This window comes from Eucalyptus grandis, chromosome 10 (assembly GCF_016545825.1).
Source record: "Eucalyptus grandis isolate ANBG69807.140 chromosome 10, ASM1654582v1, whole genome shotgun sequence".
In the NCBI taxonomy this organism is placed as follows: domain Eukaryota; kingdom Viridiplantae; phylum Streptophyta; class Magnoliopsida; order Myrtales; family Myrtaceae; genus Eucalyptus; species Eucalyptus grandis.
The window spans coordinates 8897990-9041092 of record NC_052621.1 but is presented as its reverse complement, the minus strand read 5'-3'; the positions used below and the strand labels follow the sequence as shown (position 1 = coordinate 9041092).

The following is a 143103-nucleotide window of genomic DNA, read 5'->3' as shown; positions in this document are numbered from 1 at the left end:
AAAGGGCCTTTGCTTTTCCCATAATTTTCTCTCTCCCAACATGGATATTTGGATTTCGCGAGGGACTTTTTGTTCCAGAGGAAACTTTGATAAACAAAAAAATGCAATCCATGAAATTTTTCCTTTCATATAACGAATTCATTTTTCTTAATTTTAAGTATGCATATCATCTTTGACTGTAACTGATTTTTTCTTATTGGCTAATTATTTTCGGCAAATCACATAAGTGAAAATCCGATAATTAATTCGCAGAATGCTTTTTCTTTTCAAATAAACATATACTCAAATTCCAAACCGTGAAACACGTTATTCATATTTTACACACGAGAAAAAAGAAAGTTGAAAACAGCAAGGATACCGAAAAGTAAAGAAAGTGTCGTGCGCGTCCTCTCCCTTTCCCCAGGCCCACTCCCCACTTTAAGAACATGAAAAAGTTAAATTTTTCTTGAAAATAGTGATGTTCATTTCTGGGGCATCGAAAAGCAGATTCGAGGAGGAATTTTCTACCTTGAACTTTTTCCTCTAAAATCCCATTAATTATTCGTGTCTTTTGTTTATATGTTGATATAGCAAAACTGTCAACAAGGTAATCTAAATAGTGAAGATTATTGTGAAGTAATCTTATTTCGTTTGTTCAAGCTTCTGCAACCTGAACAATAAGCAAATGAAAATATTCGTGATTAAATGATTCCATTTACATAATTACTATTGATCGCAATTTTGCATGTCGTTCTCACTTATGCTTTGTATAATATTGAGGGGCCATTACAAGGAAAATGAAGGGAGCGGAGACAGCACTGAGACACTCAAAACTCGAAAAGAAGTTACTCGATGAATTTAGCACATTTACTAAATTGAATCAAACGATCATACATGAAATACCCATGTGAGAACCAGGACTTGTCATTGCTAAAGGTTCAAATTTAGGCTTATTGCATATAGAATCTAATGTAATAGATTTCTCAAAACTCGAGAGAAAGCTAAGAAGATGCGAAATTTAATGAAACTTTAGATTCTTCAAATACTGGTATTTCTTTATCATACAGTTGCCTGGCCTACAATCTCAAGTGTTACAACCTTCTCATCTCATGAAGGAAACACAATAAATCTTCCTAAGAATGTGCAAACAGCGACTCCGCCAATAATGCAGATTATGATCTTTCTTAGCTACTAATTCGCTAGTAATTGAGTTTCGGAAAAAAGACCGTCACCTTGTCATATGAACAAAGAACACAGGTGAATCTTTAAGTCACACAAAGTCGGAGACAAAATTTTCCGCCCGCCATCAGAATATTCCTCTGCTAACAGCCATGAATTTATATAATGTGAGAGTAGAAGATGCCATGAGAAAGAATGTACGTAGCCAACTCCATCACTGGGACGTAAAAACAAGTGGACCGTCGACCATCCTATCAAAAAAAAAAAAAATTAGTTTCTAAGCCTCTTGTTTAACAAGAATAGGAACCATTTTATTCAACAAACATGAAATGCATGTCCTTTGGATGATCAACTGTGGATACAATGCTAGTAAGGGTATGCATGTCCATGAAAACATCTAGTCCGAAACCCATATTACACGGGTTTTGAATCTAAACAACAGACCTAACTGTCCTATAAAAGAATGGCGAGTAAGAACATTAAAGCTACCACAGAATCATCCTTCTTGTTTAAGGAACATACATCTCACCTACCATGATATTGCAGTAAAGGATATAGCACGGCAAAGTGGTTGGTAGGTTACTTAAAGTAAAATTACCAAATCAAAATGAACTAGAAAGTATTACCTTATTGGTGTAGCTGCACAATCAAAGATTAAAGAAACCAGAACCACCCACGTTTAGAGCAATTAACACTGATATACTCGTTACAACTGCAAGCCACAATAAAACTGATCCTGCAGTAGAAGATTTGGGGAAAATCATTGATTAGCCAATGCAAGTAAAAGGCTCCACTTGAGTACAATATCAAAAAGCAAATACCTCCAGATCCTCCAGAAGCACTGCCAGCATCAGAAGGTGAGGAGGATTCAGCATTAACAACTCCTGATGGTACCCTCGATCCTGTCTTTGAGGCTTGGTCTGAAAATCTACTGTTTGCAGTTTCAGATGCCACAATTCCTTGAAATTCTTCACTCACGATTAGTGCTGCTAACACATCCATGAATGATTCCTTATCTGTTCCACTTGAAGTTGTTACCCCTGTCCATAAGTACTATTTGACTCATCAAAATCAGACTCATCATCTGAGACATCTATCTCCATAGATTCTAACAAGGCTCTGTCGTCTTCTTCATCTTCAACATAACCTTTATATGTAAGTCGAAGCAGTAGCTCCCCTGAGGATCCCCTTCTAAACACTCCCCAACCTCCTTGCAAGACCACAACTCTATCTGTGGGTACAGTATCTTGGAGAGAGCCCAAGTCAACCTACAAATGTAGTCTAAATTCAGAAAGATCTTCTGGATGAAAATGTAATACAGTCGAGGAAAGACTAAGTATGTGAAACAGACTACTTGATCTTATTAGCAAGTCGCTAATTTGCCATCATATGATTCAACTTAAGCTACAGAATTCTATTGACAAGAAAATAACTATCTGGTAGATGAGAAAAGGTCTAACTTGGTTGTTCCATCAGAAGATTTTACACAATTGAAGCTTGGTGGTAGCATTTTCACATCACATACAAAATTTTAATCTCAAAAAACACCGAATGGAATTTGAATTCTTAATGACATTAGGCAAAGCCAAATATGAGGTTGCATTGTGGACGACAGAGCAATAATCAAGCATGATTACCTGTATTATATGCTTAACTTTAAGATCTCGAGTGTCTAGCATTCTGATAAATGCTGAGGTTCAGAAGAAGAAAGGGTAGATATATACCCAGCCCAATTTTCAGTCATTTAGAATCTATATAGAGTTAAGTTCAGGAACCATTTTTAAAGCAACTTGAACTTCATATCAGAAAAGACATTTTTCGCTTCCTGTCTCTTGACTCTATGGAGAGCTCAAAAATGTGACCTAAGAGCATTCTTGAGAAAAAAAAGAAAAAGAAAAAAAGAGATAAACTAAATTTCTGGATTATCCTTAGAGACTAACATATCATTATCCTTGATAAGATTCACAGAGCATTCCACATCCAAATCTATTCTGAAGTTTGAGCTAAAATAGACAAAGGCCAGGATCTGAATCACTGACTAATCTTGACTTTTGTGGCCATCACTTGAGCAAATTTGGGACTTTCCAGCTTACTAGGATCGCAGTTTCTACATTTCTATCCAGATTTGGTCAAAATATAGCTATATGGGAATGAAGTCCATATGCTGTTAATTAGCAAGTCAACACAAGTCAGCTGTTTCTGTTCCAATTTTTTCTCATTGTTTATAGCCAAGAACTTAATACTACAAATAGATGTCAAGCCAGAATGATGATCCATAGTCATATTCTGAGTCGAGAGGACATGTTCAGGAAATCCACACAATGTGTTTGGATGGAGGGGAAGGGTTGGGATGGTTAGGAAAGACTAGGAGGATTAGTCTGGTAATTTAAATCCCTGCGAATCTGTCCAGATAATGGAGGGTTTCAGAGGGATTTGGAGAGACTTGTGTATTAACAAATAAGTTTATTCTCCTTTCTCACTTATACCCTTCTTTTACATCTATTTATAAGTAGATAAAATGATATTTGTCATAATGTATTCTTTATCTCGCTAGCATCCAAATAATATCATAACTTGATTACTCAAAATCCTCTTTTTTAACCACTCCATTCAAACTGAGTGTGAGTTAATAAGTGGAGGAGACTACGTGAACATAAAATCTATTGAAATCCCATAGATAGCGAAGCAAGATACTTAGACACATGCACGCATGCACATGTATACAAAGCCTATAAACCCCACACACGTGCACCAAGGTTCTAGTTTACACTAGAAAGTCCAACCTAAGAACTTAAGCTGATGGGGGAAGGGGGAGACTACATGAATATAAGACTCATCGAAACCTTATTGATAAGCGATATGACACTTCAACAATTTAAAAGCAAATCAATTCTGCATGACTTAGGAAGAAAGCGCAATAATAATGCAGCAATTTGTTAACCAGTTATTACGAAAAGCAAAGGCACTATGGGATATATGTCTAAGCCATAGATGTAGCCAACAGCTAATGTGAAGCTTGTGATCGTTACAAGGAGGGAATGAACCCAAGAAAAACTAAGCTAAAGAGTATGTATTTGAAAGAAGGCAGACCAAGTTAAGTAGGACCCCTGGGAATTTTTTTATTTTTCTCTCAGATGCAAACAACATGAGGACAGAAGAGACCAAACTGCATCATAATAATCACTTTTTATTGCACAGTACCATCAATAATTTCCACAAAATCTGCAAAATTATCATAGTGATACTGCTTTTATGGTTATTATACTCGGCCGTGCCAATAGTAAGATTTGCAAATCCAAGAGCGTCCCTCACTTGAATATGCAGCTTTTGCTTTCTAGGATTTGTAACGAGCATGTGAAAATCCTGCCAAATGAAGTGATTATAATGAGACATACCATACACGTATGAGTATCATGCAAAACTAGCAAACCAGCACATACAGCTTTACCTGATTCCAGATTGGCTTTCCAGGAGGCCCAATGACAGTGGTCTGGCTGTTCTTTTTGCTTCTAATTATTTGATCCCCCAAGCTTAGGATAACATATGGATCAGTTTTGCCTGCCACCAGAAGGAGAACAGTGACATTTCTAGCGCAGTAAAGAATGGCTCAGATGACAATGAAGAGGTTTAATCTTGTATAACATACTAACAGAGTGAGTTTAATGCACAATTGCAATTAGAAAATTCTTTACTGCCCATGACGAGCAGTTATAGCCATTACTAATTACAAGTACCAGGAAGTAATTACCATAGAGATAACTAAGTTTCCGAGCATCAACCAGAGTCACGGATAACTCTCCAACATAATCCCTGTTTCCTTCATTCATCTCTCCAGGTCTGAAATCATTCGTGACCGGACCAACTGCTTTTACTTTCTGAAAATCTAAAACAATCTTCTTTGGTCTTACAAATAGCTTAGGCAAATCCTCAGTGAGAAGCTTCGTTAAAAACCTAGAACAAGTGCACGCAGATGTTATTAGTCCAAAGCTCAACATATCTTCAAGTACACACAATGGGAACCAAAACAAAGAAGTAGATCGAATCAAAGCCAGCATAAACATAATACTATGGGTTACTCCTGCTCCTAATCAAGATGGAGGAGTATCATGAGTCAGGAACTTTACATAAGTCTTGACTTAGCTTTATGACCATTACTCGTCTCTCTAAACACCACAATACTTCGGTGGAATATCAACCTTATGACAAATCTTCATGCTAGCAAGTCCTAAACTGGCAGATTGACATGCATTTCATGCAGTCATTGGTTGCTATGAAATTCAATAACATGAAAAAGGTGAAGATGCCAATTTTCAGTGTCCAACATTACACATGCTCGACGAACCTTCATCAGGTAATACGAAGGAAAACTCCCAAGTTCTTAAGAATCCTATTTCAACTCGTTTGATACCATATAATCATGCTACGGACATGTGACATCACCTTGACTCTCAACCCAGTTGATAAACGTTCGCCCAAAAGGAAAAATGCCCAGTTGAATAATAAATAAAAAGAAAATCAACCTTGACTTAAATGGAAAGAAAATCAATTGTTCAATATCATATAATTATGCTACAGACATGTGACATCCACCTTGACTCTCAACCCAGTTGACAAAGGTTCAGCCAAAAGGAAAATGCTCAGTTGAATAATAAATAAAAAGAAAATCAATCCCTTCACAGATTATACAATAGAATGTGGCGGTTAAAGTCAAGATTCAACTTACATGGAAAGAACAGGAATTGCTGGTTTTTGCACCACCCATGCAGAAAAGAAAAGGCAAAAAGAACATAAATTAGTGTCTGTAAGCCTGCAAACTTGTCATTATGTAAGAATAAAGCAGAAAATCTTTGTAAAATGCAAATTTAACATCATCACAGCAGACTAAGTTTGACAAACCATGTCTGAGCTACTCAGATTTCATATGCCATTACCATGTCTGAACAATGTCCATGAGATTCAAGTACTCAAATTATGAAGTTTTCATTACGTCTTTGGAATATGATGGTAACAAGAGAATAACAGGAAACAATCTATTACTACAGCTAATTTTGTCTGAATTCCCAGGAGATCAAAGGAAGTCTTTGTAATATAAACCAATATCAAAGGACATGTCAGCTCAGCATGTTATATAACTCCTAGCTGTCATCAAATGCCAGCGGCACAAGAATTGGAAAGAAAAGAACATCAGTAAATCAAGACTTGTCCCTTGATAAATAAATAAATGCTTCAAAAAAGAGCACCATGGAGTTGCAAGCCAGATTAGAAAAAAATAATAGTAGGGAATCCAGAAATTATTAACAAAAGTAGCTTTATGTGGCTTCTTTTGAACTGTTATCCTATTGTGCACCGGATGTCTAGCTCAAAAACAAAACTGATTATTAGCAGCAGCAAATTGTGAAGGAACCACTTTGAAGGAGAGGGAATCTGAATGTGTGTAGGTTATATTTAAAAAGTCTCTCACTGAAGAATAATCAAATACAGGAATTAAATATTTGTTTCATTTTACACAAAACAAAGTAGATTCGACTGATTTCTTTGCCTTGGGAATGTGTCCTATCTTGAGACAGTCTCGAGCTAAAAGGAAGAAGATGTCTTTAAGACCAAAATGTGCTTCCTCGCAGCCTGACGGCTGTGAATTGGAACTACAAAAGGTTTTCCAATCACCATTGTGTAGCATCTCACAGGCCAGTTAAGTGTCCATGTGCAATTCAATGCGCAAACCAATTATTCCAGAATACTCATGGCAACTTTTTCACACTATAAGGTTAATTGAAATTCCTGCTATCATAACTAATTGTTATTATTATTGTGAACTATGATCTGGGTCATTGTTGTAAGTCAGTAACATTTACTCAGTGTAGCTCATGGGCAATACAACAGAAGAATTGGCAGCAGGTTTATACAATGTTAGGTTTTCCACGATGTGCCAAACAACAGAAAAGGCAACGAATATGGAAGAAATTTAACTAATGTGACAAATAACCATAACACATCTAGCTTTTGGAAGCTCATCTCCCCAAGTGTAAGTCTTTTTACTATGAATTCATTGATGATAATTGGAATGTGAGCATGTGTTTGGTGAGTGTCTTAGACAGGGGCTGATGTACCCTTTTATGGGTTAGCATGGTCCCAAGATCAGTCTCAACATATACATGCACAGAATTCCAAATCCAAGCACCAGCTAGTGGGCCAAAAAACAAAAACACCAGCCCCAAGTGGGACAGTGATAGACTACGCATGAAATAGGAAGTCAAATTCTCATCACCAGCAATGAGATAAAAATTCACAAATATGTAAATTCTAATATATCTTGACCTTTTTGTTTTCAATGGAATTCATGAACCGATCAGCCTTGGGTTTTGTTCAACATCAACACATTCAGGAATATGCTCATAAATGCAATATGTAACCCTACATGTGATGAACAGACAACACCGAAAGGCATTAAAAGTTGCAACATACCCATCAGATTGAACAAGCGGAATGGTGAAAGTTCAAACTTGATCTTTGGAAGTGAAACAAAAAGCCCATTGAACAGCTCCCACCCAAGGTTCTGTCGGTATCAATCGCAACAACCCAGTTCCCCATCAATATCAAAGTCCCGAACGCCAACTGGCACAACGATTGGGATGATACCGAATTTCAGCGAGAGCTTTAAAAGCATGCGGGCACCACCAGTATAGCGAAGGCCTATTTGGTACCTGCATGACAAATAATGGTAACACAAAATCACTTCGATTAGATATTAAATAATACTGAGAAGAAAGGAAATCCATGCTCAAATCTAAAAGTCAAAGCAAATATATGCGGATCGATTTGCCAATAACAGGTAATTCCATGGCACCAGACAATACTCACCAGAATTCCTTTATTTTCATTTTAGGAATAAATTCTAAACCAGTTAGTGACTAATCTAATTGGAAACTAGTAGCCAATTAAAGTTAAGATTCTCATCTTTCAAAATCAAATCAGCTGACAGAACTTGTCCTCAATTACATCAGCTATATCAGCAATCATGTTAAGAACTAAACATATCTTTAAGAAGGTTCAAGCTCACAAAATGGGATCTGGTGAAGCTAATATAACGTAGCAAAGAGCTCTCATTGATTAGGTTTCGAAACAACCGGAAATGACAAAGTACCACAAACTTTAGAGGATGTAAGGACAACCAATACGTGGTAGGGGCATGTAAAGCTTATGCTGGAGATTATTTAGCATTCCATCCTTCATAGACAATTGATGCAATAAGCATCACCCTTCTGTCTAATGAAACAGCGATGCATGTGAAGATAAACCAAACTCTAGATCTCCGATGTCTCAAACAGTAACTCAGTGATATCCACAACTTAATGTTGTACAACTGACTTCCACTATATTCTACATGTGGCAGGTAAGTGATGCCCATGAAAAAAAGCCAAGATTGCTTCCACTACTATACTTCAACACCTCAAAATTCCTCTGAAACGATCACGGTTTGCATTTAAGTTAGCAGAAAGAAAAATAAGGATAAGTCATGAAATCATCATTGTCTCAGTCAAGTGGCCTCTCCGTGATACTTGACCTTCCTGTAGACCTAAAGGCTCCTGTAATACATTGACAACTCCTCTATTTCGATACTCTATCTTTATAATATAGAGATATAAATTGTCAACATTTGCTAATTGAATATTGGATGCTGTGCTCTTTTTTAATAAGAAAGAAGAATAAGAAACAACCACTCAGATATTAATGGCACTAACATGTCCTTGAAACAACCTCAGAATTCTAAGGGCAAAACATAAGTTAGATGAACGTAGCATTCAGCTATCACCGTCCCGTATCATGACTGTACGTCTATTAATGATCTTGCAAATCTATCAGTATATTAGTTAACCAACCCTTCGTTGACTAGCTAATTGCTTTTGAGATATTTACAAGCAACAGGCTTCTAAATGTTCTCTTTATCAGCAGTCTGGCACGTACAGTACGACAATTGACTGGAATATTTTTTTCTCCATTTTAAGAGTCCAACAAGGCTGAAAAAACTGAACTCAAGCTTTCGATGTTTCATATCATGGTTCTAATAACGTATAAACCTATTGCACTGTTTCTTTTCATTTAAGATGTCAAAGTTGGCAATGTTCCACAGATAATTAAACTTATGCAGCTAGAGACTTGTATCACAGCACGAAAACACCAGTTGTCAAATTAATTGCCAGCATTCAAAACACATTAAGATGAGAGTCTCCACCAACATCATTTCTGAACCAAGAAAGTTCTGTCCAATAGCAAAAAACTCTTCATGCCTTGGCAAGGCCAGTAGAGAACAGTATTTAAACGAACTTAAATTTGACTATTACCAATGAGAAGACTGAAAATCAAGGAACAAATATTTCAAATAAGATGATTCTAGACAAATGAAGGGCATGAAATTGGATGCAACTTATGGAAAAAGCAGGATGTTCATATATTGGTAACAGCACATATATGGCTGCAATAGTTCAGATACACGATCGAAAAGGTGTTTGTTAGAGAACATACATATAACATAAATATAAAGTGCTCTGACATATCTAGTTTATGTAAGAGATTATAATCATGACTGTCGAAAGGATATGAAAAGAAGACGTAACTTCTCTATCAAGCTAAAGGCACGATTAACTAAAACAATATACACATGACAATAGATGTTCATTACTTCAAAATGGTATTGAGTCTCAGAACACTTACTGCAAGTCATTAACACGGCGTGAAGTCCTACGCTCCACATTCCTGACCGACAATGGCTCATCCCCAAGCGAGAACTGCTTAATCTCAACCCTCTCAACATAATCAGGCTTCTTCAAGTTATCAATGACGGGTTGAAGCAGCCCGATTAACCAATTCTCAATCCCACCTCTATAAACCTTCCAAAGCTTCCCCAACACCATGTTCACCCACTCCACAGATTCTTTCCTCTGCAAATCCTTCTCCAGGAACAAGGAAAAGCTCGTGGGCACCTGCCACACGCCCCCTGCCTGATCTCATCGCCCCCGGCTTTATTCCTTTTCCTCCACGTCCACAGCTTATCGAACGCGACGCCGACGAAGAAAAGAACACAAACAACCCCACTATGTTCCTATTAACCGGGGGCGAGGGTATCGGGTGTATCACCCCGAGCTGCGTCCTGAGCTTATCCACGATGGGGTCCTCCCGGAAGCTGGTGAAATTCGATCCCAACTGGATCGGCGCCGCCTCTCCGGGCAGCTCCTCACCGCCGCGCAGCTCATTGGTCAACCTCTTGACCACGAGGTTCTTTTGCCCCCGCCTGGCGGAGCCGGCGATTTCCGTGAAGCCGCGGCTCGCGCCGGCGCCGTCGGAGGGGATCACGCAGGCCCTGAAGCTCCACCGCCGCCGGCTCAACGAGCCGGGCGGGGAGCGCTTCTTCCTCCGCCGGAGAGAGGAGCGAGGGCGGGGGAGCAGAGGAGGAGGGCGGCGGCCTCACCGCCGCAGGGGCAGAACCGGAAGCTCGCGGAGGACGGCGGCTGCAGAATCATTTAGCAGCGGCGGCGGCGGCGGAGGAGGGCGGGAAGGGCGGCATTGGCCAGGGACATGAATATCACCGGCGGGCTCCGTCGGGGGCGGCCCACCCGAATCCGAACCGCGCGGACGGAGGACGGAGGGACGGAGGAAAGATGGTGCGATCAGGAGCGGATTCTGGAGAGCTTGAGGCGGGTGCTGAGGAAGTCCGAATCCATATGCGGAGAGAGAGAGAGAGAGATGTGGAGAGAAAGAGGAGTGCGTGGATGTGGTGGGGAACGTGAAGCTCGTGCGGGACAGACGGTTTGAATTGAATTCAATTGAGTTGAATTGAATTTGGCCAGAAAAGGTGGAGGTGGAGGCGGTGCGTTGGAGCGCGTTAGCTTTTGCGATGACGGGTCGAACGCGGGCCGCAAAACGAGAGAGAGAAAAGGAGAGGGAGTACTTCCGGGTACATGTCAGAGGCCACTCTCTCCTCCCGTTTAATTCAGAGGAGAGAGAAAAGGAGATGGTGGGGAATGGGGATTTTTATACGAGTGATGATCCGGGTTCCGTTTGCTTTTTGGCTCTTGGGTTTGGACATTTGTACACGTGGGTCGGCGCAGCGGACGCGCTTCTACCCTCGTCCTTCTTCTCTGCTCAATCCCTCTCTATCTCTCTAATCTTCTTCCTCCTCTTTCTTTTCTTTTTTTCTTTCCTTCTTTCTCGCTTTTGCGATGTTATCTCTGAATTTTTAATTTATTTAATATAATTTTTAAAATTTAACCTAATACTTAATGCGATCGTTATTAGCCTAATGTTTAATGTTTAATATAATTCTTTGATTGACTTGAGAATAAAGACTATATATAATTTAAGGACCAAATTAAGTTTGTACTAAAAATTTAAATGTTGCATTAAACAAATTAAAAGTTCAATAAATTATATTGTATAATAAGCTAAAGTTCAAAAATTATGTCAAATAAATGAAAAGTTCAAAAATCATATTGTAGATTGAACCAAAATTCATGACTCATTTATGTCTTTTTTCCTAAAACTTACGAGTAATTATAAGATACATTGCTAATATATCGTCCATTTTATTTATTAAAACCATCGATTTACGAAAATATTAAGAAGAACCCTCCTTGGATAGATCGTGCGTACCAATTCGTCTCACATAAAGCCCGCGCTATGCGCATGCCCAAGTGAACCGGCCGTGGAAGTATTCGAATTGCACTAGAAATAACTATCAGCGAATCAGCTATAAGTCCGACAGAGATACTCGTATGATTTCGTCGACGAAGGGAAACATTGAACATCTTTGAAGATAAATTTGGCTAGTGCGGGTCGAGTCGCTAGAAAGTTTGATTCGCGGCAGCAATGCATCAAATAGAGCGGGTGTTTTACGAGAAAATAATATGGTGATCCAGCATTTACTATCCTTCTAATACCAAAGACCTGTGCAATGTTCTCGTCTCTAGTTTGGCATTACACGAAAATCCCGTCGCCCATAACCGCTTCGTCTGCACTGTCATCACGACCACAGTAATTACAAGGTCAAGAGGCGCGATGCAGCGGCCAAAAGAATCGGCTCTCAACTCAAACTCGACCTCATGCGGTCCACTTTGGTAATCTGACTTACTGAATTTGGCTTCCATGGTTTTATCTCCCCCGAGTAGCTTTCTCAAAGCCACACAAGATATCCTTTCTTTCCAGAAAGCGTAATGTATAATCTGAATAATACTGATCCATAAGATACATTGACTAGAAACTAGACCAAATTTGAAGCTGACACCCAACTAATCAATAGGATGGTAGTACATCGACCCAGCCATGACAATATGCAATAATTAATCGTAAATACAATTATACATGCTCGCGTATCATCAAGCATATCGTTTCTGAATGTTGTCACCAGACAACGAAAGAACCGAAGTCCTGAGACAGGGGATACAAGGGCTTCATGAATAATTAAGCAAGATCCACCTCGAAGTAGTCTTTCCCCTATCATGGCCAGAAGGATTGAGAGGAACCGAAAACAAAGATCATTTTGGACTTCAAATTCGAATCCATTGACTAGAAACTAAACCAGATTTGAAGCAATACCCGACTTATCAATAATAGCGAGCATGATACCAAACGGGAAGAAGATGGAAGGATATAGACATAGCCGTGACAATATGCGACAATCAATCAGAGTTACAATTGGACACTGACAGATCATCAGGCATATCATTTCGGAATTACCGACACCAGAAAGCAAAAGAACAGAAGTCCTGGGACAGGGGATATAACGGCTTCGCAAAGAATTAAGCAAGATCAACCTTGAGGTAGTCTTTTCCCTATAATGGCCAGAAGCATTGAGGGAACCAATTGGACTTCAAGTTGAATCCATCAAAAGAATCACAACTCAAGGATCTCAACCTTGTTGTAGTATTTATGGGATGGATTATTCAGGGTGACCAATATTGCCCTCCTTTCTTTTAGATAAAGGAATGAAAAAATTGGGAGAGAGAATTTACAACAACAGGCATATTATCTTACAGTGGCACAAAGTGGAGTTGTCAAGAATCTAGACCAACTTGCCATTAGAACAAAGCTTCTCCTTCTACGCCAAATAGAGAGCTTCCAAATAATCATCAATGTAAGCTAGGCATGGCCAATGATCAGTTCTTATTCTAACCAAAGTTGAAGCATCGGATACTTCCATTTGCAAAGAAGGTGGTACCTTGGTGGAAGAAATATGAGAATATGGATGCAACCCATGTTTCTGCTGGTATAGTTGGCATAGGTTTCCATGTCATCCTCCGCATCAGTGTACTTGAGTTGAAGTGGACCCTCAAAATTGGCACCTGCAAGGGTAGCATCATCGGAGATATCCGGAACAGAATCCTTCCAGATGATATCTTTCATAACTCCACCGTCCTTCACAATATCTGAAAGGGTTCACCCGTTACTTTCACAACAAAAGGAGCGAGGTACCGTTCGGTGGATTGGATCACAGAGGATGCAGAAACCTCCAGTAGCTTGACTGATCGGGTTCCACTGATTGCAGCAACGCCTTTACCTCCTTTCAGAGGAAAGGTCTCCCTTCCAAAGCTGGAAGTGCCATCACATGCCTCCCAGAGGGATGTGAACAGGTCAGAGTAATAAAGAGGAACTGAGCTGCCGGGGATGTCTGATGGGATAATAGCTTTGAGAAACATGTCTTCTATGCCCACAGAGATGCCATGCAGCTGTCCCCGAATGATATGACCATTTCCTGAATTTGTTTCAAGAAAAACATCCACCATCCCAGGAGTCGGTTCTAGAGGTTCTAATTCTATTGTAACTGAAGCTCTAAAGCTATCATCTTCATGGGCACCATTTTCTATGGCATGAATGTCTGAGTTAACTTTATGGACAGAAGAATCACTTTTCTTTGGAGGCTCTCCAAGAAGGAATGGTATCCGATATAATGGAATAGACCCATATGGCGCTGAAGAAGAAAATCTGAGCACGGTCGCATATATTGCAGGAAGAGCATCTGCTGCATTAGGATTATCTGAAGGAGGACTAAATCCCCAAGTTCGACTGAAGGGATCAGATTCAAATCTCAAAGAGCATAAAATTTTGACCTTAATCCCTGGCATATGTCTAAAATCAGGAATACTTGAGAAATGCCTCCTCAGATTTCCTAACATTTCCGAAATCTTGGCATCCATAACTCGTAGTGGCTCCAGCTGTCGTTCAACGTTTAAGCTTTCTGAAGAAATTGGTTCATCAGAAGCAATACCAATCACTGCGTCATCAGATTTTGGTTCGCTATCTATAATGCCTTTTGCAGAATCAGCATTTGCATTCCCAAATCCCAAATTAGCCAAAGCCAATGACCACGATTGCTTTACAAGTAAAGGTACCACACGCTCAAGGTGTACGTAAGCAGAGATATTTCTAGATTTCCTAGGGTCATGAGAAAGTCTTGGAATCTGCACATTGAAAAATGTGTCAGATTCTCCAGATGGAGCCATGGTAGGTAGCATCTCCCCAAGTTTCAGCAGTTCTCTGAGCTTCTTACCAGGTACACATACCAACATTCTTAGATAGATCCTGCACAAATCCCATAACACCATGAGCCCAAAATATATTGGATGAAGCTAAGAACATGAAAATAACATGTACCCCATCCCACTCACAATTTTATAATGCACAGTACAATAAACAAAACTGACAGAGCTGGAAGCACAGAAAAGGAAAAGAATGCATCTTTCTTTTATCCCCATACCTTGCATTATCGCGAACCTCCAAATCAGGAAAGTAAAGGCAGGTAAATGCAAGGAGACGAGATAGTCTGAGGAACAATCTAGAACTGTGGTGATGCATCATCATTGTCCTACATATTCCAAGAACCTTAATTCCTTGTGACCAAGATCTTAGGCCAGTGTCAGGACCATGATTCTTGACAAGGAAGACGACTAAGTTGGAAAGAACTTCTAGAAGTCCACGAGGGGGGATCGCGACATTTTCAGCAATTTTATCAAATATCGCAAAGTAGGCGACTAGTTTATAATCTACACTGACTTTTGGAAGCAAATGCTTATCTAGAGTCTGGAGCAGTCGCTCTCCCAACCAACAATGCTTATTACAGCCCAAGAATCTGTTGATGAAGGAAACGATAGTGGGAACTAACTGTTGAAATTCCATAGTCATCTCCACGATCATCCCCTATAATATGAGAAAGCATCAAAACAATGTGAAAATACCTTGCTCGAGTGAACACTTAACACCATCGTGCAATGGTATGCTGCCCAAAGGTGATGGAGTAAGAACAAATATCAAAGGAAGATAGACAATACCAAATCAAACATTGTATTGTAAGATTGCTAATACAAATAGTTATTCATAATCCATATATGTTGAACTCATAAATCATCTTCACTTCACAACCACCAAATGATTCCACTGACTACCAGTAACTGACTTAGAAGCGCATGCAAAACACTAGAATTAGTAGCCTCAAAACCAAAACTCTAGAAAGAGTTAACTCGGCATATTATTTGTCCCTTTTTAAAGAAGGAAAAATATTTAGTAGAGCGTATATTCTAAGGTTGTAGTTCCTTACTGAAACTAGAAACAGCAACTTATAAGGTTTCAAAATTCCTTTCGAGTAGAAGCCTTGTCATCTCCAAGAAAAGAAAGTTTCATGAAATATCAACTTTTCAGGCAATTAGTGATATACTCATATGCAAGATATAAATCATCTCATAAAATCGACCTCCCTCAATGAGTAGCAACAGGCATCTGCTTGAGGCTATCTTTTCCCTTTTAGTTTTCCCTAGCAAATGCTTGAATTTTTTATTTATTTTAATATAAACCTGTCATGTGAAATCCAGCTTATATGACTGACAAACGATAAACAGACATAAAAGGCAGAGTATGGCCATAACACAAGGAAAGGAAGTTATGGTATGAAGATGGGGAATCTAAAGCATCATATACCTGCAAAAGACGTAAGATTGTGGAGTCCATAAGCATTTTTGATTTGATGGAATCATCTTCAGAGTGGGCGAGCGAGCCTATTAAGAACTTATAGAAGGTGTGAAATGCCACTGCAGTTTCTGTGCTCCATGGAGGCATCCATTTAAAAGCAGACACAGAGACAAGACCATCCTTAAATAGATTCACCACAGATAATGAATCCGCTTGTGAAACATGCTCAGATTTTTTGGCTTTCAAGACACAATGAGCACAAGGCAAGAAGGTCGAGCTTCAGTGCCTTCACGGCAAGAGGATCAAAACAGTCGGATAGAAGCTCGAGGCCATATCGATAACCATGTTCTTTCTCTCAACTACACGATTCGACATGCCACTGAAAAACCCCAATAACCAATGAAGGGCAAGTATCCGAAACACAGGATGACCTTGTGCTTCCCGTGAAACTGAGACAAGCCGTCGAGCAATTTGACGCTCTTGTCCATCAAAAGCATCTAAGAAACGTGAATACAACATCAAAACCATGTGGCAGAGCACAGGATCGTAGGAATAAATCATGCTGAAGAACTGGACCTTCAACATCGAAGCCTGCAACTCCAAAGCAACCGCCACGGGTATTATCAAATGCAAAAACTCCATCATTCCACAAGGGGTGAAAACCTGCGGCCATTCAAGCAAGAACGCCATGGCCCTCCTCAATTCCTTGTAATTCAAAGCCGAAGCCTCCCTCGTCGGACCCAACACCCATTGAGGCAAGTTGAACGGGACCAAAGGGACCGAAGTGTTCAAGATCGACACATCCACCTTGCAAGTCACGATGTCGCGGATTACCTGAGTGAAGAGCAGGTGGTAGCTCTGCGAAGCGTGCGTGCGCTCGCTCTGGCACAGGCTCCACAGGTGCCCCACGATCTCGGCCAACAAGCAAGGCCAATTCCTCTCCAGCTGCCTCAGGCACTCGCAGGCCATCGCCCGCGTCTGCCGGTCCGGCCCGTGGTTCGGCCGATTGACGATGGCCAGCAGCAATTCGACCAGGCTCGCGACGTCCCGAGCGCAGCGCTCCTCCTCGAAGCCGTCCACCACGGTGACGAAGATCGCGGTGGTGGACACCATCATCTGCTCCTTGAGCGCGTACGTGGCGAAGGCCGGATCGGGGGGCGACTGGACGACGGAGCGGAGGGCCTCCACGAGGCGGCCCAGGAGGTGGGGGCCGAAGAGGGCGTCGGCGGACTCCTCGAGGAAGACGAGGAGGGAGTGCTTGAGGGGGAGCGGGAGGTCGCGGCGGAGGACGGAGGAGATGGCGAGGTCGGCGACGGAGGAGGAGGCGGAGGTGTCGCGGCCGTGCTGGAAGTCCTCGATGAGGGACTCCCACTCCTGCGCGGAGAGGGGGCTTCGACGGCGGCCTGTCGCCGGACATGGTCGCCGCCGATGGAGGAGAAGCTCTTAGGAAGCTGCAGGAGGTGAAGCTGTGCGCATGGAGGTTGGAGAGAGAAAAGGGTTGAAATCAGAATCCGTACCGTTTAGCCATGATTTCTCTTCCTCGCGGGGAACGGAATGGCAAAGGAGAATTTACTTTGGACTTTTTTTTTTTATCGCGGTAAAAAAAATGATGGATTTTTATTATCTTTATTTCGGAATAAACACTGTTTCTACGCATTTACGGTTAGATGATAAGCGTATTTGGTAAATTGTATTTGTGAAAGTATTGTGAAGTATTTTGGGTAAAATAGTGTTTTGGTAAATTAAATTTATAAAAGACTTTTATTATTAAAAAGAAAAAGAAAAAATGAGAGTTGGTCAGCCAATGGCTTTGCCGGTTACTGCCAACCAAGAGCTAACAGTTACCAGTGAAGGATAGGCGGTCCAACGAGGAGGAGGTGGTGCGGCGAAGAGCAGCATTCGACTAGGGTCACCATGTAGAGGATACAACGCGGTGAGGGTTGCGGCGGCCGGATCGAGCGATCGGGGTCACCATGACCCATTGAGCGGCATCGGTGACCTTCACATGGAGGCCGTGACATCGCGCCGTCATGCGACTCACTACGCCACGAAGGTCGCCGGCGCTCGCGATTTGGTCACCGCGACCCAGATCTGCGCGACCAAATCTAAGCGCGACCTGGGTTGCTGGCGTCCTCCGCACGGTGACCCTTCATGGGACCCTAACCGAACCACTTGTCCTTCGCCGTCCTTTGTCGAACCACCTACACTTCCCCGGACCAAGATGAAGATGATGAACAGTCGTCAGGATAAAGCCGGAAAAATGAAAAATTAACAAGGATAATTTTGGAAGAAAATTTTTATTAACCCTCAAGGCAGCATGCCGAGAAAGCTCAAGGCAACCCCCAACCTATTATGGGCTTTTAACCTTGGGAAGGCTTGTCTTTGGCAAAGGCAAGTGAAAAAAAACTTGCCAAATACTGTGCGTTTGGTTCAGCATTTGCAATGGGCTTTGAGTCCAATACAAATGCTGAAAGCCCAAAGTTACTTGGAGAAAATGCGGTTGTGTTTGGTAAAAAAATTTTGCAAATGGACTTTGAGTTGGATGTGTGTTTGGTAAAAAAACTTTCACAATGGGCTTTGATGGGTATTATTTTTTTTTTTTTTTTTTTTGAAAATTCGGCTAAACCCTCGCCAGGACCGGCGGGCTGTCGGCACCGGCGAGCGATTTGGCTCGGCGCGTCGGTTGAGGTCGCCCGAGGTTGGGCGACCAGTAGGGCCGCGGAGCGAGACCCGGCGAGGGCCGCTGCGGCGCAAGACCCGGGCGGCGGTCGCCTGGTCGCGCGGCCCCCAGGTCGGCGACCACAGTCGCCCGAGGTCGGGCGACCTCGGCGGCCCTCGAGTGGGTCGCGCGACCCTCAGGAGGTCGCCGGCCGTGGCGCGCATGATCCGGCTCGCGGCGATCGCCGCCCTTCGCGGAGAGGCGAAGGCTCGCTCTTTATTTAAAAATAAATAAATACAAGGTAATAACGGAAATATAAAAAATGAATGAGGGTAGTTTAGGAAGAAATTTTTTTTTTATAGCATTTAGGGGAGACTTTCACTAAAGCCTCTTTGGGAATGGTTATAAATATTGCCAAACATATTTTAGGGTGAAGAACTTTGGGGCTTGGATGGGCACTAAATGCCCATCCAAACGCACCCTAAATATTTAGCCCAAAGGCCTTTAGTCCCAAAAGATACTTGGGAAAGTAATTCCCAAATGCAGCTGATATCTTTCTTAATTGGAAGTCCAAAGTCTAAGGTGGATTTTGCCTTAAATAAGGATATGGTATAGTTATTTAGAGTTTAATGAGGGTCTAACTTGCCAGCCCGTCAAACTTTCGTCGACCAACAAGCAAATGCATCTCGCACGCGTACTCCGTTAGTCCGATCATGAGTATTTTCGTTTGAAGAAATTTTAATTTTTTCTCTCTCTTCTGCTTGATTCTTCATCTTCGTAAACCAAGCCAACGTTGTCCTGCTCATCATTTTCTTTGTCAATGTCGAAGATAGGCATTTGATAAATGCCCAAATCAATTACCTTCCAAAAACCACAACACCTCTCTCTCTCTCTCTCTCTCTCTCTCTCTCTCTAATACTCCACATTTCGCAAGCTCGCTTTCACTATACATGCTAAGCAGAGGGCAAGTCTCACCCCATGGGCACAGCTTTACTACTTCCAATCTTCTAATCGCCTCTTCCTTCAATGGCGAATTCAATACCAGCTTCAGCACGCCCTTAAAGCACTTAATCTAGTTATATTACTAGTTAAATAAAAGGTTATGAAAGATAATCTCTTGTAGCTAGTCTTTTTAATTCGCTTTCTGCTATCTTTCAAATTGAAGTTGAAGTTCCAGCGAGTGGGAGAACCTAGGGAGCTATTCGGGATTAACCAAGAGGATTGTAATATAACTATCAATTAATTATGGATACTAAGTCTTTGCCAGATCATGACGAGTAGGTAGTTTTCTTCTGTGTGGTTGCCTTTGTTTTATCTTCACCAAGCGAGTTGAAAAAAAAAAAGCGAAAGACTTTTAGCAGGCAAATGTTTTCACTATTTCCTTAAGTAGTTGATAATGGGGGCTACTATGACTACAATGGTATCCTCCTTTCAACCAGTCTATTCTTATACTAGGGATTTTGTTACAAGAGCAGATTGATTATAAGCTAATAAGTAAGCTAGTGAAATCAAGTCCTTTCTTCTGGATAAAGTTTACAGCCTTTGTTCAGGAGTGTCTTTACAGGCGATTTCCTAGGGGTTTATGGGGTATGCTTACCCCTTTAGGCTCTTTTCTTCGTTGAACTATGCAACGTTGGAGTATAAAGCAGTTTTTTTAAAAGGAGGTTTAGTAAGTAGAAGGATCAATATTATATCTATATTTTGCGTGAAAGCTTTCTCTTTATAAAGATTTTGCCTTGAATGAAATTGAAATTCCTTGCTTTTGCTCTTGGGTCGGACAAAAGTGAGGTGCCTGTTTTGCTTATAGCTTTATTCGGCTAAAGGCTTGTAAATTAACTTGCCTGAATAGCTTTCCTGAGCCTGAGAAGAGAAGCAGCTTAACTTGGTAAAGACTCCAACTCGATAATGGTGTCAAGGGACGGAATGAACTCTATCGTAAGAAAGAGAGACAGGGTCACTTTAAAGTAATAATTCGATTACTAGGGACTGAACCTAATGATTTGTGGCCCTAGAGCCTGAGTCTGCTTGCCCACTAGTATAGGCCTACTCTATAATCCGGATAAACCTTTTTACACTCAAGTAATCCAATCGCTATAAAGTGGAAAAAAAAGGATATTCTTGCTTGCTATAACTATAAGGGCTTACCTTTACTTTAAGGGAGGTACTTGTATATAAGGAAGGAATGAACTCCCTAAGGAGACTCAAACTCTTTGATAACTTAATATCTTACCCTTTACGAAGAAACTTGAATTGATTTGGCTTTTAGATTTGATTAGAGTTTTGGGAGAAAGAGGTATTATAATAATTAAATATTAAATCACGCATTCATTTTACATCTTAAACTTTTAAAACTATCAACTGTGGTCCCACAAAATTATTACATGATATCAAGAGTTGGAGACCCTGAGTTCGAATCTTCCAAGTTCCAATTTGCCTCCTCGATCACATTTCCGCGCCTAAGTTAAGGCCAAAGTCCAGACTAAGGTAAGGCCTAAGCTTTTGTAATAGTCAACTCGACCGTGATTCCACAAAATTCTTGTAAGGAAACAAGAAAAGGACGAATGGATTCGATACATTCCTTCACGCACCATGATCGCCGCTTCTTATAAGGAGACGAGAAAATGAAGAATGGATTCGATAAATTCCTTCACCTCACCGTGATCATCACCGGCATTGGTGGGGCTCTCACCTCTGGCACAACGGCTCCTGCTCCGACAACTTCACTGCTCTTCGGCCTCCGGGCTCCCTTAAGACACTGCACGGGGCCCCTTAATGCCTCGACTCTTGCTTTTTCAGCATCTCCGTCGTCGAGACCACCAACACCACCGATCCCAAGCAACTATTCGAGCATTAATTTCATGCCCATCTAAAACTTCGACAAAAAAGACGATGAACAAGAACTACGATGGCTAGGATCAAGAAGGATACGAACAGGGTAAAAGAGAAAAAAAATAAAATAAAAAATCTGTGGACAAAAGTAGTTTGACCTCACCGACGTTTAACTAGCCGGCAATTATTTAAGACTAAATGATCGCTTCAAGCCTTTATTTAAGATAAAACCTTATTGTGATTGTTTTTTAGAAAATAATGGCACTTTATATGCCCGTATGGAATTTTCCTTCGTAACACTTGTACTTGGAAATAATTTATTTTGTAACTAAATTTGTTCACGTGTCGTTTTTTTTTTTTTTTTTTTTTTGTCGAAGGAATTTTCCATTTATTAACAAAATGAAACATGATAGTAAATCTTAAAAGTCACGATAACAAGATGAGCCATAAAGCTTGAAATGGATGAAAAAGGAGAATCGAGACATATCATGAGAGTATCAATGGCTTGTTCTTCAATAACATATTTATGATTGTTTCCAAGCAAAAGGATCGGTGGCTGAATACCGAATCGCATAACATCATTAGTGATAAGTGTTTCCAAGCAAAAGGATCGGCGACAGAACACTGAATCACATAACATTATTAGTGATAAGCACATTCCAGTGGGATCTCCATCTATAGTTATGGCTTTGTCTCTTATTAGGTTTGGCATCTCACCATAATTATCAGAGACCACAAAAATATGTTGAAAAAGATTAGATCTAAGGGTGAGCATGGTTCGGATTGGATCGGTTAACTCTTTAATTCTAGGATGAACCCGCATAGTATGGATCCTCAATTTTTGAAATGAGGGATCGACTTTATGAGCTTGGGATCAGGATCAGAAACCAACCAACCCAATAGGTTCGGTCCAACCAACTCAATGGGTTCGGTCCGGTTCCCAGGTCAACTCGGAACCAATCAATGATTTTATTTTTATTTTTATTATCTGAATAGGCAAACCTACCGTTTCAAATTACTATATATCGACGATGTAATGTTGTGCAACCAAACTATAAATACCAGTACACATTTAACAAATTTAAAACATGACAATAATAGAAATATTACACCTGCTAAAAGCAATAAACCATAAAACGATTAAGATTGCTCATAGAGATATGGGTTAAGATGGGAAGTTGAGTGAACGAGTGTCGAGTGGCTAGCTGGGAAATTGTTTCTTTCAACTTTATTGAATACTAAGAGGACAAAGAAGATTTAAAAGAATGAGTACCAAGAGAGGATGTCGTAAGGAATTGTTTAATGTTAAAGATGCTGTTTGACTTATATTTGTCTCTTTAAAAATATAAAAAGTTATAAATAATATATTATATATATGATATATTAATATATATTATATATAGGATCAAGATTGGTCCGGATTTGATCGACTATAAACTCACAAAACTGAGGATCAACCGGCCAGTGCGGTACTGGAATTTGATTATAAAGCTAGATCAAGAGGGTAAGAGAAAAAAAAAGAAAAACAAAAAGTAAATAGGAGGAGAGGGGTAGAGGGATTTTGGTCGAGCCGCTTTCTCCATAAGTGGAAGAGACAATAAAAATAAAAAAGTAATTTCTAAAATTGCTGCATAAAATTTAATTTTTCATTGAATGCACCATTGACGTAAAAATATATATGTCATTGGTGTGTAGATGAATTTGATTATATGATTATTTGTACATACACGTATTGAGCAAAATGATAAACGTGTAAGAATTTTTCCTGTTGACTATGGATTTTTTTTAACGATTCCATATATTTGACATAGTCTATTTCTAAAATCACTTCATTTTGATTTGAAGTTTCAAAGAAGGTATTTTTATATGCTATATGACTTTCAAATTTAGCTTGTATTTTCTAATAATTTTATATTCAAGTAATATATATTTTCTTGATATATGATGTAGTCATCAACGAAATAAATCGCAATATAAATCTACAATCGTGAGAGAGACTCTAAATCCTAATACAAATCTACGATTGAGAGAAAATAAATCCTAAGCGACCATGATAATGGTGCTTGCTCGAGAGCCAACGGCCATTTATTATGAGAGACGATCTCTTAATTCACGCAATCCTAATAATATTATTCATCGTCTCTGTTTTCTCTTGCATACTTTACAAGTTTTTTTTTTTTTTTTTTGTTTATTCGAGCAAGAGAGCACCTTCACTCCTCTCCCTCCTCTCTCTAAATCCGAAGTGACATTGGTTTGGCGGCGAGGGGACATCGCAATGAGGCTTTTGCTCCCTGTCTCTCGAATGTTCTTCCACCTTCCATTTTGTTCCTTACTTTTTTTAACATTATTTTTGTTTTTTTGTAATATTTTCTAATTTGTTAAAGGTGAATTTCAGGCTAGGCCAAAAAGGCACTTCAATCGCAATCTTAAAATAACCCATCATCTTTTCGTGAATATTATAAGCCATAACTTCTTTTGCAGTCGCCTAAGAACTGAATATATAAGATAGTAGCTAGGTTTCAAAAATTTGAAAACCTACTTCGATGAGTAGATTCTAAATTTTAGGTGAAATTTGGAATTTGGAATCTAGTATAATTTTTCGTGTTTTTCTTATTCGATGTCTTCGAGCGATACTAGAGCATTCCATGGAGTTCAATGATAAATGTGTAATATGAAATTACTAATATGAAATCGAGACTTTTACTTTATTAATATTTTATAATTTTCACGTGTCTAAATATGAATTGTGACCCGTATAAAATTGAGATTTTTACTTTATTAATATTAATGATGAGAGATAATGATTCATTGCAATTATTTAATTAAAAGTAACAATAAATCCTGAAATCAATTATGAGTCCTGTAATTAGATAGAGGAAATGATTCCAATGAAAGCAGGCCCCTCTAGGCTTACATGAATTACCTCAATTATTGACATTTCTATATATGCAGAGTATATTTTAGGTTCCAAAAACTAACCTTTCCATTCGGAAAGGTAAGTTTCAGATTTTATATGGAGCCTAAATTCGGAGCCTGCATAGAATCTGAATCCTCGTTCTCACTCATGTCGAGCAGGAGGATTCGAATGCGTAAATGATGCAAAGAGAACTTTTTACGGCTCGGGGATTGCGCGGCGATGTTTTTCCTTTTTGTCGTATCGGTCGGTGCGCGCGGCGATGTTTGACCGGTGCTTTCCACCGCGTGCTCGCCAGAAGAAGACGACACTGCATTGTGGTCTCCCGATGGCAACGACAACGACAGCAGACACCCCCCCCCAAAAAAAAAAAAAAAAAAACCAAAAGAAAAAAAAAAAAAAAAAAAAAGAAACAAAATCCATCATCTTCCTCCCTCCTCTGACGTCGCTCCGATTCCAATCTCTGCACAGCTCCTCGAACTCAGATCTCAGTCTCCCTCTGCTCCACCAGCACTCGCGGAGAGAGGCAGAGAAGATGGCGGCATTCACGAAGCTCGAGGACTCGCCCATGTTCCACAAGCAGGTCGGTCGTCTCGCTCGCTCGCTCTGTCGTCGTCGTCGTCGTCGTCGTCGTTCCTCTTCCTCTCTCTTTTTCTCTCGATTTCGATTTCGATTTCGACTTCGATTTCGATTCGATTCGATTCGTCGTCCTCCTCGCGCTCGCGGGCGGAGACCATCGCGCGACCTCGACGGAGCAATCTGTGTGCTTACTCGATGCATTTGGGGAGTAGGTGGATTGCTTCCTCCGTCTTTCGTTTTCGTTTGCGCTGTTCCTTTTATGCGATGAAGTCATGCCCGGTCGCGTCTTTTGAGGCTTGCTGTTTTGGTCCGTACTTTTGCCAAGTTTCGCGGCACCGTTTCGGTCCCTGTCGGCTCGGCTGATTTTGATTGGTTTCGCATGTCGAGGTTTTGATGTTGCTCTTTATAAGACTCGTGCGCGACTTGCTTTTTTGTTCTCCTGACATTTGGATTATCCGCTCGGCGATTCGGCAGTTAAATTCTGGTTCCTCTGTAGAAGTCTTGACGTTATGCTAATTCGTGGCACTGTGCTCAAATGGGCAAAAAACAGATCTTTTCTCTGGAACAGATGGCGGAGGAGTTGAAAGAGCGCTGCCAGCATTTATACAGAGGCTCCACGAAATTTGTGTAAGTGGTTTATACCGTGCCATTCCTTTCTTTTTTTCCCAGTTGTGCAAGTGCATGGCGGACTGGCTCGTAAACGAATTGGAATGCTCAGGTCAATTCCCTGTTTGCAATGCTAAGGTCCTTACTGATTAGTCTACATAGTGTTTCTATCGCCTTGTCCATCGGATAGCAAACTTTTTTTGGTGAGAATTTAATAATGTATAGTTCACCAGTGGTACTTCAGTATGAGGATGCTTATGTGCTTTTGAATGAAAAGTACATCCTGTCATATCTGCTACTGTATGCTATGGACTCCCCTGCAGTACTATGCTCTCTCTCCTTGCTTCCCCTGCCTCCAAAATATGCGGGCAATAGTCTGTTCTTGCTATCTCTGTGGAATACAGTACCAGCTCTACGATCTTTCATGTATGACCAGGAAAAACTTACTTACTGTGCCTAGGAGCTTTGTTGGTTCCGCAAAACTTACTTCGTGGCACTTTTCTCTATATATTCTTTAACGCTAGTGGGTTGTTAAGTGGTGATTGCTTGTAATTGGCCTGGGAATCGTATGATTAATTGGCCCCATGGAGTATCTTCAATAGATGTGATTATGTGGCCTCACTGAGGGATTTGGATTTTCAGCTGCTTTGATTTACCTTTTATTGCTGAAACATCAGGGGAGAAACTGTTATTCTATAGTAGTTACTAGAGAGGTTGTGCAGTATCAACTAGAAATTTCAAATATCAGCTTTTAGGAGGATTTGGCTTTTGGTTTATAATCTTCTGACAGACATGATAATTGCATTGTCTTTTGTTCTGTCATTTCAAAAACACTATGCTGGTATTGTAGAGCTCCGCTTGGCAATAAAAGTGGTTGATGAAAACCTTCTAAGTAATTAGTCAATGTTATTTAAACCTCCAACATGTTTTGATGGAAATCAGTGCATATTTTGATAGAACTGGGGTCGTCATGCATTTTCATTAAACGTGACAGCTGTCATGGCAATCTGCCTTATTTTCTGGCTTTCCCTCATGTATGAACTGGATTTAGAAGTCCTAAATATATCACATCCACCATTTTGGTAATCTAACTGTGTAAAGTACCTTACCTGGAACCTCCATGACGTTTCTAATGTTATTCTCAAATCAAACTTGCCCTCCCACATGTTTGCTCAAAGCTAGAGTAATAGGCCGTGCATTAGATTAATGTTTAATGTGCTCTTTCAGGGCATCTCTTGGAGAAGCATGTAATGCAGACACAACATTCGCAGATTCCTTGGAAGCATTTGGTGGTGGTCAGGATGATCCAGTTAGTGTATCAATAGGAGGTTATTAATATAAGTCCGAGCAATTTTCTGCTTTACTTCATCAAGTGAACCATTTAAAACCCAAATCCCCATCATATTTTTGCTTATATTTCTGTTTGTTGAATTTTGAGATGTACAATAACAACTCCAGTCTTGTTGTGGTTAATTAAAAATGGTGCTTGTATTTGCAATATCTGCTTGTTTCCAGAATGGCTCTTTTTAAATGGGTATGTTGTAGTTGATTGCTGTTAAAAAAGAATTAAAAAGTCCTTATGCATTTAGTGTTCACACTATGTACCTTAAAACTAATGAAGTTGAGCATGCTACCTTCTCATACAATTAATCATAGGAATGAGACGTGACGACTGTATGAGGACATACAACATCATGTACTTGATTAGACTAACGGAGTTGTTTTTCCATTTATTCTATGAATCCCGTGGTCACATTGTCATCTCTGATACAACTGGCATGGTGGGATATGACAATAAGCAAATGTGTTAGTATGGAGTGGCGAAGCTAGTGCTTTGTTCAGACTACTTGCTTTATTTATTTTCCCCAACACTAGAGTTTGGTCAGTCCTTTATTCTAGGTTTCTTCTGCTGAATTTTTCATCAAAACAAATGAAGTAGATCAACTGGTAAAATCCCTGTTCCAGATGGTTTTGAAGGAGATATTCAATTTTTGTTCCATCCTCTACTTGTCTCAGGTCCTGTCATATCCAAGTTCATATCAGCATTTCACGAGCTTGCTTCTTACAAAGAGCTTTTGCGTTCTCAGGTAATTGCTTGTGTTGCATCTAGTAAGATAGCTTAATGTGTTGTAATAGATAGCATTTCTCATACTACTAAGAAAGACAGCTTTGAAGGATGATTCTTTCTGTCAGCAAAACTGAAAGTTTCACTAAAGAGGCACGAAGAAGGTGCTGACTCATGTTCAGAAGAAAAAGTCAATAAAAATAGAGATAATATCTTATTTTTGTTGAGGTATTTCAACAACGAAAATTTTTCATTATGCCAAATGTCTGAAGCTTTAAACTGTCTATCCCAGAAAAAAATTGTTAAGACTTCTGAATTTGCAAACTAGCATAATTGCGAGAGTAATAGCAGAGATGAACTCTTTTCTCCTTGGAGGTTTGTGCCTTGCCAGGCCCAAATCTCTTGCTCCATTGAAGTTGTCATAGCATAGTTCATCCCTTCAGAAGCGTGAGATGTAGTCCAAAACTGTCATGTCTCAGAGCAGGGCAGAAAGATTTGAGGCACCGCTTTCTGTTCCCTTCTCTATAAAACTTAATGGCTTGCAAAGCTCGGCACCTGCTTTTACGGACAGTTCTCCAAGGTGAAAATCCATCCCCACATTCTTTCCCACTGAGAGAGAGGGCACCGCTTTCTGTTCCCTTCTCTATAAAACTTAATGGCTTGCAAAGCTCGGCACCTGCTTTTACGGACAGTTCTCCAAGGTGAAAATCCATCCCCACATTCTTTCCCACTGAGAGAGAGAGAGAGAGAGAGAGAGAGAGAGAGAGAGAGAGAGAGAGAGATTTCCATTGGAAACTTTTTTTTTTTCCAAACCTCCAAGGAAAATCTGGTCTATAACACAGAATTGGTATTTGCCAAGTTCTGTAGAAAGATTGCTTTCCTTTCTTACCTTGCCTTGAACCTTTGACCTTGAGGGTGAATATCTTGAGATAGATTTCACTATGGAATCACTGCTTTAGTCCTATGAAATAGGATAATGTCCTTTCCATGTGGAAGAAATTCAGGATATGTCACGCTCTTTCATGCCAAAAGTGAGTTCTCCTCTCATCCCAGCTTAAATATCATATGGCTTTGGAAGTCCCTTCAAACTTCTCGAATTGATCAAATTTCCCTGTACTGTAAGGTATTTGCCTGCCTTTTCAAGCCCATGTAACTCATTCTATGCTGATTGGCCAGCACCATCTTTTGCAGAACATGATTTCTTCATTTTTGATAGTTTTTTGGTGTTCTCAATAGCATCAAATCACTTTTGCTTAATGAAGAGAGGTGGGTAGAGAAAAAAAAAAACAAGAGGTAGGGTTATCAGAGGCTGAGGAAGAGCAGAGAGTAGCTGGGAGAGAGAGAAAACCCTGTGAGGCAATGCGGGTGATGTCTGAGATGTGACTGATGGTGACACTAGGTTACTTAATTCATCATCATCAGTTATTGATGTAGTCTTCATCTTCCCCCCAGTTGTTTCTTATCCAAGCACAGAGCATAAGTGGGTGCATGAAGAAGCCAAGTGCATTAGTGATCAATACAAATGCATGGCCGCTAGTCAGTAACCATTTTATAATGGGGGTCTATACATTAAGCATAGATCTAAATGGCTTTTTATTGGTCTTCTGTCATTATCTGCATGCTATATCTATTCTGGAGCTTTTGTATAGCAATATCCACATCATGGTGATTGGAGGCCAATTTCAGTTGCTTGAAATAGCTTATCAGAATTTGATGTGATATAATTTATGGTTGGAAAAAAATGAAAGGTTGGATATAATATAAAGTTTCTTTATAGGTGGAGCATGTATTGGTTGATCGCTTGACGCACTTTATAAATGTGGATATGCAAGAGGCGAAGGTATAAATTTTTTTCTGGTGCATCCTTTCTTGTTTAAATTTTTCTGTAGAAGGGAATTATGGTTGGAAGGGAGGGGGTGCTGACCCATGCACGATATCAGATGTAAAATAGTCATTAACATCTTATTGAAAATTGGTTGACTCTTACACTTTTTGTTATAGTGAAAACTTGCTTGTGGATGTAAATGCCTTCTTCGACGTTGTAGAGATTAGTCTTGTAACCGAGCTCTTTTTGGGTTCATGAGCTCTTCTTATCTGTGGGTTTGCACTCCCTTGGTGCCCTGTAGTAATTTATCCTTTTTTTTTTTGGTAAATGTAAGATATATTGAGCTTTAAACCAACTATACAAAAGATCCGGCTCCAAAAATTTTCACTCATAGTGACAACATGTCAGAATGAGTGGAAGGGAGCCGAAGTAAAAGAAAGCCAGCCGCAACACTGCAGCAAACCTAACAAAGCAACAGCCAAAAGGACAGGCAGAACAAACAACAAAAGATCCACCCCTATATTAAATAATAAAAAGCCAAATACAGTCAACGAAATGCACAAGAGAGCTACCATTAACTAAAAGCTGCTCAGTGAATCACGAATATGGAGCTTAAAGCCATTTATGTAGATGAAGAGAAGATCTAGCACTGGTCTTTCCAAACATTTCCTGTTGCTTTTGTTTAAAATATGCATCCCCATGGGACTGTACAATGTTGTTTGCTACTCTTATGCTCATCGCCGAAAACCTTTCTATCCCCAAAATGTGTTCGAGTCTTCGGTTCTCATTAACAATATGAAAAGTGGTGCCATTTGAATTTATTTGCACTTAGTAGACAGGTTTACTTTTGATATGTCAAATTAAACATTACAGTTACATCTCATTACCATTGTTCATCCAGAGGTTTACTTTTATTGTATAAGGATGTGAGACACCAGTTGCAATGAAACTTTTATGCTCTTGCTTATGTTGCTTGCATGTGCAATTGTTTCACAGGAATCACGACGGCGCTTTGACAAAGCTGGATACTCTTATGATCAGGTATTGAGATTTGACTATTTATAAATTTCAAAAGTCTCGTTACTATAATGTCAATTTTTGTAATTGCCTCTCTCTTTCTCTCCCTCTTTCACACGCACCTATGGGCGTGCATGCATGCACACATCCATGTGAAACACCCTACCTGACCAGCCTGCTTTACGTGAAAAATAGCAGCATGATTGTGTTCCAACAAATCTGATCATTTCTCAAATAATATGATGCTGCTTATCTGTGAATGATGCACGGCAAATGCTGAGACTTAAATTAGAAAAGCTCTTGATATTGTGGAAAATTTTATATTAGAAAAACTAGGAAACAAAATAGTGATTATGAAATGACTGGATAACTAATATGATCTAATTAGATTTGTAAAAACAGAACCAAAATAAGGGCTAAATTAGGAAGAATTCAATCTAGAATAAAGATAAAAATTCTAGGGTTGGAGAAACAATAACGTCGAATGAAAAGGACACTAAGTAACATAAGGAAAAAACTAAATAAAAGAGAGGAACAATTAAACCAGGAGAATACAAAATTATTCAGATTTAGACTTAAAAAGTAGGGAAAAGAACACTTTAATCCCTAATACCTGACCATTCTGTATAGCTTGGTCCCCAATATTTAAGCCTAAGCTTTTTTCCCCCGAAGTTTCATTTGTGTGGGATGTGATTGTTGGACATGACAAAAGTTCTGAGGGTATTCTTGGGTTATCTTTTGACTCTCTGTATTGATTATGACCTATGTAATTATGATGTCAACTCTCTGTTAAGTTTTGTTGCCCAGATCTGACAAAAACGATAGTCTAAGACTTAAATGAAAGTTTAAAGACTAAAACCTCATTTTCTAAAATCAGAGACCAAACTCTGAAAACATGGTCAAATTTTCAAGATCACGTAAACAGTATTCCTTATCATTAAACCTAGAAATTACAGTTATAACTCAGGATTAAACCTGCAATCTGCATTGAATTGAAGATGGAAGTCTTTTCATGCCATACTTAAAGAAAACATTTGCAGTTTGGCATCATAAATGAAAATGAGGTCTTAGACTATAAATTTAGGAGTTTAAAAACTTGAATTTATTTAATGCAAAATGGTTTACATGAAGTTGCTGGGTATCTGAATACTTTTTAATTTGAAATTTTAGATACTCGACTACTCACAAGCTATTCAATTGTTAGTAGCAACTTATAATTAGTATTGGAGCTCAAGTCAAAGTTGCTAGGTGGGGACGTTGTTGGTTGTAGAATAGATTTTCCTTTAAAGCTATTTGGAAAATGAGGGTTTCGACAAGAGTTTCTTTTCTCGCTTGGGAAGCTACTTGGGAACGAATCATTCCTTACAACAAAGATGCAAGTACCAGTTCGTAGGTGTTTCCTCTGCAAAATGGAGGCAGAGACCATGTTTTTCCGGGAAGCTACTTGGGAACGAATCATTCCTTACAACAAAGATGCAAAGTACCAGTTCGTAGGTGTTTCCTCTGCAAAATGGAGGCAGAGATCATGTTTTTTCTCCTTCTTTATTTTTTTGAATGAGTGGTTTGGAGCCATGCCTGTTGGGTTATCTTGGGTTGTTGGAGGTTCTATCAAGCTAGAACTATGGGCCTGACAGGGCATTCACTTACAGGGCAACAAGAAACGAAGGATTACCTCAATTCCTCTCAGTTTTTTGGTTGATTTGGAAGCAGAATAAGAGAGCTTTTGATGGAGAGTAGTCCTTCGTTTTATTAATGGAAAATTGGCTTAAATTTATACCCCTTTTATGAAGTGGAAACTTGCGTATGGATGTAAATGCTTTGGTTGATATAATAGATGCTTTGTCCTCTTGGTTCTGTGAGCTCTTTTGTATATGGATTTGCACCTAGTTGATCTTTTTACCCTTAAAAAGAGTTATGCTAAGGCTTATTTGTGACTCTCTCTCATTTGTGCATCCAAGGGGGTGACTCACGGATCCCTTGCAGCGCTCAAAGTCCCTGCTAGTGGGACACACGAGCCTGCGTGTTTTATGAGTTGTACTGTGGTGACTTTTTGAGCATCTTGCATAGTTAATGTGGTCTATCACTTCTCAGGGATAGTTATCGATAAAGAATTGTGCATAGATATAACTTTTGGGTGACAAGATGTTGTATACATCAGCATTTGGCCTAAACATTTCAAAGAGGTTCCTCTGAAGGTTATGTTGAATTTGGGTGTTATTATGGCCTAGGTACTTGTGGTGTTATTAGGGACCAAGCCATTGCCATGGACCTAATGTAGGTGGTCTTGAGTCTTGTCGGTTATTTGGTATATTTTGAGGTCCATAATTCATGATAGAATAGTAGCACTACACAAACTATGAAAAACAGTAGGAATCTATGCTATTATACTTCACTGTCCAAAAAAGGTGATTACTGTCAATGGATGTATCATGTATTGGTCAGTCCTTCACTCTTTGCCTCTCTTTTTCTCATTTAGTTTGGAGCTTAGCTTGTTGTTGTGGTTTTATAAGAAGGAACTGATGGTGCATAGAAAGCCATCATATTGAAACAACAATCTAATTTAGATATCTTATATATAGATGCCTTCTATTCTCTTTCTATAAATCTGTTCTCATCGTCATTAAATTTTGGGTTCTGTATATTCTAATTGGCAGGCCCGTGAAAAGTTTGTATCTTTGAAGAGGAGTACAAGAGGAGACATTGTTGCTGAACTAGAAGAGGTAATTCTTGATATAGGATCTTTGATATCCCTGAATTGTTCATCCTGCTTATCATGTATCACATTAAATGTGAGAATGTCTAGCACTTTGTCTTGTTGATACAAAAGAGGAAAAAAGGGAAATATCGAATACTTAATTTTTTCAAATCAATCTGGAAGAATTCTTGGGCGTCCCTCCCTTTCTGAAAGGCTTTCTGTCTCCATTTGTTGTCATTTTTGTTGTCGATACGAGTGATCTTATTTCTTGTGGAGATGGTCTCTTTCAACTTTTGGTCAAATGATCTATTAATTGGATTACTGCGGTAATGGTATTTATTACATTTCTTAGCGATGACAGGATCTACATAACTCTAAATCTGCATTTGAGAGAAGCCGCTTCAATCTAGTAAGTTTATTGTATATAATCTTCATTTGTTTTGTTTCTACTTGGAAATTATCTTGTTCGGTCAATGTTATTGCTTCTGATCGTTATTCTATCATTGTTTCAAGGAATGCAGGTGAGTGCGCTCATGAATATTGAAGCGAAAAAGAAGTATGAATTTTTGGAATCTATAAGTGCAATCATGGATGTGCATCTGAGATATTTCAAGCAGGTTTACTTCTTCAGCTTTTGTGGGCTGCTTCTTGTTTTTCCTGTATGCCATGTTTTGAACATCACTCGTTGGCATTCATTCTTTTGTGCTGTTCATGCTTCAGGGTTATGAGTTATTGAGTCAATTGGAGCCATTTATCCACCAGGTACAGTCACAATTGAAACTCGATCAAAATCTGATTATATTCCCCAATTGTGCCTTCATATGAATAGGAAGTTTTGTGGCTTGTCTATCATCTTCAAATGGCTTTGCATAGGTGACAATGCCTTGTGAAATGGGGTCTTTGTCCATCAAAATTGTTTACCCTACAGATCTGCTGATGAAAATGGCAAATGCCAAACTCATCCTTGAGTGTAGCATATTCAAAATAATAGTACCACTGTAACCATCTCCATCCAAATGATCTTTCCTAGCCATTTATCTTACGTTATTCAAATATTTTATTTTGATTATAGATTGAAGTATAGAGTCATAAGCATGTTGTTATGTACAACTACGTTTAACAGCTGCCAATATGAGATCATGTCATGACCAAAGATGGTTCATTGACTGGCATTGGGCCTTCCCCCTTGTAGCTTTTGGTTTAGAGATGGTAATTCAATCATTATAGGTTGGCTTTGTTATGCAACATAGATCCAGAGATGCGTGTGGAAGAAATAAAGAATGGTTTTAAAAAGGGGGAGGAAATAAGGGGATCTATGTCTACTCTTGGTGCTTTCTTGAATCTATCCTTTTGTAATCTAAACGTTGTTGTGTGGCATTCACCTGTAGATCCATATTTAAAAACTCAAGAGAAAAAGAGAGAAATGTGAGTTAAACTAAGCACAATCCAAAATGGGGAGTACAAAAACCAAGGATTGAGTGTCAATGATTTTTGAGCTAAAGTATTTATTGGGTGGCTAAAAGGTAAAAGCTTTTTTTTTTCCTGGAAGAATAGGGAAAAACAATCTAGACAAGTGATTCTTGTAGTTAATTCCAACTAGTTGTTGTGTCTATTCTTGAGTCTGCCAAATGCTTCATTTGGAGCCTACTAGTTTATTGCCTTAAAGCTATTTTCACTACATTGCTGCCCTGCCATTCTCTTTAAACCTAAGATTACCAATGCTACAATCTTTCCCTTGAGAACCCTTTTCTGCACAACTTAGAAAACTCTCTGGTCTTTTTCTAGAAGGCAGGATGACGTAGAACCTTAGCCCTCAGGTTAGTTCACAAATTTTGTAGTAATATTATTGCGAAGAACGCATTACAGGCAGAAGTTCAAAAAGAGTCTCCTTTGACTTATTTATCTTTGGTGATGTGCTGAACTTCAAAGAAACTGGAGGAACTATGAGGAGTATACTCAAATTCGGAAGTGAGGGCTTACAATTGTAGATGAATGCAATGGCCAAAAGTCAACTTTTCTCGTTTCTATAGATATGTTCCCATGTTATAAACAGAGATGTTAATGGATGAAATGATGGCTCCCTCTAAAATCAGGTATTGACATATGCTCAACAATCAAAAGAGATGGCTAATGTGGAACAAGACAGACTTGCAAAAAGGATTCAGGAATTTCGTACCCAAGCTGAATTGGACTCCTTACGCGCTTCAAGTGGTATTGAACCCCCTGATGTTAGCACGAATGCTACTGGTGCAAATTCTTACAGAGACATTGAAACAATCACGACATCTACCAGAGGTGGAGAGGTAATCCAATTGCCTTGTTCAGTATGTACATTTGTTCATGTGTTCTCATGATTTTGTGTAATGTATGTTGTTGACTAAGTTGATATGTATGTGAGCATGTGATTGTGAGCTACTAATACTGTGTTAATGCTAATGATAGATTTTGACTAATCCTAAGAGATACTGAATAAAGGAATGTTATTTTGATGGGCTTGTCATGTAAGTTTGGAGGTTGAAGATCTACTGTCAAATTATTAATTAATTAAATCGAGTTTCTTCCCCTCACGTTTAAATTTATTGCATGCAGCAATTAAATCTAAAGATAAAGCAAGGCTGTTGATTGATGCTTAACTTCAGCATTTGAAATCTACTTCTCATAGCTGGAGCTTGCAACCACGTTGTTGGCAAATTCATTGTTTTTGTATAAATTTTCACGTTTATTTCCAATTACAAAAGACCGGTATGCTGCATGATGAATTTGTTAATAGCCATTAAAGTATCTCTCATCGCTTGTTTGTGGGTTTTTGGTGGCTTGCAAGCTGAAGCCTTTGTGTTGGATATTCTAACAACAGCCAACATTTCACTCAGCCAAGTGGGATATCATGTTATGGCAGTTTTATTTCTGTATTGATATGCTGAATATGGGAATCAATCAGACTGCTGTGGGTTGTGCATGTTGCATTACATGAAGTGGGGAAATGATAGAAAACAGGTTTCTGTTCTTAAATTTTGTATAGGGGTGGCTTCCCCTCCGACTGTCATTTTGTATAGGGTTAGTACCCGCATAGTACCAATTTTAATAGAATGTTGTTTATCCTTCAGATACAAAAAGGAAAGAGTTTTTCAGAATTTTTTTGTCTGAACCATCTCAGAAGGCATTTCCAATCCAAGCTTTTGCCATCTCTATTTGAAACCATATACCGATGTAACATCTTGAATTTGCTAATAAGCTTGCCCTTAATTGTACTAACAAGATAAGGGCTCAAAGCAAAACCTCTTCTTATCATTATACAAAAAGCTTATTGTCCCTTTGTGTGTACTTGCATTAGTACAGTTCTGATTCTAATTTGCATTTCCTCTATAGTGTGAATTGTGCGACAGATTCCCACTTCAACTTCCTCTAAGAGAACATCTCTGAAACACCATTATACGCTTTTATCATTAGAGTTGGCTGCTGCTTCAAAGCTTTTGGCATCTTTCAGAAAGGTCTGAACAAAGGGACTGTCTGCCCAACTACAGAGAAACTTTATCCTGAGGATTTTGTCCCTTATGATCTTTCTTCACCATTTTAGCTAATAAGGAGCAGATCCAGTGTTAGCAGGGCGAGGAAGAAAACTGTCCACATTCATATCTACTTTTCAAGTAGTCACTCTCCATGGTCCCTGTATGATGTTACTTATTGAACACTGGATAAATAATTATATTTTCTTATCTACTTATCTTATAGGTTTCTTGATCAATAATGCTTCAGATAATTATCAATTAAATGTTAGTTATCAATGACGCTTCAGATAATTATCAATGAAATGTAAGTCGATTGAAGATTGTGATGCTTGGTATAATATAATTGTTACCATTGAAATCTTCTCTGATGTCATCAGGGAACATTCCTGAAGAAATATTGACTGGGGAAGATCCACGTTACTCATTTGAGTTCGTTTTTTCCAGGTCCAGACTATCAAGCAGGGATATTTGTTGAAAAGGTCGTCAAGTTTGAGAGGTGATTGGAAAAGGAGATTTTTTGTCCTTGACAACCTTGGGACTTTGTATTACTACAGAAATAAAAGTTCCAAATCAGTGGTACGTCTGTGGCATTGTGAGTTTGAAACATCAGTCTAGCATTATATTTTTGACTTGCCACCAATCACATTTTTACCAGGTTTTGGTTTGATGCAAATTTTCTTAAGTTAAAAAATAGATTTAATTTTTCAATATAAATCTCCTAGCCTGTTACTGCAGAGTTCATTGATAAGGAGAAAGTTCAGTGTAGCTTTCCATGTTTTACAATCAAAATTGGTAGAACAAGTCAATAGGTGTCAGAATTACACATTTCATCTTGTCAGAATCCTTGGAAGTTGAAAATAATCAGATATTCAATTGGATAATCTACGGCTTTATTGCTGATTGGTTGATTTACTACAATGCGTACAAGCTCATGGGAGATATGTTGAAATCAGATACCTATCATTGCCGACATTTTTCATGTGTTCTGTTCCAGGGCACTCAATCACATCATTCCAGCTTGTCAGCTGAACATAACAGCAGCGTTTTCAGCATATTTCTTTCAAAGCACAATAGAGGTTCATCTTTTGGAGAAGAAACTCTTGGTTACCGTATTCTTGATCTTCATACGTCCACAATAAAGATTGATGCAGAGGACACAGATCTACGACTTTGCTTCAGAATAATTTCTCCATCAAAAAGCTTCACACTGCAGGTGGGGCAATTGATCAGCCTACAGCCTATCAACTAGGCTAATTATTCATAACTTCTATGTGTGATTCAACCTGTAAATTAGCATGTCTTTTTGCATTACTCAACTCATATGTTCTGTTGGCATGAGCGAACTGCATTACAAAATTTGGCCTGTTGATTATTAAAGTGTACCCCTGCACTCTATAGATTACCTTGTCTGATGGTATGAAACTGGATCTAATTCATTAATAGGGGAAAATGCTATCAGTTATTCTTGTATAGGACCATTATGAGGTTGGATTGAATTGTCAGCCATGTAGTATCTGAAAGATTAGGTCAGAGATTGTTTATGTGTAATTGTTGTTTTGGCAGAATTATTTGTTGACCGAGTAACTAATGATGAGTCGAAGAAGAGTAAATCTTACCAAATTAGTGGATGAAATACTTCGAATTGTGAATAGGACTATCAAGACTAGATGAACTCATAAAAGGTCAAAGATTTAACTTTGTTTTTGGGCGGGGGGAGAGAGAGAGAGCCCAAGTTGCTTGTGGAGTGGGACTTGGTGGTACTGGTTGTAGTTATTTAAATTTTAAGGATATTAGTTTCCATAAGACGTCTACCACATATTCATATGTATTTAGGAATAAAGTAGTTATCCAGAATCCGACATCTACACCTTTTCAATAGGAGGCGCTTGGTAGACATTGAGAAAGGCTGGTAATGGTCTGAAATCTAAGTACTGTTTTCTTAGTTTTCATGTATCTTTCATACTAGTTGTATTGCTCTAGTTGTTCCTGTACTTGCTTTTTTACTCTTTAATAATTCATGTAGTTTTTGCCTTACCAAAAGGAAGACATCTAAGAATTTTCTACCATTATCTTACTTTTTTTTTCAGGCTGAAAATGAAGCAGACAGGATGGACTGGGTAAACAAAATCAAGGGAGCAATTGCTTCTCTTTTCAATTCACATTTTCTTCAACAGGTTTGTCCCTTTCAAAAGGTTTTCCACTTTTTAAATATAGAGCTGCTGCTAAAGACAAGTTAAATTTGTTTCCTGCAGCCAAATTTTAGTGCAACTACTAAGAACAGTGCTTCTCATGGTTTGAGATCAGCAGACGCAAATAATAGCTCCAAAGATATGATCAAGCTCGATGGACAAGATTCTGTAGCTAAGATTCTAAGGAGTATACCTGGAAATGACTTTTGTGCAGAATGTGGTTCACCTGAACCAGATTGGGCCTCTCTCAACCTTGGTATTTTATTATGCATCAAATGCTCTGGTGTCCACCGCAATTTTGGTGTTCATATCTCCAAGGTTCACTCCTTTTGAAACTCAAAAGCTTGGGTTAAATATTTATCCACCCTTATGTATAGTGCCCATTGAAATTTTCTGTTCCTAAAGCAAAAACCCATGTGATGGACGATCATGATGTTTTCACTAACCATAGATGCTTGCTGTGGCAGCTTCATTTCTAGTGCAGTCGTTATTAGAGCTTAATTATCATAAGCTTGTCATGTTTTCATTGATTGGTGCTCATCTTACCCCTTCAATTTGCAGATTAGAATAATGGGAGTGCCAACATGGTTGTGCATTCTTATGTTCTTGGTCTATTCATTTTGAAGTACTTCTTTGTTGATTGATTTGCCTTTTTGGAGGAGCAAATGTTTTTGACTTAATAGTTGAACCATGGGTGCAAAAACTCCTGCCACTTGATTGTTTTGTTTTACAAAGCTGTGGTTCCCTCTCTTGCAAAATGAGTATTCTTTATGTTCCTCCATTTGTTAGACTGTCAAGTAATTATTCACTGGAGATGGGGAATAATTTACTTGAGAATTAACGGGTGAGGTGGCAATTGGATATAAGTAAGATACGTTGCATTGTGAAGTACAGATTTAGCATTGAGAACATTTGTGCAGGACCATTTCAGTGTAGACTGCCTTTCAAACATGCCTTATTCTATCTGTACGCTGTCTTAAATAAATCATACTAAGAGCAGAAAAATCTATTCATTTGCATGTGACTGTATATATGTACTTTTGGTTATGCATATTGTAACCCTATACATGACGTTTTGACTTTTAGTTTAGTGTGACTAGTTTCCACCAGTTATGGGTAGCCTGCATCTTAGGTTGCTGGCAAAATGAAATAATTTGAAGGGTCTCATTTTGATATACTGCAGGTTCGATCTCTAACTTTAGATGTCAAAGTGTGGGAAACTACTGTTTTGGATCTATTCCATGCATTGGGCAACAGTTACTGCAACTCTTTATGGGAGGGACTGCTACAAGATGAAACAGTAAAGTAAGATCTTTTTCTGATTAATTTAAAAGCTCACTGTTGGATGATCTCCTGAGTTTTTGAGTGCTAGTCATGTGGCTGTGGGGTGCTGCTGGCGTAGATTAGTTGGATTTTGAAGTCTTTGTTCGGCAATAACTTAACTACCTAATGGCATTTAGGAAAATTCAACTTGTTTCCATGGAAAAGAAGGTACTCTGTTGATAGTCTAATTTGTATGTTCAATTCCTGCTCAAACATTCAAGAATCCCTTGAACAAATGCCCGACAGAAAATTTTCTTAGGAAAGCCATGTATCAGACCACAATCATGTGGTTGAATTATCCTAGAAGATGTAAGATTTTCCTTGTTTAAAGCAAGAAATAATTGTATCCTCACTTTGGAGCAATGTGGACATTGTCTAGGTGTAGATAATTTTAGTCTAAACACTGCAGTTCGCTGATGTAATTCATGGTAATCTGCAGTGTAATATTTATATAGAGAAGTAAATTTGTCTATTGTTTACAAAAATAAATTTCTTATGAAAATAAGATAAATTAGATAAATTGAGTTCTTCCTTTTCTTCCTTAATTTTTTTTTAGTTTGTCTTTTGCTTCTTAATTTTTGTATGTCATTTGTCAAGATGTATAGATGTTCTCCACTTCGTCTCCCTTCTCTTTTTATTTTGTTTCCCTGATGCACAATTGTGCATCCAAGAATTACTCTTTTCTTTTCTTGCAGCTCTCACAATTTGGCTTTTATTTAACATTGAACAGTTGGAATCTTTCAAAACATATTAATGTAACATCTAGATTCATAGATGATTTTCATAATTTTTTCTAACTTAAAACATTTCCCTTTCTTTTTTAAATTTTGGAGAGAAAGCAAGTTTTGCATTTTTAATCAGAACAAAACTTGGATGTTGCCAATAACTATGCAACATGAAGCTTTATTAGCATGGACAAAAGAAGAACGTCTTGTTCTATCTCCAAACACTTGACTTTATTGAAAAAAGCAGACTACTGGGCTGTACAGCATTGAAATAACCCATGCTGTATTCCCATGATTAGCTTGAGCAACCTTCATCAAAGAGTAATGTATTTGAAACTTCATCACTAACTTTCTAATCTTTTTAGCGTTTGGACCCAAAAAAAAAAAATCTTTTTAGGATACTGGCCCTCGAGCATCCTGTACAGAGAAGCTATCATAAAAAGTAGATGATCCAGTGATTGATAAGCTTAAAAAGTGTCCAATATCCTTGCATATGGATAATTTTGTGATGCTTCTTCTATTAGCTGGACTTGCCTACTGCTTCAGTAGACACTTGATGAGTGATCCGCATATCATAAGGGTTTCATTTTTTTGGGGGGGTTTGGTGTTATTTATTGACTATAGTGATAACTTAATTGGTTTGTCTAGCAGTTCTTGATCTTTATTATTTCTATTTGAATGTGAAATCCTCTGCAGAGAAGTGTCGGATGGTGCTGTCCCCTCAATGAGTAAACCTTGCCCAGATGACGCAGTATCTCATAAGGAGAAGTACATCCACGCTAAGGTACTAGTTACTTTATATTTCGATCAACCTATGCAGATAGTATAAGGATGGACTTAGCATCAGTTTAATGTTAAGTTCTTGAAAGTTACAATTAGTTTTTAAATTTAAGGTGATAGCATCTTTAATGCATTCTCTGAATTTATGTTGGATCTTTATCCACATCCAATTCTGCATATGACAATTATTGATATGTTTGTTAGTAGTTCAGACTTAGTTGTGGGGTGTCATTCATGTCTTTTACAGCCTCTTTCACTATTTTATGTGCAGGGCTTAATACAATAGTAAGGATTTGTACTTTTAATTTTAATTCAGATTTTTATCTTATTCATCGTGTGTTTCTGATTAATTTAAAAGCTTTCAGATTCCACTCTTTCAGATTTATTAGCTCTTAAGCTTTTCTTCTTCTTCTTGCTTTTTTTAATTATTTGATTAAATAGACAAGCCACATATTTACATATGATATTGTCCTCAGAGACTGTCTCAACACCTTTAGATAAAAAGAAAAGTCTGGAGGTTAAATATGTTTCATTGATGCGTCTTAATATTCATGTCATTTATGGCTAACTTTTAGCTGGAACAATATATATATGTACGTACGGATGTGCGTACGTATGTACGTATGTATGTGCAATATCCATAGCAATTGCTTGCTTGCATCCTTCATTGTGTTGGCTAAATACTGTACATAATCTGGAAGTTGCAATATGAATTCATTTTTGTTCTTATTTTTAGTATGTAGAAAAGCTGTTCATTGTCAGAGACTCTGAATCATCTGGGAGTTTGCATGCCAAGAGTATCTGGCAATCAGTCAAGAACAACGATTTGCAAGATGTATATCGGCTTGTGGTGACATCAGATATGAATATTGTTAATACCATTTTTGATGAAGTCGATGGGACTGAGTCCTATCACAACTTCGATTCAAATTCAATCGACATAAATCAGAATGATCCAGCTAACTGCCTGCAAATGAAAGATCCCAGAGAACCAGCAAATTGTCTTCAAGGTTGTTCGCTATTGCATTTGGCATGTCATCAAGGCAATCCAGTGATGCTTGAGTTGCTGCTGCAATTTGGTGCTGATATAAATATGCGAGATTACCATGGAAGGACTCCTTTGCACCACTGCATATCCATGGGAAACAACTCATTAGCAAAGTTTCTTCTCAAAAGGTAATTCAATCTCATATCGATTTGTGTGTAGAAAATTTGATGCAGGCTGCACGACCTAGCTATAAAAAGTCTTCCTGATTTTCCTAGAAATTCTGATGCTCCTCCAAATTTACAATGATCATACGAGGATGCCTTTTCTCACAAGACAAAGATAAAAGACAAAATCATTTTGCTCTTCACAACTTATCACAAAGGTTGCCCATAAATTTGGATCAGAATAATGCCAGATTTGGAAAGTCATTTCGTCAGGCAAAGGATTGTTCACCATTCTCAAGCATCTTGAACTGTCTTGTTGAATCTCACTAGATCACCTTGTAGTAGTGGAGCTTCAATTTTAATATCAGCTGGAAATAGTTGATGGCCTTATTATTTGTGGCATCTTTTGAGGGAACTGAAGGCTAAATGAGAGAAACTGGGTTTGATTTGTTGTTCTATTCAACTAGCGTGGATTAACTAGTGTGTTCGTTGTGCAGAGGAGCACGGCCATCTATCAAGGATGGCGGGGGACTCAGTGCCCTGGAAAGAGCAATGGAGATGGGAGCAATTACTGATGAGGACTTATTCATTTTGCTCGCTGAATGCGAGTGACACTACTTTCTTTGTTCGGCGTGTTGTACCTTTAACGTCGATTTATCTGCTGGAAAAGAGGACTGGACAATATTCATGGAATTTTTAGCCAAAACATAGGGGGCATCGTCTGATTCAGAGTGATGTGCAATAGGATGAAATCGAGTGGAGCAACCTACGCCTTAACCTTGTCCCTTGCAGTATTCTCCCCTCGATTTGCACGCTGCCTGGGAATATTCGACTTGGCTTGATATTTATGAAATGGAGGAAATAGAAAAGTGCTTGATTGGTGGTCAATTATGAGGGCTTACTGTGAAGAAGGTTGAAATATTTGAGCGTCTGTAATAACATGGTGTCTTGATGGCATGGTTTTCTGTAGCGGCAATCTGGTTGTTGACGTTTAGATGCTTTATCTGATACCATAGGAGATTAAAGCTGTTGATATAGACAATATAGCAGTTCTGATGCCGGTGGAAAAAACTGTACCAGTACTTGACCTTTTAATTGATTTCTGTATGACCTGTAACGCTGTAGCTGTTTTCGGTCAGAATACACTTCGAAGAGATTTAAACCCTGCATCAAATTATACTTAGGAAGGTGGCCTAATCCACATGGCCAACTTGTTTAGGCGATCACCACTGTCTGTTCTTACTACGGGCGAAAAGGCAGCTGTTTCTTAAGCAAGAAGACGTCTCTCCTCTCGCACTGTTTGATTTCGTTACAATTTGGTATTTTGGAGGGGGAGAAGAAGTGAGTTCCGATTTACAACTCGGAGAAACCAATGCGTACCGAAGGCTTATCTTTGTCTTTGCTTGGGTTACATGTTGAAAACTTATCAAAGAAAAGGAAAATGAACGACGACATTGTGGTGAAAGCTGCCAAGATAGCACATCCCCATCCGTGCAAGCTCGTTGAGGAAGTTTAAATACGAGGTGGTAGCCAATTCTTAGTTTTCACTAAGACCTTTTACCTGGCCAAAAAAAGGAAATAAGAGATAGTGATGTTGAGAGGACCTCAAATTAAAGGGAAAATCGTCCAATTTATTTATTTTTTAAATTTATTATATCATTATCAATTCAATCAATTTTTTTTTTTAAAATTTTATCAATTGAGTTTTAAACTTTTTGATAATTTATTAATTAAGTTCATCCAATCAATATTAACTAAAAATTGCTAACGTGAATGCTAATAGTGTCATGTAGGAGTTCTTGCCATGCCATTATTGTGCAAAACTCTTCTAAATCCTCCACCTTTGAGATTGCATTACAACCTCAGACCTTTGGCTTATGTCAAGGCAAATTTTGACTTTTTACGTGACACGATAATTTTCACTCAAGAAACTTTAGAGGGCAAAAATATCTTGTTCAATACTAGCATTGAAAAATGGCTAATAGAAAAGTTGGGTTGGTTTGAAATATTTTGCAAACTCAAAAATTTGATAACAAAAGGAAGAAAATCAGAAAATGATCTTGTTAACCATAGTCATAAAAATATATTTTCATTTTTATTGAACTGACTAGAATTTCGAACTTCCACACCCCCTCAGCCCTCTCTCTTCTTCCCCAGCAGCTGCAGAGGAGGAGGTAAAACAATTCGCGAGATGAGCGAAAGCAGCAGCAGCAGCAGCAGCAGCGAAGAGCTGGATAAACGGCGACGAGAGCGCGAGGCAGATGCTCGGCCGAGCCCAGGCGTCGCGCCCGTCGCTCTCGCTCCCCGCTCCGCTCCACCGGATCCCTCTCCGCGCCGGCAACGTCGTCGAGATCGCCGGCCCCTCTCCCTCCGCCAAGACCCAGCTCCTCATCCAGGTCATCCACCTCGCTCCTCCTCCTCCTCTTTTTCCCCCGAATTCTCCGGCGTCGGAATCCGTGCTCCCAAGCAAGGACAACATCGCCGGCGCCATCGAATTGCTCGCGCTCGCGGTCGGGGAATAGCGACCGTTTCCGCCTGTTAGTAGAAAGCGCTGCTTGATTATTGTTAGTCCGTTGTAGAGAGTCGAGCGGTGAGAAAGCGCGCTGGAACGTGCGGAGTCACTGTGATTTTTGACTGGTCGTGTGGCGAGACGGCTGAAAGTCTGCTTTGCCTCTCTCTCTCTCTCTAGACTGCGGTGAGCTGCATTCTCCCGAAGGAGCGGAACGGGGTGCACTACGGCGGGCTCGGGCATTCGGTGCTCTTCGTCGACTTGGATTGCCGGTTCGACGTCTCGAGGCTGGTGGAAATGCTCAGGCACCGGATCGTGCAAGTTAATGGTGAGCTGAGGTCTTCTCTTTTGAATCAGCAATTCTAGAAGGGTATGAACTCATGATGTAGAGCGAAGTCATGGGACTCAGTGCATTGCTTTTCTTGGGCAGGGTGCTCATGTACTGCCGACGACGAGGAAATCCTTAAGCTGTCCATGAGGCGATTCTCCTACATCCGCTGCTACGATAGTTGCGAGCTGCTCGCGGCTCTGAAAGTAAGAGGCCTTGTCCTTGATATATAGTTTCAAACCATTCTGCCCACAAGGTTGATGATCAAAGGCAAAAGATTGCTTGGATCTCTTGAGTTTTACACGTATACTATGGGGGGAGAGGGGCAAAATTGAAGTAAGTCGTTATGATTCAAGCAGAGGGCTTAGCTGATTAGTTCTCTTGAGAGAGCAGTCTTCATGTTATGTACTCATTGGTGTTTTGAGAAACTTTAGTAATGTTAGAGTCTGCAGTGAAGTCGGTGAAATTTAAATAAAAAGGGAAAAACATGAATAAGAAGAAGGGTGTGTGGAGCATAGGCTTAAAATTCAATTTTGTCCAGATATCTGCTGCATAGTCATCTATGATATTAGGAGTAAGCAAACATGTCTTGGCTTTGATCAGTCCGACCTTTTAATGCTTATACCTCGCTATAACTGTACTTCCACCTTATTTTTGGCTGAAAAATTAATATAGTTTCTTACAGATAGTTGAATTCTTTAACTAAATCTGCAGAAGTTTTTGGATGTTTCAAAAATACTATCGGATCAACTTTCAAAGCATTTGCTGTGAAATAAACAAGCATCGCTCGGATTTAATTGACAGTAGGTTACTGTCAACTAAGATTTTGACATATTCATACATCATTTTTGTGTCCCTAAAATATATATTCGGTGGGTACATACTGAGGCCTTGGTCAAGCCTTTTAAATAAAGTGGGTGTACTTTATGAAAAGTGGTATCGGTCTCACAGGTGCTTATTGTTTCAGACACTGCATCACCGGCTTGAAAAGGAAAAGGAATCCAATGGTATTGGGGGTCATTTGCTCATGATTGACAGGTTTGTCATGGAATCTGATAAAGTCAAGTCACATCAGTGTACTTGACTTTTTTGGCATAAATCTTTAGAGTTTAGTCCATTTCTAGTTCTCATGTGTGTTTAAATACTATAATTATTTCCTAAGTAGAAGTTGGAACTTTTTCAGGTAAAGTCATTGGATTTTTGCTTTTATTGTACAATGCATACTTGTAGAAGCTTCTAATGAGGAAAAAGAAAGGTGTACTGTAATTAAATTAAGTGACTGAGGTTGCTTATTATCATGGATCTCAGCAAAAATTGCCAATTGAATGGACTTTGGTCTGGGGGCAATTCACCTCCTTAAAAGTCACCTTGCTGTTCTTCCCAAGCATAAGAGAGTGAACGTCCAAGCATGTATTCTTTTGCAATACCAAGTTCCAGCATCACCGATAGAGTTTTACTGAGATCCATGGTAGCAAACAAGGAGAATGCAGGCAATTCTTTGTTTTCTGTCACATTCACCTGAAGACTATATTTTGTTATTAGCTTATTCACAGCCTTTTTGGGAACTTTCACTTCAATATGAATTTTAATAGTGCAGACTGTTCCAAATTCTCACAAAGCTCTGAGCTTTTGTTGTGTTGCTTCTAAATTAATTTCTTAATACATTTACACCAGAAGATGGCTACAATTCTGTTCAGTTTCAGTTCTGCAAAATTGATCCCCCTGTGCTCTTGATCAGCAGATGGAGTGTATATTGCTGTATGAATCAATATAGTTCTTCGGTTTTCTTAAATGAGGACAGGAAGGGAACATGTTGACTCACCACTCATCTGCAACTTTATTCGACAGTATTGGTGCTTTTCATTGGGTAGATCGTGCTTCCACATCATTGCCTCTTGGGGGAAAGAACAGGTAATGACCTTAGCCTTTTTGTTTGGATTTGACATGACATAAGTTTATCTCTCCCTGTATCTTTGCACCCAGAGCGGTCATGAAACCATTTGTTGTTGCAGAATGTCTGTCCATAGTTTCCTCTGGAATCTTCTCTTGACTCTGTTCTTGCTGATTTTAAGTGTTTATGGGCTTTATGTGCAATCTTTTTTAATTAGCTTTGTTTTATTGGTCTTTTTCTTTAACTGTTTTTGTATATTCCTGATGTACTTGAACAGTTTTCCCTATTAATCAATTATTACTTAATCAAAACAATATCGAGACTATGCTGGACTCAGAAACTGAATTAGTTTCCTCATGTTATCATTTTTAAATTTCACCTTTTAATACCTAGGCAGTATACTGAACGGGGGAGTATGGTATCGTAAAAATGCGAAACTCAGTTGTTGGATTCTGTGGAATATTTCTCCAAGTTCAGATATAGTCAAAACCAAACATATGGATGTTTAACAAATCCTAAGTGGGAATCATACAAAGGAAAATGGTACTACGTGGTTATGGGAACAATAGCCTAGCAATCCATCATGAATACGGTGGTCATTATGGTGACCAGATTAGTATACCATCATAAATGATCTATACATTATTCTGCTTGCTTTTCTTTTCAAAATCGACATTGCTGGGCTATCTTCCCTTATTATCAGCTCTAAAATAGTGTGAAGTTTTTCTCCTTGGGTGTAGTTTCCTCTTATAGTTGTCTTCATTGAATCTCTGTGAGATCCGAATTTATTTATTCATCATACATAAAGATGTCATTCAATTTTAAAAAAAAATGCAATATATTTTGTGGCACAGCTATATTAAAATTCGTTCCATCTCTTGTTCAGGTTTACCTGATGTTGTAGAAATTTTTAATTTCTAGGAAATACCTCTCTTTGCAGAATGTATTGGAGGTCGTAGTGGAAGATCTGAGAAAGCTGATGTCAGCACATCCCATGCTTGTTATTGTTACGAAAGCAACCATTGTAGGAACAACTGGGAATGATTTCAGGAGGTAAGAGTTTAGAGACATAACAATATTCTGTATATGTATGTATACAGAGAAAATCATATGCAAGAGCACAGATGGTTTGCATCATCTATTCAATTGTTCATCACAGTTATACAACATGGTTTACACTGGCTGCTTTTGAATTTTGATTAATTGCTGCAGTACTAAGTCAAAGTGTTAACTGGAAGAATTTCAACTACATCGCCTAAAACATGTACTCTAGCTTCCTGCATGTTCAATTTAAGGCCCTCCTTAGCTCCTGTCCTTCATATCCACTGTGTCATTGTCTTCATCATACTCAACTGCTGGGATTTGTAGTTTGTTTTGGAATCTATTCGATGTGATGAATACTTTGCTTCATGTTGTCAACTACTGAAACTTACCTTGTAAAACCCTGGTTGAAAGTTTGACCTTTATTTATCTACTGCCTATTTGATTCAATGATCAGTTGAAACCTGAACTCATTAATATTAATGTGTTTACTGCTTTAAATTCTTACTCTGGTTCATGTCATTGGTTTTCTTCAAAATAATTAAGTATTCTTTGACTTTGGTATTGTGATGCCTTCCTTACAGGAATTACAAAAGATGGCCATCCGCAGGCACTTTTGATGCAAGCAGTGAATTGGAAGGGCTTCGGGAACCTTATTTTCGTGAATATATGCCCCCTATCTGGCAGGTTGTTTCTCAATTGTCCTTCATTCTTTTCTACGGAGGAATCTTCTTGACTTTGAGAATCTGCCTGAGTAAACCATTATTTAGGTTTTCACTGATTGTTGAAATATTTTTACATCATATATCTTGGTGAACGGGTTCTTTATAATACTGATTTGGCATACCTTCTGAGCAAATATGGTGAAAAAATGGAAGGATGAATTTTACTTTAAAGGTCAAATTTTTTATTCATCTTCTCTCAGGATGTATTCTCCAAAAATATTAATTCATCATAGTTATGATGGATGTTTGGCACTTATTTGAGTGCCACACATTCTTTATAAGTCCTGTAACTTAGTTATAACTGTGAATTGTTGCTTCAAAGCACCAATATGGAAAATGTTGACAATGGCACTGTAGCATCTCTCTCTGTGGTCTTTCTTGTGTTCATTCTTTGATCATACCAGTAACCGGTATCACTTTAGCTTTTAAAGGATTTGCTGCAAAAACTGAATTATGGCCTTCTTTGTTTTTCTGTGCCAGTCCTTTGTTACGCATCGGATACTCGTGCGAGGTTCAGGTCTGTGAAATTTCTTCTGCTTAAGTTGTTGGCTGATGTCACTGACTTGGACACACTAGTTTATTTTTTCCTCTCGGTATGAAGGAGTGACAATGAGCTCTTCATGCTGCAGATGATCATATTGCCATGCCAAAATCTCAAGAAAACAACACTGCTTATGTATCAGAATGGTTGCTTCCACGTCTGAATTTCTTGGACAAATTTGTGGTGAGAAATGTAAGAAAGTCCAAAAGCTTCTCATTGAGTTCAAAATGAAATCAATTTTTCAGTTTGTGCCCTGGTACAATTCTGATAAACTCTATGACTTGCAGGCTGGTGTTTTCCTTGTTTCATGAAGTGTACATCTGTACCTGTTTTACTTATTGACATCCACGCACAAGCAAGGTCAAGATTGTTCTACTATATATTCTATTGCTGTGTTGTCCTTTAGTTTCATTCGATTTGGTTCTTGTAAATATCCACCTCTGCACCCTGGATAAGCTTCTTGTCAAGGCCATCAGGGATTTTGCAGATGTTGTTGTGAGTATATCTCGATCTTCTCACATGTCGTGGGTCTTCCTTCTCTTCTCAGGTTCAAGTTGAAGCTCATGGTCGCACATGTCTATAGTTGAGTATGGAGCATCTTCATTCAACACACTAGTGATTATTCAGCACGATGGAATAAGTTCTGGGAGAGATCTGATCTGAAGGCATTTGTTGAAGTTGGATGATGTACGTGGATCGTCTTTCCTAATTTATGAAAGTTTTTGAATGGCACCGCAAGCAGCGTCTAGTCAATATTAGCAGTGACCGAATGACTCCATGCATGATGACTGCTGCTATGCTAATGATCCGTTAGCGACTAGCCCTTTGTTGAGTTGACATACCGAGCTTAGTATTTTCGAGTTGCTTACCTCGTGACTTTCCATTCGTAGATAAGGAACCCAGCGCCTTCATTTGCAAAGCATGTTGCTAAACTTCATTTTTATTCAATTAAGTATCTCAACTTTTCTAATAGGGCTGAGTGCGGGGCTTCCATGAAAGAAGGGCCGTGTCATGTTTAGTTAGGTTGATGTAGCTCGCTTAGCAAAAATTATAACTAGGACTGCCAACTTTTATTTAAATGGATTAAACAATGTGTCTTCTGTTTGTTTTGTCTTAGTCTTGCTTGCCCAGCCATGTTTGAACGGAAAAAAAAAAAAAAGAGGCACTTGATTGAATAACGATAAAAACTCAAGATATTCAGGGTGTTATTATCTAGTTTGTCAATCATTCTTAATGATAGTCAGATACTCAATTATTATTTTCAATAAAAAATATAACCCTGAGCAAAAAAAAAAAAAGGAAAAGGAAAAGGAAAAATTACTAATATTTTCGAGCTAGCGTGTCATCGCCATTATCAATTACCATCGAAGAGTAATCTTTTTCCTCAGTGACCAAATGTTTAACCTATGGTAAAAATTACTAATTGACGTCACATCAACTATCATGGAAAAGGGAAAGCCCATGTGGCCATGATGAGTCGGAGGCTCGGAGCACCAGTAAACGTTGCTTCAATGGATTACCACCCATCATTATCACGTCCAATTTAACCCGGCAATCCATTGCGCATCACTTTAGCAAAACAGGAACGTGGCCCAACCGGTTCGCACGAGACTCAACTTTAGTAATCATCTGATCCTCGAACTCTGGGTACAAAAATTCCGACGTCGCTCCCAGGACCCAACCGCATCCCTCATGCCCTGCTTTTCTAACTCATCCAAGCATGGTGTTGGATCGTGTGGCCGAGCGTGTTCGGGTCGGGTCGGGATGAATCTTAGTGATGGAATAATTAAGTTAGGCAAATTGATTGGATTGGTATAGTGCCGTTCCAATTCCCCCTTTACATTTTGGATTTTGATCGCACTCGTACATGGCATTGCCAAAAGCGCGGGCTTCTCCGTCCTAAAGCGCGCGCGCGCGAACGCGCTCGGGAGTCCATGCGTACTCTCTCTCCTCCGTCTTGTCTTCCTCCTTAAAAGGAGTTCCGCCGGGGAAAACGACGGGGGCCGGATGGAAATGGCGCCGCCGAAGACCCTCCTCGATCTCTTCCAGCGGCCGTCGAAGCGTCTCAGAGCCTCCTCCCCCTCCTCTTCCCCGGCCGTCGCCAAGTCCCTCTCCGCCGCCCCCGACGGCGGCGACGGAACGACCTCCTCCTCCTCCTCCTCCGATCTCACGCCCGCTCAGAAGTCCCGCATCGAGCTCAACAAACTCCTCGCCAAGTCTCGCCGCAACCTCAAAATCTGCTCCGACCGAATCTCCCGCTCCAAAGGTGCGAAACTCTCTCCAGAGTCTGAACATTCCTTTTAATAAACGATTGGTTTCGTCGGGGGTTTTTCTTGGTTTGGGCTCGTCTCGCATTGCATCGCTTGAACTGTTTATATCTACCGTGTAACCTGTTTCGGAGGGTTCGTTCTTAAGGCGATTTCGTTAAGTGCTTCCAAAAAAAGTTTGTCAGCTTTCAGGGAATGTGCTTGAAAACGTTCGACCTTGACCTACTCTTCTCTTTGTTTGGAAGTAACCTGTTTAGTCCGCGTCGCATTTGATGCTTAAACACGTGAGTGTAACGTTAAAGTTGGATTTTTTTTGGAAGATGAAGCTGTTGGTTTTCAAGTAAATGTCTGATCTTTAGAAAATGTGGGGAAAAATTTTGCAGCTGAAGGCGCGGGCTATGTGAAGCTGGAGGAGCTGTTGGTGGAGGAGACATGGCTCAAGGCGCTTCCGGGGAGCTTCAGAAGCCGTATGCGAAGAATCTGTGCAAGTTTCTCCAAGCCGAGGCGTCTTCCGCTGCTGGCGATGTCAAGGGTCATGTTATATATCCGCCTCAGCATCTGATCTTTAATGCTCTGAACTCGACCTCATTCGACAGAGTGAAAGCCGTGATTCTCGGGCAGGACCCTTACCATGGACCCGGTCAGGCCATGGGACTTGCCTTCTCTGTCCCCGAGGGCATTAAGCTCCCCTCGAGTCTTGCCAACATTTTTAAGGAGCTGAAACAAGATCTCGGCTGCTCCATTCCTTCTCATGGGAATCTCGAGAGATGGTCCACCCAGGTACTGATACTAAGTGTAAACAGTTGGGACGTATGCCTATTCTGGTTTTTTAATAATCATCTCAAATATGAATAGTTTCTTATCAAACAACTTCAAACATATATCTAATTCCTCACTTTTTGTTTCTTTTTTATGTACAAATGAGGCTGGATTCCTTTTTCAGTTTTATATAGCTGTTGTCTCCACTTTCTGCCATAATTTTGTCGAGTCCAATTTGTCTCGAGTTTCCTTAAAGTCCTTGACAACAAGAACTTAATGGTGCTTATCTTTGTCCTACTTGTCCTTTCTTCTTAGATCTCAAGAGTTCAAACTTATGAGCCTATAGAACATATCCTGTTCAAGCAATGTTGCAAACTTTCCTAGTCCCTTCTTCAAAGACTTTATCTTAAATCATTTGCTTAGACTAGTTTATGATGGATTCATTGACGTGACTGGCTTGTATCTTTGGGAGACTAACAGTTTTGTAGCTTTGTATCTTTATTAGTTAGGGCTCAGATTCGTTGTGTATCTGAGTGATTCTTTCTGCAGTGAAAATATCCTCTAGATTTTGTTGTTATAACTGCAAATCACTAGTTCTTAAAGAAATAATTGACTTGCGATCATCTTTGGGCTTCTTGCTCTAACGTTCCTAAGCTATAGCTTTGCTTTGAGTTTTCTGTTTCTTGTATGCTGTTTTTGTTATTGCTGATGTACTGGAACGATGTGTCTTTGTAATAAAATTATATTTTACTCATTAAAAAATGGTTTGTAGACAATTACTTGGATGAAGCGGGGTTAAGGTGGATGGAAAAGCTAATTGCATCCAATGAGTCCCTTAATGGAGTGAATTTAAAGGCACTTGCTCTGTCATGGATCTTCTGCATATATTTGCCTAACTGTGATTCTTAAATATTTTTTGTAGGGTGTTTTATTGCTCAATGCTGTTCTCACTGGTAAGTTTATCATTCAAGCTGAACCTCCAATGAATTTGCTTGTCATGAGGATAATTACATTATCAATCAAATAGAAAACTTATGTTCATGAAGTTATTCATTAGCAAAGAGAAAAGTCCATAGAGTTGCTATTTAGATCTGGATATTCCTATCTATTTTCTATACCTCAATGTGGCTATCCAGCTGGAAATTCTTGGAATCTAAACTATTTGAGAGAGAAAATGTTCTAAGAAGGTAAATGACTAGATAAGGCATTTATAGCACTAGATAATAGTTTATTTATTTATATAGCTGTTTATCCCATGGCAAGCCGATCGTTCCTGTCACTCGGTGCTTGAAGTAATCCAGCATACTCCCATCATAGTAAGCACACAAGAGCACATGCTGAGAACTTTTATAGAGCACAATCTTTTCTAATTTCACCCAGTGTATTCCATATAACCTTACTATCCTGAAAAACAAAAGTAAGATGTTTCTCATCAGTTCTTTCCAAAGAGTGGTCACCCATTTCTATCATAAAGATGATTTTTTGACTGGTATGATTATGTCAAATGAGTAATGCGACTAGTTGTGCTCTGAGAATATATATCAATTTCTCATATCCAACCCAATTAGCACTGTCAAGCTAACTAAGAAATCATATCTATTCCTTTGGTTATCTTTAGGTTGGCAAATATTTTATTTGATGACTTTGAGAAAGTTTTTTACTGATGGTTGTGATAGCTGTCAACACTTAAAGAAGCCCATACCCTTTCTTGCAGTCAGAAGTCATCAAGCCAACTCGCATGCAAAGAAAGGATGGGAGCAATTTACTGATGCTGTTATTAAAACAATTTCTAATGAGAAGAAAGGAGTAGTTTTTCTGCTCTGGGGAAATTCTGCTCAAGAGAAAAGAAGGTGCTTTTGCAATTTTTATCTTGATAGCTCTGTTATTATAAAAACTTGCCCAAGAAAAATAATGCTGTTTTCTCTTTCTAGGATCATGTGTACATGTGCTCAAGCCTATTGGTGGGCAACATGCTGACTGCATAGGATCTTATATTTCAGTATTGACTGATATTTTCCTTACTCCTAAAGAAAAGACCTTCACTCTGAATTTTCTAAAATAAGAATAATAAAATTTTCTTCATTATTTTGGAATTCTTAACACACGGTAAGTCAATGAAATCTCACATATGGACAGAAAGCAAAGATTTTTATATCAAAAGGATTGACAAAGGGAGAATCTTTATTGTATGAATGTAGTGTTCCTAGGTCTCAAAAATGGTTTCTTTGTAATATATATATATATATATATTTTTTTTTTTTTTTGTGGTGAAAATTTCTTTGAAATATTGACATTTCCTAGGTCAAAGAAATCTTATATTTCTACAGAGACCAACCTCAACATGTTATAAGTTGTCATGAAGAGGGGCATTGACTAATAGCTTCATTTTCAGCTTCAAAATTAACCAATTGAAATAGGTAGTTCTATGACCCTAAAAAAAGAAAAAAAAGAAGAGAGTTCAATTTATTATCCTCAGTCTAATGATGGGCCCTTTTTTTTTTTTGGGGAAAATTTTGACATTTTGGAGGTCCACAAAATTGAACATTTTGAAGAAAATCAACCTCAATTTGGCATAAGGGGTGATGAAGAGGGGAAATGATCAAGTAGCTTCATTGGGAGAAACAAAGTTAAGATTTTAATTAGTTACGTCCAGTGTAGCTCTAATGCAGCTTCTAAGTGTCAGGATTACCAAATTGGTCATAGCATGTCACCTTTGCGCTTAGAAATGTTCGTCTTGGTTTGGTACATAAGGAATCCATTAATTCTGATGACATTTTAGTTCCTGTTAAATTTGTTTAGATATGCTCATGGCACTCGCATATGCAAGTTTCTATCTGGATCGTGTCATTGTTCCTTTTCATGTTAAGTAATTGTATTTGAAGAGGCTCCTCATGTGATCCAACACAGTCATGAGCTACACCCCTCTTCTTCATGTAGTAGATAGATAATCAGAAATAATGATGTGTTAAACTTTACAATGACCTAAGTGTTAGGCCTTAGCATTATGGTAAAGTGAATTTTCAATAAGAATGCAATTGAAAAAAGGGGCAAATCTATTGAGTATTGGGAGACATTGTTTTCTTTTCTTTTTGCTAATGACAGTTGAAATGCAGATTGATTGATGAGACAAAACATCACATACTGAAAGCAGCACATCCTTCTGGTTTGTCTGCAAACCGAGGCTTTTTTGGCTGCAGGTAATTTTTGCTTTTCCCTATAGTTATTAGATTTAAGTTTTATCTAGAAACGTTTCATGGGACATGGTGAGCTGTGCATCATTATTAGTTATTGGTCCAAACACTTCAAGTTCAACACATGCTACATGCTTAATACCCTGAGATGATACGCTATTGATATTTGAAAAGGAGATCGGCATGTTTTCATATCAAACCTTGTTATGAAATGACTAATGTTCATGTGCATTGCTCAATAATCATGTAGTGTGTGTCGGTGATGGCTTTATAGGGTAATAGAAAACCATCTTGCTTCTAGTCAGGTTTGACATCCAGTGACTTTCACTGGAGTTGTTCACATTTTAGAACTAAATTTGTGCCTCTAAATGTCAAGGGAACCATGCATATTATGAGTAAAGCTTGCTGGGGCTGATTCCATGAATGTAGATCCACGGATTTGTGCAAATCTCATAAATCTTCATGTTATTAGAGTAATATTTAGCACTGAGGTAAAGGATGTCTGCCTGTATGCATACGAAGACCAGACCTGTCCACTAAATGATAACAGTGCAATCTCTTTGAATAACTTGAAAGCTGTTGAAGTGGCTTCAGTGTGATGCAGCATTTCTTCATGTCCTTTTCTTCCTTTAGATACAATTTTCAAGCAGTCAAATGTTACTTCAAGCTAATATAACCGGATTTTACTAATCGCACAGGCATTTTTCTCGCACGAACCAGATTCTGGAGAACATGGGACTCGATCCCATAGACTGGCAATTATGAAAGGGAGATGGGCTTGGAGTGATGTCCTTTTTTGCGAGTGATTGTTATTTTCTGGTGTTAGCTTCACATGCCATATAGAGAGGGCACTTTTTTGACACAGCTGCTGGTTTGCCCTCTTAATTTATATTCCGGGTAGATTTGTATGTATGTAGAAACTAGAAAAGCCTGGGAAGGAACAAGTCTGTTATTGCTGCCAGAACAGCTCATTTTGCTGATGTTCAACATCATGTGAAAATTTATGGCCAAGAAAAAGCGATTTGCCACGGGAAGCCCATCTCTTTTTCTGGAGGTTTCTTCAAATTTGTTGATAACAAAAACTTGAGAAGCAATGTCTATGCCCAGTGTAGAAGTTAGCTGCATGAGAATTTCACGGTGCATGAAAACTGAGTACATTACAGCCACGCCAAATGTAAGGAGATGTCATTTAGGGCAGTGGTAGAACCATTGAGAGGCTGGGATGACTAGATTCAGGAACGAACTTGGCAGGATCAGGTACGTTTCGAATAGGGCAGAGTCCCATCTAACTTGCAGAATCATAGATCAATTGCTGAGTTGGACATCTCATATTATGTGAAGGTTATTGTTAATTTGTAAAATCAACAGAAGATCATAACATCAACGATTTAAGCTGTCAAAAGAGTGGGATCGTTCTCTATAACTTTGTTTTCTGACTACGATTTTCATCCGGATATGGTAAAAGTCTTTCACACAGCTCCTTTCAGGCTCAATGTCAGGCTATTGCCATCTAACCAAACTTTAGATGAGCGAAAAGAATGTTGAAGGGGCCACAATTAAAATGTTATCAGATAGAACAGAAACTCTCCCGAGCAATTGTGGAACATTCTACGAGTTATATGTCATTATCATGAATACATGCAAGTGAACTAAATTCCAACTTCTGCATTCGGCTCTAATATACAAACAAACGAATCTCCCAGTCACAAACTATGTCAACGCATTCCTGACAGTGCCATCGCTTGAGTTGAAAATCTCCATGGGCATACCCACCACATCGAAACTCTCGCTTAGATATAAGCAAATTGACTTGACTTTTGCTGCACAAATTCTTTCAGAACCAGATCTTTCTCGAGGGAACTTTTGAATTCAATCCTCCTACCGTGACCTGCAAGTTGAAGTCAAACTGAAAATCAAAGTGGAACAGAGCCTCCTAATTTTTTAACCACCTGTCATTAATTGTTCCGTTTAGTAATAGGAACAATTTCTTTAAAAAAGTCATTTTTTATTTCTATTCATTGAAATAATTTCTGAATAAAAGAACATGTTTGGTAACTATACAAAATTTATATTCTTGTAATAGAAAAAGAATAATAATGCGTTTAGTATGATCCACAATTTTTTTTGTAACGAAGAATTTCTTTTAATTTTTTAATAATTTTTTGTAATGGTGGGCGGTGGTGACTGGCGACTAGTGATTGGCAAAGGCAAGTGGCGTCGTGCGGTTGGGGGTGGGGGAACAATGAGGAAGAAGAAAAGAAAAAAAAAAAGAAAATGACTTATTTCTAAAAATTGTTCCTAAGAATTTTTGTGCTTCTTGTTTCTGGCCCAAATCTATTTCCTAACTACTTTTCTATAACGGGAAATAAAAAAAAAATTAGTTCATATTACTAAATGGATTTATGTTTTTTTTTGTTCTAAGGAACAAAAGAACAAAAGATAGGTGAGTTACCATGTGGGACCTAAATAGTCAACCTCGTTTCTTTCCTAGTGCTTAGACTAGAAAAGATGTATACTATCAATCCTTGTATTCTAGGTGAGTTTTCATTTTGGTCAGTGTACTTCGAATTTCACATGCGCATTTTATTAAACTTCTCTTTGCTTAAAGCATGTGGATTCTGAACCAATCATTTAGCTGCCAGTAGGAGTCATCAAATGCCAGAGCTTCAGTATAGCAATTTCTAAACATCACAAGGGAAATAGTGAGGAAATATACCAACCTGGTACTATCCACCTGAAGTCCAAGTCAACCAACTTCTCAACGCTATTTAATTGTGCAGTAACTGCAAAAGAAACTTGTGAAATTAGCAAGAAACACACACTGCAAGCACTTGAGGACACAAGCAGAAATTTGCCAATAAGTTGCCTCTCTTTCAAATGAGCCATCTTTTGAGTTAAGCATCTGTTATTTGGCAATTGTTACAAAATTGTTATAGAACGTCACCACTCATGTAGCTGCCATTTCTCTTGGTTGGTGGGGAAGTTGCTGCTACTTCGGGTAACAAGCTAGCACCCCCCACACGTCTGTCCAAGAGTCTCCGAGAAATGGGAATCTCCCCAATTTTATCTAACCCCCTTCCTCTCTCAATGATATACCGAGAACACAAAGTCACTGTAGATAGAGATAGTCATAGAAAGGTGCAAATTCTATTCTCCTATGAAGTACAAAGACACGGTTACTGGACCAAGTCCCACCAAGAAATGGTAAAATGTGGTTGCACAATAAACAGAAGGCAACGACTTCAGGTGGATTGCAAGGTACTTCTAAACCTCATAAGATGTGAGCAAGATACATTGTAATAAAATCCCCCTATATTAGCAATACATGCATCCTGACATACCTACAAGTAAATTATATAGGTATCAATAATCAATGAGCAAAAGAGCCACCAAGAACCAGAAGTACCAAAGAAGGTAATTAAGAATGCAGGCCTGGACATGGACCACACTTCAATTAGTGCTTACCTGAACATTTGTTGTACTGTTCCATTATGCTTATTCCAGTCGGTGTCATTATTAAATGATCTCCTGTGAATATTACTTCCAGTGGTTTGTACAGCAAGCAAACTGATCCCTGTAAAAATGGTGACCTCCATCATAAATCTTAGAACTTCAACGTGGATCAATCTTTCATACACTTTGGGTCCTCAAGTTCTTGATGCAATAAAAATGTGCAAGGTTCCACAGCATAGAACATATATATACGTGCAAACGAAGAATACTAGCATTAGACCAAGCAACCTACTTCCGTGTGTCCTGGTGTGTGAATAAGCTCTATGTCCTGCCCAAGATTCCAGGGCCCCCTCCCTTCTAATTTTATCTCGATCTCAGCAATTGAATCTTCCAGCTGTAAAGATCATGATGATCAAACTTTGTCACCAATCTTAAATAAACAAAACCATATAATCTATATTGCTCTTTTTATTACTAGTTTCACCACACTTGCCATTAATCTCGTCATTCCACATGCTCCAGCTAAGGTGCATAGGTATCATTAAGATGCCATGACATTCATTGGAGCATCCCATTGCCTTAAAGATATTAGTTGAATCCAATTCCAAATCAAAACACTCGCACAATTAAATATAGCAAATAGGTTTTAAAACTAAAAAAAATTCGGCTTTTTTTAAGGAGTGTAGTAATATTTATGACTCATTCCAACAAATATTTTATCCGACTCTTCCATATATCCAGCAAAGGTAAATTCGATATGTCATCTTATTCCCACATTTGTCCATCATAGAGCATGCTTCTTTTCTCAACTACTTAACAATTGAAGTTCAACATCTCATACTTAACCTCATTAAGAAACAAACTATTGAGAACAAAAACATGTTTACATTCCGGAATTACACAGAAGAAAAGTGATGATTACATCCTCAGAGTGCAAAATCCTGTCACAACCTAACTGCTCTCTCCACTTCTTGTGATCTGCGACATCATCCCTAGTCACCAAAACCAGAATAACTCAGGTTTGGGTCCTGAAGAATAAAGATCACATAACATATATTTTCAGGAGTAGTCATCGTACTTGTGAGTTAGAAACATTAAGTGTGCACCACCAAGCATCTCAATCTTATGTGCAAGTCTCTTGGTATACCTGGGGCTACAGTAACAGGACGAAAGAGTAATGGAAGTTCACTAAACAAGAGACGATCAGAATGAAGTGAAAAGAAAGAGGCTGCATAGTGCATTAATAGCTTGACCAAATTTTCTCATTAAACTCTTCTAGAGTAGTGAGACCAAAAGTACCAATTCCGTGATTCATCTCAAGCATACAATACCTATCTACAAGAATGTTTCCTTCAGCGTGGACAATCAAATATGACGAAGCTCCATAAGATTTCTCTGAATGATACCCGCAGTGATACACTCCCTGAAAGTATTTCAATGAATGACACATTAGCAAAATTTGGATGGAGGTTGCAGCTATGACCAAGTCATGTATCTAGAGAACAACCATACATAGCCCAAAAAAGTTCTACAAAGGATTGCATATCCTTCTCAGCTTATGAAGACTAATCGTTCCCCATTATAGAACAGAAATTAAAGGCTATAAGTGCCTTACTATGCTATGTCATTCACTGGACAAGTGAACATGATCATGCACATATTTACATAGCTCAGAATGTATCAGGTTTCTTTTCATTGAGGTTGGACACTACCTTTGTAAGTTGTAACTTTCAAAACAACCTTAATTCATGCTTCAACAGGAAATTGCATAAGCCAGAAAGAAGCAACTAGGAGGACCATGTATGAAACAGTGATTATGCAGAAATATATGGCATCGTCCTTGCTCCCAAAAGAAGATAAATGGGAATTCAAGCCTACACAAACAAGCACTCAGTGGTAGATGAACTTCAATGAATCTTTTACCATTAGTAGGACACATAGCTTTTCACCACAGATAGTATCAATGTTGTTAGAGATTCAAATGTTAAATCACACCTTCATCTATCTGCTCAAGTATTTAGAATAGTTAGCGATAATCCCTCAAAATTTTGTATGGTTTCACAGCATGAGGCCTTGAATTTAAATTTATTCAACCCCTTACCTCTTCTATTGTATACTTGTACGCTTTAGTCTTAAGCCTAAGTTCGGCCACATAAGGCCAGCATAAACCACACCTATCATCAGGTTAAGTTTTTAGAGCAATTGGCAAATTTGACATATGCATTTTACTTACTAGCTTGTTTCAAACAGGAATATTAAGTACAAGAGTCTCTTTTATTGTATTTCCTCATCTTTCTACAAGGAGAATCATGGCTACAAGGACAATATGCAAAAAACAAGGTAGAGTCATCAATCAATCATAAGATTTAGTGAGCATGTGACCAATCATCAAGGTAAATGAGATAAAAATACCGGCAGCTTTTGCTCATCGATAGGGATCGGAAAAGTTTCATGGGCTGCTAAGACATCAGGAGCTGGCTTCTCTGTGTGAATTGAACTTGTTGGACATGAAATTAAGGCCTACACATGGATCACACAAGCCAAAAGTCATATCAGATTACCAAGAATTAGTCTAAAATCAAAAACATTCAGCATGGGCAAAGTCATGTATGGTTTGTGATATACTGAGAAAAGGAACTCAACCATCTATTGGAAAGGGAAACTGTCTCAGAACACACAGAATAGTTTCATTGCCCAAAACGAATGCAGAGCATGCTACAAAAGAGAATGGTTGACACCCATGACCATCTTTCATAAAGCAAAAGCAACGGTTTTGAAGCATTCCCCAAGTTCACTCACTTTCACCAATACAGATTGATATTTCGTTTCTCAGTTCCAAACCTCAATTTATTGCCCACAAAACTAAAATTATCAAGATCATCAAAGAGGTATCTACGTTCAACTCTCCTAGTTCTCAAGTTACGTCTTTCCCCTTTCATCAACAGCAATGTTTACTGATATTCAGAAACACCCCCTTCCAATTGGCACCCATGCACTGATGTACATGGAGTACATGCTCACGCTATTTATCATATTTTACCTCCATTATATGGGTTCTACACAAAGCCAGAAATTTTGATAAAATGAAACTACCAAAAAAGTGGATAAGGAAATATGGCAATGCACCTGTAGAGCCTTTAGCCGTTCCTCCTTATTGACTGGCTGTTTGAAAACAGCCGACATCTCATCAACCCTTGTAAAAATTTGCTGGAAGTACACAAAAAGACAATTTGTAAGTGGAACAGTGCCTATAGAACTCATACAGTACCATAGTAGACTAAAGGCACATATTTCCTCAATCAAATAGATGGCCAGCAGTAGAGAGAAATAAGTGCATGGATGAAGATAAGACATTAACCGTACAACAGAGAAATATGATTGAAATAAGCAGAACAAGCTAAATATCTGAAGTGCAGGGAAGAAAAGATAGGCCGAGTTTGGTTCGAGAAGAAATTTTCTATTTCACTTAATGAAAACAATCTTCAGTTCCATTTTCCTATTTGCGGAATCATGCTCTGCACAAGATAATGTGAATTTTCTAAGATTGGAAACATATATATACTGGTTCATCTGTATTACCACATGTAAACAGGAGTGGAAATCCTGAAAATTCAATGGCCAAACACTCCCCAGTTGCTTCAGCTAATCTGCAGCTATCATAATGATGTACCTCCAGACTCAGCAAATTTTTCAGACCTACTCAAAGTTTGATTAAAAACCAGATTTGGCAAGTCCCGAAGTCTTTCCATAACAGGACTAAGCAGACCACTGTATTTCTAATTCTCTTAGCAGAAGCAAGCACAAGACATCAGATAACAAGTTCAACTGATTACCGGAGCCATCCAGCGGCAAGTATCGCAATCTATGCACGTAGTATCTGCAGACACGATCAGAGAAGAAATCATCAAATAAAGACTCAGAAAGACCGCGCGATGCGAATGCTACTGGCTTGCTCCTCCCATTCCCCATCGCTGATTTCACCATCACTCCACGAATCACGGATCAAGTCGACGAAGAGCAAACATCGTCGTTTGGCGATCACCGGACCATGAGACACCGCAGCGCGCGGGACTCGAGTGAGGGAAGTCTTACCTACGAAGAAGTCGCCGTCCACGTTCTGGGGCCGCCTCCGCCCGCGCCGTCCGTAAGAGAGGGAAGACGACGCCGCCGCCGCCGCCGGCGAGGAGGGGGAAGCCGATGAAGCCGATTGCGGCCGATGTTGAGGAGCATGCCGATCGCGATTCAGCGAAGCTCGCGTGCTGGAGTCGTCTCTTCGCCTCCGCGGCGGCAACGGAGGAGGAGGAGGAGGGGCCGAGGCATTGGGAGCGAGGAGGAACGAACGACGCGATCATCTTTCAATCGAACTGAACTGAACTGAACTGAACTGAAGGAAGAAGAAGAAGAAGAACGGAGAGGAAGTTTGACTCCAAAAATCTGTTAATCTGATCACGCTGTTTCTCTAAAGAGCTGATGAAGGCATTTATAGAGGGAAAAACGACGTCATTTTCTTTTTTGTATTTTTGGATGTGATTATAAGCGAAAATCATATCTAGACCCCTCAACTTTGGGGAAAATACACATTTTCCCCCCGGAGCTCTCAACCGGTGCCCAATAACCCCACCTTTTGTTTTGTTATAACCGTTGAAACCTCAGTTGCGATGCACGTGACTTTTTTTGAGGTATGAAAATCTATGTTTGTCTTTTATATATAATATATATATAAAGGAGGTCTCTCTTTTTTGTCCTTAACTGCCGTAAAAAATGAAAGAAAACACTATATATATGATGAGATAAAACTAAATTAACCAAACTACTACTAGTAAGAAAATGAACTACAAGAAGAAGAATTATAACGACAACAACAATAATAATAGTAATGATAACTGTTAAAATTTGACTAAGACCATTTGAATATAGCTAATTAAGATTTTTTACGAGAAAACAAAAACGCTGGTTAGTTAAAAAGGGAAAGGGTTTCAATAACAAAAAGTTTAGATTACAAAAAATGTTGGTTGTTCATGATGTAAATTTACAAGCTTAATGAATGCAAAAATGATCAGTCGATAAAATTATCTAAGAAAATTGTAAATAATAATGTTATCAACTCATAAAAGGAATTGATTAGCCCGAAGGTAGAGTTTTTAATTTTTTATTATTGATCAATTGCTTGTTTCATTAAGATAATACATATTGAAGATCCAATTTTTATAGTTTAACGTTTGTGCTACTGACGGAGACATTTGCTTAATTGTGTTCCTATTTATCGAAATATCTTTAGTTTGATTACTATATTTATCATATGTTAACAATTAATATTTGTATTATCATTATTAATATCGAGCCATGAAAAGTATACAATAAAAGAGAAAAAGCAAAGCCACTAATATTTCAACAATTCATGTTTTTATTATCATAATTCATTTTTCTCTTTTTATACTAGCATTGATACATGTATTTTTCTCATTCTTTAACTATTTTTCACTTTTTTAATTAAATTCAATAGGAAATCAGAGATTTCTTCTAAAAATGAAATAGAAATTCACTTTCACCCCTTAAAAGTCATTGCATATGCTTATAGGAAAAAAAGAAAAGAAAGGTTTAACAGTTATAATAAATGAAATATCAAGGGAGAATTATGTACCAATTGAAAGTTTGGGGGTAAAGGTGCGACACCGCTAACATTTATGGTGAATTTTGCATAATTCCCTTAATTTTAAACATGAATTGTCCTCTAAAATATTGTAAATCTCAAATCCTTTATTTTTCAAAAAAGAAAAAAAAAATAGCCCTAAGTAATTCACCCAGTAATAATTGCTTTCTACAAAAGCATAGGATCATATAGTCGAGAAAATTAATGCCTTAAGGCATCAAATCACAGTACACCGGATTTTGCTACTAATGATATGTCACATTCGCAGGAAGAATTCACCGTCCACGTGTCCTTCTGCACTATTCGTAAGAGAGAGAAGCTGATGACGACCGCCAGTCCACCACCATGACGATGGAGAAGGTGAAGTCGGTCGCCAACTGTAGCATCTTGTTCGCGATTCACCGAAGCTTGAGGATGTCCCATATTGACTTTAAGCACTTACATATTGATTGTTTCTTTTGTTTGAAGAAAGAGTGCCGCTTAAGGATTTGCAATCTTTAATTTCAAATAATTAAGCAAGTCATAATAGACCGTGAGGAATTTAATCTCTGAAAGAGGTTCTTATTTTCTGTAATTTATTCAGTATACTCTCTGTCAAAGTTGACCAAATACTCCTAGTCAAAATCTGTTCATGACTAAGCAGCTTACAACCCATTATCCATGATGTCTTGATTTGCAAATGAATAAGGCACTTTGCCTCCGCCTATGCCTTTGGATCGTCGTCAGCGACATTGATTTTGAGCTTTTACGAGATTTTTGCTTATCTCTACTTAAAAGTAATTAGTTAGTTAACTCGCATGTCTAAGGTTTTCCGATGGTTGAATCAAAGGTAATCCCGAACTCATACTACATGAAAGATACTTGCTTTCTCAAGAAATGGATGTAATGTTAATTTTTTTTAAAGTATTCATGCTTTTTGTTTTTTACTTGCAGCATGAAATTGCCATTCTAACACATGTAAGTCATGATTTGAAAAAGATTTTGAGTGTACAATAGAAATGGTTTTTGCAAGTAAACTTGAAGCATATCATAAATACATGACTATGCAGTAGACAAATGATTTGGAGTGAGGAATGCTAAGATCTAAAATAAAATAAAAAAGTGAATGGAGAAGAACTCAGCAGACTCGTGTGTGTAAATTTCAAGGGATATTCTATAAACTCATCTAAACAAGAGAGAGTATGAAAGACTTGGAGGATGTGGTTATCCTACTTTTATCATAATTAAGGTTGAGAATGAGTTTTTGAAGTCATAGAGTATGTTCTCGAGTATAATAATAAATTTTTACCAATAAATCAAAAGCATTGGAGATATCGTACTTGCAAAAGTGTCTTAGTTGACATAGCTAAAACTGACATTAGAGAGATTATTGCATATATTTGCCAAAGGAATAGGCTCATGAGCTAAGGCCGAAATTGGTATGCTATTCCTAACTAACAAGTACAATAGGCCATCTCTTTCAAAGGATTGCCTCTTAGTTTTCTGACCTTTTAATCTTGAATTTGGACCTTTGAGTTTCAAATTTTCTAATCCACAAGTCTCATAAGATGGCAAGTGGAGAGCATACTTAAATCATACCATCTTATCGAGCTAAAAACAAAATTCTAATTAGAAGAAACTATTCTAGAGGAAAAAGAAAAGAAATTCAGAAAGCCATGAGAGATATCACAATGTGATTTTATTTAGGAAAGGCTAGTCCACCCCTTCAATACATAACATCATCTTATATAGGCATGAGCTTGTGTTTGAACAAACACCACGTGCTTTAAGTGGAAAACACAAGGCATCTAGAAGACAAGTTTCTCCAAAGATGTCAAGCCATTACAAAAGATGCTAGAGCACTACACACCAAGCACACTATCTTATTGTATTATTGAATCATTCTTTAGTGTTGTCTGCCGAACTGTCTAAACTGTTTCATCCTTTGCTTTGCGAAAAGCACGAATAAGTCCGTCTGTCTCCTATCATGACAATAGCTTATCACCAACAGGGTCGTTAGATTTTTCTTGGATTCCTAATGAAGATGTACCATATGTTCTTCTTTTCTTAGAGGGAGAGGATTGAACTACTTAGGATTGTGGCTAGTGGAACTAGTTTTCAAATATGGTGGAAGCCAGTTGCAAATCTGTCTCCAAATTTAAGGAGATGGACTCAAATGAGTATGGGTCTTGGGCTAGTGGCTCACCCCTTGGACCTTGAGAGGAGGTGTGACATCCCGGTTTTTCTCAGTTTCATTTTCAGCCAATTGAGTCGGGCAATTCATCTATGCATGTGGTTCGTCTCTCGGAGTTGGCCACTCACGAGGGAACTAGTCTATTGAGTGAAGTAATTAATGAATTTTATCGCGTCAAACTTGGGTGCGATCACCCTCGGGTTGGATGCAAGAAAATTTCCCAAAAGCTACTCGTGGATTAGGCGCGCTAAAATTGCACCGCATTGAATTTAATCGTGGAAATTGAGATTTGAATTTAGAAGTTGGAAGCCGGTCATGTCACATATCTTATTAGGAGCATAGGATAATTTTTATGGATTTTAATTTGGACTCAATTAGAAGAGAATTGATGGAAATTGAAGTAATTGAATGTACAAGAACTTGGACCCCGGCGGAAAATGAAGGTGAACCTATTGGAAGATGCTATGGAGGATTTGAATTAGTGGAGAATGACATCAGCAGGTGATGTCATGGTGGAGGCCAAATTCAAGGAGAGCTTGACAAGTGTCACAAACCAATTGGCTCACCAAAAGTGGGGATGTCACTTCCCCCTTGTCTCCATCATCTTCAAGCTTGAGAGGAGAGAGGGTGGGAGGGAACCGAAGGAGAGGGCGGAAGCCGCCCCCCTTCCGTCCGCCTTCGCCGCTCGACCGTCGCCACCGCTCGCCTTTGTCGTCGCCTTCACCGTCGCATGCCGTCGCCGTCGCCGCTCGTCCGCGTGCGAAGCCTCGTGCGCGCTTGTCGTGTCCCCGTCGCACCGTTGTCTCTTCGTCCGCTGCTGGTCACCGTCCGCCGAAGCTCTCGTCGCCGTCGTTCCTCCGCCCGAGCTATCGCCGGTTCTTGCTCGAGTTACCGCCGATCTTTCTCCGTTGTTTCTCCGTCCGTTCAGCCGCCGTTCCGCCACCCCTTTCAAGCTCGGTTAGTTCTTTGGAAAAACCAGCAAGAACCGGCTCCTTTTTAAGCTCGGTTTGGCTCCCTATTAGTCCTCATTTGGTGTTGATCCGTGTAGGTTTGTCGTCGGCGTTGTCGTGCTCTTCGCCGGACCCGTCGGAAAGCGCTTAGGTGAGTTTACCTCACTAATCCGCGATTAGCGAGATAATGATGCCCTAAGTATGTTTAGCTTAAGTTGATTGAGATTAGGTGGATAGATTGGCTTAATTAGTTGTGGATTATATTAAGGTGATTAATTAAGGTAAAGTGTGTTTAGTTTAATGGTTAAGTATGTTTATTTTTAAAATAAACCTTGATGTGACTTAAAGGATTTTATTTATGATTTAAATAAATGCTTGAAATTGTTGGATTATTTAATAATATATCTTATTCGAAACTCATTAAAATATTATTTATATAAAAAAAAAACTCGAAAATTTATTTTGACCCTAGTTGCTCGGAATTTCGTGCCGATCGTTCTTTGTGCTAGTAGAATTTGAAATTGATGATTGGTCGTGATGAATTGAGTGTGATTGCGATTTATGAGGATTCTTTAGAAAACCCTAAGTGTGGAAATTGATGGGAGATTAGCCGTGATGGACCACCTAGGAAAGGTCGTGCCCGAGTGGGCCGTGATGAACCACCTAGGAAAGGTCGTGCCCAGTGAGGCCGTGATGAACCACCTAGGAAGGCCGTGTCATGAGAGGTCGTGCCCGGTGAGGCCGTGATGGACCACCATGGAGGTCGTGCCTAGTGAGGCCGTGATGTACCACCAGGAGAGGTCGTGCCCGGTGAGGCCGTGATTGACCACCTATTAGAGGTCGTGCCCGGTGAGGCCGTGATGGACCACCTAATTAAAGGTCGTGCCGAGTGGGCCGTGATTGCCCTTGTTTGTTAAACCTTCCTATAGGGTAGGGATTGAGAGCAATGATTGATTTGCTAGAATGACATGTAATCGGCCGAATCGATTGATCGTTGAGATTGTGCCATGGTTGGTTGGTTATCATAATTGTACGTGGTTGAATTATATAAATTGTCTAACTGCGATAGATGAGGGCTAAGCCGAGGTAAGTCTTCTTGATGTTGTGGCTAAGCTACTTCGGGCGTATTTACTTTCTAATAGGGGTTTAGGAGGGTGAACTTGCTTTGAGACAAAGTCTCATCCCGGTTTGGGGAAAAACATTACGGGACCGTAGATGGCGGGACCCCAGGAAGAATGGCCTCCCGGTGCGGATCATCGAGCGAGTGCGCGGCGCCCCGATCTGGGAGCCATTGGGTCTATGAGCCGATCGGGGCTACCGTGTGGATCCAGGAGATCGAAGATGTTAGGGTGCCCCATAGGTATAGGGCTTGGTTAGTTTTGGGGCCAATGGTTTTAGGATTGGTCCGCAGCGGTTTTGACATTCCCTGGTTGTGATGGATGCTCTTCTAGGAGAGGGTGTGGTGACCTTCCGATGGTAGGGTGGACAACCCATCATCTCGGACCCTGCGCCGTCGGACGTGGAGGATGTGGGATCGTCGAACGAGTCCAATTTACTTTTTAATGTTAGGCGCGCAATGCGGAACGTACTAAGAAACCCCTTACAAAAGCATACGGGATAGGACAAGCGGGAACATCAACTCAAAATCAAACAACATACTTTCATATATCATCAACAATCCAGGGCTTACATACATCAATCGGATCCAGGGCCTATGCACCAAAAATGGGTCAGAGTCTATGTGCATCAAAAGAGGGTTGGCCTACACAACAAGGATCAGCCCACCAAAAAGAAGAACGGTCCTGTAACTACTAATTGGACTCGTTCGACGATCCCACATCCTCCACGCCCGACGGCGCAGGTCCGAGAGATGATGGGTTGTCCACCCTACCATCGGGAAGGTCACCCACACCCTCTCCTAGAAGAGCATCCATCACAAACCGGGGGAATGTCAAACCGTCAGCGGACCAATCCTAAAACCATTGGCCCCAAAACGGAACCAAGCCCTATACCTATGGGGCACCCTAACATCTTCGGTCTCTGGATCCACACGCAGCCCCGATCGCTCATAGACCCAATGGCTCCCGGGATCGGGGCGCCGCGCACTCCGCTCGATGATCCGCACCGGGAGGCCATTCTTCTCGGGGGTCCCGCCATCTACGGCCCTGTAATGTTTTTCCCAAAGGGATGAGACTTTGTCTCAGCAAGTTCACCCCTCCTAAACCCCTATTAGAAAGTAAATACGCCCAAGTAGCTTAGCCACAACATCAAGAAGACTTACCTCGGCTTAGCCCTCATCTACAGGTTAGCACAATTTATATAATTCAACCACGTACAATTATGATAACCAACCAACCATGGCACAATCTCAGCGATCAATCGACTCGGCCGATTACATGTCATTCTAGCAAATCAATCATTGCTCTCAATCCCGGCCCTATAGGAAGGTTTAACAAACAGTGGCAATCACGGCCCCACTCGGCACGACCTTTAATTAGGTGGTCCATCACGGCCTCACTGGGCACGACCTCTAATAGGTGGTCAATCACGGCCTCACTGGGCACGACCTCTCCTAGGTGGTACATCACGGCCTCACTGGGCACGACCTCTCATAGGTGGTTCATCACAGCCCTATTAGGCACGACCTCTCATAGGTGATCCATCACGGCCTCACTAGGCACAACCTTTCCTAGGTGGTTCATCACGGCCTCACTGGGCACGACCTTTCCTAGGTGGTCCATCACGGCTAATCTCCCATCAATTTCCACACTTAGGGTTTTCTAAAGAATCCTCATAAATCGCAATCACACTCAATTCATCACGACCAATCATCAATTTCAAATTCTACTAGCACAAAGAATGATCGGCACGAAATTCGAGCAACTAGGGTCAAAATAAATTTTCGAGTTTTTTTTTTTATATAAATAATATTTTAATGAGTTTCGGAATAAGATATATTATTAAATAATCCAACAATTTCGAAGCATTTATTTAAATCATAAATAAAATCCTTTAAGTCACATCAAGGTTTATTTTAAAAATAAACATACTTAACCATTAAACTAAACACACTTTACCTTAATTAATCACCTTAATATAATCCACAACTAATTAAGCCAATCTATCCACCTAATCTCAATCAACTTAAGCTAAACATACTTAGGGCATCATTATCTCGCTAATCGCGGATTAGTGAGGTAAACTCACGGAAGCGCTTTCCGACGGGTCTCGGCGAAGAGCACGACGACGCCGACGACAAACCTACACGGATCAACACCAAATGAGGACTAATAGGGAGCCAAACCGAGCTTAAAAAGGAGCTGGTTCTTGCTGGTTTTTCCAGCAACTAACCGAGCTTGAAAGGGGTGGCGGAACGGCGGCTGAACGGACGGAGAAACAACGGAGAAAGACCGGCGGTAGCTTGAGCAAGAACCGGCGGTAGCTCGGGCGGAGGAATGGCGGCGACGAGAGCTTCGGCGGACGGTGACCAGCAGCGGACGAAGAGACGACGGTGTGACGGGGACATGACGAGCGCGCACGAGGCTTCGCACGCGGACGAGCGGCGACGGCGACGGCGTGCGACGGTGAAGGTGACGACGAAGGCGAGCGGTGGCGACGGTCAAGCGGCGAAGGCTGACGGAAGGGGGGCGGTTTCCGCTGGTTCTCTCCTTCGGTTTCCCTCCCAATCTCTCTCCTCTCAAGCTTGAAGATGATGGAGACAAGGGGAAGTGACATGCCCACTTTTGGTGAGCCAATTGGTTTGTGACACTTGTCAAGCTCTCCTTGAATTTGGCCTCCACCATGACATCACTGCCGATGTCATTCTCCACTAATTCAAATCCTCCATAACATCTTCCAATAGGTTCACCTTCATTTTTTTCCACGGGTCCAAGTTCTTGTACATTCAATTACTTCAATTTCCATCAATTCTCTTCTAATTGAGTCCAAATTAAAATCCATAAAAATTATCCTATGCTCCTAATAAGATATGTGACATGACCGGCTTCCAACTTCTAAATTCAAATCTCAATTTCCACGATTAAATTCAATCTGGTGCAATTTTAGCGCGCCTAATCCACATAGTAGCTTTTGGGGAAATTTTCTTGCATTCAACCCGAGGGTGATCAGTCCCCAAGTTTGACCCGATAAAATTCCTTAATTACTTCACTCAATAGACTAGTTTCCTCGTGAGTGGCCAACTCCGAGAGACGAACCACATGCACAGATGAATTGCCCGACTCAATTAGCTGAAAATGAAACTGAGAAAAACCGGGATGTCACAGGAGGGATCGAGTGCTTCATCAAGGTTGGAATTGAGTTCCCATCCATGGTATTCTCTCAAAGCTTGATGAATTTGGTGGCTTACCTTAGGAAATTTTAGATTAGTGGGTTGCTAGATAGTGTTATATTTTCGCCAAATGTCTGAAGGAATCACATTTTTGTGTTGGCACAAAACTTTGGGAAGTTCCTCATATTCTTGAGGAGTTGTCTAAAATTGTCATTCAACCCAGTTGAGGTTTGAAAGTAGAGACATCAACCTTTGCTAGAGTCTTGTGAAGATCTTCACTTTACCTAAGAAACATCCATGGTCTTTGAAAGATGATTAAAGTGTGAAGTTTGGATCTGGTCGGCAAATATTCAATTGTTCCTAAAAAACTAATCTCCAAGCTCGTAAAGGTTTAAACTATACTCATTTGAGTCCATCTCCATAGATTTGCAGCTAACTTCCACTATCTTTGAAAATTGATCCTATTGGTCATAGCCTCAAATAGACTAGTCCTCTCCCTTAAGAAAAGAAGAACACATGATCCATCTTCATCAACAATCCAAGGAATTCTTGATGACCTTATTGCTGATCAGCTTTTGTCACAGTGGAAGATTTTAACAGTCTTATCATGCTTTTTCACAAAGCAAAGGACGGAGATAGCTTAAACAGCTCACCAAATAACACTAGTCTTTCCTAAATAAAATCACATTGTAATACCTCACATGGCTTTCTAAATCTATTTTCTTTTTCCCTAGAATGATTTTTTCCCTATTAGAACTTTATTTTTAGCTTGGAAAGAAGGTATGTTTTTAATCTACTCTCCACTTGCCACATTGTGGAACCTATGGATAAGAAAATCTGAAACACAAAGGTCCAAATATAACTAAAAGTTCCCTCAAAGAGATGGTTTGTGGTGCTTGTTAGTTGGGGATAACATATTTTTCGACCGCTCTTAAGTCTATTCCTTTTGGTATCATAGCCATATTACTATTGATACCGTGCTAAGATCATTCTTCTTTGATTAAGTACCACAACTAGTGGGACGAACTTCTCATCATCATGACTGATGAGCAACAAACTATAATAGATGCTCAATTGTCTGCTGTCGATGCATGATGGTCATGCACACATGCCATCATTAATTGCATGTGCGCAAATGGTTTTAGAAGGGGGTGCCGCCGTTGACATTTTTGGAGTCCACATTTGTCTTGTTCCCTCCTTGTACTTGTATAAAAGGAGGACATTGGAGGCCATAATGTAGCAAGCAAGAAGTAAAAACTCAAGAGTCTAAGATGTGAAAGCTCTGAGAGATTTGTGTGTGAGTTGGGTTCATCGATTTGAGTTGATAAATACTATGGGTATTGGATATACACTAGTACTAGGAAATACTTTGAGTGTGTGAGCATGTTTAGCTCTGTAATTCTTTGATTTATAGTTGATTATTTGTTGGCTCTTCCCATGGACGTAGGTTCCAATATTCGAACTAAACTACGTAAATTTATCGTGTCATTTTATTGTTCCTCGTTTTATTTCTATTGATTTCTATAGCTCCCTATGCCACCGATTGCAACACATACTTCTAAAGAAGTTCAACCTCATTTTGACTAGCATCCTATTCCTACTATTCACCAAGAACACTTTGTTAATCTTCATTTCCCTCCTAAACTTATCTAACAATGGCATTCTCAAGGCTATACACATCTCCATTTTGGATTAGTCCGTCTTGCTCTGAAGTTCCTTGAAGATTTCCACTTGGCCTAAGAAACATCCACGGTTTGTGAAAGATTATTGAGGTGTGAAGTTTTAGATCTGGCTAGCAAATCTTCTATTGTTCTTGGAAAACTAATATTCAGCTGAAACTTGGTTTTATCTTGTGTGATTGTCAAAATCTTTTACAAGTTGAAAGATCAAATCATATAAGTAGGAGAGATTGTTAAAATCTTTTGAATCATTTTCATTGCATATAAAGGCAATATTTTTTCAATGTTGTATGAGTAGATCAAAATAGTATATTGATAAATCTATTTAAGAAAGATCATTTGTCTAAATTTGATTATGACTATATTGATGATGCAATGCTTTTTATACCACATATCATACTAACAAGTAAAGTGTGCACTTTTGTGAGAGTTAATCACAATTGGAATAATACTTTTTTGGTTGTGCGTTTTCTTTGGATGAAATTATAAAAAAAAAAAATTACATGGTTATTTGAGGTGTTTTTTTAAGTCTATAGGAAATAAAGCTCCAAAAACCATTTTTATCAATCAAAACCAAGCCATGGCAAAAGAAAATTTGAATAATGTTTCCAAGTACTCAACGCCATTTATGCATATGGCATATTATGAAAAATGCCAATCAAAACATTATATACATTCACCACAAGTTGGCATTTAAGGATAAATATTTCTTAGAATTTATGCATGGATGCAAATCAGAGTATAAATTCAAATATACTTGAAGAGAAATGAAAGAAGAGTGGGGTACTGAGAATAATAGTTGGCTTCAAAGTTATAAGAGATCAAGTCATAAATGGAGTTCCGCTTTTGATCGTGATATTTTTTCTTGTGGTATAAGATTAAGTCAAAAGAGCAACAGCACTAACAATATCTTCTAACAAATATCAACTAAGATAGTGACCCTTTTACAATTTGTCCAACACTACGAAAAACAACCGAAATATATGAGAGAGATTGAAAGTCAAAATGATTATAATTCTCGTGGGAAGCCCAAATTATAGATTTTAAATGATGAAATATTGATGCATGTTGCTTCGATGTATACTTGTGCCATTTTTAAAATGTTTAATTAACCAACCTTTAGAAAGCAATACTTGAAATCCATTCGAAAATACTTTGAAAAAAGTCTTCATTAAACCTTTTAAAAGTAGCACGAGTATGCACCAAAGTGACATGTGTCAATATTCCAATATTCTAAATTTGCAATTTAGACTTCTCACGAGAAATATAATCATCTTGATTTTTAATTTCTCTCATATATTTTAATTGTTCTTCATAATCTTGAACAACAATGTCTTAGTTGACATTTGTTGAAAGACATTATTAGAGCTCTCCCTCATTTGTCTTAATCTTATCCCACAAGAAAACAATATCTTGATTAAAAGACGAACTCTATTAATGTCTCAAAGTTGTATAACCTCTCTACCCAATTGCTATTTTCAGTCCCTCACTCCTCTTTCATTTTTACTTCAAGTATATTCAAATTCATCATTTTATTTGCATTTTATACATAAATTTTTTTATAAATATTTATTCTTGAATCTTAGTTTGTGGTAAAAATATGTAATGTTTTAATTGGCACTTTCCTTAGTGTGCCAAGTGTATAAATGATGTTGAGTATTTGGAAACACAATTCGAATTGATCCTGATTGGTGAAAATGGTTTTTAAAGCCTTATTTCCTAGACTTTAAAAGAATATCAAATAACCAAGTAAATGAATTTGCAATCTCGTCTTCATCTATTCGTACAACATACAAAGACATTAAATATTGCATTTGCATGCAATGAAAATGATTTAGAGAATGTTGACAATCTTCCCTACTTACATGATTTGATCTTTTAGTCTACAAAATTTTTTAACAATTGCGCAAGATGAAAGCCAAGTTTTGGCTTCCTTCTCTTTCATTTGCCAAGAACTTATATGCCCTGACCCCAATGCTAGCTTTAGCCATATCGTCTAAAACATGCTTGCAAGCATCAAAAATCATTCTTCCACATTTTATCAAGTGCTTTTGACGTTCTGATAAAAATTCATGATCATGCTCGAGACCATACTCTATGACTTCATAAGTGCCATTTTCAACCTTAAATCTAATCAAAGTAGGACATTTACATTTAACTTAAAGTTCTCTTGATCAAATGAGTTGACAAAATACCCCTCACAATTACATACAAAAATCCATTGAATTATTTCTCCTTGATCATTTTTTTATAATAATCTTAGCTTTCTTTAGTTCAAATCATTTGCCTATTACGTGGCAACATATTTATGATATATTCAACTTCACTTGCAAAAACCATATCTAATGTAAACTCAGGATTTTTTCCAAATCAGGGTTACATGTGCTAAATGGACATTTTTACACAGCAAGTAAGGAACAAAAAATATTTCACATAGTGCGTTTACAAGAAAACTAACATCACATCCATTTCTTGAGAAAGCAAATATCGTTCATACAGTATGAGTTTGGAATTACCTGTGATTTAGCTATTGGATAACGTTGTGCATGCGAATTAACTGACTGCTGACTTTAAAACATCGAATTAAGCAATAGTCTTGGCAATAATCAGGTTCAATGCCGCCGGTGGAGCTCATGTGGCTGAGGCAGAGGCGAGCGCTTCTTAATCTGCAAATCAAGACATCTTGAATGACGTGTTGTGACTTGCTTAATCATAATAGATTTTGACCAGAAGAAACTGGTCAGCTTGATAGAGGGTATATGAAATAAATTGCAGAAAACAAGTATCTCTTTTGAAGATCAAGTTCCTCACAGTCAGTTATGACATGCTTAATTATCTGAAGGTTCGATTGCAAATCCTTAAGTGACACTCGTCTTTCAAACAAAAGCCACAATTAGTATGGACAAATAAACAGCCAAGCAAGAGTTGAAGAATGCATCTTTGTGATGCTACCTGGAATTCAAACACATCCTTCACAAGCTTAAGAATTCATAGCAGAAGCTACATTATTTGCTCATCTTGGACAGTGTCATCCTTCACAAGCTTAAGAATTCACAGCAGAAGCTACATTATTTGCTCATCTTGGACAGTGTCATTATTCTGGGCCATTTCTTCACCAAATTTGCATCTCGTTAGATGATAAGTACCGATCATCAACTTGCTTAGGCAGAACAAAATGTTCGAGAGCCAAACCACTATCGACCTTCCAAGACTTCAAAGGTCAAGAGCCATAAAACAACAGTAACTGACATATCTCCAGAAGGGTACTTTCCATTCTATTAGCTATTCGCGATCCAAAAGCAAGCAGAGGTTTTATCGTCTCTACTCCACTAGGCCAACCTAATCCAATGAGTTTGGTTATTCAGCCTAAGCACCAGGCAGGAGTCTCGGAGAGCGTAAGATAGGTGCCTGCTACCGAGTATTCCATGAAGCTAAATGACTAATTCTCCTTCGCGGGAGTAAAAGGGCCACGTTTTTTATCGGGCCTGAGATTGTTCGTCCAACTTTCCCTTAGCTGGCAACTCTTGCCCCAACGAAGAAGACCTATCAAGCGAAAACGGCAGAACCATCACGGGTGTATAAACTCACAATATCAGTACATGTAACAAGCCATCTACTGCAAAACTGATCGTCCGATCTTCGTGAAAATAAACAAAAGAAACGAACTTATAACAGAACGGACAATGTAAACTTACTGATGATGCTCAACTAATCGTCTCAACGGACGGAGGATTCCCGAGCACAGATGCAGCGACCGGCGGAACGAGTCACCACCAGTAACAAAGGAGGAAAACAGCTTGTTGAGTTCACGAATTGGCCTATTGTAGATCCACAAATCAGCTAAAAACATCAAAAGAAAAGCATCACTCAACTTTAAATCATAATATTAATTTCGACCGGAATGTCGGGAAAGAAAGAGAGTAAGAATATACAGAAACATCAAGACTAGTGAAGATAGTTTCACTGAAGCTGCAGAAACTCCATTATATTTTGTTCCATTCCATTCTTAACGTCTCGGCAACAAGATGGACGCCTCAGCAGCAAGATGGACAGTTTAAAATAAGGACTTTTTCGTGACAAACAAAAATCTCATCAAACGAACTACAGACTCAACCTCAGTGAAGATAAACCAGAGGTGGAGGGAGCTCGGGACCCAGCGGCTGCGAACGGTGGGGTTCTCGGGGGAGGCGGCGGCAGAGGCGGATCTGAGATCGGGAACCGGCAGTTGCGACCGGCGGTGCTCTTGGGGGAGGCGGAAGTGCTGGAGAAAGTGAGAGTCGGCCTCGGTAGTTCCTTGGAGGACACAGAGCGATTGACATTTGAAATAAAGGAAGAATGAAGACGCTGCAGATGTCTCCAACGGAAAGAAAGAGAGCGGGACCCAAAGACGACACGTTGCGCCACGTGTCGCCCACTGAGTGGTTCGATCCTCATGGTGACGTGGAGAGGAGGCCTACGCAATATTTTCTTGCCTACCATATCTTTATGGCGTCTGGCGAGGATGTGGCCTGCCATTCCTACTTTCGTATAAAGGTCATCTTGTTTGTGAAATTACAAATCAGGTCACTATAGTTTCACTGCGTTTTCAATTAAATTACCAGCTTCACGTCCTTAGCATACAGCTCCTCCTTCATGCTATTCCCGCTTGAGATCAGTAAATTTTTGTCTAGCTTACATATGAGATCACTTTGCTTTAAGCCACGTCCTCATATCCACATCATGTTTTTCGATGAGCCATTTCAATTGGAGGGTGAGCAAGAGCGATTGGCAGCTATTGGAATTGATATTAATGACCGATTATTGATTAATAAAGATGTAAGATTGATCAACCATGATCAATGAATCAACCAATTACCACGTCATATTGATACATGACAACCAAAGATCGATCTCAACAATCCAAGATCGAGCTTCCATGAGCTAGCAGCCAAAACAATGCCGGAACATGGGTTGGTCTCCAATCATTGAGGTGATCCAATACACTTAAAATGGTTCAACAGCAAACTGACACAACAAACATCTTTCATAAAGGCATTTTCAACTAATTCCTCATTATTGGGGATTTATTGAATTATTTTAAATAAGAAATACCTATAATTGGGATCAATTGCTTATCTTGAGCTCACTTAAAATGAGTAATGACTATGGAGTAATGGTACCTTGCGGGGGATATTGTGCTAGACACAAAAGACTCTTTAAAGAATTCAAGAATGGGTTTACATTTGTGGACTTGAACTTGCTTTGCCTTACGACCAAAAAAAAAAAAACAAAAAAAAACTTGCTTTGCCTTCACAAACTAGTTAATTCAAAATATAAGGAAGATGAAATTCATGAAAAATATTGTCTCACATTGATTACCCTAAGGTGCTTTCCAAACTTGTATCACATGTAAAAGTAAGAGTTGTAGATAAGAATATCTCAAAATATGTCCTACATTGTTTGAGTGAAGGAATAAAATTATAAGCTATAGCCCAACTTTTAAAAAACAAATCTCTTTCTCAGTCCTATTAAATAAATGCAATAAACTGCGTATAAAAAATATATTTTCCAAATTGCAATTTTCAAATAAAATAGTATACACATTATGATATTTTTTTACTATATTTATTTCTTAATAAAGTGAGACAATTTGTGAGATGTCCTCACCCCGCAAATCAACTTTTTGACCCGTTCTCATTTTTTGTAGAGAACATTTCTCCCGTTCAAGATGGTGTATAATGAGGCGGGACATAGACACGGGTCATCCATTTTCATCCTTTAACATGTACAAAAAATTTATACCTTCGAAGTTTTTTAGGGGGCAAATTTGAAAAAGAAAAGGAAAATCTCTGGGGAGTTATTGTCAATCAAAGCCTCGCTGAGAGAGAGAGAGAGAGAGAGAGAGAGAGAGAGAGATTATTGTTAATTTGTAGAATCGACAGAGGATCATAACATCAACAAGTTAAGCTGTCAAAAGACTGGGATCGTTCTCTATAACTTCTGTTTTCTTACTACGATTTTCTTCCGGATATGGTGAAAATCTTTTACACAGCTTTTCAGGCTCAATGTCAGGCTAATGCCACTAACCAAACTTCAGATGAGCGAGAGGAATATTGAGAGGACCAAAATTAAACTATTTTCAGATAGAACAGAAACTCTCCCGAGCAATTGGGCAACCTTCTATGAGTTATATGTCGTTATCATGAATACATGCAAGTGAACTGAATTCCGAGTTCACATTCAACTCTAATATTCACACAAACTAGTCTCCCAATCACAAACTATGTAAACGCATTTGCTGATGGTGTCATCGCTTCGCGAGTTGAAGTCTCCATGGGCATACCCACCGTATTGAAACTCTTGCTTAGATATAAGCAAATTGACTCGACTTTTGCTGCACGAATTCTTTCAGAACCAGATCTTTCTCAAGCGAACTTTTGAATTCAATCCTCCTACCGTGACCTGCAAGTTGAAGTCAAACTGAAAATCAAAGTGGAACAGAGACTTCTATAATTTTTTAACAACCTGTCGTTATTACCAGTTCCTTTCTAAATGGTCAATCTCGTTTCTTTCCTAGTGCTTAGAAAGAAAAGATGTAATCTCAATCTCGTATTTTAGGCAAGTTTTCATTTTGGTCCATGTACTTCAAATCGCGCGTGCACGCATTTTCTTAAACTTCTCTTTGCCTAAAGCATATGGATTCTGAACCAATCAATTAGCTGCCAGCAGGAGTCATTTAAACCATAGCTTGAGCATAGCAATTTCTAAACATCATAAGAGAAATAGTGAGGAAATGTACCAACCTGGTACTATCCACCTGAAGTCCAAGTCAACCAACTTCTCAACACTTTTTAATTGTGCAGTAACTGCAAAAGAAACTCGTGAAATTAGCAAGAAAACACACACTGTAAGCACTTGAGGACACAAACAAATGTTGACGATAGGTTGCCTCTCTTTCAAATAAGCCACTTTTGAGTTAAGCATCTGTTATTTGGCATTTGTTACATAATTGTTATAGAACGTCACCACTCGTGTAGCTGCAGTTTCCCTTGGTTGGTGGGGAAGTTGCTGCTACTTCGGGTAACAAGCTAGCACCCCCCACACGTCTGTTTAAGAGTCTCCAAGAAATGGGAATCTCCCCCATTTTATCTAACCCCCCCATCTCTTAAGGAAACATCGAGAACACAAAGTCACTGCAGATAGAGATAACAGTAGAAAGGTGCAAATTCCATTCTATTAAGAAGTACAAAGACACAGTTACCGGACCAAGTCCCACCAAGAGATGGTACAATGTGGCTACACAATAAACAGAAGACAACAACTTTAGGTGGATTGCAAGGTAATTCTAAATCTCATAAGATGTGAGCAAGATACATTGTAATAAAATCCCCCTATATTAGCAATACATGCATCCTGACATCCCTACAAGTAAATTATATTGGTATGAATAATCAATGAGCAAAAGAGCCACCAAGAACCAGAAGTACCATGGAAGGTAATTAAGAATGCAGGCCTGGACATGGACCACACTTCAACTAGTGCTTACCTGAACATCTGTTGTACCGTTCCACTATGCTTAATCCAGTTGGTGTCATTATTAAATGATCTCCTGTGAATATTACTTCCAGCGGTTTGTACAGCAAGCAAACTGATCCCTGTAAAAATGATGACCTCCATCATAAACCTTAGAACTTCAACGTGGTTCAATCTTTCACACACTTTGGGTCCTAAAGTTCTGGATGGAATAAAAATGTGCAAAGTTCCGACCATAGATATACTTGCAAATGAAGAATACTAGCATTAGACTAAGCAACCTACTTCCGTGTGTCCTGGGGTGTGAATAAGCTCTATGTCCTGGCCAAGATTCCAGGGCCCCCTTCCTTCTAATTTTATCTCTATCTCAGCAGTTGAATCTTCAAGCTGTTAAGATCAGGATGATCAAAGTTTATCATCAATCTTAAATAAAGAAAACCATATTATCTATATCGCTCTATTTAGTACTAGTTTCACCACACTTGCCATCAATCTCATCATTCCGCATGCTCTAGCTAAGGTGCTTAGATATCATTACAATCAGAATTACATGATGTCATGACATTCATTGAAGCATCCCATTGCCTTCAAGATGTTAGTTGAATCCAGTTCTGAATCAAAACTCTCGCAAAATTAAATCTAGCAAATAGGTTTTAAACCTGAAAAACTTTGGGCCCTTTATGAGGAGTGTAGCAATATTCTTGACTCATTCCAACAAATATTTTATATGACTCTTCCATGTATCCAGCAAACATAAATTCGATAGGTCATCTTATTCCCACATTTGTCCATCACAGAGCATGCTTCTTTTCTCAACTACTTAACCCATTGAAGTTCAACATCTCATATGTAACGTCATTAAGAAACAAACTATAGGAACCAAGAGAACAAGAATATGTTTACACAAGGGAAATTAGGCAGAAGAAAAGTGATGATTACATCCTCAGAGTGCAAAATCCGGTCACAACCTAACCGCTCTCTCCACTTTTTGTGATCTGCGACATCATCCCTAGTCACCAAAACCAGAATAAACTCAGGTCTGGGTCCTGAAGAATAAAGATCATGTAATATATATATTTTCAGGAGCAGTCATCATACTTGTGGGTTAGAAACATTGAGTGTGCACCACCAAGCATCTCAATCTTACGTGCAAGTCTCTCAGTATACCTGGGGCTGCAGTGACAGGACAAAAGAGTAATGGAAGTTCACTAAACACGAGGCAATCAGAATAAAGTGAAAAGGGAGAGGCTACATAGTGCATTGATAGCTTGACCAAATTTTCTCATTAAACTCTTCTAGAGTAGTAAGACCAAAAGTACCAATTCCGTGATTCATTCAAGCATACAATACCTATCTATAAGAATGTTTCCTTCAGCACGGACAATCAAGTATGAAGAAGCTCCGTAAGATTTCTCTGAATGATACCCGCAGTGATACACTCCCTGAAAGTATTTCAATTAATGACACATTAGCAAACTCTGGATGAAGGTTCAGCTAAGACCAAGTCATATCCCTAGAGAACTACCATACATAGCCCAAAAAAGTTCTATAAAGGATTGCATATCCTTCCCAGCTTATGAGGACTAATCATTTCCCATTATAGAACAGAAATTAAAGGCTACAAGTGCCTCACTATGCTATTTTATACACAAGACAAGTGAACATGATCATGCACATATTTACGTAGCTCAGAATATATGGGGTTTCTTTTCATTCAGGTTGGACATGACCTTTGTAAGTTGTAACTTTCAAAACAATCTTAATTCATGCTTCAACTAGAAATTGCATAAGCCATAAAGAAGCAACTAGGAGGACCATGTACAAAACAGTGATTATGTGGAAATAAATGGAATGGTCCTTGCTCCCAGAAGAAGATAAAGGGGAATTCAAGTCTGCACAAACAAGCACTGAGCAGTAGATGAACTTCAATGAATCTTTCACCATTAGTAGGACACAGCTTTTCACCACAGATAGTAGCAATGTTGCTAGAGATTCAAATGTTAAATCACACCTCATTTATCTGCTCAAGTATTTAGAATAGTTGGCCATAATCCCTCAAAATTTTGAATGGTTTCACAGCATGAGGCGTTGAATTTAAATTTATTTAGACCCCTTACCTCTTCTATTGTATACTTCTACACTTTAGTCTTAAGCCTAAGTTCGGCCTACACATGGGGGGAGTGTAAACCACACCTCCTATCATCAGGTTAAGTTTTTACAACAATTGGAAAGTTTGACAAATGCATTATACTAATTAGGCTCGTTTCAAACAGGAATATCAAGTACAAGTCTCTTCTATTGTCTTTCCTCATCTTTCTACAAGAAGAATCATGGCTACAAGGACAATATGCAAAACAAGGTAGAGGCATCAATCATAGAATTTAGTGAGCACATGACACCAATCGTCAAGGTAAATGAGATAAGAATACCGGCAGCTTTTGCTCATCAATAGGGATTGGAAAAGTTTCATGGGCTACTAAGACATCCGGAGCTGGCTTTTCTGTGTGGATTGAACTTGTTGGGCATGAAATCAATGCCTACACATGGATCACACAAGCCAAAAGTCATATGAGATTACCAAGAATTAGTACAAAATGAAAAACATTCAGCATGGACAAAGTCGTGTATAATTTGTGCTATAGTGAGAAAAGAACTCAACCATCAATTAGAAAGGAAAACTGTCTCAGAACACACAGAGTAGTTTCAATGCCTGAAACAAATACAGAGCCTGCTACAAAGGAGAATTGTTGACACCCATGAAACCCATCTTTCATATAGGAAAAAGAAAGGCTTTGAAACATTCCCCGAGTTCACTCACTTTCGCCAATACAGATTGATATTTTGTTTCTCAGCTCCAAACCTCAACTTATTGCTCGCAGGACTAAATATATTAAGATTCCTACTTCCCCTTTCTTTGACAACAGTGTTTACTGATGCTCAGAGCCACCCCCTTCCAATTGGCAACCATGCGCTGATGTACATGGAGTACATCTCACACTATTTATCATATTTTACCTCCATTATACAGGTTCTACACAAAGCCAGAAATTTGATAAAATGAAACTAACAAAAAAGTGGACAAGGAAATATGGCAATGCACCTGCAGAGCCTTTAGCCGTTCCTCCTTATCGGCTGGCTGTTTGAAAACTGCTGACATCTCGTCAACCCTCGTAAAAATTTGCTGGAAGTATATAAAAAGACAATTTGTAAGTGGAAAGGTGCCTATAGAACTCATACAGAACCATAGTAGACTAGAGGCACACATTTCCTTGATGAAATAAATGGCCAGCAGCAGAGATAAATAAGTACACGGATGAAGATAAGACATTAACCATACAACAGAGAAATATGATTAAAAGGAGCAGAACGAGCTACATATCCGAAGTGCAAGGAAGAAAAGATAGGCTGAGTTTTGTTTGAGAAGATATTTTCAATTTCACTTCATGAAAACAATCTTCGGTCCCATTTTCCTATTTGTGGAAACGTGCTTTGTACAAGACAATGAAAACAAGAGTGGAAATCCTGAAAATTCAATGGCCAAAACACTCCCAGATGTTTCAGCTGATCTGCAGCTATCAATAATGATATACCTCCAGACTCAATAAATTCTGTAGACCTACTCAAAGTTTGATTAAAAACCAAATTTGGCAAGTCCCGAAGTCTTTCCATAACAGGACTAAGCAGACCACTGTATTTCTAATTCTCTAAGCAGAAGCAAGCACAAGGCATCAGATGACAAGTTCAACTGATTACCGGAGCCATCCAGCGGCAAGTATCGCAATCTATGCACGTAGTATCTGCAGACACGATCAGAGAAGAAATCATCAAATAAAGACTCAGAAAGACCGCGCGATGCGAATGCTACTGGCTTGCTCTTCACCACCCCTCCACGAATCACGGATCAAGTCGACGAAGAGCAAACATCGTCGTTTGGTGAACACCGGACCATGAGACACCGCAGCGCGCGGGACTCGAGTGAGGGAAATCTTACCTACGAAGAAGTCGCCGTCCACGTTCTGGGGCCGCCTCCTCCGGCGCCGTCCGTAAGAGAGGGAAGATGACGCCGCCGCCGCCGCCGCCGCCGCCGCCGAGGAGGGGGAAGCCGATGAAGCCGATTGCGGCCGATGTTTAGGAGCACGTCGTTCGCGATTCAGCGAAGCTCGAGTGCTCGGGAGTCGTCTCCTCGGGTCCGCGGCAGCAACGGAGGAGGAGGAGGAGGAGGAGGGGCCGAGGCATTGGGAGCGAGGAGGAGCGAACGACGCGATCATCTTTCAATCGAACTGAACTGAATGAAGAAGAAGAAGAAGAAGAAGAACGCAGAGCAAGTTTGCCTCTAAAAATCTGTTAATCTGATCAGGCTGATTCTCTACAGAGAGCTGATGAAGGATTTATAGAGGGAAAAATGACGTCATTTTTTAATTTTTTTTATATTTTTGGATGTGAGTTTAAGCGAAAATCGTATCTAGACCCCTCAACTTTGGGGAAAATACACATTTCTCCCCCCGGGAGGCTCTCAACCGTTGCCCAATATCCCCACCTTTTGTTTTGTTCTAACCGTTGAAACATCAGTTGCAATGCACGTGACCTTTTTTTGAGGGATGAAAATCTATGTTTGTCTTTTTCTTTTTCTTTTTCATTTTTAATTTGAAGAAAGTCCCTCTTTTTTGTCCTTAACTGCCGTAAAAAATGAAAGAAAACACTATATATATGATGAGATAAAACTAAATTAACCAAATTACTACTAGTAAGAAAATGAACAAGAAGAAGAAGAATGATAATGACAACAACAATAATAACAGTAATGATAATGGTTAAAATTTGACAAAGACCATTTCAATATAACTAATTAAGATTTTCTAAGAAAAAACATAAACGCTAGTTAGATAAAAAGGGAAAGGGTTTCAATAACAATAAGTTTAGATTACAAAAAATGTTGGTTATTCATGTTGTAAATTTACAAGTTTAATGAATACAACAATGATCTGTCAATAAAATTATCTAAGAAAATTGTAAAGAATAATGTTATCAACTCATAAAAGGAACTGATTAGCCCGAAGGTAAAGTTTTTAATTTTTTTATTGATTAATTGCTTGTTTCATTAATTAACCATTTGATAATACATATTGAAGATCCATTTTTTATAGTTTGACGTTTGTGCTACTAAGACATTTGCTTAATTGTGTTCCTATTTATCGAAACATCTTTAGTTTGATTACTATATTTATCATATGTTAACAATTAATATCTATATTATCATTATTAATATCGAGCCATGAAAAGTATACAATAAAAGAGAAAAAGCAAAGCCACTAATATTTCAACAATTCATGTTTTTATTATCATAATTCATATTTATCTTTTTATACTAGCATTGGTACATGTATTTTTCTCATTATTTTACTATTTTTCACTTTTTTAATTAAATTCAATAGGAAATCAGAGATTTCTTCTAAAAATGAAATAGAAATTCACTTTCACCCTTAAAAGTCATGTTATTGCATATGCTAATAGGAAAAAAAAAAAGAAAGGTTTAATAGTTGTAATAAATGAAATATCAAGGGGGAATTATGTACCAATTGATAGTTTGGGGGTAAAGGTGCCCCACCGCTAACATTTAAGGCGAGTTTTGCATAATTCCCTTAATTTTAAACGTGAATTGTCCTCTAAAATATTGTAAATCTCAAATCCTTTCTTTTTGCACAAAAATAGCCCTAAATAGTTCACCCATTACTATTTGCTTTCTACAAAAGCATAGGATCATATAGTCGAGAAAAATAATGCCTTAAGGCATCAAATCACAGTACAGAGGATTATGCTAGTAATGAAATATCACATTCGTAGGAAGAATTCACCGTCCACGTGTCCTTCTGCACTATTCGTAAGAGAGAGAAGCTGATGACGACCACCAGTCCACCACCACCATGATGGAGAAGGTGAAGTCGGTTGCCAAACTGTAGCATCTTGTTTGCGATTCACCGAAGCTTGAGTATGTCCCATATTCACTTTAAGCATTTACATTTTGATTGTGGCTTTTGTTTGGAGAATGAGTGCCGCTTAAGGATTTGCAATCTGATTTTCAAATAATTAAGCAAGTCATAATAGATTGTGAGGAATTTAATCTCCAAAAGAGATTCTTGTTTTCTGTAATTTATTCTGTATACCCTTTATCAAAGTTGACCAAATACTCTTGGTTAAAATCTGTTTATGATTAAGCAGCTACCCATTATCCGTGATATCTTGATTTGCAAATTGAGAAGGCCCATGCCTCCATATCCTTATTTCGCGACATTGATTTTGAGCTTTTTCGAGATTGTTGCTTATCTCTACTTTAAAGTCATCAGTTAGTTAACTCACACGTCTAAAGTTATCTGATGATTGAATCAAAGATATCAAAATCATATTATGTGAAAGATACATGTTTTCTCAAGAAATTCGTATGAAGTTATTTTTTTGTAGAAGTATTATGTTAAATATATCGTGTTTTTTGCCTATGGCATGAAACTACCCATTTAACACAAGTAACTTATGATTTGAAAAAAGATTTTGAGTTTATAAAAGAAATGATTTTTGTAAGTAAACTTGAAGCATATCATAAATACGTGGCCATGCAATAGGCAAAAGATTTGGAGAAGAAAAGCTAAGATTTAAAAAGTGTTAATACCCTGAAAAATCCTAAACTAGTATACTCATCCCAAATTTATTTCAAACTAATTTTTTAACCACAAAAAACTTCAAATTGATAAACATTTGATAAATTTACCAAAATTGATAAATTTATGATAAATTTAGCTTATGTTAATTTCCGTTCAAATTTTATTGTTAAATTGCTAAATTGGATGACACATAACGGTTGATTGATGTTACAATCGTACCAATTTTGTAGCATTAATCCAATTTAATATAGAGTATATCTATCACGAATGTACCAATTTAGGATTTTTAGCGATCGAAGAAATTAATTTGGAGTAAATTTATCATAAGTATACAAATTTGAGGTTTTTTGTGGTCATTTTGGATAAATTTGCCGCATATCCATCAATTCGAGGATATTTGTCATACGTATACTAATTTGGGATTTTTAAGATATTAACTGACAAAAAAGAATAACTCTATTATATTCTATAAACTCATTTGAACAAGATAAAGTATGAAAGACTTGAAGGATGAGGTCATCCTACCTTTATTATATTTAAGGTTGAGAATGAGTTTTTTAAGTCATAAAGTCATAAATTTTCACCAATAAATCAAAAGCACTTGATGGAAGAATGATTTCTCATACTTGCAATAGTGTTTTAGTTGGCATGGCGAAAGCTAATATTGGGGAAATAAGGAATAGGCTCAAGAGCTAAGAAATCAATATGTTATCCTTAAATAACAAGCACCATAGGCCATTTCTTTCAGGAAATTGCCTTTTATTTTATTAACCTTTTGTACTTGAATTAGTTACTTTGAGTTTCAAATTTTATGATCCACAAGTTCCACAAGTTGGCAAATGAAGAGCATACTAAAATTATACCATCTTACTGAGCCAACAACAAACTTCTAATTAGGAGAAACCATTTCTAGGGGAAAAAGAAAAGAGATTTAGAAAGTTATGAGAGATATCACAATGTGATTTTATTTAGGAAATGCTAGTTTGCTCCTTCAATACAAAATATTTTGCCTTATATAGCATGAGCTTGTGCTTGAACAAATACCACGTGCTAAGTAGAAAATACAACACATCTAGAGTGTTGTTTGTTGATGAAGCACTACAAACCAAGCACACGATTATATCTTATTGATGAATCCTTCTTTAATGTTGTATATTGAGTTGTCTGAACTATCTTCGTCATTTGCTTTGCGAAAAAAGCATGATAAGGCTATCAATCTCGCATTGTGACAAGAGTTTATCCGTAATAGGGTCATCAGGAATTCCTTGGATTCTTGATGAAGATGGACCATTTGTTCTTCTTTTCTTAGAGGGAAAGGACTAGTCCCTTTGGGGTTGTGGCCAATAGGACCAATTTTCAAAGGTGATGAAAGTCAACTGCAAATCTATGGAGATTGACTCAAATGAGTATAGTTTAAACCTTTAGGAGTCGAAGATTGGTTTTTTAGGAACAATTGAGAATTTGCAAGCCAAATCCAAAACTTCACACTTTAATCATCTTTCATAGACCATGGATGTTTCTTAGATCAAGCGAAGATCTTCATAAGACTCCGGTGATAGTTCAAACCTCAAACAAACGTGAATGATATTTTCAAAATTCGACCAACAAGAATTAGACAGCTCCTCAAGAATAAGAGAAACTTCAGAAAGTTTTATGTAAACATAACAATGCGATTCCTCCATAGATTTGGTGAAAAAGATATCTAGCAATCCATTAATCCAAAATTTCCTTAGGTAAGCCACCAAATTCATCAAGCACTCAAACCCTCCTCTAAAGATCCATGGGGTGGGCCACTAACCCAAGACCCATATTCATTTGAGTCCATCTACATAGATTTTCAGTTGGCTTCCACTATATTTGAAAATTAGTTCCATTAGCCACAATCTCAATAGTTCAATTCTCTCCCTCTACGAAAAGAAAAACATATAATCCATTTTCATCAGTATTATGAGGAAAACCTAATGATCCTATTGCTAATAAGCATTTGCATAATGGGAGACTGACAGACTTATTTGTGTTTTTCACAAAGCAAAGAATGGAGATAGTTCAGACGATTTAGCAAACAATACTAAAAAATGATTCGGTAATAAAATAGGATAGTGTGCTTGGTATGTAGTATTTTAGCATCTTTCGTACTATGTTGCTTTAAAGTGTGCTTGGTGTGTAGTGCTCTAGCATATTTTGTAATGCATTGTCTTCTAGATGCCTTTGTGTTTTTCAATTAAGGCATGTGATGTTTGTTTAAACACAAGCTCATGATTATATATGGGCAAACTAGTCTTTCCCAAATAAAATCATATTGTGATATCTCTCATGGCTTTTTAAATTTCTTTTCTTTTTTCTTGGAATGGTTTTTCCTTATTAGAAGTACAACCTCATTTTGACTAGCATCATTTTCTTACTACTCAGCAATAACACTTTGTTAATCTCAATTTCCCTCCTAAACTTATCTAACATGGCATTTCCCTCCTATACACATCTCCATTTTGGAGCAGTCCGTCTTGCTATGAAGTTCCTTGAAGATTTCCACTTGGCCGAAGAAATATCCATAATCTATAAAATTCTAAATTTGGCTGCAAATCTTCAATTGTTCTTGGAAAAGTAATCTCCAGGCTCCCAAAAGTTTAAATCATGACAAAACCAAAACTAGATTTCATCTTAGGTGATTGTTAAAATCTTTTACAAATTGAAAGATCAAATCATATAAGTATGGGAGATTGTCAAAATCTTTTAAATCATTGCATGTAAAGTAATATTTTTCTATGTTGTAAGAGTAGATCAAGATAGTATATTGACAAATCTATTTAAGAAAGATAATTTGTCTAAATTTGATTATAACAGTTTTGATGATGCGATGCTTTTTATACTGCATATCATACTAACAAGTACAACATGATATTTGCACTTTTGTTGGAATTAATCACTATTGGAATAATACTTTATTTGGCAGTGCATTTTTGTTGGATAAGACTGCATATATTTTTACTTGTTTAATTGAGGTATTGTTGAATAATGTTTCCAAATCCTCAAATCCAATCAAAATATTATATATATTCACCACAAGCTAGGGTTAAGGATAAATATTATTAGAATTTATGTATGGATGCAAATCATAGTATAAATTTGAATATACTTGAAGAGAAATGAAAGAAGAGTGAGGTACTGAGAATGACAGTTGGCTTTAGAAGTTATATGACTTAATACATAAATGGAGTTGGCTTTTCATCGTGATATTTTTTTCTTGTGGTGTAAGATCAAGTCAATGGAGCAAAAGCACTAATAATATCTTTAACAAATGTTGACTAAAACATTAACCATTATAGAATTTGTTTAGTATTATGAAGACCAACTGAAACATATGAGAGAGATTGAAAGTTCAATATGATTATAGTTCTTGAAAGAAGCCCAAATTGCAAATTTTGAATGATAGAATATTAACGTATGTCACTTTAATGTGCACTCTTGCCACTTTTAAAAGGTTTAATAAAGACTTTTTTCAAAGTGCTTCCAGAAGGGCCTTATATGGGTTGATTTATGTTCCCATTCAATACGTGCAAATTTTCATAAACCAAACCATAGAAAGCAATATTTGAAATTCATTCTAAAGCACTTTGAAAAACGTTTTCATTAAACCTTTTAAAAGTGGCGTGAGTATACACCAAAGTGACATGTGTCTATATTCCAATAATCAAAATTTGCAATTTGGGCTTCCTACAAAAAGTATAATCACCTTGACTTTTTAGTTCTCTCATATGTTTTGATTGTTTTTCATAGTGTTGAACAAATTCTATAAGATCAATGTCTTAATCAACATTTGTTAGAAGACATTGCTAGAGCTCTCACTCCTTTGACTTGATCTTACGCCATAAGGAAAAAAATGTCATGATTAAAAGTGGAACTCGTCTCAAGTTGTATAACCTCTCTACCCGATTATTATTTTCAATGCCCCACTCCTCTTTCATCTTCCTTCAACTATATTCAAGTTTATCCTTTGATTTGCATTTATAAATAAATTTTGATAAGTATTTATCTTTAAATCCCAATATGTGGTAAAAATATGCAATGTTTTAATTGGCACTTTCCTTAATGTGCCAAATGTATAAATGATGTTGAGTATTTAGAAACACTCTTCGAAAGACATTTCCTATAGCTTGATCTTGATTAGTGAAAATATTTTTGAAACCTTATTTCCCATAGACTTTAAAAGCACATCAAATAACCAAGTAAATAAATTTGCAATCTCATCTTGATCTATTTTTACAATATATAAAAACATTAAATATTGCATTTGCATGTAATTAAAATGATTTAGAGGATTTTGGCAATCTCTCCTACTTACATAATTTGATCTTTTAGTTTGCAAAAAAAAAAAAAAAAATTGCAATCTTATCTTGATCTATTTGTCAACATACAAAAACATCAAATATTGCATTTACATGCAATGAAAATGATTTAAAGGATTTCGACAATCTCCCCCACTTTCATGGTTTGATTTTTTAGTTTGTAAAATTTTTTAACAACCACGTGAGATGAAAGCCAAGTTTTGGCTTCCTTCTCTTTTATTTGCCAAGAACTTATATGCCATAACCCTCAATGCTAGCTTTAACCATATCAACTAAAACACACTTGCAAGCATCAAAAATCATTTTTCCACATTTTATCAAGTACTTTTGATGTTCCGATAAAAATCTATGATTATGCTCGAGACCATACTCTATAACTTCATAAGCGCCATTTTCAAACCTTATATTTGATAAAAGGAGGAGGACATCCACATCTAACTTCAAGTTCTTAGATGAGTTGACAAAATACCCCTCACAATTCCACACAAAAATCCATTGAGTTATTTTTCCTTGGTCATTTTTTTATAATCTTAGCCTTCGTCAGTTCAAATCATTTGCCTATTACATGGCAACATATTTATGATATATTCAAGTTCACTTGCAAAAATCATTGCTATTGTAAACTAAAAAAAAATTCAAATCAGAGTTACATGTGCTAAATGGACATTTTTATGAGCAAGCAAGGAACAAAAAATATTTAACATAGTACTTTTACTAGAAAATTAACATCACATCTATTTATTGACAAAGCAAATATCTTTCGTATAGTATGAGTTCAGGATTACCTATGACTCAGCTATTGGATAACCTTACACATGTGAATTAACTGACTGACGGCTTTAAAACATCAAATTAAGCAATAGTCTTGGCAACAACCAGGTCCAATGCCACCGATAGGCTCATGTGGCGAAGGCAGAGGCGACTGCTTCTTAATCTGCGAATCAAGACATCTTGGATGGTGGGTTATGACTTGCTTAATCATAAACAGATTTTGACTAGAAGAAACTAGTCAGCTTTACAGAGGGTATATGAAACAAATTGCAGAAAATAAGTATCTTTTTGGAGATCAAGTTCCTTACAGTCGGTTATGACAATGCATAATTATCTGAAGATTCGATTGCAAATCCTTAAGTGACACCCGTCTTTCATACAAAAACCACAATTAGTATGGGACATTGTATAGCTACAAATAAACAGCCAAGCAAGAGTCGAAGAATGCATCTTCAGGATGCTACCTGGAATTCAAACACACCCTTTGCAAGCTTAAGAATTCGCAGCAGAAGCTACATTATTTGCTCATCCTGGACGGTGTCATTATTCTGGGCCATTTCTTAATCAAAATTTGCATCTAGTTAGATAACAAGTACCGATCATCAACTTGCTTAGGCACAACAAAATGTCCGAGAGTCAAACCACCATCGATCTTCCAAGACTTGAAAGGTCAAGAGTCGTAAAACAACAGTAACTGATATAACTCCAGAAGGGTACTTCCCATTGTATCAGCTATTCAAGATCCAAATGCCATCGGAAGTGTTATTATCTCTACTCTACTAGGCCAACCTTATCCAATGAACTGTTTAATCAGCCTAAGCACAAGCCATGAGTCTCGGAGAGTGTAAGATAGGTACCTGTTACCGGGTATTCCACAACGCTGAATGACAAGCTTCTCCTTCTCGGGAGTGAAAGGGCCAACGTTTTACGTCCGGCATGAGATTGTTCTTCGTCCGCCTTAGCTGGCAACTCTTGCCGCAATGAAGAAGACCTATCAAGCGACTACGGCAGAACCATAGCCAGTGTATGAACCCACAATATCAGCATATGAAACAAGCCATCTGCTGCAAAATTAATCGGTCTAATCATGGAGAAAATAAACAAAAGAAACGAACTCATAACAAATTGGACAATGTAAACTTACCGACGGGTGATGCTCAACTAATCGTCTCAATGGACGAAGGATTCCCGAGCAGAGACGCTGCGACCGGTAGAACAGAGTCCCTGCCAGTGCCAGTAACAAAGGAGGAAAACAGCTTGTTGGGTTTATGAATTGGCCTATTTCAGATTCACCAAGCAGCTAAAAACATCAAAAGAAAAGCATCACTCAACGTTAAATCAGAGTACTGATTTCGACCAGAATGTCGGAAAAAAAAAAGGTAGAATATACAGACACATCAAGCCTAGCGAAGATAGTTTCGCTGAAGCTGCAGAAACTCCATTATACTTTGCTCCATTCCATTCATAACATTAACGCCTCAGTAGCGAGATGAACAGTTTAAAAAAAAAGGACGTTTTCATTGTGACAAACAGAAATCTCATCAAACGAACTATAGATTCGACCTCGGTGAAGATAAACCGAAGGCGGAGGGGCTCGGGAACTCAGTAGCTGCGACCGGTGGGACTCTCGGGGGAGGCGACGGCGGAGGCAGATCTGAGCTCGGGACCGTCGGGGCTCTGGGGAGGCGGAGGCGGAGGCGACTTGCTGGGGACAGAGAGAGAGAGAGAGAGAGAGTCGGCTTTGATCGTTCTTTCGAAAGAAGAGAGAAGACGCAGTAAACGTCTCCAACGGAAAGAAAGAAAGTGGGACCCAAACACGACACGTGGCTCCACGTTTCGTCCACTGAATGGCGGCCTGCGCAATACTTTGAAATTATAAATCAAGTAACGTAGCTCTATGGCGAGGAGATGGCCTGGAATTCCTAGTTTCATATAAAGGTCATAATGTTTGTGAAATTACAAATCAAGTAACTAGAGTTTCATCGCATTTTCAATCAAGACATCAGCTTCACATCCTTGGCATATAGCTCCTTCCCGCTTATCCCCCCTTTGTTCATTAATTTTTGTCTAGCTCTCATATGAGATCACTTTACTCTAAACTGTGTCCTCATATCCACGTTGTGTTTTTCGATGAGCCATTTGGATTGGATAGTGAGCAAAAGTGGCAAAAGTGATTGACAACTATCACAATTGATCATTAATGACCAATTATTAAGATGTAACATTGATCATATCATCTTATACCAATAAATGACAATCAAAGATCGACCACGACGATGCAAGACCGAGCTTCCATGAGCTCGCAATCAAATTGTTAGGTGGTGTTAGGTCTCTCTCAATTCAAAAGTTAACTTAAGAGGTGAGGTTTTCTCTTACAGTTATAAACTGATTACTTGCCCCTTTTACAACCAATGCGAGATAAATCCTAACACAAATCAATGCCAAAACATGGGTTGTTGTCTAATCATTGAGATGATCCGTTACACTTTAAAATGGTTTAAGCAAACTAACACAACAGATGTTTTTCAAAAAGCCTTTTCAACTAATTCCTTATTATAGGGTGCTTATTGAATCTTTTAAATAAAAAATACTAATAAATTGGGATCAATTGCTTATCTCAAGCTCACTTAGAATGAGTAGTGACTATGAGGTAAAGGTGTCTTGTAGGATATCATGCTAGACACAAGAGACTATTTGGAGAATTTAAGAATGGGTTACACGTGTGAACTTGAACTTGCTTTACCTTCACAAACTAGTTAATTGGGGACAAAGCCAACATGAAATTCACAAAAAATAATAATCTCACATTGTTTACTTAAGGAGCTTTCCAAGCTAGTGTCACATGTAAAAGTGAGAGCCGTAGACAAGAACATCTCAAAAACTTTGTCCTACATTGTTAGAATGAAAATTTTAAGCTATAGCCTAACTTTTGTAAAACAAATTTTCTTCTCTCAATCATAATAAATAAATGTTAAATTACATAAAAAAATTAAATATTTTATAAATTTCCCTTTTTAAATAGTTGATTTATGATACAATTTTTTACTATATATATATATATTTTAATAGAGTGAAACTGACAATAAGATATTTTTGTCGTGTAAATCAATCTTCCGCTTCATTTTATTTTTTGAAAGGAAAATTTCTCCTGTTCGAGATTGTATAATATGACCGGTCATATATTTTCATCTCTCTTTTTTAATCATTAATCCATTTTTCATCCTTTAACATGTAAAGAGAAATTTCCACCTCCAAAGTTTTCGAGAGGTTTGACCAAAAAAAAAAAAAAAAAAGGTTCTTGAGAGGGCAAATTTGAAAAAGAAAAGGAAAATCGATGTGGAGTTATTATCAATCATAGCCTCCTGAAAAAGAGAGAATGAGAGAGAGAGAGAAAGAGAGGACAAAAAAAAGAAGAAGAAGTCAAGAGGGAGACAAAAGCACAGCACTCCTCTCCCCCTCCCCACTCTCCTCCTTCCACCTTCGCCATCTCCACGGAGCTTCCCATGATGCCCCACCGCTAAACCCTAAATCCCGAGCTCCCGTCCCCCTCCTCCTCCTCCTCCTCCCTCCCTCGCCGTAGCTTCGGGTAGATTCTTCCCGCACGAGGAGCGCGAGCTCGACGACGGAGCCCGAAACCCAGATGCTTGCGAACTAGGAACGGGAGGAAGACCAGCAGCCTCAGCCTCGGCCCGGCTCGGATCACTTCGCATTCATGGCAGCATCTTGAAAGCCCCGACGCGGGAAAACGCGGAGGCGAGAAGAAGCTCGATTTTTTTTTTTTTTTTGGCTTTCAGAATGATCAGCGGTTCCCACGGCGATGCAGCAGCAGGCTTCCTCTGCACCCGCCGCCTCCTCGCGTCCTGACAATCCCTCTCCTCCTCCTGCTTCGTCCGCCTCCGCCGTCAAGCGATCCCCCGCCGCCACGCCGACCGCGCCGCCGTCTCTGGCCCCTCTGTCCTCCGCCCCGCACCGCCGCGATGCCGCCGGTGGGCCCGCCCCGCCGCCCCTGCTCGCGGCGGCGCATCCTCCCGGGGCCGAGGCCGCTGTGACCTCCCCTATGGCGAGGGTGCGGCTCTCCGACATCGCGCCCTACGATGGGGCTCCGGCTGGGCCCTACCTCAGGGCGGTGGAGGCTCTGTCCGGGTCGCTCACGCGGCACAACGCGGCGGTGATTGAGCTGGGACCGGAGGATGCTGCGTTGATGCGGTGCGGCTTGGAGGCCGCGAAGTTGTACTTGAGGACGAGGTCCCAGGCTCCGGCCGCTGGTAAAGGGAGTCCTCGCGGGGTTTACTTGTACAGGGCTGGGAGGTGTGTGTGACTTTTACTTACTTGGTTTCTAAAGGTTTGGAGTTTGTGACTGTTGCCGTGGTGTGGTTTGAGTAGAATTAGATACGAGGTGGCAGGTGGGGTGAAATTGAAATCGAGTTTTCATGCTTATATAAGGTTGAAGGCAGAGTCTTGAAGTTCTAGTTGTTAGGAAAGTGCGGAAATTGGGATATGTGCAATCATGATTGGTGATGCATAGACCTTGAAGGAACAAGATGCTGGTTCTGAACAGGCACTGTGATCAAGCTTGTTTAATTAAGTTCTAGAATTTAAGGCACTTTTTGGTCTATTTGTTTCTTATGGACTTGCATTTAATCTGTGGTTCCTTTGGCATATTTTCAACATCGGTTTTAAGGACAATTAATGCAGCAAATGAAATTTCTCTGGACCAAGTCATCCATATCTGTTGATGGTTCTGCACTTCTTAGTTCTTCCTGTTTCTTGTCATTGTAGAAAATGCCTACTTTGGTTCCCATACCAGTACCTTATGGACAATAAATGCCGCAAATGAAATTTCTCTGGACCAAGTTTTCCATATGTATAGATGTTTTCTCGCTATGTAGTTCCTCCTGTTTCTCGTCATTGTAGAAAATGCCATCTTTGATTCCCATGCCAGCATCTAATGGACAATGAATGCTGCAAATGAAATTTCTCTGGACCAAGTTGTCCATATGTATTGATGGTCCTCATGTCGTAGTTCCTCCTGTTTCTCATCATTATAGAACATGCCATCTTTGGTTCCCATACCAGTTCTTGACTGGTACTTTTTATAAAATCTTTGAGCGACTCCCTATTCTGGTTTGCTCTTTGATGTTCAAAATGTTGGAGGAACCCATGGACATCCACGAGTAGGTTGTTTTCTCAAACATCTCTTGATGATTAACTACTACTACATTCTTAGGTAGATTTCCAGTTTTTAAAAAAGAATGAAGTATTTCAACCTTTGTCCTGCGGTACATGTGTACTTTATTTGGCTGTCTGTATAATATAACTTCTTAAATGATTGTGCCTAGTTCTTCTGAAAGTTTTCTTCCTGCTGCAATGGTGGATGGAGATTGCTATCCTTCGTCTGTTTGGCTTTTCTTGTAGCCCTGACTGAATTTACTTTGGTGCAGGCCTATAGAGGATGGGGATTCATCTCCCCCTTGCATGGGCGAAATTTTTAAGTGCATGGGAAAAGTTGCTCGGGCTGCCCTTTGTGCGATAGCAAGACATCTCCGGTTGCGAAGCGAGTAAGAAGGGGATTAAAGGGATAGTTTGCTTGTACATGGCTTTTTTTATTTCCTTTTCTCATTGTACTCTGGTTCTTTTCAATGGTGTGTAATTATTGAACAAATATTGTGCAGTGCATTTAATCATTTACTGGATGATGTCCCATTGCCTGCTAATGAGGTGTCTTCATCAGTGCTTCTTGCATCGTACTCACCCAACACATTGCAAAATGGGAAAATCACCATTAGCGGAGGGAAGCTGAGTGTCAATGCAGAGGTTGAGAAGGGACTTCTGACATTAATTTCCTCGGATAATCCTGGTGTACAGGTAACTTCATTCTGTCAAGGAAAAATTTAGCACATTGGATCTCTGGCTTTGCCTTGGTCTTGGGAGACAATACTTCTCTGTAACATACATGTGTATTTCCCTGTTTCCTTTTCATAGGTCTACTGCTTATCATATTTCCAAGGTTTGAATAAACTTATCTTTATTTGGTGCTCATTGGGTTTTATTCCTCTTCACCTGTTAGGTTTTTGACCCCAATGGCCGTTGGTACCTAGCAGATGGTGGGTCGTCTTTTGGAGATCTGTTATTGGTGACTGGGAAGGCACTTAGTCACATTACTGCTGGGCTTCGTCCTGGTGCATTGCATAGGGCTGCACCAGATTGCTTTGCCGGCTCTTTTGGTGGTGGGAGGTATAAATTTAGTTTGGCGAATTTTTCATGGCTTGGTGATGCTAAAGTTCGTCTTTTTTATACCAGTGTCCTTGATTATCAAGTGATGTCTTATGTTTTGCAGGACATCATTGGCTTTTAGGCTCATGCCTCAGAGCAATGCTGTATTAGATTGTTCTCCCATAGCAGCTGCAGGTCATGTCATTCCTCAAAGCTATGTACGAGTATCAGTCAGCCAGTTTATGGACGACCTTTCTGCTGAGGAGGATGCATTGTGCCCCAACCCTGAGAATGTTTGTGTAAGATATCTCTACTGAGGGCTGTTGTTTTTTGGTTGTTTTCACCGAAGGCAGTGTCCCGAAGAGACAAACTGAAATTGTTTGAACAATTCTTTTCTAACTATTTTATCAGTACAATGACCAATTCTAGTTGCCTTGGTTGAGATGGATAAAAGGAAACTGATGTAGCTATTAGGTTAATCAAGTACTCAGCTCTGAGATCTTGTTTTTCCATCTAATTCGTGTTCAATTAGCAGTACCTATTATATATTATCCCTCGGTGTGTGCTTTTTGCTTGATGATGGAATCTTGGTGGGATAAAGGGAAATTGCTTGCAAAGCTTGTAGTATTCACACTCTAGGGTATAAGCATCTTAGTTGAGTAGGTATGATGCCTGGCTGATTTTGCAAAGCAAAGGAGCAATTGTGACATTGGGAAAGACATACAAAAAAGCAAGTACTTTGTAGCACAATTACCTTTTTGAGTCTGGTGTGACTATAATATGCTCAGGCAAAATGGAAATGCTGTGGTTCGGTATAGGGATGAATGAAAAGAAGGAAGAACAGGGAAGAAAAAACAGGATGCTATTGTAGTTCTGCATGATTTGGAAAGAGTGTAAATGGAAAGAATAAAAACTGGATGCAAAGTTCCAAAATATGGAGTTAATGTCATTCTGTCGGATAAGCAAAGAATGCAAAGTATGCTTCAAATTACACATATGTGCTCGATGTGACACTAAAATGGTTAGAGGATTGAATTGTTAAAGTAATACTTCTCTTATCAAGTATGCTTCAATTACATGTGCTCGATGTGACACTAAAATGGTTTGAGGATCGAATTGTTAAAGTAATACTTCTCATATCAATTTCTGGTTTACTTTTTTTCTTCTTTTCCCTTCATGTCTTTTCCTTAAAGTTCATTCCTTCACTTTCTCTCTCTCTCTCTCTCTCTCTTTTCCCCCCTTAAAGCATCTTGTGAAGGCTAGTAATGATGGAACTTGCACAGTTAAATGTCACTTTGCTTGAACATTCAGTGCAGTCATACTAATGCCTTGAGTAATGTATGGTTGCTGGGGAGGAAAAAAAGACTAGAAAGTACATCTGAGAAGGTGGTATTCTCTTGATTGACGATAATATCTCAATATCTTGTATAAGTGCTTGTATATAGAATGATGAGCTTGAAATGCTGTTAGAGTTGGCGTTGGGTTTATTCCCTCAAAGAAGGACCTTGAATGTATGGATCTAGCATACATGGTCGGTGTTTGGTTGAGTACAATGTGAAACTAAGATCGACATGGTGGGCTCCATTTGAAGAGAATTTTGCTCTTTGAAATTGTGATTGTCCTGTGGCATTGGGGTTCCTAGAACCAGAAGAAAAAAAAGAAAAAAAGAAAAAAAAAAAAAAAAAGAAATGGAGTTTATTCTTTGAGATAAAAGAATTGTGAAAGAGCCATATTAGATTAATGGTTTCCTTGATGAGAGTCATGAGACTATCCTAAGTAATGGAGGATAAATGTGTTTATTTATTGAGCCTTTGCATGCTTATAAGAAGCTAACCTTGAACCAGGATTATAGCAAGAAAAGAGGAGGAAAAACAAAGTATGCGACATAATAAACTTACAGATGTGCTTTTCAATTATTATGGCCAGCACTTGTTAGTAAATGGCCCTTTGATCATCTGCTCAAGATTAAGGTAACATTACCTTTGTTGAAGAAGATAGAGGATTTAAAACTTTTCCCTAGGCATTTTTTATTCAAGCTCATCCTTCCTGTTCATGGGATTTCATAAACTGGCCATCTGTTCCACATGTGTTGTTTAAAGCACGCGACAGGTTCCTTCCTCCCACATAGGCTATTTAAGATAGTTTACAAGCAATGTTAGCCCTGAGGGGATTAGAAGACTAGATACCCCTCTCATTGTTGGTCCAGAGAAGAGTTCTGTTTGAAGAGGAAATGGTAACTTGCTTCATCTGGTGCCTGAGATGTCATTGCTGGCTTTATTGAAGCCATGGGTCTGCTTTGATCTCTTCTGGCTTGAAGAGTGAATTGAGATAAATTGCTTCCTATAGTAGGAACAATAATTTGCTTGACTGAGGGCTTTTTCCAAAATTTATATTGACTCACTTTGTGGTTATTCAGTAAATTAAACTCAAAAACAGTTCTCTGTGCTTATTTGTACATGATGATATTCTCTTTAATTGGAGTTCTGTTGAAATGGATGTGTTCTTAGCCGGATTTGTAAATTCACAGGTACCCGGAAATAATTCAAATAAGGAACCAACGTTAAGAAGTGTCCTCTCTGATCCTATATCGTGAGTTATTGCCCTACCTTGGTTATTTTCCTTTTCTTAGTTTAGTTAATTGTGGCATTATTTTGTCTGCCTGTGAACTTAGTTTCCTTTCCAGACTGATTTTTTTCCCTTCTCCATGGCACTCTTGGTGCTTGTGAAAGTCTTGTTCCTGGTTCAGAAAACTTATTAAGATCAATTCACGATTACTCTGTTAAGTTAATATAATTTTTTATATTATATGCTTTTGTACGTCTTGATTTGCTTATTCTATATGATCAAATTCTTTTATTGGTTATACTGCTGGCTGCTTGTAGTTTCACTCATTGGTTCCTGGTTTATTCAGGATGAAATTTAAGAGTTGATTACTCATTTTTTTTTGTTTTCTGTTTCTTCTCATGTCAATCTTTCAAAATTATAGTGGTGCATTCCTTGAAGATGCTGTGGTTGTCTCATGCGGCCATTCATTTGGTGGTTTCATGCTAAAAAGAGTGATTGAGACGGTGAGGAATTCCAATATGCACTTTTATTTTTATGCTGTAGATCTGCCTAAGCAAATTATTGTATGAATGTTGGCTTCCAAAATTGTGATGATGCGTTTTCTCTACTGGTGCTTTCAAAATATTTTCTCAGAAAATGAACTTGGTTCAGAAATCGACAGAATGCTGCTTTACGTCATTTGACTTAATCATTGTATGTAATGACGATAACCTGCAGGAAGATTGTTAACTTGTGGATATGAGAGTTCTCGAATGGGGTATATATTTCCAAAGAAAGCATTCTGGCGTTGAAGCTGGGGAAAAATGTTTGCTCTTATTAAAGGAAATTATTTTTAAAACTTACTTGTAAAGAATATCTATATGGAATTTCAAGCAGATAAATAGTTTTTTTAGCTATGTTAGATGGACATCAGTTGATTTTTCCGATTTCTCCCCCTGGGTAAAGTGAAATTCATTGAAAAGGCATCATGGGGGGTTCCAACCCTCAATCATGAGCTTTTTTCACTTGTTATATATAAGAAAAGCTTAAGAAGATTGGTGGCCTTGTCATCCCTTGTGATGTAGACTTATCTGAAATGTCCTCTTGACCACTATTTTGAATGGAATTACTACTTTTTAATGGAAGGCAGAAGAATGATAATTGCAGTCATATTCTTTTTGGCAGTCAAGATGTACACTCTGCAGTGCAGAAATTAAGGGGAATACTTTCATTCCGAATCATGGTACTTTCAAGTTCACTCTTTCATTTATTTTTGTCATATTGTCCTCTGGGATCTCTTCATCTTCCATCTAATGGACACTTGTGCCCTGTGAGTTAGCACAATGTCTTGCATAGTAGTTTTTTCTGTTGTTTCTTTGCAAGCAGCTCGATACATTGGACTTAATAGTCCGGCCCATTGAAAATGAAATTTTCTGAGTTGTTGTAAACTCCGTTTCTTAAACAGCTCTTAGAGCTGCAGCTGCAGCTGTAAAGCTTGAGGATGATAGAAGACTCTTCCATAATGCACAGCTCCGCAAGAGAAGAAAAGAGATGGGCGATCAAGCTGATCCAATGAGAAGATCTCACAGGGTACTTTCCAAATGAGCACTTGTCATAGTGATTCAGTTTATCTATGCCCAACAAGATTGCATAGAGCAATCTCTGCTAGTTCTTTTCTCCCTTCTTTTTTCCCCTCTCCCTTCTTTCTTGGAGTCAAGTTTTCCTTTCCCCTTGACAAAATATATTCTCCATATGACATTGATGATGCTGCTTTTGTGGACACCAGGAAAATGGGGAGAGTGGTGCTGATAATGGGCTTCATAAAGGGGTCCAATATCCATTTATGGTAAACGAGAAAGTTCTGATAAAGGTCAGTTACTCCCACCTGTGTGGCACAAATTGATGTCCACTGCATTATAGGACAAACATTAGATGCATTGATTGACAAGGAAACGCTGAAGTGGCCCTCCAAATTGTGCAGGGGAATAAGAGGACACCAGAAAAATTTGTTGGTAAGGAAGCAATCATCACATCCCAATGTCTTAATGGCTGGTAAGTGCTAGATGCTTGTGAATTTGATTTTCACTTTGACTTTCTCTAATGTGGTCGCTATTTGTTAAAACTAATTCTTAGTCTCTGTAGATTAGTGTGCCTTCAAGCTAGTACTGTCGGAGGTCCTTTGATAAGCATTGCTCAGTTCTTTCTCTCGTTTTTTAAAATCTTCCCAAGCTAAGATTAATTCAGATCTTCAGGGAAACACTAGCTATAGCTCCATATTGTGTTAAAGACATGAGGATGAAGCTTTCATTTCCTAGTGTGCCAGCTTTTCTGGTCAATTCTCTATTATCACCAGTTAAAGCCCCCAGTTCAATGGTTGTCTGAAACAATGAAATAGCAACCCTAATCGGCAGCAAATAATATAGAGAAGCAGCCACTTTCTTATCCTTGGTGTAATAAATTCTAAAAGGTATTGGAATTAACAATTTAGCCGCAGATTTTGTGGCCTAGCTCAATTGATTTTGTGGTAGGTCTCGTCTTCTAGGGATAGTGAATTAGCTGGCCTATGCCCTGGGGGCAGTGGTTTATTTGATTTCCTTCTTGAGATTTTGCTTGGATGTGAATGACCCTCAGTCTGATTATTGTTGGCAATCTATGATTGTTCTTCTCAATGGGAAGAAACCTAGTCTTTGTAACAGAAGAAAACAAGAGGGGCAATGTCTAGTACTGCTAAGGTTTCATGGGATTCTTTTTCTATTTACTAAATTTTTAAGAGCTTTGGTGTAGGTACTTGCTGAAAATTATTGAAAGTGGAGAAAATGTTCGCCTCCAATACCGATCTCTTGAGAAGATCCCAAACTCCAATTCCATTGATGACAGATGTCCATCTCAAATTCAGAATGGCAGCTCATAATTTTTCTGTATCAGGTTTGTCAACGATTACATAAATGGGAGAGTACTTATATCATTTATGCGCCCTTGTGAAAATACCAGTACTTTATTATCTGGATTTTGTTGACCTGAGGTGCCTTCAATTAAAATTGTCCTGAAAGTTTGACTGGAAATTGCCTTCTAATTCTGAGACCTTTGGTTCTATGAGGCTTGCCTTTAGTTTGTAATCTCATTCATGTATAAGTATTCTGTGGAACTTTAAAATCCCCTCGTGTCTGTCAATCTGTCTGTCCATCCTTTCATCGGTCTGTCCATCTGTGTATCTGTCCATATGTGTCTCCATCCATGGGCAGTTCTTGCTTATCTGATCTGCCGTTGTCAGACCGTGCTGCCCTAACGTTTTGTGCTTCAACCTTCATGAGAGAGATTACATGTTGGCCATGATTGATAGTGTTTTCTTCCTAAGTTGAAAATTTTGGAGCTCTGCTTTCATCTCTTAAGTTTTTGTATCATCTCCAATTATTACACCAGGTGGAGACTGATAATATGTAATGCCAATCTCCAGATTCAGCAATTTCTGATCTTAATAGTTGTGTTGATAGACAATTTTATTAAGAGCTCAGCTTATACTTGACAAGTAGCGCTTATATTCCATGTCTAGCACAATCGATTCTCAAGACTTAATTTTCTGATTGGGAGCAGATAGGTCACTGATTTTCACTCATATCCAATGTGATGGATCTTGATTATGATCCTTCTTCTTCAGGTGCTTGCTAAAGATTCCAGCAAAGTAGAGGAAGATTTTGGCCTGCAATACCATCCTGGAGAAGATCCTGATGGTCAAGCTCTGATGATGACATCTATTCTGCTCCTCTTCAATGATTCAGAGCGGCGGGTCATTTTTTCTAACCCTGAAATTTCTGTAGGTCCTATTAGATTTTGGATTCCTATAGTGCATAAAGTTTTAAGTACATCATGGTGGTCGAGCTCCATTAGGGATAATTTGCAATCTGCTCCGTGTATGTCAAATGTATTTCGTGTCGCATGTGTGTTTTGCCAGAGGAAAAAGGTCATCTGAAGCCGAGAACTCGTGTCAGGTGTTTGTATATTCCCTTCACATGTATGTGTAGGTTTACTGGAGGAAAGGTCGCTCTTTAGGTGTTACATTAGTCAGATGTAGATTCAGTAGTTGTGCGTCGCCATGTAGCTTTACAGAAAGTTTCCAATGTGAAGCGCTCGTTGCTCAATGCGGTGCTTCATAGACATATGACTGAATGTCGTGAAATGGCATGCTTCTATTCAATTTTGTGATATAGATTATTTTCTTCAATTTGTGTTCGTGTGTGTTTACAGTTGACAATTGAACATTGTTTTTTAACTGAATATCGAAGGACGTGGTAGTGAGGCCCAAGTGTATGATGGTGCAAATGCAACATAACTTTGATTATCATTACTATTATTATTATTATTTGCTTTTGTACGTGGATTTATGTAGCCTAGAACTATATGTTAAAGCCAAAAGTGGGTCTTGTCTCAGTTTCAAATTTCCCATTTAGCTAATGCATTTTTGTTTAGAGAGAGAAGTAAAATTGGCCGAAGAACAAGGATTGAAGGATTTTTTCTTCCTTTAGAAAATTACACTTGGTGAAATTCTTTGATCATTCGTGTAGCATAACCGGCAATTTCTTCCTTTTCTTATTTTCAATTTCTGAGTTTTGATAAGCTATTCGTTTTTAGTTTTTGAAAAAATAGACGACAGATTTCATGCTCCAGCAAAGAAATCGGGCAAATCAACACCAGTAGAATATCTAGAGGCTGAGCCTAGGCCTATTTGGCAAAAGCCCGGCCCATAACTGCCCTTAAGAGATGATCACGTGCAGTGGCTAAAGTATACCTGATCGAGGGCCCGGCCCGGCCCGGACCACCTTGCCCATGCCGAAAGACTTTGGGGTCTCGCGAGAATGAACAGATCAAAGTAATTTTCATCGTACACAATTACATTTAGATATAAATCATTGTTCTTAGTAATAAAAACATTTATTGTTAATTAACTATTTCAAATGATACATATTAGAAACCCCATCCTCATAATCATACCCTTTTTCTTTAAAGTGGGCGTGTTCGGACTTGGGGTGAGCGCGGGTAATAGATTGAGTTGGGAACTTGATCGAGCAGTCGATTTTGGGCGGTTTCTAGTTTTAAAATTTGGAAACGGTAGCTATTGGTCCTAGTTTCGATGCTAGTTGTGGATCGAAACCACTAGTTTTTTCTTTTTCTTTTTTATTTTATTGCTAAAGGTTGGAGGAGAGAACAAAAACCATCATAATAGACACATTTCACTTTGTAAGAGTATTCCATCCCTACAACATTTAGAAAACAACATTATTTCCAATCCCTTCTACGATTTCAGTTAGAGGAGAGCATTGGTCCTGGGTCGACCTTGAATAAGCCCAACTCGGCCAATCTTGGTCCGATTCCCAAGGCCAAGCCCTCAAGCCGGTCCTAGGCCCAGATTACCGGGTCAACGTGACCCCGATCCTCTAGGCCATCTGGAGGGAGGCTAGAGAGTGCCTGTACGTGGAACAGGACGACGGCAATAGCGATGGCTGAGTCCTAGAAAGGTGTTTTCTGGTTCAAGAAGAACAAGATGTGAGTCCTGTACATATACGATCATGTTCACAAGTGTGCTGAGACCTTATTAAGCCTTTTTAATAAGAAAAGAGTGAATTTAAGGTGGATTATAGTTGTTTAGAATAAATTAAATTCCTTGTTTGGTACGGAATATGTGTCTTTTAAACAATATGGAAACATGAAATGGCAGTGTCTTTTAAACAATATGGAAACATGAAATGACAGCTTTAACAAAAATGACGAAAGGAAGATTCTAAATCCTTGCCTCTAGGATTCAAGGACAGATGAGTGGTGGAGAAAAGGATCCGGAATGGAATGATTTTGAATATCGATTCATTAGTAAAAAACCTTCTCCTACTTTATTTTGATTCCCACTCCACTAAGTGAAAACAAGCCATGTTGGGTACTCCTTCGGGCTTAAGCTTGCATCTTTCTTATTGATTCACGAGGTTAATAGGGTATATCAGAGCTTAGGACGCACTTCTTTGAGATGGGATTTTCTTTATTTAAAAAAAGAAATCCAAGAAAGGCATCTAGTCTATATCGAAGTAATCAAATAGCTCCGAATGAAGTTGAGTGGTTAATTATGCATTTGATCTGAATGCAACATACCTTATGTTTTCATATATGGTTTGTTTCAAAGAATAATGCTAATTAAGTATACTAGACCGGTGACGATAAAAAAAAAAATAACGTGCTTGTGATGTGACATTATTATAGCGTGTTATATATAATGTGCTTTTGGAAAAGTACTTCATATATTCATGTCACCTAATATACTCTTTCTATAGATCACTTTGATAAGCTTTGCACTACTCATTTAAAAAAAGCGGACAGACCTTAATTCGCTGGTGCTTTTAGACCTGTGTATCTCCTTTTAGCTATTCTTATTATGCCACTTGTATCTTCGCTAGTCTCGTTGGGCCACTTGAAATTTTTATTTTGAAACAGCTACCATTCTTTTTACACCTAATCATTTTAATCCAAAGTTACCATTACTTTAACTTTGGTTATTTGTTCAAGCTAACCAAATATGGCCATGTATTTATATCACATCTTTTTAGATTTTCACCAAGTGTCTTTTTAACTTAGTCATCACTTCTTTTAACCTTAGTTAGTTGATCTCATCTCTCTTGGTCGAATAATGGGATTTTGGAAAGACTTCAAACTTCAGAGTGGGAGTCCTACCTCACTAACTTCCAATTGCCGACTTTCTTCTTTTACTTTTGTTTTCAAATCTTGCAAGTGAAAGAGAAGGTCCTACCCCCGTATTATTAAAACTTCTATCTCAATCTTTCAAGAGTTGATAAGGTTAATAATTAGACTCTATTACCTTTTTAACAACGGGTTATGTCGTTTTAAAGATAAGAATAGTTAATTTTTTGTCCTTGTTTATTTTGTTTGAAGGTGACTAAAATTTTGAGTTGTCAAGTCTTTTTCAAGCTACCTTAACTCTAGGAGCTAAGTTTGATCGATCTACTACTCCTAATTTGATTAGTTGATGTTTGTTTAATTTTAGATTTAGTTTAAATTTGATGTGAGTGTGAGCAAACTTCAATAATAGCATGTGGATGTATTGAAATGATTTAATGAGTTTTTACATATTTAATATGTGTTTGATTGATATTTTCATAAAGTACATAGCGTGCTAGATGTGCAAAAAGTGAAAATGGTAAAATTGGACTTGAAAGCGATATTTACATAGTTCTGATATTGGTTGCTTATACCCACTTGCTTGATATATCCACTTATCGCTATACCCAACCGTCGATATATCTACTTATCATTTATATCCACCTGCTGGTTATATCGACCCACCACTTATATTCACCCTCTGCTTGAACCCACTTGTCGAATATAGTCACTTGCTGTTGATACTTGCATGCCGCTTATAGCCACCTATCGGATATATTTATCTACTTATATTGACTTGGCACTTATACCCATAGGGCTGTTTGGTTGGGCATTCCCAAGGGGCTTTGGGCCCCCAAAGCCTCTTGGGAAAAAATTTTAGAGTTTGACAAATTTTTTGGAAGCTCCTTTGCCCAAATATGAGCATTTGGAATGCTCAAAATGCGCATTTGGAATGCTCAATGCGGGGCGGGGGGCAAAGCATTGGGCATCTCGGCATTTGGGAAATGCCACAATTACATGTTCATCATTTTTTTTTTATCCCGTTGTCTTCTTCTTCTCGTCTTCTTTTCTTCTTCCCGGCCACCGGGCTTCTCCAACAGCCACCACCGCTACCGCCTGAGGGTCGCTCGTCGTCGGTGACCACCGTCTGGGGGTGCCGCGACGCACGACCCAAGCGGCGCGGACCTCAGGCGGCGTCGCCTGAGGTTGCGTGGACCTCAGGCGGCGTCGACTAGTTCATCGCCCGGTTCACTCGGAACCAGTCGACGTTGCTTGGGGTCCACACGACCTCGGGCGACGCCGCCGGGTCCACGCGACCTCAAGCGACGCCGCGTGAGGTCCGTGCGACCTCGAGCCACTAGATTTGGCGGTCCGGAGGCCAAATTTGGCCGCCGGACGGCTAGATCTCGGCCTCTACGACCTCAGGTGCCGAGGCCGCGCCTCCGGCGACAACGCGTCGCCGAGGTCGCGCCGCCGAGTCCGTGCGACCTCAAGCCGCCGATCTAGCGATCCGGAGGCCAGATCTGTCGTCTGGCCTCTGCGCCTCCGGCGCCGAGGTCGCACGACGGCGTCGCCCGAGGTCACGACCTCGGGATCTGGCCAGATCTGGCCGTCCACCGTCGGCCGCCGGATTCGATTTTGAGATTTAAAAAAATAAAATTAAAGCAAAAGCCCATTTGGAATAAGTTTTGCCAAATGGTATTTTTGCACAAGCAACTTTACAATGCGTAATTTGCCAAACGGCCGAGCATTCCCAAAAACCCTTTATCCTAAAGATATTTGCATTTGGCCAAAGGCATTTCCCCAAAGCCAAACCAAACGGGCCCTATATCCACTTGCCGCTCATATTTTTTTTGCCAAGTACATTCATTTGTCAAGCATAAGCACTTACCACTTGAATCTACTTGCCAAGTATATTCACTTGCCCATATAACCACTTACCAATATGTCCATTTACCACTTATAGATATCCACTTGCCGAGTATATCTACTTACTGTTTGTATCCACTTGTTGAGTATGTCCACTTTCTGCTCATACCCATTTGCTGAGTATATCCACTTGATGAACATGTCCATTTGCCGCTTATATCCACTTGCCAAGTATATCTATTTGATAAGCATTTCCACTTACCGTTTATATCCACTTACTGAATATAACTATTTGCCGAAAATATCCACATACCAAGTATAATCTTTTGCCGACTATACCCACTTGTCGAATATGACCATTTATTGTTTCTGACCTGATTGCTTGATTAAAGCCTTTTATCACGTCAATGATGGCATGATGGGAAGAGAAAGAGGGTATATGTGTCTTGGTGCACCTAATTATTTATTTATCATAGCTTGCACGTGAAATGTAAGGATGTAAGCCTGTGATTATCTTTACCCCCATATAGTGAATATTGGAAGAACAAGGTAATTGTATTCTGGAAATAATTTGCAAGAAAAAAATACAATGTACTTGATGTCCATTCTTCAAATAAGTATTGAATTCGTTGTTGATGTAAGGAAGTCATAAAATTATAATGTCAACATGTGCATTGTTGCTATGTGATTAAATATGGAAAGTGTTATACATATATTTCCATCGCCTATATAATAATGGTGATTATGCCCATGTACTGGGATGCTTCGAGAGTGTTCGAGATAACTTAAAGTTGAGATATCATGTGAGTCGAGATGCCTTGGGAATGGTGGGGATGAGAAGTAATAAATATGAAGCATGTTCATAAGTACGCACATATCACACGTTGTCTAATAACTGCTAGCCATGCACAATAAGATGTTATGCCATCCACTTGCTTTGGAAAAACAATCTCACGTAATGTTGTTAATGATTTCCATCGATATATCATGGTAAGAAAGATAATACATTCACCTTTGTACTCATCATGCATGGTTATTTTGTATTACTTTGAATTCACATTGTTGTGTACCAGGTTGAGCAGTAAGGTGATCCCTTACCTTAGACTTAGAGATTTATTTTATTTTTATTTTTATGTAAGTACATTGAAAATCTTAAAACTTGTAATGAAGTATAATTGAGTCTTAAAATTTGTCAAATTGATGTAATTGAATCTTTCTATTAACGTTATTAATTTGATTAACAAAAAATACTAACGTGGCATTTTATAAATTAATTTTTGTCTCCTACATGGCAATTATTATTATTATTTCAAAATTCATTTAAATTAGATTGAAAACCCAAAAAAGAAAAGCTAGAGTTTTATTTTAAAAAACTTTAAATAAACAAAGAGAATAGTAGGTTCATCGGTGGTTTGCGTTATTGCCATCGCCCATCATCGGAGGGGTTGATGACCCTTTCCAAGCCAGGGTGAGAGTCGCCAGCTCTCGCCCGAGCAAGTGAGGATCGCCCAAATTTGTGTGAGATTGGCCTTTGCCTAAGGGCTTAGCAAGGGTCATTGGCCCTCATTTGGGACTAATAAGGCCTTTTACCTTGGACGATGGTCATCGATCGGAAAGGTTTGACATTACCAAATCTAGGCACCCTGGCCTAGGACTGGTGAGCCTCACCCTAGCCTAGTGAGGGCCAGCCACCCTTGCCCAAGCCAACGACTTCACAAGCCCCTCTAGCAATGGGCGGTGGCATTGGCGGTATCCCATCGGCGATCATGTCATTCGCTTTCTTTGTTTCCAAATTTTTAAATAAAATTTTAGCTTTTCTTTATTAGTTTTTAAATTTAATTTAAGTAACATTTGAATAAAAAAATTTAAAAATACATAAGAGGGATAAATTGATTTAAAAATGTAATGTCAACAATTTTTCGTTAGTCAAATTAATTGTGTTAATAGAATGACTTGATTGCCCAAATTTAATAATTTTTAGGACCTAATAGCCAATTGTTAAAGTTTTATAATTTAATTGCACATTTTTAAAGGCTTATGATTTAATTGCATTTTCATTACAAGTTTAAGGATTTCTAGTGCCCTTATCCTATTTAATTTTTAGATTTGTACGATGGATTGCCCGTTGCCCTTACTTTTTGTTCCTATGCATCTTGATTGTGTATTTGAGGGTGTGCCCATACCTAGATTAGTGGTAGTATATACCAAGTGTGGCTTCACCATAGGAGCAGTGAGGCATTTAGAATGGGTTTCTCATCAATTCGTCACTTGATACATGCATATTGACGGTGAGCTGGTGGGACCAACGAGAAGCTTTAATGGCGACGACCATGAGTTGATGGGCAAGGTTGTTGACTCAATGGTGGACAGCTTGACTTTTCTACAAGCAGGCTTGTTAGGTGTACGAGTGGTGCTGGTGATAAGTGATGATAGGTGACCCTGACTGTTCTAAAGATTTGTATATTTTATATTTTGCTTGTATGTTGGAGGAAGATAGTATTTACTGACGTTTGCATAAAGAGGCATATGTATATTATTTTAACTCCTGTGTTTTCCCATATTAGTTTATGTGAAAACTTTAATGTGCTTCTGCATGCTAATATAATTACGAAATATACTTGAAAAGGACACATATCGTGCATGACATTTTAGGGTGTCATACCCTCGCCCCTTCGCAGAGTTTGGCGAGAGCTTGGTGGCCCTTCCTCCCCTACTGCCATTAATGGTCTAGTCAAGAGCCACGGCCCTCGTTAGCTACTGGCGATATGACATCTAAAAATTCCCACATCAATTAATAATAGGTCAGAATTTGTAAATAAATGTCGCCAGTGAAAATTTCAGTTGATTATTAACTAGAGGAAGGTCCGAATTGTAGTTCTTATGTTCGTATTTTTCAAAAAAATGATTTTACTAAGGTTAAATTAATGAATATTTGCTATTGGGTCGACTATATAGAGGGGCGATACACGATGAAGCATGGATCTCTACATTGGTAGTTGATGGAGACTCATGCACTCCAAGTTTATGTATCGGGTCAGCGATGGTTAGAAATTTACTGAGTTGTGATTCTCAAAATATTTGATAACTTTCGTGGAATGCTTTGGTGAGTTCTAAATAATTTTATGAATTATCAGTTTTTTAAACGGACACTATTTTCTTTGTTTGCATATTGATTTATTAGATATCTTCATAACTTAACAAAATATTTACTTTGAAAGCTCTATAGTTGAGCTATCGGTTGTATCTCATGATATGTTATGCCATCCGCTTGCACTTGAGTGAATACCATGCAATGATTTTATTTGTTTCCATTGGTATATCATGATAAGAACAATATTCCATTTACTTCTACACTCATTGTACTTGGTTATTCCGTATTACTTTAAACTCATGTTGTTTGTCAATACTAGATCGAGTGATAAGAGAATCTCGTACCATAGACTTGAAGATTTCATTTACTAGGTTTTAGATTATTCCTTTATTTTTTGAATATCCAGGATGGATCTCCACTACCACTGTGTTTTGGAGCTTCCATGCATTTCAATTGTGTTTATGAAGATGTGCTTATACTTAAATCATCAGTAGTTTATACTAAGTATAATTATAGCGGATGGGTTAACATGGGGATTCTATAATGGATTTCCCATCTATTTGTCGCTTGGTACTTGAACATCGACGATGAATTGGTGGGATCATTGAGAAGTTTAGATGGTGACAACAACACATAGATGGGAAAGGTTGTAGATCTATAGCGCCGATCTTGACTTTTATACAGGCACATTTTATTAGAGCAGCAGTAGTGTTGAAAATAGGTGATATTGTATTTGTGTTTTGCTTGAACACTGTATTTAGTAATATTGATGTTTGTATAAAACCTTTAAGGCATATGTATATCAATCAAACAAGATGAATTATATCGTATTGGACGTTGTGAATGTTTGATTGTGCTACCATGCACTAATATGAATAATAAGTCATAACCAGAAAAGACACATGCCAAGCATGCCAATGTGGGACATTATAGGCAAGGACTCACAGACCCTCACCCAGTGGCCAGCAAGGGTTGGTGAGGATTGCTGGCGACCCTCGTAGGCCATAATTAATAAATAAAAAAATGATAAGAAAAAAGAAAAAAACAAGTATAAAATTATAAAATTATAAAATTTGTCTATGTTAGTGTCAATTGTGCCACCACGGGCGGTGGTAAAATTTGTCTATGTTAGTGTCAATTGTGCCACGTAAAACTACTTATATCAATTTCAGCAATTTCTAGTTAATATTAACTAGATGAATTATATTTCAAAAGGTTTATCACTCAATTAGTATAATTTATAGTTTTAGAATTAAATAAGCATAGATGTAATATGTTTAAAATTCTTTTATTTTTTTCCCTATTATTAACGCAAGGATTATAATCAAGTACAAATCACAGGTTTTTTTTTTATTATTATTGTATCGGGAAGTGCTACTTTCAATTGCTTTGCACCTGTTGAATATAGCATACACTATAGAAAAAAAAAAAACAAAATTTACATCATTCGATAGGTGAATATACAAAAACTGAATTCTCGGATTCGTTTAAAATCGTAAATTTGCTCGGGATTTAAGTATAAGCTATTCACTGAATTTATCCGGATGGCTCTTTGCTGACTCCTGTGTCATCATGCTTGCAACCCCCCCTTATTTTCCTCTAAACCGAAATCGCATTTATTTTTCACTTGGTCAATCGATGATCAGTCCCTCTTATCGTGCATGGTTGCCAAGTGTGCACATTTGCTTCTTTTCTTTGTCCTTTTCTTTATATATATTTATTTATTTATTTATTTTTGCTGAAAACCTTTTGAAATAATTTCACCTTGTTATTGCGTGATCACAAAATCTATAAGTGACCTCTCGCTGTTATCGACCCGATCTTTGTAATTATTTCTTGACTTGGTCCCCCAATTCCCAAGATGGTGCTAATTGCATGTGGTGATGGTAGTAATTTGTCAAGTAATTTCTTTTACCAAGCATCAATCATTACTCTATCCGGAAATTTTATTCGATATGTGATGAGATAGTATTTCATAAAAGACATAAAAATTTTACCTAAAATCGTTTTACATACTGTTGATGACCGTTAGGTTTACTATTTTCGTTCTGTACATAATACAAATAGTTTACGTAGATAACATATCGTTGTGCAATCATCAAATTGTCTTCAACTGTCCATAGAAAAGGAATGCTAGGATCTCGAATTTCTGAAGTACGTACGACTTACACCTAAAATGATGCTGCTAATTCTTATAGTACAAACTATTTACCGGCAAGTTGTACGCTGTACAAGCATACGCCCATAAGATCTACCAATTTTACTTTTTTGGGTCCTCACTGATTTAAGTTGGGAATCTTCTCATGCCCTAAATTCTGGAAAGGAAAATCTGGTTGCATATCTGGTCAATCCTGGTCTTATTCAAAGCAACTTATTCATTGGTTATTGCTATCTTATTATCACTTGCCTTGTATGGGATCGTTCTTATCGAGAAGTTAATGACTTGCTCATATTTTTGCAGAATATCAAATTCTATACTTCGCCAATAATGGAAGCCAACTCACTGTGTGACAACGTTCCGTAATAATCCTGGGACTCCCGTATAAAAGGGGATGCAGTGTGGACTCCTCTCACCACAAACAGAAACCCTAACTCTTCCCATTTCTCCCCTTTTTGCCAATTCGATCTTCTTACAATGGCCCTGAGCAATGCAAATTCTCTCCCTCTTGTCGGCTCCTCTGACGACGCTGTAGCGAGGAGCTCTAGAGCCGAATATGACAGGAGGAACCGCAGCCTCCCTCACCCAAAGTATGGGCCCTACAAGTGCCCAAGGTGCGACGGGTTGTTTACGACCTCGCAGCATTTTGCTGCGCATATGAGGGACCATTACAGGTCGGAGAGCGAAGAAGAGAGGAGGACGAGGCTGGAAGAGAAGCACAAGCGCCGTGGGAGCCGCCGGGGGCCGAAACCGGCTAGGACTGCGGCGGGGCCCATGGTCGTGGCTGTTCAACCCGTACGGGTCAGGAAGCTAAGCCTGAAAGCCTTGGCAAGGAATGTACTCATGCCTGTGCAAACAGAAATTGTTGAACTCCATGAGGTGGAGATACAGATGGAGGTGAAGATGGAGAACGTCCAAGGCATTGGAAGTGCTCTGGGGATTTGAGAGACTAAGGAAGAGCCTGTGATGTGAGGTCTTGGAGTTGTGGATTTTCTTGCAATGTAATAAGAATTTGCGATCGTGGACGATCAATTTGCTGCATGTATGAAGAAGAATTTGGGTGTTTTTGTATTTTAATATCTATGCATCATTATATATCCTTCTTTTTTCAAGAAAATGGACTTGGTTTAATGGCAAATTTCATTTGGATGCACATTTGCCACTCTCCAAAGTGTTAAATAAACGCACATACAGATTTTATCATAAAATTATAGTGGATCTTAATTACATATCTTATCCACGGTTGTCGGAGACCACCTTATACGCACTCCAAGGTTGTAATTATGCAAAGGCTATTTGGTAGAAAATTTTGCCTACAGATTTAAGGGGTCATGTCTTTACTCTTGATTTGCGTAAGTGGTTGTTAACAAACCTGTATGTTAAAACAATACTAGTAAAAAATTATAATTGGCCACTGGTAATTGGTGTAACTTGCTGGTATTTGTAGAACCGGAGGAATAAAAGATTATTTTAGACAATTTTTTTCTTTTCAAGTTAATATGTGATTCTAATCTTAGGATACGTCAATGATATTCTGTCGGCTCGATTAGTAGAAAATAGAACGTCTACCAAAAAGGAGAAAAGAGATAATTTGTGGGTTGGACCCTCCCTCCTTCCAATTGGGTCAAACTCAAGTCTAACAGGGTCTCTAAAGACAACACGGGTCTAGCTTCAGTAGGTTGACTTATTCATGATGACTTGGGCAATTGGCTTGCTAGATAGTACAAACAATAGGAGTGTGCTCTTCACTCAAAGTAGAATTATGGGACATTTTCTTGGGCCTCAAATTGACAATTTCTTTGGGTATTACCAAAGTTATTGTGGAGGTGGGCTCGCAAATACTATTTTTCTACTTTAGAAATCAATTTCATCACATTATATTGGTGACACGATCATTTTTCAAATTGAAAGTATATTCAAGTATTTTCAACAAGTCAAAATTCTCTATAATTTTAGGGAAGGAAATGCAAGTGGAAATTGGTTAGCAAATTGAGTTATCCAACCCAACAACGCGGGTGATAATTATGCATTAGATATACCACCAATAGGCTTGCTTCGTTTGTTGTTAGGGGATCGAATTGGTTCATGTTTAATTATGAAAGTAATGATACAATTTTTGGGTTCTACCATTTTATACATACATATATATGTACTATGTAATTAATTTGTTCAAAATAGACTATGTTTGTGGACTTCCAATTCAAAAACCTTAATTTAAATGACATAATAATCTTGATGACCATTAGATGTCCTCTTAGATTAACTTTTACTTCATGTCAATAACTTATGTGTCCAAAAAGTTTGATTTAGATAGCATTCCGTTATTGACCGTTAATCTTACTCTTTTTCATTTATTATAATGCTAACATATTTCCACAAATGGCATGTCGTTATCCCATCCAAAATTTTTTATCTATACGGAATATCGTCATCGAGTGTTATAATTACCTTATATTCAATTTGTAGGTAATGCAAGTACTTATTCACTTATGGGTAACGCAAATAACCTTATTATCTATGACCGTTATACGTCCTTTCAGACTAATTTTAACTTCTTGTCAATTATTCTTGTATCCAAGAATATTGATTTGGATATCATACCGTTAATTACCATTAGTCCTATTCTTCTTTTTTTAATCTTATGCTAGTATTCTATCCAATGACTCTTACTTATATGGAATATCGTTATCAAGCGTTATATTTACTCTATTCACCTATGAGCAACATAAACATTTCTGTTGATGATGACCATTAAACGTCCTACGAGATTAACTTTGACTTCTTGACAATAATTACTATATATCCAACAAGTTTGATTTAAATAGTATCGCGTGATTGACTGTTAGTCCAAGACTTTTTACTAAATATAATGCAAGCAATTATCTGCAAATGGCATGTCATAGTTTCATCTGAAAACTTTTACTTATGTAGCATATTGTTATTGAGTACTAAACTTATTCACATGTGGGTAATGCAAATGATTTTTATTATTGATTTATTGTTACCGACTGGTTGGATATCTTCAACTGAATATCGAAATAGGTATAAGAAGACGTTGCAATGCAAAAGCATCCTCACTGTTTGGATAAATAGAAAACAACGATTGCAAATGAAATCCCTAATAATCGAATACATAACTAATCTTACATGAACATTATACATGCCTCCTTTTTTTATCAATAAATAATTAAATAAACACCAACGAATTTCTCATTAAACATTTTAATTAAAAGGCAATAATGAGAAAGATGGGTTCTAGCGATTACGTCAGATATACTTTTAACTGAGTACATACACTTCATACTATTTATCACCGATATGAGCACCATTGTTTTATTAAATACAATGTTTTACATATATATAATAAGTTCAGAAAAATGTATAAAAGATGGAAGTATTACGCAAACCACGCAAAAACGTGCGAGTTATACGTAAGTAGACAAATCTTAGTAGCAGAGGAAAGCATTTAGAGAAGTATTGATTTTTTTCTCTTCAAAAAGACGAATTCTGATGGATTCATTTTTTTTAGCAGATACTATAAACTCTAGAGGAATATCCAGAATTTTAATAAGTGGAATTTTATATTAACTTTTTTTATTAGCAACTTATTTGCAGAAAACGATCCGTTAAACTTTTTGAGACCTCTACAAATTTATCAAATGAAGGTGTAGTTTAGTATTCAAATATTCTAACACAACCAACTAATAATCCTTCGATACATTAATTTGACAAACAAAATATATTTCTTTAAATTCCAAAAGAACATCGACCAGAGAAAGACATTTAAAATATTAAAAATTAGAAATTTGATTGTTAGTCTATGATTTAGCTATAGAGATGGATTTATGCCCGTTTGTTTTACAGAAAATTTATAATTTTGAAAATATTTTTCTTAAAATTCATATCGCTTATAAAGATAAATGGATGAAAAAAATTTCTATCTTTTACAAAAATATTTATACATAAAAATTATTATTGATAATAAAATATTTTTCACTGACTAATAATTGCAACGATACAAGTGGCCATTTTTATGAAAAAAATATTTTTAAATCATTTACTTTTAGCAAAACAAACAAAGCCTTGGTCCAGAAAACTAATTTACTATGACTTTTGACCTAAAAAGCGAAAAAGTAATTCAAATATATCATATTTAGTAATGCGACTTCTGAGCCAGGGGTCTTTTGATGGTGCCATTTTGTGACATGATTTCTTTCTTTCTACATTAATTAGGGTTTGGAAATGAAGGTTGAAGTGGTTACACTTCGACTTAAAAATCAAATCTTAAACCACTAATATATGAAAATTAAAAATAGCTTCGGCCGAAGGAATTACTAATTTTTACTTTTTGTGCTAAGTCAATTTTAAGTAGTTTCACCTCTCTCTTTTTCTTTTTCTTTTTTTCTTTTTTTGGCTATAAATTTAAGAGTTTCACCTTATCATTGCTTAATCACTAAATATAAGTTACCTCTCGTTATTTTGACCCTATTTTTACGAACTTCTTAACTAGCTAACTCAATTCCGAAGATGGTGTAAATAGTATGCAATGACTGCAGTAATTTGTGTATGATAATTTCTTATTGTATATCAATTATAATTTTATCCAAAACTTGAGATATGTTGTTTTTTTTTTTTTTTTTTTTGTAAAAGTACGAATTAGACTTGAGATATGTTGTTATTGACCTCTATACTTAATCTTTTTTTTTTTTTGTAAAAGTAGGTGGCATATTGTTAATCTACCTAAAACTTTTTGACATATCATAGATGATTGTTACACTCACTCTTCTCTCTCCATTCTCAATACAAATAATTTGCATAGATAGAACATCGTCATCGACAATTTTATTGTCTTCAACTGTTTGGCTGGAAAAATTACTGAATTTTACTTTTTGTGCTATCTCATTTCTACATAGTTTCACCTTTCTCTTTCTCTTTTTCCTTTTCTTCTTTTTCCTTTTGTTGCGGAAACTTTTCATAGTTTCCCCTTGTTATTCCTTAATCACAAAATCTATAACTGAGCTCTGGTTGTAATTGACATATTTTTATAGTCTTCTCAAATTGGTAGCTCATTTTAGAAGATGGTGTTAATAGAAAGCGGTGGTAACGTAATTTGTAAATGATAATTTCATTTCCAGTGCATCAATTATATTCTATCAAAAATTTTAATTAATTGAGGTAGGTCGTTACCAACCATCATACTTACCCTTTTATGTAGTAGATAATGATATATTTTTCATAGATGGCATATCGTTAATCTACCTGAAATTTTTAATATATCATTGATGACCGTAAAATCACTTTTTTTCACTTAGTACGCAATACAAAGAGTTTACATAGATAACATGTCATTGTTGATAATCGAATCGTCTTCAACTGTTTGTCAAACAGGAATGCTACGACATCAAACTATGGAATCACGGATGACTTACATTTACTTTAAAAAAAATGACGTTGCCCATTCTCATAGTACAAACTGATTATGGGCAAGTTATGCACTGTATGAACCTACTCAATTACAACCGCGTACGCTGATGGAATTCACCTTACAGATAAGAACAAACCACTTTACTCTTTTCGGCACTCACATTCTTAAAGTTGGGATCTTCTCATGCACTAAATTCTAGAAAGGAATCTCATTGCGTATCTGATCAATCCTAGTCTCTATTAATGCAAGTCATTGATGCCAGTTGCTATCTTATTTTTTGCTTGCCTTAACTGGGGTCGTTCTTATCGAAAGGTGAATTTCTTAACTTATATGTATGCAAAATATCACATTTTAGGCTTTGGCAATAATTAGGGCCCCAAATCTTTATTTAATGACGTTCTAATAAAAATCGAGGGACCCCGTTATAAAAACGGGGTACGACGGGGACTCCTCTCGCCACAAACAGAAGCCCTCCCTCTTCCCATTTCTCTCTGCCGATTCAATCTTCTCATCATGGCCCTGAGCAACGCAAACCCTCTCCCTCTCGGCGGCTCCTCCTCCGACGCTATGGCGAGAATCGCTAGAGCCGAATATGACAGGAGGAACCGCAGCCTCCCTCACCCAAAATACGGGCCCTACCGGTGCCCGAGGTGCAACTTCTCGTTTGCGACCTCTCAAACATTTGCATCTCACATGAGGTCCCATTACAGGTTGGAGAGTGAAGAAGAGAGGAGGATGAGGCTGGAGGAGAAGCACAGGCGCCGTGGGAAGCGTCAGGGGCCGGCAAGGCCACGGCCACTGGCAAGGGCGCTGGCAAGGCCCTTGGCCATGGCCATCACCTTTCGACCCATAAGAATGAGTTCGCCAGCATTGGCAACCATAGCAAATGTACCCGTGCCTGAGAAAACAGAAAATGTTGGACTGCAAGGGAAGGAGATCAAGAAGGAGATGGCGGACGTCCAAGGCGTTGGACGTGCCTTTGGGATTCGGGAGATTAAGGAAGAGCCAGTGGTGTGAGGTCTAGCAGTTGGGGATTATCTAGTACTGTAATAACTAAGAAGGATTTGCGACCCGTGGATGATGAGTTTGATTTATGTATGGAGAAGAATTTGGGTCTCTGTTTTTTTTTTTTTTTTCATTTTTATGCTTCAGCGTATATCCTTTGATAGCGTTTTTCCTTTCAATAAAAATGGACTTGGTTTATGGGCAAGTTTTAGTTTATGATGCATATTCGCCTCTCTCCAAGTATTAAACAAGCAAGCGTGCCTGCAACAATATTCTCGCGTGCGCCCGAGAGAGATCTGAAATAAGAATCAAAAAAATGACAGACAAATGCTTGAATCAATTCATCATAACCTGTTACGCCATTTATATGTACACGTAAATGGCGTGGTTTTGCACTAGTTCAGGTGAGTACATAGAACTTTATCCTTGTCAATGACTGCCTGAATTTGTTTATAAACCCAGTCTACGGGTGATGTAGTCGATAGAGCCAAGCATGGTGCAGCATTTGTCGAGAGAACTTGTGATTTCTAGTGGTACTTAGTATGGATCTTGTGAACTACATAACCTATACAAATATCTCAATGGCAGTCTAGGATCTCTCTCTCTCTCTCTCTCTCTCTCTCTCTCTCTCTCTCTCTCTCTCTCTCTCTCTCTCATTTGGGAAAATCGCTTTGTCTAGTTATCTCTTATTTAACAAACATATTCTTAAAAGTCGAGAAAAATGTATAAAAAACGGAAGTATTATCGAAACCACGCCATTTACGTGCAGAGTTATATGTACACGGGAGAATTTTAGTAGCAGAATAAAGGATTAGGAGAACTTTAAATAGATAAAATATTTGCAAACAGAAACATTTTAATGGGGAAATTGATACAAATGCTTCCTACTTTTGGCCAAATATATAATGTGATCGCTAAACTTTTAATTTATTTTAAAGGGGTCCTTAGACTTTTGATACATATTCAATTTAGTCTATACCATATGAACATGTTCAATATTGTCCTCGATCTTTAATTAATGAAAGAACAACATTGAAAATTTATATATAGTTCTAAGATTACATTGAACATGTACTAAAAGTTGAAAAATAATATTAAACAAATTAAAAGTTTATGGATTACATTACACATTGGGCCAAAATTCATAAATTATTTGTGTCAATATCCCATTTTAATACATTCATTTTATTAGCAGATTCGATAAATCCTAGTGGGATATTAGGTATTAGGATTATGATCCATGCAAAATATAATCCATTGTTTATCCGCATCAAATTAATGATGTCTAACATCAAACAACAAGTAATTTGTTTAGAAATTTCAATTAGCCTATGTCAATTAGCGATTTATTCACAGAAAGTAATCAACTACTAGATAGTTTGGGCCAGAAGCATTAGTCAATTCTACTTTTGTGCTATATCAATTTTAAATAGCTTCACCTTTCTCTTTCACTTTTTCTCTTCCCTTTTTTTGGCTAAAAATTTTAAGACATTCAGCTTGTTATTGCTTGATCACTAAATCTGTTATTGACCTCTCGTTACTATTGACCTTATTTTGATAATCATCTTAATATCATAGCTCAATGTTGAAGACAGTGTCGATAGTATGGTGATTATAGTAATTTGTAAATGATAATTTCTTTTACTGCATATCGGTTATTAACCTATCCAAAACTTTTAATTAAATGAGATATATCGTTACCGGTCGTTATACTTACTCTTTCTATTTGGTAGGTAATGACATATATTTTCATAGATGGCATACCGTTAATCTATCTAAGAAATTTTGACACGTTGTAATAACCGTTGGACTAACTTTTTTCGCTCCGTATGGAATACAAATTTAAATAGATAGCATATTATTGTTGACTATCGGATTGTCTTCAACTGTTAGTGGTAAAGGAATGCCTGGACATTGAATTGCGAAAGCAATTTTAGTTTGTATGGAAGTTTCAAAATATATTCAAAGCTGCTACATAATAACACGGCATCTTCACCGTGTACACTGATGGAATTCATGATACATCACATGTACAAGAACACAACCATACCAACCAAACAACTTAACTTTTTCAGGTCCTCGCTGATTTAAAGTGGGTATCTTCTCATGCACTAAATTCTGGGAAAGAAAATCTGGGTGCTTATCTTGTCAATGCTAACTCCATTAATGCGTCTCACTCATGTTTATTACCATCCTTTTTTCTCCAGCCTTAGATGGGATTCGTTCTTATCAAAAAGTTAATGACTTGCTTATGTATGCAAATTGCCACATTTTGGCACAACGAGGGCTAACTCCTTGCGCAAGAACTTCCATAAGAATCTTGAAACTTCAACTATAAAAAGGCAGCAAATGCATTCTTTCTCTCGCCACAAACAAAATCCCATTCCTGAATCTCCCATTTCTCTCCTTTTGCCAATTAAATTCTCTTATCATGGCCTCAACCAATGCGAACACTGTCTCTCCTGGTGGCTCCTCTTCCAATGTTAGGGCTAGAAGCCCTGATGCCGGTTCTGATGGGAAGAACCGCAGCCTCCCTCCCAAAGAGTGCGGGCCACACCAGTGCCCACGATGCTATGGCTTGATAAGCACCTCAGAGGTGCTGGAGGAACACGTGCCCTATTGCAGGTCGGAGACGCAAGCCAATAAGAGGAGAAAGCTACAGGTGAAGCGCAAACCCTACCGAGCAAACCGTATCCAGGCCGGCGGTGAGCCTAAGGATCATGGCGATTCAACCAATGGAAAAGAGGAGGCTGAAGGTGAAAACCCTAGCAAGGAGCATTGAAGTGCAAGAGAAGGAGATGGAGAACGTCCAGGGAACTGGAGAGGAACAAGCAGTAATGTGAGATCTGGGCGTTGGGGATTATGTTGTTTATGGTTTTTTAAGGCTTTGTTTGTCAATTTCTAGTTCAAAGAGCTGATATCTTGAGATGGAATAAGTATTTGCAACCGATGGATGATGAATTTGATGCATGTATGGTGAAGAATTTGGCTCTCTTTTTTTCCCCTGAATATTCATGCATCGATGTGTAACCTGGTTTTTTTTTAAAGAAGATGGACTTGGTTTATGGGCAAGTTTTAGTTTGGATGCATATATTCCATCCTCCAAAGTATTACACAAGCGAGCGTACAAGACTATAGCCCTTGGTAAATTTTACCAAAGACGAAAATGATTTATTTGATTTATGGACAATTGATTACGTAGAAACCATTTCATTTTTGTAGGTTAGTCCGATCTATTGCTCGTTTCTTGAGCCTGTTTCACCTCAAGTGATTGAATAATTATTCTTGCCCGCACGAAAAAGAGATTTGCAATGAGAATTAACAGAATAACCTTTGACCGTTTGGCTCCTTTTATCATGATAAATGACAGATAACTACGCATCAATTCTCCCAAATAAGAGAAGCTAAATCTCATCTCCTCATCATCTTCTTCAACCTTCGACCATTGGGAGAGGGTTTGAACTAGCCTCACCCTCCCCTCCATTGTTGATTTTAGTTGAGTTTTCTTTTTTTTTTCTTCTTTTTTCTTCTCTCCAAATCTAGATCTAGAAGCTCTCTTCTCCTAGTCTATTTGTTTTTTGGAACCCGATTTAATCTAGATCTGAGATTTTGAACTCTTCTAGTCTAGTTCTAGACCTAAGAGTTCTTCTCTTTTAATTTAGATCTGAGAGTTTAACAATATTTTCGGAGATTCAATATCCCAGTGCTCTGTTCGTGTATGAGTCCTCCGCCTTCAGTTTTAATGATGACCACGGGAGCTCTAACTTCTAGCTAAACTACGAAGATTTGCTCTTCCAAAGTTAGATTCGTGTTTATTCAACCTATATTGGTTGTCTCTATACGGTAGTCGTGTAGAAGAAACCGAACCATAGTGCACACCTCCAATTGGTAACACCGTAATTATTGGAGAAGGAATTTCTAACATATGTTCATTACTAACAATGATACGAGATCCAATGATCAGCCATAATTATGGAACAAGTGTGTGCTTAACCTCGCTGGTACTATGTTCATCCTCCGTGTTTTTTGAATTTGGCTTTGTTTTGTGGTATTATGACCTTTACTTTGTTTCGATTTGTTTTGCCATAAAAGTCTATGTACTTCTTATGTATCCCTTTGGGAAATGAATACAATTTTGTTTTGGAAAATAAAAAAAATTCAATCATGAATTTCAGTGATGGAAGAATAGAGAAAGGGGAGGGGAGGAGCTAATTTATCAAAGCCGTTATTGAGTTGTTTGCACAATTTATGTCTATTAGATCAAGCCAATCACATTTTCAGAATCTTGCAAAGACAAATACTAAGTCCCACTAGATATCACAAGATCTCCTGACATATGCTGCACCTTGATAGCTATTGTCCACCATACTGCCCATAGATTATGTCCGTAAACAAATCTAGGGATTGAGTGAAAAAATGAGAAGGCAATGGAGAAAATGTAACCAGTTGGTTAGAACGTGGATAGGAAATTGCATAAGCCCAAAAATCGCAGCTGGTTTGCCCCCAACAGAAAACTCAAAAAACATTTGGGACAATATTAGAGAGATGTACGGGAAGTTGGATCGGGCGAAGATTTTCTCGCTACATCAAGCTCTTAGCGAATTGAAGCAAGGAAACATGTTCGTGACGGCATGCTTCAACAAGCTGTCAGCCCTCTGGAATGAGCTGGAAGCCGCCGAAGAAAAACTTCAAGGGCCCGAGACAACGCTTCGACAGTTTAAAGAGATGAGAGACAGGGAGAAAGCTACTCGGTTTTTGCTGATCCTTAACGAATCATTTCTTACCTTTAGATCGCAGATACTGGCTATGGAGCCAGCACCCACCCTCGGCCGGATCTTCCAATTAGCCGTGCAAGAGGAAAGCCAGAGACTCTCCTCGTCGGACAACAAGGCTAGCGAAACCCTAGCGCTGGCGGCAAGAATCCAGAGGGGGGAGATGGCCAGCGAAACCCTAGCGCTAGCGGCAAGAATCCAGAGGGGGGAGAAAACCCTCGAAAAGAAAGAAGATCCGTCGCTAGGGTTTTCCTCCGGAAAGCGAGGCTTTAAAGCCTCTTCAATGGACGGTCATGATCGAGGGTAGCGATCTGATGGTCCACAAGGCACGCGATATCCGACTGATCTGGATGGCGGAGATGCATCCGGATCTAAGGGATCCAACGGCCCAATTTTTCCGAAAGCTTATGGGCAGAATTTCAAAAATAGAGGAAAACTATTTTGTGATTTTTGCAAGCGGCCCCATCACACCATTCAAAATTGCTGGAAATTACACGGCAAACCAGGAGAAAAAAAAAAAAAAAAGGGAAAAGATATATCAGCAACCGCCTCCGCTTTCCAAATTACAGGATCGGCGGACCAGCCTATCACACATGGGGAATATCAGCAATTGATGCATGTGCTACAAAAATTGGACATTCAAAAAGGGGGGAGCAGCTTTACAGGTATTTCTTGTTGTATGATAAATTCCATATCAAGAAATGCCTAGATTATCGATTCGGGAGCCAGTGATCATATAGCATGCGATAAAGGATTATTTTCTGTTGTTCATGAAGAATTAGAAAATCCTATTACTGTGCAATTACCAAATGGGAACATCGCTCATGTTACTACAACAGGAACAGTCACTCTTAACTCCCAAATTGTCCTAAGCCATGTCCTTTATGTCCCAAACTTCCAATTTAATCTCATTTCTGTGTCTAGAGCCTGTAAGGAAAATTCCTGTCAAGTTCTTTTCAATGCTGATACCTGTTTATTTCAGGCCCTTTCGACTGGGAAACTGATGGGCTGGGGTAATCTCTCTGAAGGATTATTTTTCTAGAAAAGCTTGCCCACACACCTTCATATTTTTTCTTGTAATAAATCATTATGTAATTTGACTACCAATGATAGAAAATTCCTTTTGCATTCTAGATTGGGACATAGTTCTTCTTTTCCTTATCCTCAGTGTCATATTTGCCCACTTGCAAAACAGTCGCGTAGTCCTTTTCCCATGAGCAAAAGTCGCACAAAAAACATTTTTTCCCTACTGCATATTGATGTCTGGGGTCTATACCATACACCGAACCATGATGGGTCTCATTTTTTCCTTACTATTGTGGATGATCACTCCAGAGCTACGTGAATTTTTCTTATGCAATCTAAGAGTCAAGTTTTGTCCCAATTGAGAAATTTCCTTTCCCTGTCAAAGACTCAGTTCGGGAAAACTATCCAAAAAATAAGGACAGATAATGGAAAGGAATTTTTCAATCATGAATGTGCTGCTCTATTTTCTTCACTAGGGATATTACATGAGAGTTCATGTGTATATACACCACAACAAAATGGAGTGGTGGAAAGGAAGTATCGTCACTTGTTGGAAGTTGCAAGGGCTTTGAAATTTCAAGCCTCTATTCCAGACAATTTTTGGGGGGATTGTGTATTAACTGCAGCCTATTTGATAAATCGTATGCCGTCTAAAATACTAGGCGGACGAACTCCTTTTGAGTTGCTTTTTGGGAAGAAACCAAACTTGGATCACTTGAAAATATTTGGTTATCTATGCTATGCTACAATTGTTGGACCTAGGGATAAAATGGGTCCTCGAGCTCGAAGTTGCATATTCATGGGATATCCCAATTTGCAAAAGGGATATCGGGTCTTTGATCCTTCCACAGGAGAATTTTCAGTCAGCAGAGACGTCTTATTCCAAGAAAATGTTTTTCCATTTGCTTCTCAGAAGTCAAGCACAGATCACACTGGAAACTCTCATGTGTCTTATACCGAGGAACCAGTTGGGGATCCCACATATATCTTACTTCCCCCATCGGTCAATACAATGAATTCTTCTCCATCAAATACCAACTTGACACCTCTGATGGAAGCTGCCGATGAAAGTTCAAATGATGTGTCTTTTCTTATTCACCTCCCGCGGAAGATCCAGCTTCTCCAATTCCTCCAGAAGATGGACAACCGCGGCATTCCGGCCGAGCCACACGTCCACCAACTTGGACAAAAGACTATATATGTGGTGTCAGGAATTCACCAGATATTCCTTTCCCCATTTCCTCTTATGTTTCCTTCGACAAGTTATCTCCCGAGCATAGATGTTGTATCACTCGCATCTCCGAAGAGCAAGAGCCGACCAGTTTTTGACGAAGCAAGAAGTGATCCGCGATGGCAGAAAGCCATGGAAGCAGAATTGACGGCCTTGATAGATAATCACACATGGGATCTTGTTACCCTACCCTCGCATCGCAAAGCCATTGGATGCAAATGGGTATATAAGATCAAATATCGGGCTGACGGATCGATCGAACGATACAAGGCACGATTGGTGGCAAAGGGCTTCACACAGCGGGAAGGTTTTGACTATCACGAAACCTTTTTCCCGGTAGCCAAAGATGTAACTGTCCGCTCCTTTCTTTCAGTAGCAGCCTTCCAGGACTGGTCCTTACATCAAATGGACGTTCATAATGCCTTCTTGCATGGGGATCTAAACGAGGAGATCTATATGGAAGTGCCACAAGGTTTACGGAGACAGGGGGAGAATAAAGTATGTCGTCTCCGCAAATCCTTGTATGGACTCGAGCAAGCTTCCAGACAGTGATACGCGAAATTTGCTGAGTCTCTAATAGCTGCAGGTTTTCAACAGTCCAAATTCGATTATGCCGTCTTTACATGGACTCAAGGTACGTCATCTATTTACTTGATGATATACGTAGATGATATACTTATTATGGGCAACAACGAAATAGCTATCAAGGGTTTCAAGGAATATCTACATTCCACTTTCCATATTAAAGACCTAGGTCCTCCCAAATATTTTCTTGGGATTGAAATTGCGCGGTCAGACCAAGGTATCTCCCTCAGCCAAAGGAAATTTGCCCTAGAAATTATTTCAAAAGCAGGTTTATCGGGATGTAAGCCAGCAGTGATACCAATAGAGCAAAATACCAAACTCACTACAACGGATTATGATGCTGGATTATCTCAACAAAATGATCCCGTTCTCAGGGATCCATTGGGGTATCAGAAACTCGTTGGGAAGCTTATATATTTGACTATGACCAGGCCAGACATAAGTTATGATGTGCAGATGCTCAGTCAATATATGCACCAACCCAAGGAATCTATATGAATGCTGCACTGAAGGTGGTAAAATACTTGAAGAAAAGTCCTGGACTTGGCATTCTCCTTTCCAGGAAATGTGACATGAGGATGACTGCATATTGTGATGCAAACTATGCAACTTGCCCAATGAGCAGAAGGTCCATAACCGGTTTCTGTATTAAGTTGGGGGATTCCTTACTTTCGTGGAAAACGAAGAAACAGCCAACCGTTTCATTATCCTCGGCAGAGGCAGAATATCGTGTCATGGCTAAAACCACATGTGAAATAGTGTGGCTACGAGGATTACTTCAGGATCTCGAGGTACAAGTTAAAGGGCCGACAAGATTATTTTGTGACAATGATGCAGCCCTCAAACTTGCGTCAAACCCCATTGTGCATGAAAGAACGAAACATATAGAAGTGGACTGTCATTTCACTCAGGAGAAAATTCAGCAAGGAATGATCGAGACACAAGGGATTGGAACAGAAGAGCAATCAGCAGATGTCTTTACCAAACCCTTATGTTAGAGACAGCATGCGTATCTCTTGAGCAAGCTAGGCGTCTTGGACATCTACAAGCCACCAGCTTGAGGGGGAGTGTTGGAAGATACGCAGGATACCAGAGGATCGATCAATCTGATATTATTGAATCAATCAAGATCATTTAATATCAATCAAGATTATTCAATATCGGATCTAATATGTATATTATTTTATTGCCTTTTTCTTTACACATATCTTGTACTATAATATCGATTGTGTATACTGAGTAAATAGACAAGAATATACAAAAAATTTCCCCAGCTCTTCTCTCTCGACTTCTTCCTCCACACCTTCTTTCAGATGAGATATATTAATACCGACCTTTACACTTACTCTTTTAGTTTAGTAGGTTTTCCATAGATGCATACCGTTAATCTACCTATAAATTTTTACATAACGTTAATGACTATTGGACTCACTTTTTTCGCCCGGCACGTAATGCAAATAGTTTACATAGGTAGCATATGGTTATCGATCATTGGATTCTCTTCAACTATTTTCCAGAAATAATTGGCGGGACATTGAATTTGGAGAGTAATTTTAAGTCATATTGAAATCCAATATATTCAAGGCTGCTGTACAAAAACACGGCATCCCAGCCGTGTACACTGTACCGACCCAAAAAAAAAAAAAAAACCGTGTACACTGGTGGAATTCATCATACATCGAATGTACGAGCACACACCCAAAACAACCAACAACTTCACTTTTTAAGGTTCCCACAGATTTCAAGTTGGGATCTTCTCATGCACTAAATTCTGGGAAAGAAAATCTGGATGCGAATCATGTCAATGCTAATCTCCATTAATGCATCTCACTCACGCTTGTAGGTATCTTTACTTTGGCCTGCCTTAAAGGGGATTCGATCTTATCGAAAAGTTAATGACTTGCTTATATTTGACTGCAAATTATCACATTTTAGACATCGGCAATAACGAGGGCCAACTCCTTTTGCAATAACTTTCCATGTAAACCTTGACACCCGCCCTATAAAAAGGCCTGAAATGCAAAGTTCTATCACCACACAAAGCAAAACCCATTTCCGAATCCTCCCCTCATTTCTCTCTTCTTCGCCAATTCGGTCTCCTCATCATGGACCCAAGCAATGCAGGCTCTGTCTCCCTGGGCGGCTCCTCTAACACTGCTGTGGCGAGAAGCCGTGGAGCCTATTCTGATAGGAGGAACCGCAGCCTCCCTCACCCGAGGGGCGGGCCATACCCGTGCCCAAAATGTGAAGACTCCTATAAGACTTCGCAGGCGTTTGCCACGCACATGAGGTCCCATTACAAGTCGGAGAGAGAAGAGAGGAAAAGGAGGAGGCAAGAAGCGAGGCGTGGGCGTCCCCGTGCAAACCGCCGCCTGGCCGGCAGCGGGCCAAATGGTCACAATGATCCGACCTGTGAAGGTGATGAGGCTGAGGTTGATACCCTAGCAGGGAATGCGCACATGGATATGAAAGCGGAGAACGTTGAAGGACAAGAGAAGGTGAAGGAGAATGTCCAGGGCGATGGAAGTGCTCAAGGGAATTAGGAAACCGAGGAAAAGCCTGTGATGTGAGAGGTCTAGGAGTTGTGGATTATGTTGGTCAAGCTTTTGAAAGGCTTTGTTTGTCAAGTTCTAGTTCAGAATGGTGATTATCTAGTAATGTTTTAAGCATATGCAAACAACGATGATGAATTTGATAAATGTATGAAGAAGAATGTTCTCTTGTTTTAATTGCTTTTCTTTAAAAGAAAATGAACTTGTTTTATGGGCAAGTTTAAGTTGGGATGCATATTTGCCACGCTCCGGAGAACTGAACAAGCGAGTATGAATATATGACAATTCTTTAGAGTGCACACAAGACATGAACGAGAGAGATCTGAACGAGAACTAACAAAGTAGCTGAATTTATCATGATAGATGAATGGTAACTACACATGGTAATTTTTCACATAAGAGAAGCTAAACAAATTCAATAATTAATTTTAGTGATGGCAGAGTACAGGGAGGGGGGAGGGAGGGAGGGAGGGGGGAGAGAGGGAGCTTGGCAAAACTTTTTTGAGATTATACATGTCTTTTAACTGAAGCTGATCATATTTTAAGTTTTCGCGAAAGTCATATTAAAGATATATTTGTTTCGTGAAAAGATTTCATAATAAAAAATATATAAATATTTTCTCGGAAATCTCTTTCTATGAAAATGGGTATTTTGCCATTGTTTGGAGCAATTTTCAGATTGGTTGCAATTTTTGAAGAGGCATATGTTGCATAATAAGAGAAATAAATGTTTTCTGTGAAGCTAGGGGGGAGAGACAGAGGGAGAGAGCTTAGCCCTTCTGAAGCAGCACCAGTCCCCTGCCCCGTGGTAGCTCCTCGTTTGGAAAACGTTTTCCTCCTGTTTGATCGGGGAAATCATTTTCTACTTTCTCTGCTGTGAGGATTCCTTTTGATGAAAAATATTTTCCAGCGGATCATCAATTTTCCATGTACCAAACACAAAAGATTAACAAAAATATTTTTCAAAGTACTTTCAGCAAAATAAACATATCCTAAATTCACAAGATTTCATGTACTTATTACACCGTGATTGGTTTTGTCCATTATATCAACCTTAAACTAAGTCTATAAACGAATTGAGGTTGAGAGTGATATAGTTCTATGTACTTATCATACTAGTGCAGGCCCAACCATGCATGAACAACTCTCTAAGTTTTGCACAGTTGCCTAAGGATTAAATTGCATTATGCATCTTTGACATTTCGTTGATAAACATTGAATCTAATAAGTTAGCTGCAAATTTTATTTTTGAACATCTTGTATTATGAACATTTATGTCAGGATTTCTGTTTAACATGTTTTTAAGCCAAATTCTTCTTGACTTTGGTATATTGATTTGTTGAAGATGGACCACATACTTGGACTTTAAATCAAAAACTTTGATTTAAATGACATGTCAATCTTGATGACCATTATAAATTCTTTCATGCTAACTTCGACTTCTTATCGGTCATTACTATATCCAAAAAAAATTTATTCAAAATTGCAAACCGTTATTGACCGTTAGTCTAACCATTTTTATTTAATCTAAAGCAAGTAAATTTTCACAATTGGCATATTATTATTGAGCGATATATTTGCTCAATATTGTATTATCTAGTGCAAGTAGATTTCCGCAGTTCAATAACTTTTCTAAATGGAATATCCTTACTGAGCGTTACACTCACTCTATTCAATTATGGGTAACGTAATTTACTTCTATTAACGATCTATCATTATTGACCGTTAGGATATCCTAAACTAGTCCTCGGAAAAGGTAAAGTAAGACATGAAATTGCAAAAGCAACCCTAGTTAATCAGAATAAATAAGTTCTATTCAAAATTGCATACCGTTATTGACCGTTAGTCTTACCATATTTATTTAATATAAAGCAAGCAAACTTCCCACAATTGACATATTGTTATTGAGTGTTATACTTGCTCATAGTACTATCTAGTGCAAGTAGATTTTCGAAATTCAGTAACTTTTATAAATGGAATATCCTTATCGAGCGTTACACTCACTCTATTCACTTGTGAGTAATGCGATTAATTTTTAATAGTCTATCATTACTACTGTTGGGAAATCTTCAACCGATTATTGGGAAAAGGTAAAATAAGACATGAAATTGCAAAAGCAACCCTAACTATTCGGATTAAATGAGTTCTATTCAAAATTGCTTACTATTATTGACCGTTAATCTTTCCATTTTTATTTAATCTAAAACAAGCAAATTTCCACGATTGACATATCGTTATTGAGCATTATACTTGCTCAATATAGTATTATCTAGTGCAAGTAGTTTTCCGCACTTCAATAATTTTCCTATATGGAATATCCTTACTGAGCGTGACACTCACTCTATTCACTTGGGGCAATACAAATAATTCTATTAACAGCCTATTCTTATTGAACATTAAGATACCGACACGCGTCCTAAGCGGGACCTGCTGAAAAATGAAATGGCTCCGCTCCGCTGCAGAAGAAAGGACGGATTACCTTCCGCTCAAAATATTTCTCTCTCCTTATTTGAATCCGTGGATTCTCTCCTCTCCTCGTAAGAGAACAAAGAACGCTGGTCATCTGCCTAAGGCATCTCGGTCTCGTCCCGAGCGGCACCAGGCTCCCTGCCGCTGACCGAGCTCTGTCCCTGACGCTAACCGGCTCGGTCGCGAGGGAGATCTCAGCGGACTTGGGCGGGGTCGACGCGAAGAAGGAGAGGCCTGCTGCACTGCACTTTTTCTTCCCGCTTCTGCCTCTCTCTTCCTCAAGCACTCCTCTCCATTCTGTCCCGAGCCCTCTCACTCACCAACAGTTAATTTCGCGGCTCCCCGTTTTCCTCAATCTGCAAAATCACAAGATCTACACATGCTCAACCCCCATCTCACAAAGCCCAGACCGAGAATGTACCGCAAATCTGAATTCAGGGTTACCGGGAAGCGCTCAAGCCGCCGCCGGCGACCTGCGATCTGGATCGAGCGTACCGATCGATCAGCGCGAGCAAGGACGGAAGGGGAGAAAAACCGAACGCCGATTAGCGTCGTCGATCTTGATTACGCTTGTCGAAAACGTCGATTTGCACCTACGACTCCTCTTCTATTGCCCTCAATGGGGGAGGAGCTGCGGAGGAGAGGAAATTCGAGCGCCTTGGAACCTTGGCCCGAGAGCGAGGAAGAAGGAACGGCTGTGGCTGTGGCTGTGGGCTGGGCTTTTGAAATTGGGCCGTGACAAGATTAGACCTATTCTCGTATTATGGGGGTGAAAACACTTGATGGGCTTTTCAACGCAAAATCTTGTGAGCCCAAATGAGCAAACATCTCACACCGTTGCAAGTTCATAGAAAATCAAAGAGGTCTTTTTCTGTACAAGGCAGACCCAACAATGTAGAGAAGTTTCCGCTAATACTACTAGCTTCTGTAAAGCCCCTGCCCTTTGCCCCATCTTTCAACGCACAACATATAAAGTAAATCATTCTCTTTCAATGTAATGTATGGCTGAGGTCTTCAGACTAAGCTATACATTTTAAACATTCGCACTCGAACTCCAACTGCGCCCGAATCTAGCATTTCCTCCCCGAGATTTTCAACCTCATGCAGCGACCTACAGGTAGAAACTCCGACAAGGAAACATTCTAGCAACCTAAATGCAGCCAAAACAGTTCTTCTTTGGCTTAAAAGAATGTCCCCTTATTCCAATTACTCTCCGGGACATCCTCTCCAACGATTGATCTCTACGTCAATCCGATCAATTGTTATGGCCAGTGATGGCGGTGGGACCGCCCCACCAGTAAGGACCCTACCGTTCTTTTTTTTTTTCTTTTTTTTTTTTTCATTTTGGTTTTTTAATAAAATTTCAACATTTTTATTTTTAATCTAATTTAAATAAGATTTGAAAAAAAAAAATGAAAAAAAATATGTCACGTTAGCATTTTCCATGAATCAAACCAATGGTGTTAACTAGAAAATGTGATTGCATTAATTCGATAGTTTTTAGAACTTGATCGCATTTTTTAATGGTTTTAAAATTTAATCATACTTTCACGATAAGTTTTAGAACTTTTAAGCTACGTTTGGTTATCTGGATATTTAATTAGGATGTGACTGGATAAGATAAGATATTAAATATAAGAATTTTGCTATACTATACACATTGTTCTATGATTCACAATAATAAAGCAGGATATTTTTCACATGTTACCTTATCCATCGTTTGTTACAAATAACATATCAGTATATATAAACCTAAAAATTGCACAAACAAATATGGTAAAAATCTCTCACGACACTCTTGCCTACTTCATCTTTGTTTTCTTAATTTTTATTATTTTTCCCTCTTTCTCTTTTTATTTATTTTTTTCTTTTCCATCATTCTCAAATAAAATTTCATTAAATAGTGAAATTTACTGATATACCTAAAATATGTACTTAATATAAAGTATAAATACAGATTTTTATATATGGAATTTATATCATAAGACAGAAGGAAATTTGAATATATAAATAAAAATAAGAACCAAAATAAAGAACGAAATTTGATATTTTGATATTTATATTAAAATTCAAATTTCGATTTTATTAATTTAACGATTTTATTATCAAGAAAATGATTTTCTTATTTTGGATATTAAAAATTTTATTTATCTCGATCCTACATATCTTGTGGAATAATTTTATCTAGATTATGTCTTTCTTATATTTAGCCTTGGTACTTGTTTTCTTTTTCAACCAAGGAGAAGGGCCTGGGTTGTGAAAAGGCAATTTTCGACGATCACCGACTTTCCTGCGAAACTAGCAGTAGTCGCCGCAAGCGTGGCAATCTTGTAAATACCGACGAACGGAAAGCCAACCCGTCTTCGTCCTCCGGACTGCGCCCAGTCGTCGGAGAGATCCCGATCGAGGGCAATAGAAGAGGAGTCGTAGGTGCAAATCGACGTTTTCGACGAGCGGAATCAAGATCGACGACGCTAACCGGCGTTCGGTTTTTCTCCCCTTCCGTCCTTGTTCGCGCCGATCGTTCGGTACCAGTCCAGATCCAGACCGGCGTTCGGTTTTCTCCCCTTCCGTCCTTGTTCGCAGGTCGCCGGCGGCGGCTCGAGCGCTTCCCGGTAACCCTGAATTCAGATTTGCGGTACATTCTCGGCGAAATTGACTGTTGGTGATATTCGACATGGTAACGTGAACTCGAGCTTCTGGAATTTCGGGAATGATTAGGGCTCGTGCGTATGATTTTGCGATTGACAGACTTGTGTTGGTCTTTTTGTCCAGTCGGCGCTCTTCAATTTCCATTCATTTCTCACGGTAGTGCTGCTGGTAATATGTACGTGTACTTATGTGAAGATGCACTTTCCGGCCATTCTGGAGCAGAGGACTGGGTATGTTCTTTAGCCGATCGTAGTTCTGTGTCGGAGTAGAGGTGTTCTCCTCTGCATTTGCAATATGAAGTAGTTTTCACTAGAAAGCTGTAATTTTCACTGTCATATGGGTTTCACGAAAAGCATCTTCCCGTTTTACCTGCTACTACTGCTAGCTCTGTAAGAGAAGTAATAAACAGCCCTTATAGTGTTGCTTTCGTACGGCGGTGAGATAGAGATACTTCTATCTCATCTGAAGAAGGAAGCCCTCGTCTCCAAACGAATAATTTTACAGAGAGCCGACGAGGTGGAAGCTGCAGATTCAGTCTGCTTCACTAATGTGACGCTTCATACAAGTGATCATTGGGCTTGAGGTGCTTGAACTGAATTTTTCCCTTAACTATTGAACCTCGATTTATTCCAATTGGACTGCTCGAAGCTTGCCCCAAAAATCAGTGTTTTGACCTGGCTGTGCCAGCAAATGCCACATCTAGTGCAAACACATGAAAATGATGCAAGCTAGATGTCTGACTTTAAGTTTGGGGCATTGATGTAGATAGAAGACAGAAAATTGAGAAATAATAATTAGAATGAAGAAGGGCTGCGTCCATACTCAGTAAATGCTCACTGCATCATCCTTGAAATTTGCATGAGAAGAGTTCTAAACAGAGGCTTTGTTTGGCCGTAGAAAAATTAAGTAGTCTTTTTAACTTGTTCTCACGTAATTCTTTGCCTTGTTCACATATTCATTTCTTTGATTGACTACAAGTGGCCATAATTTCCTTGAATGACTGATACTGAACCTCTCGGTTAATAAACATATTGGCATGTGTTAAGATGAAGGTTTGTGGAAATTCAGTAATACAACACAAAGGAGGTAAGCTTATGGCATATTGGCCTTGCCCTTGTGATTCCTGCCTAATGGCCACTGTATACCATTGTTTTCAAATCTGGTATATAGTACATTCATTAATCTAGTTCCTTATGATCCTGCTGCATACTTGCAGGTTTCGTGGTTTCTTTTGGAAGGCAGCTAGAATAGGTATGCAGCCCTGTCCCTGCTTGCAGTGTGCATAATGTCGGTGTCAAGGGCCTTTGAGGGTCCTCTAAAGTTTTTTATAAGTATATTATTTGTCTGGATAGCTTAGCTTAAAATTGTTATTTTACCATTGTCAATCTTGATTTTTGTTATCAATCGATATCTTGTATTTCGAATTAGCAAACTGCCTCATTTATATGGTGCTTAAATAGAAGGTGCATTTCAATTGGTGTGATTGGGCATTCCAATGTTAAGATCCTTTTCCTTGTAAAATTTAAGAAATGAGTTGAATACGGTTTTATTTCTTTGTTTGGCTCCTGCATGAAGTTCTTTACCATTCTGGTCTCACATTGAAACTTGCATATTTATTCCTGGAATGATTTGGGAAGATGAATGATTTGTCCTTTCTTCTTCCTGCTCTGCACCTCTTTGGCTGATGATCTTTTCTGTGTTTCTGGAATAGGTGAGCGTCTTAGTCCTTGGGTGGCCATCGGATGTTTTTCAATGGGCGTGTCCATAATTTTCTTCTAAGGAAGACATGCTTGTAAGCTTCATGTTATCTTAACAGTTATGTATGGCATGAGCGCAATCATTCACTGCTACAGGGGCAAGTTTTATGCATTTTTGAACTGGATGGTCTTCTATTTGGTGCACTTGCTTTTATACACCTTACCAATCTTTTCACGAGAAGATTTATAGCCCAAGCTCCTGAACGTGATCCTTTAAGATATTATACTAACAAATAGTGTTTCTTTCCTTTTTGCTTGTTCTCGAGTCTGTCAAATCAAGTTGTGCCATTAAAAGTTTAACAGCATTGTGCTCAAAATGAGTGTTCCTGTTTACATTTTTTTGACATGCCTAGAACGAAAATGCAATATAGGTCCATTAGTAGGAGATATAAATGATAGTTCTTCAGAGGTTGCCATCTAATTAGAGCAGAAAGCTTGGTGTCAATTTCACAGAGAGAGAGAGAGAGAGAGAGAGAGAGATTTGTGGGCTTAAACATGCCAACAACACTGTGCACTGCTCAATCCTGCGAGAGAAATATTGTGCGTCATCTCTTAGTATTTACCTGGTTTGCTAGTGGTCAAAGTTTGGATGAGGAGGGAAAAAAGGGTTGGATTAGGATGAAATCTGGATCGTAGGGTCCTTGAAGCCAACAAAGACACAAGCAAGAACGTTAGTTGCTAGTTTGATCTTGAATCTTCTCAAGACTAAACCTTCCCTCCTCCCCAGCTGAACACTGAGAGGATGATTTTCTTCATTGGTTTCTTCTTGTTGCTCTGAGCTGTTACGTTCACTGTCTCGTCACCCTTTCCTTGGTCTTCTCCTCCCAAGTGGAGAGGATAACCTCAATAACGCTCTCCTGATATTGTAGTCTTCATAGTGAAAACTCCTCAATCTTGCCTCATTTTCATCTAAGCCACTGCAATCCATGTGTGAGCTTTCTGAGTCGAGTTGCTGAGCAGAACTCAGAGTAGCAGAACTCAGAGTTTTATGGTCCATACATAGTGTGGTGAGGTTGTCAGTAATTTATTAAAGGACTGGATAATCCCACAAGACATGAGGGCAAATCAAGACTGATTGATTTATTTGCTGAAAGCTAATGTGAACTCTTGTATTTGGTTTATTCGCAATTTTCCATAAGGATATCCTGGCATATTGCAAAGTTCGTCCATATGATAGAAACGGATAGGAAAATGAATTTTTAAATGCTTGTTTAGAGTTGATCTTTTCCATATGTCAGTGTTGACTATTGAATCTGAACACTACTATGCTTTACGGTTATTCTTTTGTTTCTAGTGTCGATTACATGAGAAATTTTTCTGGGAGAGGAGTTGGTATTTTCATGAGGGTAGACAATCCTCCAGATCGAATGTGAAATTCTTACTTGGTTAGGGAACAATAATTCCAATTTCTGATGGTTAAGGTCTCAATCTGCACTTGGAAAACTGGGAATTTTACTCTCAAAACTCGACATTTTCTGTCATATTTTTAAATGAAAATCACTGGGATCCTTCCTATGGTTAGACTAAATTATATAGTTATCCCCCTTATTTACAGAAACCTTCACAATTTGCCCACTCAGGATTAGTAATTTGTCCTCTCCCCCTATTTTTCTTTTGAAGGTTTCTTATACGCAGAATTTCGGCCATCTTTGTTTGTTTTTTTTTTTTGGGAGGGGGGGGTGGTTTATGGGCTGGGGCAAGAGCATTATTGTCTTCTATTACTCTGTTCTTGTTCTCGTTTTTCTTCATTCGGCCAATATTTCGTATTATCGATTGTTTGATCAAAAGTTAAGAGAAAACGTTATTTAATGATCCTTATGTTATCATTCTAGAGAACCACGAATACAAGACAAAATCAGCAGCTTGCCGTCGAGGGGTATTGATCACTCTGGAGGCGTCACGTCAAATTCTTAAAGTCATATGCCTGAGAAAGCTAATCCCACGGGTAAGGCACGTTGAAAATGATCTCGAATGGGGACAATCACATCGTTCGTCTAGAAGGAAATGGTGATTTTTTTTAATCTTCTTATGCTTTTTATGCTTTTTATCCAATTATAAGAATAAAGAATGTCGGACGAAGGTTACGCAAATTTGCAAGATATAGCTGCAGGAGCCAAACAAATGTAAAAGCTTGTAGCCTGCGTTTTGCAGATTATTGTGGGAGGATTACTAGGGGAACAAATATAATATTTTATGGGAAGAAATTGGGTGTAGGGGAGAAATTCGAAACAAATATTGAAGACCCGATAAAACCAATTCGCAAGACAGAGTTAATATCAGCTTAGAACTTTCGTTTTGAATCATCTAAAGACTTTAGCAGTAATGCAAACCGTAGGCAGGCAAGCATACCATTTGCTTTAGCCTGCGACAAAAACATTAGAATCCCTTCAATTAGAGAAAAACAAACCGTATCATCGCTCATCGAAGTTTCAGTATCTCACAGTTCGTTGTGAATATGCATCTCGCCAGAGGCGCTCTTGATTGAAATTTAGGTCCTTTATTAGTGGATAGGATCCATGGAGTAACATTATTAATGGAGTCCGTATCAGATTAAGGGCATATACGAAGCAGCCAATGCCGCACCTTTTGTCGAAAAACCTTTTTCACCAACGACATGTCTAGTTAAAAGTCCACGATTTTCTTTTCTTGGTAGCAACTAAAGGACGTTGGTCGCTTTGCAAGTTTGCTCCGAGAATCAAAGACTGCTGGGACCGAATTGAATTTCGGGCACGCTTGGTATTAGTTGGAGTGTGATGATGAAAGGTTGTATGGTTAGGCGCGGTAGATATAGACGAAGTCTTTGTTGAATTGGGAAGCAAAGTAAATGGCGCATGCAAGATGCATAAAAAAGTAACTTTGAGCGGATATGTATTTTCCAAGGCACGTTGAGGGCTGCGACAAAGTGAATGACGCTGGGGATGTAGCAGAACACACCCGACTGGCCCAACCGTCGTCTTCAATTTTTCCGCGAATTCACTCGCGACATTTTAGTAAAAAAAAAGTTACTTTTTTTGCTCCCAGCAATAATTTTGAAATCAAGCCCACTAAAATTTCTTTTTTCCCTTTTCTCTTCTTCTTTTCTTCTTGTTCTTCTTCCTTCTCTCTTCTTCTTCCATCACCACCGCCATCAGCCGCTACCGCCGCCGCCGCCGCCGCCGCCCACTGTTGCCAGTCACCGGTGACTAATTGAGCAAGATCCAATGAGCTTGCCAATGGCTAGGCGAGCCTCCCCTAGCCACTTGCAAGCCTCACTTGGCTAAGTAACCGCCCATGGTGAGGTCAGCGTCACTCGACCAAGGCAAGGCCGACCTCGCGGTGGCCTAGCGAGGTTGAGCCTTGTCGGTGACTGGGTGAGCTTGGCCTCCCTAGATTTGGGCAAGGCTCATCGCCTAGCTAAGGCTCAGC

The 143103-nt window shown here is 38.6% G+C and overlaps 8 protein-coding genes and 2 long non-coding RNA genes across 19 annotated transcripts; 5 read left to right on the top strand and 5 right to left on the bottom strand.

The window, feature by feature from the left end:
* Positions 1-979: 979 nt before the first annotated feature.
* On the bottom strand, positions 980-12296 carry LOC104421583 (extended synaptotagmin-3). The gene is given in 15 exon segments (XM_039302790.1): positions 980-1409; positions 1785-1894; positions 1980-2171; positions 2174-2439; positions 4424-4521; positions 4607-4716; positions 4907-5109; positions 5882-5900; positions 7621-7681; positions 7683-7735; positions 7738-7859; positions 9868-10144; positions 10147-10230; positions 10233-10513; positions 12097-12296. Coding segments are annotated over 14 exon segments (2055 nt in total). The 3' UTR covers positions 980-1409; positions 1785-1805.
* Positions 12297-13053: 757 nt separating this feature from the next.
* LOC104421582 lies at positions 13054-18089 on the bottom strand. Its single transcript, XM_039302789.1, is given in 8 exon segments — positions 13054-13353; positions 13356-13583; positions 13586-14727; positions 14903-15342; positions 16117-16319; positions 16357-16416; positions 16419-17549; positions 18080-18089. Coding segments are annotated over 8 exon segments (3321 nt in total). The 3' UTR covers positions 13054-13246.
* Positions 18090-24920: 6831 nt separating this feature from the next.
* LOC104421579 (ADP-ribosylation factor GTPase-activating protein AGD4) lies at positions 24921-44140 on the top strand. Of its 3 annotated transcripts, none has more exons than XM_010033573.3 (19): positions 24921-25092; positions 25639-25715; positions 26922-27022; positions 27711-27781; positions 29537-29599; positions 30581-30625; positions 33256-33321; positions 33658-33705; positions 33818-33913; positions 34017-34058; positions 35390-35599; positions 37253-37378; positions 37797-38015; positions 38890-38976; positions 39055-39309; positions 40175-40296; positions 41736-41823; positions 42556-42995; positions 43469-44140. In XM_010033573.3, the coding sequence occupies exons 1-19, from the start codon at positions 25045-25047 to the stop codon at positions 43581-43583; spliced, it is 2319 nt and encodes a 772-aa protein (XP_010031875.2). In that variant the 5' UTR covers positions 24921-25044; the 3' UTR covers positions 43584-44140. The 3 variants fall into 3 exon arrangements, with proteins under 3 accessions (XP_010031875.2, XP_010031874.2, XP_039159405.1); XM_010033572.3 differs by having other exon boundaries at positions 24922-25092; positions 37247-37378; XM_039303471.1 differs by lacking the exons at positions 24921-25092; positions 25639-25715; positions 26922-27022; ... (1 more) ...; positions 29537-29599; positions 30581-30625 and having other exon boundaries at positions 33810-33913.
* A 944-nt stretch (positions 44141-45084) lies between these two features.
* Positions 45085-50788, top strand: LOC104421580 (DNA repair protein XRCC2 homolog). 3 transcript variants are annotated; one of them, XM_018864127.2, is made up of 11 exons: positions 45085-45367; positions 45661-45808; positions 45911-46014; positions 46776-46846; positions 47657-47719; positions 48621-48752; positions 49325-49427; positions 49946-49982; positions 50095-50198; positions 50294-50366; positions 50554-50788. In XM_018864127.2, exons 1-10 carry the CDS (start codon positions 45233-45235, stop codon positions 50315-50317), a joined length of 921 nt encoding a protein of 306 aa, XP_018719672.2. In that variant the 5' UTR covers positions 45085-45232; the 3' UTR covers positions 50318-50366; positions 50554-50788. The 3 variants fall into 3 exon arrangements, with proteins under 3 accessions (XP_018719672.2, XP_039159143.1, XP_039159144.1); XM_039303209.1 differs by having other exon boundaries at positions 50294-50788; XM_039303210.1 differs by having other exon boundaries at positions 45286-45367; positions 45555-45808; positions 50294-50788.
* A 1026-nt stretch (positions 50789-51814) lies between these two features.
* On the top strand, positions 51815-57257 carry LOC104421578 (uracil-DNA glycosylase, mitochondrial). Its single transcript, XM_010033571.3, is given in 7 exon segments — positions 51815-52272; positions 52657-52731; positions 52734-53053; positions 53955-53985; positions 54747-54882; positions 56146-56229; positions 56922-57257. Coding segments are annotated over 7 exon segments (972 nt in total). The 5' UTR covers positions 51815-52013; the 3' UTR covers positions 56989-57257.
* Positions 57258-57764: 507 nt separating this feature from the next.
* On the bottom strand, positions 57765-86293 carry LOC104421576. Of its 3 annotated transcripts, none has more exons than XM_039303995.1 (11): positions 85920-86293; positions 85682-85725; positions 85029-85109; positions 84358-84465; positions 83279-83370; positions 83027-83101; positions 82868-82937; positions 82214-82315; positions 59689-59797; positions 58944-59006; positions 57765-58111 (listed from the first exon to the last, which is right to left on the bottom strand). In XM_039303995.1, the coding sequence occupies exons 1-11, from the start codon at positions 86194-86196 to the stop codon at positions 58014-58016; spliced, it is 1119 nt and encodes a 372-aa protein (XP_039159929.1). In that variant the 5' UTR covers positions 86197-86293; the 3' UTR covers positions 57765-58013. The 3 variants fall into 3 exon arrangements, with proteins under 3 accessions (XP_039159929.1, XP_010031871.2, XP_010034288.3); XM_010033569.3 differs by lacking the exons at positions 82214-82315; positions 82868-82937; positions 83027-83101; ... (3 more) ...; positions 85682-85725; positions 85920-86293 and adding exons at positions 59969-60070; positions 60599-60668; positions 60755-60829; ... (3 more) ...; positions 63510-63553; positions 63769-64130; XM_010035986.3 differs by lacking the exons at positions 57765-58111; positions 58944-59006; positions 59689-59797 and adding exons at positions 80358-80857; positions 81199-81261; positions 81942-82050.
* LOC104421577 lies at positions 75886-78711 on the bottom strand. The gene is made up of 4 exons (XR_721039.3): positions 78531-78711; positions 78112-78256; positions 77369-77959; positions 75886-77082 (listed from the first exon to the last, which is right to left on the bottom strand). It is a non-coding gene; the product is annotated as an uncharacterized LOC104421577 (long non-coding RNA).
* Positions 86294-87599: 1306 nt separating the features above from the next.
* LOC104421575 lies at positions 87600-95412 on the bottom strand. Of its 3 annotated transcripts, XR_005546773.1 has the most exons (5): positions 95259-95412; positions 94840-94919; positions 94553-94697; positions 93710-93858; positions 87600-87997 (listed from the first exon to the last, which is right to left on the bottom strand). It is a non-coding gene; the product is annotated as an uncharacterized LOC104421575 (long non-coding RNA). The 3 variants fall into 3 exon arrangements; XR_005546774.1 differs by lacking the exon at positions 87600-87997 and having other exon boundaries at positions 93297-93858; positions 94004-94697; XR_001981823.2 differs by lacking the exon at positions 87600-87997 and having other exon boundaries at positions 93297-93858.
* Positions 95413-97087: 1675 nt separating this feature from the next.
* LOC104421574 lies at positions 97088-106671 on the top strand. The gene is made up of 13 exons (XM_010033568.3): positions 97088-98003; positions 99137-99253; positions 99368-99560; positions 99763-99929; positions 100033-100207; positions 102436-102497; positions 102895-102976; positions 103638-103695; positions 103918-104042; positions 104239-104322; positions 104434-104504; positions 105237-105377; positions 106108-106671. Exons 1-12 carry the CDS (start codon positions 97513-97515, stop codon positions 105361-105363), a joined length of 1752 nt encoding a protein of 583 aa, XP_010031870.2. The 5' UTR covers positions 97088-97512; the 3' UTR covers positions 105364-105377; positions 106108-106671.
* A 30844-nt stretch (positions 106672-137515) lies between these two features.
* Positions 137516-141788, top strand: LOC104421572 (protein kish-like). Of its 2 annotated transcripts, XM_039302744.1 has the most exons (6): positions 137516-137836; positions 137870-137969; positions 138065-138171; positions 139158-139192; positions 139653-139733; positions 141531-141788. In XM_039302744.1, exons 2-5 carry the CDS (start codon positions 137967-137969, stop codon positions 139718-139720), a joined length of 213 nt encoding a protein of 70 aa, XP_039158678.1. In that variant the 5' UTR covers positions 137516-137836; positions 137870-137966; the 3' UTR covers positions 139721-139733; positions 141531-141788. The 2 variants fall into 2 exon arrangements, with proteins under 2 accessions (XP_039158678.1, XP_039158677.1); XM_039302743.1 differs by lacking the exon at positions 141531-141788 and having other exon boundaries at positions 139653-139945.
* The last annotated feature ends 1315 nt before the right edge of the window (positions 141789-143103 follow it).

Excerpts from the sequence above, each read along its gene's own strand:
- LOC104421576 (XM_039303995.1), bottom strand. The coding sequence starts at position 86,196 with ATGATCGCGTCGTTCGCTCCTCCTCGCTCCCAATGCCTCGGCCCCTCC. Across the intron at positions 85,110-85,681 it reads CTTGCCGCTGGATGGCTCCG|CAAATTTTTACGAGGGTTGA; the intron begins GTAATCAGTTGA and ends ATATACTTCCAG. Across the intron at positions 58,112-58,943 it reads CTTCAGGTGGATAGTACCAG|GTCACGGTAGGAGGATTGAA; the intron begins GTTGGTATATTT and ends TTCAACTTGCAG.
- LOC104421574 (XM_010033568.3), top strand. The coding sequence starts at position 97,513 with ATGCAGCAGCAGGCTTCCTCTGCACCCGCCGCCTCCTCGCGTCCTGAC. Across the intron at positions 99,561-99,762 it reads CGGATAATCCTGGTGTACAG|GTTTTTGACCCCAATGGCCG; the intron begins GTAACTTCATTC and ends TTCACCTGTTAG. Across the intron at positions 100,208-102,435 it reads CCAACCCTGAGAATGTTTGT|GTACCCGGAAATAATTCAAA; the intron begins GTAAGATATCTC and ends GTAAATTCACAG.
- LOC104421579 (XM_010033572.3), top strand. The coding sequence starts at position 25,045 with ATGGCGGCATTCACGAAGCTCGAGGACTCGCCCATGTTCCACAAGCAG. Across the intron at positions 27,023-27,710 it reads AGTTAGTGTATCAATAGGAG|GTCCTGTCATATCCAAGTTC; the intron begins GTTATTAATATA and ends TACTTGTCTCAG. Across the intron at positions 38,016-38,889 it reads CAAAAAGCTTCACACTGCAG|GCTGAAAATGAAGCAGACAG; the intron begins GTGGGGCAATTG and ends TTTTTTTTTCAG.
- LOC104421580 (XM_018864127.2), top strand. The coding sequence starts at position 45,233 with ATGCTCGGCCGAGCCCAGGCGTCGCGCCCGTCGCTCTCGCTCCCCGCT. Across the intron at positions 46,015-46,775 it reads AGCTGCTCGCGGCTCTGAAA|ACACTGCATCACCGGCTTGA; the intron begins GTAAGAGGCCTT and ends TTATTGTTTCAG. Across the intron at positions 50,199-50,293 it reads ACAAATTTGTGGTGAGAAAT|GCTGGTGTTTTCCTTGTTTC; the intron begins GTAAGAAAGTCC and ends TATGACTTGCAG.
- LOC104421572 (XM_039302744.1), top strand. Across the intron at positions 138,172-139,157 it reads ATTCTGGAGCAGAGGACTGG|GTTTCGTGGTTTCTTTTGGA; the intron begins GTATGTTCTTTA and ends GCATACTTGCAG. Across the intron at positions 139,193-139,652 it reads TTGGAAGGCAGCTAGAATAG|GTGAGCGTCTTAGTCCTTGG; the intron begins GTATGCAGCCCT and ends TTTCTGGAATAG.